The 135856-nt window shown below is 39.9% G+C and overlaps 7 protein-coding genes across 10 annotated transcripts; 4 read left to right on the top strand and 3 right to left on the bottom strand.

Annotated features, from left to right (window-relative positions):
• Positions 1-7612: 7612 nt before the first annotated feature.
• Positions 7613-26051, bottom strand: LOC135476606 (protein unc-119 homolog B-like). 4 transcript variants are annotated; one of them, XM_064756687.1, is made up of 5 exons: positions 25633-26051; positions 16690-16803; positions 16270-16378; positions 15023-15195; positions 7613-14001 (listed from the first exon to the last, which is right to left on the bottom strand). In XM_064756687.1, exons 1-5 carry the CDS (start codon positions 25808-25810, stop codon positions 13889-13891), a joined length of 687 nt encoding a protein of 228 aa, XP_064612757.1. In that variant the 5' UTR covers positions 25811-26051; the 3' UTR covers positions 7613-13888. The 4 variants fall into 4 exon arrangements, with proteins under 4 accessions (XP_064612757.1, XP_064612755.1, XP_064612756.1 ...); XM_064756685.1 differs by having other exon boundaries at positions 15017-15195; XM_064756686.1 differs by having other exon boundaries at positions 16270-16381.
• Positions 26052-28312: 2261 nt separating this feature from the next.
• On the top strand, positions 28313-44733 carry LOC135477016 (PHD finger protein 12-like). The gene is given in 19 exon segments (XM_064757163.1): positions 28313-28647; positions 28863-29044; positions 30044-30125; positions 31138-31363; positions 34326-34443; positions 36346-36478; positions 36784-36957; positions 37467-37604; positions 37834-38101; positions 38146-38378; positions 38380-38557; positions 38559-38693; positions 39050-39181; positions 39619-39698; positions 39701-39773; positions 42526-42621; positions 42785-42867; positions 43480-43704; positions 44409-44733. Coding segments are annotated over 19 exon segments (2838 nt in total). The 5' UTR covers positions 28313-28599; the 3' UTR covers positions 44643-44733.
• Positions 44734-49779: 5046 nt separating this feature from the next.
• Positions 49780-73804, top strand: LOC135476143 (pre-rRNA 2'-O-ribose RNA methyltransferase FTSJ3-like). The gene is made up of 19 exons (XM_064756064.1): positions 49780-49916; positions 53053-53205; positions 54734-54813; positions 55642-55741; positions 57118-57433; positions 58431-58539; positions 59764-59864; positions 60735-60809; positions 61551-61649; positions 62246-62381; positions 62925-63112; positions 63350-63443; positions 64448-64541; positions 65233-65520; positions 65753-65852; positions 66898-66982; positions 69019-69111; positions 72471-72565; positions 73023-73804. The coding sequence occupies exons 1-19, from the start codon at positions 49850-49852 to the stop codon at positions 73237-73239; spliced, it is 2490 nt and encodes an 829-aa protein (XP_064612134.1). The 5' UTR covers positions 49780-49849; the 3' UTR covers positions 73240-73804.
• Positions 73805-79071: 5267 nt separating this feature from the next.
• Positions 79072-91767, bottom strand: LOC135476079 (14-3-3 protein epsilon-like). Its single transcript, XM_064755973.1, has 5 exons — positions 91608-91767; positions 86093-86298; positions 84287-84393; positions 82458-82801; positions 79072-80148 (listed from the first exon to the last, which is right to left on the bottom strand). The coding sequence occupies exons 1-5, from the start codon at positions 91669-91671 to the stop codon at positions 80090-80092; spliced, it is 780 nt and encodes a 259-aa protein (XP_064612043.1). The 5' UTR covers positions 91672-91767; the 3' UTR covers positions 79072-80089.
• Positions 91768-106893: 15126 nt separating this feature from the next.
• LOC135476852 (mannan endo-1,4-beta-mannosidase-like) lies at positions 106894-110192 on the bottom strand. The gene is made up of 3 exons (XM_064756996.1): positions 110056-110192; positions 108442-108693; positions 106894-107906 (listed from the first exon to the last, which is right to left on the bottom strand). Exon 3 carries the CDS (start codon positions 107853-107855, stop codon positions 106911-106913), a length of 945 nt encoding a protein of 314 aa, XP_064613066.1. The 5' UTR covers positions 107856-107906; positions 108442-108693; positions 110056-110192; the 3' UTR covers positions 106894-106910.
• Positions 110193-118518: 8326 nt separating this feature from the next.
• LOC135477017 (mannan endo-1,4-beta-mannosidase-like) lies at positions 118519-119094 on the top strand. The gene has a single exon (XM_064757164.1). The coding sequence runs from the start codon at positions 118519-118521 to the stop codon at positions 119092-119094; it is 576 nt and encodes a 191-aa protein (XP_064613234.1).
• A 6700-nt stretch (positions 119095-125794) lies between these two features.
• On the top strand, positions 125795-134101 carry LOC135476784 (uncharacterized). The gene is made up of 6 exons (XM_064756915.1): positions 125795-125925; positions 129015-129222; positions 130583-130679; positions 131288-131445; positions 131960-132180; positions 133456-134101. The coding sequence occupies exons 2-6, from the start codon at positions 129021-129023 to the stop codon at positions 133795-133797; spliced, it is 1020 nt and encodes a 339-aa protein (XP_064612985.1). The 5' UTR covers positions 125795-125925; positions 129015-129020; the 3' UTR covers positions 133798-134101.
• Positions 134102-135856: the final 1755 nt, after the last annotated feature.

Genomic DNA, 135856 nt, shown 5'->3' on the forward strand with positions numbered 1-135856 from the left:
GATTGACACGACTGGATTCATGTGGATTCCTCGGGTCACACAAAAGTTGAACATGTTTCAACTCCGCGAAACCGCTGAGTCAGCAGGTGTAGCGGTGATCACAAGCCTGCGTAGATTGACTACAACCTGTCTCCTTTCAGATGATCCCAGCTGCTTGGAGAACTTTTCAGTTGCCAAAGCATCCAGTTGTTCCTAGTTGCTAGTTTGATCTGCACCTGGTTTTAGATTTGAACTATTTCACCTTGGTAGCGCGTTTCTTGGTGCTTGATCACAATAAGGCAATGACCAGTATAAGGCAATGATCAGTATAAGGCAATGGGCAAAAAACTGGTTGGCCTTTCAGTATTGGCTTACTGTGACTGAGTGGGATGTCAGCAATGTTCTTGACAATCAAAAGCAATTTTAATAGTGAGGCAATGAAATCAAACCTTGTAACCAGTGGGAAATGAGGCGTGAAGCATAGTCTTTTTGGAGTAATTTTTTTTTGTTTTATATGGAAAAACTTGACATAGAAATGTCATGGATTCATCTTACAAGTGCTAAACGTGACAAAACTAGGAGCTACATAAGATAGTTCCCTGCTGTTTTCAGTGCTTCTGTGTCTCTATCACTACTATAAAATACTAGACATGGTTTAGGCTGTCTGTAGTGGCCTGAAAACCCAATATATGCTTTCATTAGAACCAGACTGATGGGTGCCATCAGAAGCTTCCATTAGAACCAGACTGGTGGGTGCCATCAGAAGTTTTCATTTGAAACAGACTGATGGGTGCCATCAGAGGCTTCCATTAGAACCAGACTGATGGGTGCCATCAGTAGCTTCCATCAGGACCAGACTGATGGGTGCCATCAGTAGCTTCCATTAGAACCAGACTGATGGGTGCCATCAGTACCTTCCATTAGAACCAGACTGATGGGTGCCATCAGAAGCTTCCATTAGAACCATACTGATGGGTGCCATCAGAAGCTTCCATTAGGACCAGACTGATGGGTGCTATCAGTAGCTTCCATTAGAACCAGACTGATGGGTGCTATCAGAGGCTTCCATTAGAACCAGACTGATGGGTGCCATCAGAGGCTTCCATTAGAACCAGACTGGTGGGTGCCATCAGAGGCTTCCATTAGAACCAGACTGATGGGTGCCATCAGAAGCTTCCATCAGACCAGACTGATGGGTGCCATCAGAAGCTTCCATCAGACCAGACTGATGGGTGCCATCAGAAGCTTCCATCAGACCAGACTGATGGGTGCCATCAGAGGCTTCCATTAGAACCAGACTGATGGGTGCCATCAGAGGCTTCCATTAGAACCAGACTGGTGGGTGCCATCAGTAGCTTCCCTCAGAACCAGACTGATGGGTGCCATCAGAGGCTTCCATTAGAACCAGACTGATGGGTGCCATCAGAAGCTTCCATCAGAACCAGACTGATGGGTGCCATCAGAAGTTTCCATTAGAACCAGACTGATGGGTGCCATCAGAAGTTTCCATTAGAACCAGACTGATGGGTGCCATCAGAGGCTTCCATTAGGACCAGACTGGTGGGTGCCATCAGAAGCTTCCATCAGAACCAGACTGATGGGTGCCATCAGAAGTTTCCATTAGAACCAGACTGGTGGGTGCCATCAGAAGCTTCCATCAGAACCAGACTGATGGGTGCCATCAGAAGCTTCCATTAGAACCAGACTGATGGGTGCCATCAGAGGCTTCCATTAGAACCAGACTGATGGGTGCCATCAGAGGCTTCCATTAGAACCAGACTGGTGGGTGCCATCAGTAGCTTCCCTCAGAACCAGACTGATGGGTGCCATCAAGGCTTCCATTAGAACCAGACTGATGGGTGCCATCAGAAGCTTCCATCAGAACCAGACTGATGGGTGCCATCAGAAGTTTCCATTAGAACCAGGCTGATGGGTGCCGTCAGAAGTTTCCATTAGAACCAGACTGATGGGTGCCATCAGAGGCTTCCATTAGAACCAGACTGATGAATGCCATCAGAAGCTTCCATTAGAACCAGACTGATGGGTGCCATCAGAAGTTTCCATTAGAACCAGGCTGATGGGTGCCGTCAGAAGTTTCCATTAGAACCAGACTGATGGGTGCCATCAGAGGCTTCCATTAGAAACCAGACTGATGAATGCCATCAGAAGCTTCCATTAGAACCAGACTGGTGGGTGCCATCAGAGGCTTCCATTGGAACCAGACTGATGGGTGCCATCAGAGGCTTCCATTAGAACCAGACTGGTGGGTGCCATCAGAAGCTTCCATCAGAACCAGACTGATGGGTGCCATCAGAAGCTTCCATTAGAACCAGACTGATGGGTGCTATCAGTAGCTTCCATTAGAACCAGACTGGTGGGTGCCATCAGTAGCTTCCCTCAGAACCAGACTGATGGGTGCCATCAGAGGCTTCCATTAGAACCAGACTGGTGGGTGCCATCAGTAGCTTCCCTCAGAACCAGACTGATGGGTGCCATCAGAGGCTTCCATTAGAACCAGACTGATGGTGCCATCAGAAGCCCCCATCAGAACCAGACTGATGGGTGCCATCAGAAGTTTCCATTAGAACCAGACTGGTGGGTGCCATCAGAAGCTTCCATCAGACCAGACTGATGGGTGCCATCAGAGGCTTCCATTAGAACAGACTGATGGGTGCCATCAGAGGCTTCCATTAGAACCAGACTGGTGGGTGCCATCAGAAGCTTCCATTAGAACCAGACTGATGGGTGCCATCAGAGGCTTCCATTAGAACCAGACTGATGGGTGCCATCAGAGGCTTCCATTAGAACCAGACTGATGGGTGCCATCAGAGGCTTCCATTAGAACCAGACTGATGGGTGCCATCAGAAGCTTCCATCAGACCAGACTGATGGGTGCCATCAGAAGCCCCCATCAGAACCAGACTGATGGGTGCCATCAGAAGTTTCCATCAGAACCAGACTGGTGGGTGCCATCAGAAGCTTCCATCAGAACCAGACTGATGGGTGCCATCAGAAGCTTCCTTTAGAACCAGACTGGTGGGTGCCATCAGAGGCTTCCATTAGAACCAGACTGGTGGGGTGCCATCAGAGGCTTCCATCAGAACCAGACTGGTGGGTGCCATCAGAAGCTTCCATCAGAACCAGACTGATGGGTGCCATCAGAAGCTTCCATTAGAACCAGACTGGTGGGTGCCATCAGAGGCTTCCATTAGAACCAGACTGGTGGGTGCCATCAGAGGCTTCCATTAGAACCAGACTGGTGGGTGCCATCAGAGGCTTCCATTAGAACCAGACTGATGGGTGCCATCAGAAGCTTCCCTCAGAACCAGACTGATGGGTGCCCATCAGAGGCTTCCATTAGAACAGACTGATGGGTGCCATCAGAAGCTTCCATTAGAACCAGACTGATGAATGCCATCAGAAGCTTCCATTAGAACCAGACTGGTGGGTGCCATCAGAAGCTTCCATTAGAACCAGACTGGTGGGTGCCATCAGAAGCTTCCATTAGAACCAGACTGATGGGTGACCAGACTGATGGGTGCCATCAGAAGCTTCCATCAGACCAGACTGATGGGTGCCATCAGAGGCTTCCATTAGAACCAGACTGGTGGGTGCCATCAGTAGCTTCCCTCAGAACCAGACTGATGGGTGCCATCAGAGGCTTCCATTAGAACCAGACTGATGGGTGCCATCAGTAGCTTCCCTCAGAGCCAGACTGATGGGTGCCATCAGAAGCCTCCATTAGGAACCAGACTGGTGGGTGCCATCAGAAGTACATAGGGAGAAATGGAGTCTTCTTTGTAGGATTCCTCATCTAGCTAAATTCTTCTCATTTTTCGAACAAATATTAGTAGTGCTGGAAGCAAAGAATTACATTTCTGTGTCATTTTTGTTTTGAAAAGTGAAGATATGAATATGTTATTCACTGGATTGACTCACCAGGTGAAGAAAAGCTAAGTATTCCTGCTACAGTTACATGTATACTGACTAAAACGAGTAGACCAGGTGTCCCAAATTTAGAAGAATTATGGTAAATGACCTAAAACATCACCCAAGACATAAGTTGCAAACTTTACCAGATTCTGAAAGTTCTGTAGATCTTAGAAGGAGGTTTGTTTGGTAGGTATGATGATATTGTCCTGAGAGATCATTCTGTGCTAGCATGCCACCCACCAGGCCATGAAAATCCCTACAGCAAGTTAAGTACGTAGGCCTACACAATAATTGTGGAAAATATACATGCAGGCAGCTTGTTCTTCAGGAGGAAGATTTAGCTGTAAGATGAGTAAGGTACAAGACTCGACCTTGTAACCAAGAGGCAAACATTATGTGGGTTCAAGCCCTGGACATTCCCCTGCTCTCATTGTGTGAAGGGACCATGGTGCCACCAAGCGGTCCATGATGGTACATTCCCTTGCTCTTATTGTCCATGATTGCACGTTCCCCTGCTCTCATTGTGTGAAGGGACCATGGTGCCACCAAGCAATCCATGATTGCACATTCCCTTGCTCTCATTGTGTGAAGGGACCATGGTGACACCAAGCGGTCCATGATGGTACATTCCCTTGCTCTCATTGTGTGAAGGGACCATGGTGCCACCAAGCGGTCCATGATTGTACATTCCCCTGCTCTCATTGTGTGAAGGGACCATGGTGCCACCAAGCGGTCCATGATTGTACATTCCCCTGCTCTCATTGTGTGAAGGGACCATGGTGACACCGAGCGGTCCATGATGGTACATTCCCTTGCTCTTATTGTCCATGACTGCACGTTCCCCTGCTCTCATTGTGTGAAGGGACCATGGTGACACCAAGCGGTCCATGATTGTACATTCCCCTGCTCTCATTGTGTGAAGGGACCATGGTGACACCAAGCGGTCCATGATTGTACATTCCCCTGCTCTCGTTGTGTGAAGGGACCATGGTGACACCAAGCGGTCCATGATTGTACATTCCCCTGCTCTCATTGTGTGAAGGGACCATGGTGACACCAGCGGTCCATGATTGTACCTTCCCCTGCTCTTATTGTCCATGATTGCACGTTCCCCTACTCTCATTATGTGAAGGGACCATGGTGCCACCAAGCGGTCCATGATTGTACATTCCCCTGCTCTCATTGTGCGATGTGACCATGGTGACACCAAACCGTCCATGATTGTACATTCCCCTACTTTCATTGTGCGATGTGACCATGGTAACACCAAGCAGTCCAACGATTGTACATTGCCCTGCTCTCATTATGTGAAGGACCATGGTGACACCAAGCGGTCCATGATTGTACATTCCCCTGCTCTTATTGTCCATGATTGTACATTCCCCAGCTCTCATTGTGTGAAGGGGCCATGGTGCCACCATGCAGTCCATGATTGTATATTGCCCTGCTCTCACTATGCAATGTGACTGTGGTGACACCAAGCGGTCCATGATTGTACATTCCCCCTGCTCTTATTGTCACTGATTGTACGTTCCCCTGCTCCCATTGTGTGAAGGGACCATGGTGACACCAAGCGGTCCATGATTGTACATTCCCCTGCTCTCATTGTGTGAAGGGACCATGGGGACACCATGCAGTCCATGATTGTACGTTCCCCTGCTCCCATTGTGTGAAGGGACCATGGTGCCACCAAGCGGTCCATGATTGTACATTCCCCTGCTCTCATTGTGTAAAGGGATCGTGGTGACACCAAGCGGTCCGTGATTGTACATTCCCCTGCTCTCATTGTGTGAAGGGACCATGGTGCCACTAAGCGGTCCATGATTGCACGTTCCCCTGCTGTCATTGTGTGAAGGGACCATGGTGACATCGAGCAGTCCATTTATTGTACATTCCCCTGCTCTTACTGTCCATGATTGTACATTCCCCTGCTGTCATTGTGTGAAGGGACCATGGTGACATCGAGCAGTCCATTTATTGTACATTCCCCTGCTCTTATTGTCCATGATTGTACATTCCCCTGCTCCATTGTGTGAAGGGACCATGGTGACATCGAGCAGTCCATTTATTGTACATTCCCCTGCTCTCATTGTGTGAAGGGACTGTGGTGACAACGAGCGGTCCATGATAACGCCTACTTATTTTTGCAGTAAGTCATATTGTAGATTCCCCTGCTCTTATGGTACGTAGAGATCCTTATGTGACAGCAAGCGTTCACTGATGTGCCCTACTTGTTTGTGCAGTAAGTCGTACATTTGAAGAACACCTGTCTTATATTATTATATAATATATTATATTGTATTATACCAATGTGACTGCTGTGAGTTCAAGTCCAGCCCATGCTGGCTTCCTCTCTGGCTGTACATGGGAAGGTCTGCTAGCCTGAGATGGTTATGGGTTTTTCTCCACCATGATGCTGGCCACCGTCTTGAAAGTGAAATATTCTTTCGTACGGCGTTAAGGACCAAACAAAAAAAAAATTGCAGTAAAGTACATTCACTGTAAGCTCGTTTTATTCCTCCTAACAAAGCTTCCTCTCCTATCATACGTGGGAAGGTCTGTCAGCAACCAGTGAATGGTCATGCTAATTCTGTATTTTGAATAGAACTGTCATTTTATTAGGATAATGGTCACAAAAGATTACTTTAGTTATAAGTTGACAGTTTTTCATTTTTCTGTTTTTCAGTAGGATATATCATCCTGCCTTTCAAACAAACCCCAAAATGGATCACTGGATCTCTCAGAATCCGGCAAAAGGAGTTGGGATACTTCCACAAGATTTCGTACTTAAACTCCAATGTTCAAAACGCTTCTAGCTCTCAAACTGTGTTGCCTCAGGGTTTTTAATACTGAGATTTCCCCCAAAATTATAAGAAATGGGTTTCAGTAAAATGCACGTAACTAGCTGATAAATTAAGTCACAGAGGACTATTCCTGAACTCAAGCAACACTGAAAACCCCAAATTCAAGGAAAGCTGAAGTTTTATTACAAATGTCGCATCATGGCGAATACAGCTGAACAATGAAAACAAAAAGGAAATTAAAAACTTAAAAAACGTGTATCACATAGTTTACTGATGGACTCTTTGGCAACTTTAACTTAATAAGTGCCGTGCTAAGGGAGATAACTTTCGTGTCTAGTATAATGCCACAGTTGGCAGGGATGCACTCTGGTGAAGATTGCTGTTACAAATTATACCTTGTTGCAATGCAGATAAATGTAACAAAACAAACAGTTGTACATAGGGTTTCCGCTAAGTCTGCAAGCATATGGCTAGTATGCGAGCATGCAGGAACAACAGCATACTAATGTAAACTACATCTTATTAATTTGATAAAACTTGCCGTCCAAGATTCCTGAAAGCTGCACCTGGTCCTGAAACTGGATATGCATCAAAAAATAGGCATTAATGCAGGTTAGACCAGCAGCGTATTCCTGCTCAATTTGCACCCAGATATGTAAGTTTTATTTTGTGGGAGTGAAAAATTTCATTTTTCTCTCATTTTTTTTTTTTTTTTTCCAACAAAGATTTTTGACACGATGTGATCACGCTGTATGTTAAACGAGGCCGAACACATAACGATATAAATAAAATCTAACTTGAAACAATATTTCAAAATCTACAAACACAATGCTCTGGTAAACCTACATCATTTTTGTGATTAAAAAAAAAAAAAGAAAAAAAAAAGGGAGTTCCAAATAAATAATACAACAACATATACAATATATTTAGATTCACACTATTATTATTCTATAAGAATGTAATATTCAGTCAATTAATTAATAATATGCAGAGAGAAGGGATGACTATATAACCCTTTATCTAGCCACTGCTTCATTCACACACATGTATGTCTGGTGACTGAATTCATTTCAACACAGCTTTATTGTACATATATATATATAAAGTATCCTTTTTCATTCAAGATTTAAAAAATTCTACCACACAACCCTCTTTTTTGTATCGTATATAGACAGATGACAGATAAAAAGACAATCTATCCCTTAATGACAACCTCGCATATTCTCACATTTCTCATCTATCATATATTACACTTTTTGTACATCAAAAATAGTCTTGCAAACAAAACACAGCAGAATTTATTGGGAGGAGAGATGAAAAGACAAACGCAATTAATGCAAATATTTTCTCACATTATCCTCGTGCATACAAGCATGTGAACAATTTTCTTTTGTTTTTTTTTTGGTTTTTTTTTCACAATGTATGAAATGTGCACAAATACACAAAGGTATACAGATAATGTACAGGTAAGCAGAAACCTGTGACCATTAGGGCTTACTTGTAACAAAAATACACACAACATAAGGTTCATAACAGTTAACAGGGTTTATGCTTTAGGAGTTATGTTCTTACGCGTTTGCACAATGCATGGATGTATTTGACAACTGTCACACCATTGCCTTGTGTCTGCACCTCACCTACTCTGGCTTGGAGAACCTATTCCAACTAAAAACCCATACTCATAGTCCAGCCAAAGACCAACATTTAGAGTTCAAAGAAAGCCCAATATTCAGATAAAAACCTCAACATTCAAATTTCAAAGTCCAATATAGAGATTTCAAGCAAAGCCTAACATTCAGATTTCAAGCAAAACCCAACATTTAGTTTTCAAGCAAAACCTAACATTCAGTTTTCAAGCAAAGCCCAACATTTAGTTTTCAATCAAAACCTAACATTCAGTTTTCAAGCGAAGCCCAACATTTAGTTTTCAAGCAAAACCTAACATTCAGGTTTCAAGCAAAGCCCAACATTCAGTTTTCAAGCAAAGCCCAACATTTAGTTTTCAAGCAAAGATGAATATTCAAATTCAAAGGTTAGTATTCTTCACCTCAGCACAAATTTCTCTTCCAGGAAATGCTTACACTCCAAACAGATATTCTACGGAGACATTAATGAATTTTTCAAACACCAAAGTTTTATCTTGTGAAGAAAATACCCTAAAAAAAAAAAAGAAGTGTCTCTGTCATGCAGACATCACTTTTTACTCAAGTTCGCACCCATAAATACTGTGTTCATATATACGGAGCCTTCATTGTTGAGGTTTCAAATCAATTTTCATTAAAATCTCACACTGAAATGTAAACCTACACTTTTTTTAAACGAGTTCCTTCATTATCGCCCAGTGAGTTATGCTACAGAAAACAAAAGGGGGGGGGGGGGGGGGGCAGTTATCAGCAACAAGAAAACACATTTAATTTTTCCACACTAACATTTACATACATATACATATAAAGGCACTAGAGAGAGCAGGAACTTCATAAAGTCTGCACAAAATCTTTCTCCTTCCTACACCAACTAAATTTTTTTATGCAGCATACTTTAGTTCAGCAGAACAAATAAAGCAACATAAAAGGTGCATACAACTGTCATTCAATCACCAAGGGTTCAAATATCAACTTGAATTTTGTCATTTTGGTCATGAACGCATCCCTAATCCACTGTGCATCAACATTTATATTTCTGAAAAATCCAGTTTTACTCCTCCACTCCAACAATAAATTTGTAGTTAAATGACAAGTACATGTATGAAGTCAATTCTCCCACTGAACATTCCATTCCCAGGCAAGAGACAAACCATACCACATATTTAAAACATCCCCAATAAAATTTTGGTTTGGAATAAAATGCACATTTCCTGTACAGGCACCCTGTGTCATTTTGCTGGGTGCAGGTCCTCCCTTCATACATCAATGGGGATACATATGGATCACAGCATGGTGCAAGGAATCATGGGATACATTTATGTCAACCCTGAATTTCTGTGACTTGTGTTTCAAGCTAAAAATTTTCAGTCAAGCCAAAAAGCTTTCATACAAACCCTAACCCACTTGGTCCCCTCACCACTGAAGAAACAACACTGTTCATTAATTTACTTGATTAGCATTTTAACCGCACCTAGAGGCTTACTCGTAAATTTTTCACAAAAAGAAAACCAGGGAGACTTATGAAAGCAGACACCTGTAAGGTATCTGAGAGAAGAGAGCCGAATGTAAACTGTCAACCATTGTCAGGTACTCGACAACCTCTCTCTGTACACGTGTAATTACCCCACAGGAGAAGTAGCAAACAGCTGGGCTTGGATCTACAGCCAACCAAGACCTAACAGGAGTTAATCAATGTAAGGACCCACTCACTCCTAAAGCTTACAAATGTAAGGCTAATAAACAAGTTATTTTATCTATAGATCAGATAAAACCGACTGCTCCTTTCTCATCTAAGCTCACTGGTCATCAAAGCATGTGGACAAATTCACAGCACATTTGTTAAAATATTCAAGTAGGTGGTGCCACAGTTGTAGTTGTGAGGGATTGTTCACAAATGCAAAAAATGCCATCCTACTCCAAGTGATCACTGTTATGCTCCAAGTCAGAACGGCATCAGCGTTTTACAAAATGAAAAACTGATTACAAAATGACATAAATTAAAACATGAAATCACGGTGATGGTTAAATGAAACATAGAAGACGAGATCAATACAGTCATTATAAATATTAAAGAAATGAGAACAACAAAAATGATTAACAATACAACTGAGCCAAAACAAATACAACATGTGACCTATATGACAATGTGTGTAGTGCCTGGTCTAACATGGGTACTAGCAAGGGGCATAACTCTGAACAATGTCTCTGTTTCATTTCAAAAAGACCATGCAAAGAAAACTGGTGCATATGAGACACAAAATCCTGTATCATGTGACTGATGCAATTGGTGGGCTTTTCAAACATCTCAATACATATACACTTTAGAGTTCTTCTCACAAATGTTTCATTTGAAATGAAAAAAAAAAGAAAAAAGTATATTATGCTTTCTCAATGACACAAAGGCTGTTGGGTTTAATAATTTAAACTGCAGGCTGGGAGTAAAGCATTTCCCACTATTCCAAACATAACGTTTCACAGTATGGATGATGTGTAAATGATAAGTAGATAACATATATGAAAAACTGGTTAGACACTTTATCACCATTCATGCAGCATTACGTTCATGAAATATTATTTTTGTCGTATAAGGAATAGAAAATATTCAACAAATTAATCTGCCTGTATCGAAAGTTTTCGTTCATAAAATAAATGTGATGGTTACAATGCCAAACAAATGAATGTCAGAAGTAAAATAAATGTGATTAAATTCCCGTTCTTCTTTGAGGAGGAGCCATTGTTTGGGAATCTTACAGCACTCAGAATGGTCCTTGGTAAATAAAATATGTTGGGCCCTCACAGTCAAATGAGCAGACAGACAATGCGAGGCATCATACAGACTGAAAATCTGGGAAATCCAAAAATTTAATTGTTATACGTCTGCAAAAATGTCCGATCAAGATGCAAATCTGATCAAGATGCAAGTCCGATCAAGATGCAAGTCTGATCAAGATGCAAGTAGATGAAATTGCAGTACACATAGACATTTGGATAAGGCAAGGCCTTCACATCAGCATGACAGACAAAATAATGATTTAAAAGAGAACATGCTTTTCTGTGGGAAATCTGAAATGTGGATGCTGTTTATCACATAAAAAAGTGTTAGCTTTGATTGATTTCACAACACTTGAGATCACGAAGTTAATTTAATTGATTTGATTTGATTTGATTGGTGTTTTATGCCGTACTCAAGAATATTTCACTTATGCGACGACAGCTAGCATTATGGTGGGTGGAAAGCATGCAGAGCCCAAAGGGAAACCCATGACCATCCACAGGTTGCTGACAGACCTCACTAAGTTGACACTCAGTAAACATAATAATGCCAGTAGATTATTAATTATGGTAGTTTCTTGTGAAGTTTGATTGTATGTATTCTGCAGCTGGTTTCTGCAATTCGTCACAGACTATCTAGTTGGGATTTACGTCGGGAATTTGTGGCTGTGACCTTGTTTGACAAACACAGCACCAGAGAAATTTAGAGAATCTTTAGTTTTTCCAGTATTCCATTTGATTTTTGAAAACATGTTTATTTGATTTTAAATTGGTGTTGTTTTCCTACATGATGTGAGACTTTATTTTGAGCACTCATTCCCACTCATAGAAGAAAATGTTTTCCAAAGAATTTAAAGGGCCTATAATATCCTTTGTTTTCCAGCACTCTCAAGGACCATACAAAGTTTAAATACAAACTTTCATCTAGATGCTATTTTGATAGCTTAGTTAGCCGTCCATTTTAATGCTACATGCTATTTAACATTGAAAAAACAATTACTTTAATCTAACATTTCAAGGACATATCTCACAACAAACACACTTTCAAGGCCTTGAAAGCCAGAGTCACCTACCGAGAGTCTATTTCTGTTCAGGCTGCCAACAGTTTATCAGTTTATTTGGCCAACACAATCACTTAAGTTTGAAGCCTAATATCAAATTATGAACATAATTGCCAAAACTGCATCTAGATACATCTGACTGAAGAACAAGTGTAACACCTATAATGACCAGGATTTTCTCTTTTCAAGGCCTGTGAAAGAAAACCACACATGAGTTACCATAGGTGTTACATTGTGGCATAGATATACAAATCAAGCACCTGATGACTATCAGAACAACATTCAGCTATGCCTCATACTCCTGGATAGCAGATTAGTTTGCAAATTACCAGTACCCAGGTTTTAATTTTGAAATTCTGTAGCTGAAAACCTGTTTTGTACCTAATGACCAGTGTGGCACAGGAATGTTCTCATATCTGAACTGCGTAGATGCAAAATGAACCTGTTGATGACCTCTGATGAAACCCGCGGATTTTTGAACACAAGTGATATAATGGAGACCCCACAACAAAAGCATGACGATGAAACTTCTTTCCCTAATTCACAACTGACAAACCCACAGGCCTTAATTACAAAGAGTGAATTTAAACAACATCTCGTACAAGTGCCCAATGTATTTAGTTCTAAGCAAATCATGGAATACTAAAATTACTATTGAGCAATATTCACGTCCCAATACTTCAGTATATCTACATACATAATAAATCTTAAAATATGAAAATCTGATAGACAAAAAAAAAAAATAATAATGATAAATAAATAAACAGGAATGGGATTTTAGGAATGCAATGTTGTCTTGACAAGATCCAATAAACAAAATCTTCTCAACTGTAAGATTTTCAGAATGGAATGTAGGCGTAACTGTTGTGTTGATGAGTTTTTCCCATCAGCACCATCTCATCAGCCTTCGTAACTACGCCGATAGAGGGGAATAACTGTGCTCACAACAATAAACTAACTCTGATATGTGCTGTACAAAAATGACTCTCATATTGTAGACAGGTGCATGTATTTTCCATGCCTTATACATAAAACATAAAACTGGGGCCTAGTCGCCCTATTTCTACACATAAGGTGAAAAGGTGTCAATCGTACAATAGAGTTATTCCCCTTCAAACAGTAAGCAGTATGACTTTGATTTATTTATTGATTTATTTGATTGGTCTTTTTTATGCCGTACTCAAGACTTATATGGCGGCAGTCAGCATTAAGGTGGGAGGAAGTATGTTGTGATCATTTTAAATGACGTTATATAGAAAATACAAGAGACAGAGTGTTATCATTAAAGTCTGTCTCTACTGATGAAAATAACCAGTAATACATCCGGCTGAATTAAAGCCAGTTCTAACACCATCCAGTTTAAGACTGGATAGTCCTTTCTAGCCATTTAAAAGTACATTAAATCTTCAAAGATGGTCGAAACTGATGCTAACCATGTTATATTAAATCATCGTATCTTTACACTGGCCACAAGGACATTCAAGACAAACTCCTGTGTTAAGGTACAACAGTTCTGTATAAGGGGGAATAACTCTGCCTAAGGTGATTCAGACTTCAGTTGGCGTACAAAAATCTTTCCTACCATTCAGCCAAAATATACACAGGTAAATTTTCACAAATAATTCTTTTAATCAATAAATAAATAATGATTCTAGGCACTGAGTCCTTTTTGGATTCTGTGAGGAGCGGGCCATCATTATGTCCCACCATTGTAAGCGTAGTCTGCTTTGTTATGCATTATGAGTTGATCTTCAACAAAATAAAAACTGTCGGAACGTGTCTCGTAGGGGTGGTCAATCATCTCTTGAGCTGAAATTCCAAAAATAAGAAAGCATTTAAATTTACGTTCAGGTTCTGGTTTTAATACTACCATATCTCAGCTGAAACCCTCGTACTGGTGGAGGCACTGAAATGGCCAAAATTTACTCCAGTAACCGCAACACAGAAAGCCATGTGCTGTATTCCACTTGAATCACACTTTTTACCCCAATTCCTCAACCTTTTCACTTATGAAAGAGTAAGTTTCAGTGTGATTTATGCAGTTTTTTGCTTTGATTTTGGAGACAAAACTTCTCTGGTTGGGTATGCCTGTTTCAGGGGTTCACAAAAGGCATAGTTTTATCACTCTACACAACAAAATGTCCTCAGAGTACGGATGAATAATCATCGTGCAAGAATTTGAAAAGGTTGAAGAATTTACATGAATAAATCTTAAAAGATGTGGCCACCAAAGCAGCCACCAGAAGTTGTGTCTACCCTATCATTCGGAGCTATCTACACCCATACATTCACGCACAAAGTCCCAAGTTTTATACTAACAGCAGTATATATCAGCGAGCTGGTTTATGGGCATGGGAAACCATGCCAAGCCTAAGGGACACCACCAGCACCTTTCCAGGTACCTGACAAACGCAAATTGTACAAAAAAAAAATCACAACAGAAAACAATGTTTTCATAGGTTTGTGTAATGTAGATCTATACAAATGGCAAATGACCTAAAATTTCGACAATGACTAAACTGCACATTCCGAGAGGTTTATTGATTTTAGAAGGATGTATCTTTAAAATAATAATATAATAATTTATGACATTTATCTGCCTTTATAAATGCAATATTTGGGTCAAAATTTTATGTCATTAACCATATGTCCAGGTGACCAAATATGACCATACTAAACCATACCGTTCACAATTTACTTATTCAAGTCACATCAGAGTCATCTGATGAGGAACTTGTGCTTTTGAAGTTTACAACGCATAGATTTTCACCTGACGAAAACAAGACAGTGAACATACGCCATGCAGAATCTGAATTCTACTTACTCATACCTTCATCTTCTGACAGCAATGGGAATTCGTATATATGTTCACAGGTATTCTTGCTGTTGGGGATACAGAAGCCGAATTCAAAGTCAAAACTCTTGAGGAGCCTTTCTCGGAAATAATGCCGCTCGACCATTCGGAACTTGTTCACCGGTTTGTCACCAACAATGAATTCCACACTGAGGGAGGAGAGATTTGGAAAAGAATATTATAATAAAGCTTATCATACTTCATTACAGGTACAAGTAAAACTAGGTTAGTAAATAACATAGTAACATAACATAGTAAATATTTCTACTGTGTATAAGTTTTATCCAGACCATGATATCACATGTAAATCACATTACACACTGCATTTACCCCATTCTGGATTCACGATAAGCTTCTATTACGTGTTACATTTATGTGTAAATGATAAGCTTCTATTACGTGTTACATTTATGTGTAAATGATAAGCTTCTATTACGTGTTACATTTATGTGTAAATGATAAGCTTCTATTACGTGTTACATTTATGTGTAAATGATAAGCTTCTATTACGTGTTACAGTTATGTGTAAATGATAAGCTTCTATTACGTGTTACATTTATGTGTAAATGATAAACTTCTATCACATGTTATGATATTACACATCATATTACATTATGATCTACACTGTTCCTTTGTACAGTGGACCACATCGGACATCTGTTTTGGATTAGTATGCATCAGGCTTAACCACTTAACCATCTCTTACACGTAATTTATTCTGCACTTATAAGCTGACTTTTTTATGGGTGGAGAAAGCAGGGCAACCACACTACCTACGAGGTATAAATGTACCTGATGAACATGCAGACAAAAGCTGCAGTGGAGGTCAAGGGCCAGTAAAATTCAGCTGAGTACATTAGCTCACTTAGCCAACAGGAACCCTGACTGTTCTACAGTACTCATAAAACATGACATTACTGAATATGGAAGTTTAGAGTTAGAATGTTATGACATGGTACCGTGGTGATGTGACATGACAGAGGGGTAATCATAAAGCTCTGTATTCTCGGTATACAGGTATATGTAGTGTTTTAAGCACAGACTAGTGGAGCAATCACTGCACTACTCATCCACCTGTCCACTTCATCCACCTGATGGTGTGACTTACAACTTCACCATACAAGAGAGAAAACCAAAGCCCTGAACTATCTCAGTCCAGGTGTTTAGTTAACAGAAAAATACTGTAGAATTTATAAATGTGATGATATCTGGGTCAGACTTACGTAGCACCAACTGTTTTCAGGCGGAGGAATTGTGGTGTAAACTGGTAGCGCACAAAACGTCCCGCGTTCGGATCCACCTCCTCTGAGTCTATATCAACATCTTCCTCATCTTCTGGAATACATCATACACAGGTAAGAAAGGGCACCATTCACAGGTATGAAAGGGCACCATACACAAGTAAGGAATGACATCATACAAAGGTAAGAAAAGGCACCATATACAGGTAAAAAAAGACACCATAAACAAGTAAGAAAAGACAGCATATATATTTCTATAAGATGGCTAACATCACTTGATCTCACAGGTCAAAAGTAATATTTTATGACATTTATTGACCCTAAAAATGCACTTCTTTGAGCACACTTTTAGGTCATTTACTGGCTTCAGGGTGTCAGGTAAACAAGACAATGGAATCTCACCTGTGGGTGGAGGCTTAGCCACCTCAAATAACACAGCCCCAGACTCCATGTCCCGTAACTTGAAGCGAGTGAAGTCTATACCAAATACATTGGCCTCCGGTGGGCATAAGTATTCTGAAACACACAACATTATCAGGAGATTAATATGGGCAAACCTAATGAAATAAATCACATTTGTATCCACATGTACATCAACATGTTAATGTGAGGCCAGAATTTACAAAATATATTATGTTACACCTTACTGAAGAATTATTCATATGTAGCAAGACGAAGACAAGTTTTCATTAACAAACTTAAGACTATGCAAACGGCCACATGAGCGCCAGTAATCGTTCATTCTCATCATCATCCCACAAACAATGAAATCACAGGAATCTACAAATGAACTTGTACCGAATAAGAAGAGATGGAAATCAAATAATACATTCAGGCTGATGGCACACTAGCAATATATTGGACATTGGACACTGGAAATGTCATACTCTAAGAGAAAAGAAGAAATGTGTGGTCTGGTTTGTTAATATGCCATGCAAGTCCATGTATTGCAATCAAACTTTGCAAGCACAATCAAAATTTGTAAGTACAATCAAACTTTGCAAGTACAATCACAATTTGCATCTTTTCAACATCTTAAATTCAGCCTGCCCAATCCTCAGTAGATGTACATGCATGTCTTTACACCATTTCACCACCAAACACAGCTTTTTAGTTTGGGCATCATTTAGGACGCTAATTTAGGGTAAAATATTTTCAGATAGACGGAAACCAGAAAATAATGTCTTACATACCATATTATAGTGTCAAAATTACTTACAAATCTTTGCACAGTGATTACGTATAAATATACAGAATTGCTTAAAACACTAAAGCTAAATCAGGCCAGATTCCCAATAAATTGTTTTTTTTTTTTTTTTTTAGGGAAACATGTAATTTGGGCATCTGTGCTAGGTATCAGAATGTCCTTGTATTTGGTCATGCATTTGCAAAATTAATGTTCAGTTTGCAACTTTGTATAGGTGTACACATTTATAAACCATCAAATGCCTATTCGTTTAAAGACCGTGCTACAAAAGTTCTACAAACTACATGTAAATACCGCACCCATATAAATGAACTCCAATTATCATCTTAAACACCTTTGATTGCATGTAATTCTTCACCGCCAAATCTTTCTGAATGATAGTGTTGTTTATACTTTGCATCAAAATGTACCACGCACAGAGCTTTAAATTTATTTCACTTATTCCACAGCGGCCAGCATTATGGTGGGAGGAAACCTACGACCACTCATCCGCAACTGACAGATCTTCCCACATACCAGGGCTTTAAATTGTACTGAATTAAACATTACCTCCTTTACTGGATAAATGTATTTGCATGTAACAATTTCAGATCCTTTTCAATCTTACTCAGTGAATAACATTTAATATTGATAAATTTATTGATGAGTTGTAAAAATAGAATACGTATATTTTAAGGCTGTGCTTTCATATACGACCATAAGTACATCCCCAACTATATGGGAGTATTTGCACTAGCTATTCCAACATTACTACAAAAATTTCTCAGTAAAATAATTGCTTCAGAAATCATTCAAAACTCCTTTTATGTCAGACTTCAATTCAATTTAGTTCAGAAAAAATATAAAGAAAAAAGCAGAAATATTTTAGAATAATAATAAATTTAATCAATTAATAATCAAAAAGAAATGTACTTACATGTGAGACATGTGCATGTTAACAGATTTAATAGCAATGTTGGAAAATAGGCATTGTCAATTCTACCTGATATAGGAAGTGCTAAATAATGACGTACATTGTACACGCGATCAGTAATCACCCCTAAATCTGTGTTTAGTCTGCCAAGCATAATCCATACTTAAAGTCCACATGGCTGATTGCTGGGTTACATTCCTGTTACTAATGAAGCTTCAGGATGAGTGGCTTTGCCTGACATTAGAACAGAAAGGGCCGCTTCTGGGTTGAACCCTGTACAATGTGTGTCGGGAAGGAGGGTGGGGGGATCAATAACACTGAAGCCAGACTCTGGCAGAATGATCGGATCATCGCAGAGGAATCACGCAATGCTGAACTTACTTCACTCTGACTTAAAATACAGAATGAGAAACGTATAAAGCAGACACATCATGTCTTACAAGGGTAACCATAGTACTGTACTGGCCTTATCAACAGCTCATTCTCAGCCTGAATTAGGCTTAAGAGAACAGCTTGTTGTGAAATAGACCTGAATTAAAATTTCACGAATGAAATGAAGTCTCATATATACATGTATCTGGTCCAGCCTCAGCATCATAAAACAGACTTTTTTGTACTCTCAAATAAAATAGGACTGTTTGATTTGCTACCAAAGTTTTAGAAAAGATAAACCAGAATCAGTTGTCAGGACCAGATAGTACTGACTAGAACAAGTTAACCTAAACACATGTATAAATCCCAATACACGTGTGCTTACATATATACCGTGTTCGTTACTTAGAGATCACCTTTAGTTGTTATGTTCTTATCATACCTAGGAAATATTACACACATACCTGAATCTGAAAACAAAAAGTTTTACAGGTGCAAGTTTGAAAATAAGCTTTAGGACAAGGACAATGTCCTGCACGAAACAGCATTATCACCAGGGACTCTGGTCTACAAACTATTAGTGACATCAAATAAACACTCTGGACCATTGTTTTGAAAGTTGTACTTCTGTTTTTTAACTGTACATTTTACTCACCAGAGTAACGTCTGGAAACAGTATATGCATTAGTACGTGTGGATTGTATGACAGAGGGTTACCATAGCTAATACCAACATGGACTAAACATGATTGAACTAAGTGACAAACAGGTGACAACATACCAAGGAAAGCACTAAAATACTGACTAAAAGGATAACACTGATATGACATATATGTGGCTAATTATAGTCCTATCACCAACATAACACAAGCACAGGTTAACTACATGTGTAATGATACATAACAAATTGCATTTTGTTATAGTGTAGTATTTTGACCCCGGCCAACTGTTACAAAATTTACAGCCCCTGCTTGGTTTAGAGCTGTCATTTTCTGGTTGGCATCTTGTACTGCTTACTAGATGATTGACCCTTAACAGTAGTGCTTAGAGAAGAAAAGATCACTTGACTTGTACCCTATACTATAATCCTTACAGTGATATATGAGTGTGTATATGTGTATACATACAATAACACTGCCATAAGCCTCTTACTTTCTCCTTAGCAGACCTACCTGTATATATGGGTCAAATTTCACCACCCTGTTTTTATTTATGGCCATCTTTCATGAAAGCCTACTTACATGTACCCACCAAAAACAGCTCCACTGAAATGTTTTTACTGAGCTTTTCCAGCCGAATTTGTGTTTAAACGCAAACATTTTATTGCAAATGTTCCAAAATAAATCCAAACCAACCTACATCATCAACAAGTTTGAATACCGTGTTTGCACGAAAATGTGTGAGAAGAACTTTGATGTTTTTTCATGCTACCAATGGGGAACTACAAAAACTACAAAATGGTCCAAAGCTGGGAATGCTTTTGTGGTTTCCTTTATTATGTCACAATTATCAATGTACAAGATGTGTTCAAAAAGTGCCAACGTACATGTAGTCCACAAGCAAAGCAATGTCACAGAAGAAAACGGTGTGTTCTTGTGCAACTTGGAGCTCATCCTAGAGTCCCAGATTTGTAAGCTGTATTCCCCTTTGGCTATGGATATGCAGTACACTTGTTCCTGTGACCTGAAGGGTCAGATTTCACCACAACTCCCAGACAGGGAGTTCAGCTGTGGTCTGAAGAGGGATAGAGTGATGTTAACAAGCACTCAGATTAGCTGGTAACCCCAAATCATCAACCTTCTCCTATGCACAATAGACATCTATGGAGCACCTCACATGACCTATTCACTTACATAATATTATTCTAAAGATATAGTTATTTATTTACTTGGTTTTTACTTATTTCTTTACTTGATTGGTGTTTTATGCTGCACTCAAGAATATTTCACTTTTACAATAACGGCAAGCATTATGATGGGAGGGAACCGGGCTCTGGGAAACCCACAACTATCTGTGATTGCTGGCAGACTTACAGGTCAATTAATGCAAAACTTCAGCTCAATACATAAAGAACTAAAATCATGAATTTGGTAATTTACGGTAATTAATGTGCACACAGAGCACCAGAGATGGCGTGAGTGAGTGCTTGGGGTTTAACACTGTACTCAACAATCATCAGAGATGGAACATCCCTCTTGTGCCACTGAGCCTTATATGTAAACCTTCAAGTCAATACATGCTGTACTTTTTGCGAAATACCACCCCTAACATTTTGTTTAACACTGATATTAATACACACTACAATAAGTCAGGAATTCAGTAATTTACAGAATTTAAACATGTACACACAGAATCAACCATGGAATATCCCCCTTATACTTCTGTGTTCCACATGTGTGTAGACCCTGAGTGAGCTCAATGCATGTAGTACTTTTTGAGATATCACCCCTAACACTTTGTTGGACATTGATTCTTATAAACAATACAGGAACTTAGTCAGGAATTCAGTAATTTACAGTATTTAATATGTGCACATGGAATCAACGATGGAATATCCTATTTGTACTATTCTGCTCTGCATGTGTGCAAATCCCGAGTTCAATTCACGCAGTACTTCAGAAGATACCATCTCACCTAACATTTTGTTCAACCTATATTTTATTACACACATTACTGTACACTAAGTACACGAAGGAATTCAGTAATTTATGGTACTTACTTTGTACACCCCTCAAATTATTCCCCTCTACATGTGTGCAAACCCTAATCCCAATACTGGTAGTACTTCAGAAGATACCATGTCACCTAACATTTGGTTTAACACTGTTTTCCATGTTATTGGATGCCGACTTCGATGCTCAGGGTACAACACAGGTTACATATCTATCAGACGCAGAAGAGATCTCGTACTCTCAGTTTTACCCATTAGCTATCGAAATGAATATTATAATAAAATACGAGTTCAACTCTTCACTTTGTCCATGTAAAAAAAAAAGTTTTATTAGGGACCTAGTCAATTTCCCTGGGACCCACTCATTTGCCCGGATGCGAGTCCCGGAGACTCATTTCATTGAAAATTGATCAGCATCATACCTTGGCAACAATGTACCACTGCACTGATGTCGTACAACGCAAACACACTATGTGTACAGCGCACACACTATGAGTACAGCACACACTATACATACAGTGCACACAATACGCGTACAGCGCACACACTATGAGTATGGCACACACACTATGCGTACAGCACACACACTATGCGTACAGCGCGCACACTATGAATACAGCACACATACTATGAGTACAGCACACACACTATGCGTACAGCACACACACTATGAATACAGCACACACACTATGAGTACAGCACACACACCATGCGTGCAGCGCACACACTATGCGTTCAGCGCACACACTATGAATACAGCACTAACATTATGAATACAGCACACACACTGAGTACAGCACACACTATGCGTACAGCGCACACTATATGTACAGCACACACACTATGCGTACAGTTCACACTATGCGTACAGCTCACACTAAACGTACAGCGCACACACTAAACGTACAACGCACACTATGTGTACAGCTCACACTATGCGTACAGCTCACACTATGCGTACAGTGCACACACTATGCGTACAGCGCACACTATACATACAGCACACACACTATGCGTAAAGTACATACACTATCTGTACATGTTTGCTCCCACCATAATCAGGGGAGGCATAACAATCATCATCCCAATGATAACAGCACAAAACACAGAGCATTAATAGTTCACAGCTCTGAATCAAAATGAGTAACTTAAAAGCCTTGGTCATATAAGGCTCTACCCCGACCATATCTGTCATTGGCCGAGTTTATGTTGCACATGTATACAACCAATTAACTGTTATCAATTATTAACAGTCTAGCAGTATCTCTAATACCACCAAAACCAAGGTGCACGTATGTGTACTGTACATGTACCTAGTACAACCAAACTCTGGTATTTGCTGATGCATTTATGTAAAGCATCAGACCACAAGTACTAATCGTAAATGACCTGAAACTTTGTCTATGGTTCCATGGTCTATTGGTTTAAGAAGTGTTTTGTGAGGTGTTTGGAAGGTAAGATGATATCCTCCTGGGAAAATGTAAATTTTAGCATCAGAAGTAATATCTCATGACATTTATTTGCACCCGAAAATGCTCTTTTGTGGTCAAATTTTTAGGTCATTTAAGGCATGTCATTATTTAAAACTTAGTCACAAAGCTTATCTTTGTTTTTTTTTTTTGTTTTTTTTTTTGAGTGATGTTTTACACCATATCCTAGAACATATTCTCAGTCACAATGGTGGCCAGCATTATGATGGTAGGAATCCTGGCAGAGCCTGGGGGAAACCCACAACAATCTGCAGGTTACCGACGGACATTCCCATGAGCCACTGAATACAAAGCCAGCCTGAGCTGGACTGGTACTCTTAGTAAGTACACTGGTGAAAGGCTCATGAGTTAATGTGCTGTGCTAACATGCTAACCACTTGACTACAGCTTATTTTGGGGCTCTGGTAGTTGAAAATTTTGCAGCATTTGTCTTAATTAAGACAACCTATAAGTGGGGTCAACATTTCTAAGGCTCTAAAATGAGCTCTAAAATTGTACTTCAAATTTTGACTTACGTCAGAAAATGGCATTGGAGAATTACATCCAGACCCTCAATCATGGTTGCATATTCAATTATAGCTCTCACTGGTACAGTAAATAACTTAAAATTTCACCCAGGAAAAAGCTGCACAATTTATATGAATATTAGACTTCTACTGATCATAGAAGGGTGTTTTGAGGTTTGTCTGACAGATAGGGTGATACATCCTACTGGGAAAATGTAAGTTTCAGCACCAAAAGTAATATTTGAAGACATTTACTCGTATTTTTTGAGCAGCATTTTAAGTCATTTGCCAAAGATTAGGGACATCTACAGTTTGTTCCATGTCCATATCAGTCTGATCAATTTCATCCACCCACAAAATTTCTCTTCAGATATGTGTATTGCAATTACATGTAATAACTATTTATGTCTGGTCATTTTACTCATTTTTATTTATTTATTTCATTGGTGTTTTACACCGTATTTCACTTATAAGATGGCGACCAGCATTATGGTGGGAGTAAACTGAACACAGCTCACGGAAACCCCATGATCATCTGCAGGTTGCTGGCAGACTCTTCCACATCTGGTACCCACTGTTTGTGGTCAACTCGCATCTCACATGCTCATAAAGAAAAGAACATTCTTCAGTGATCTTCAGCTTTTACAACACCCCATAAATCCTAACATGGAAAGGATGCATGTACATTTATTACAGTCCAGCGTGTCAGATTTGAAAAATAACTGTCTCCTAATTCAGGATAAAAGAAAAGTTCAGTACATCTGTGCATGATGTTTGTTTGTTTGTTTGTATAGTGATCAACCCTTAAGTTATCTCCTCTGGCATGCAGAAACAGGTCATGATTCTGACTGATATAACCTACATGTAGTTAGAGTAACTTTAAACACACCAGAACATACAATTATGTTAAATAATGAACATATGTTGTCAACGCAATTGCTTGTGTTCAAGTATAGTAAACGTTTGACATTGACCTCTTTCGTTATCCCCTATTTCTCTCTGTCCCACTTTCAACAAATGCAACATGACCTTCTATAGTTCTTACAATGCAATTTTCAAAAAAAAAAAATCCAGAGCTAGGGGTATCATCAACTTTACTGGTGAACACCACTTGTTAACCTTGTTTGTGCCGTCATCTTCAAGTTTGATAACTTATGTATGTATGTATACATGCTTGGGGTTGTATATCAAACTTAACAATGTTTTAGTCAAATGACAAGGGGATCAAGTCATTAGGTATGCGTACATATACTGTGTCTTCTTGTGGCAGGGCGAGTCCATGCCGTCAAAGTGCTGTGAAGTACCAACCCAAGACACCAGACATGACACCCCACCCAGCCACAATATACAGACACTGGACCAGCCTGTCCTGTTTCTTTGCTGTAACCTCTCAGAGCTGTGCACCAAGCAAGGCAGCAACAAGTACCATTTCTTAAGTTTTTGGCATGACCAGGCCCGGGTTTGGTCCCACTGCCCTGTTCTACGAAGCAGTGACAACCTATGCATGGTTAACATCCATGATAACATACAGCGAAGCGATACAACAACATGGTAAATGAATCTGACACAGCATTCCGACAGCTTTGTAGAATGGGACCATGGTCTCCTATCTTCGAGGCGCACGCTCGAACCATAACATCACCGAAGTGATCCACTATTTTTTGAGATGAGCTGAATTCATTATTTATTAATGTATAACTCAATTACTTATTTCTGAAAAATAAATTTTTTAAAAATAATTATCTGGATCAAGGCTTGTTGATCACTGGCACAGTAATAAAGATAAGACATGTTTAGATGTCCAGAGGAAATTTTCGATCTGAGTTGACAACTATGTTCATTTCCTGCCTCTTTTTGTCAAACTATCATGTGGGTGCTGTAGAACCACCAAAGTTAATGACATATACTAAGTTTAACCTGATGCAAAAAGTATATGCTCTGGTCATTATGAGTAGATATACAATGATCTTTAACTTCCTTTCAAACCATGAGGTTGTGTGAACCTTCACAATGCTATACTGGAAATGTCAATAGACACCTGTGTACATAGGCCTACAAAGATTTATGTAAACAATACCTTATTATCGATTGTCTAAACAAAACTAAAGAGACAAAATACATGCAATAAAAGCCACAATTAATACCAGAGTTTGAATACTTCAATCTTTGACAAAAATTCTTGCTCACTCTCTGTTATCTTGTTCAGCCGCAACACATCCTCGGCCGTAATTGTGTCTTTCTGTAAAAGTTCCTCTTCTGTCATTGTGCTTCGCTTGGCGTCATTTGACTTTGCCTTGGCTTGTCTCGCCAAAAATCCTCCGCCTTTTTTCTTCCCTGAACCAGAATTTCTCGTATCCGAGCTCATTTTCGCAACAATGTTATTTATCAACTGACAACAAAAGCAAGTCTCTTTGTCTTCGATTACGGAGCCGTCGAATATCCAGCTGTACCTCGCTCTTTGTGTATAAGCGCTTGATTTACCACCTTTCAGTTTATCACAATATTCAAGATGGCGGCTGTGGCAACGGGAATTATGGGATATATTGTACCGGAAGCGTTACCTGGATTGACCAAACGGCGGGCACTTAAGATTTTGGGTTGCCCAGAAGGAAATGGCTGCTAAAACCACCTATGTAGTTGCAAATATCAGCCGCTTACCTAAAACATTAAAAGGAAAGTTTTGCGGTGGTAGCTTGGATGTTGATTTGTTTTGTCAACATATCTTGGCAACGGTTTCATTCACTGCTTTCACATGAAAGATCAATCTGTGTGTTTACTTTGTTCCGCTAAACAGAAGTGCTTACGAAAGAATGACGTCCTTTATTTCTGATCTACCAGTGGCAAATAGGCGTAAAAAAATGCTGTTTCCTGGTGCCGTTGCCGGGTATAATATACAGGTTCAGAAGTTTAGCTGATTATGTACACAAAAGCTCCTCTCCCCCCCCTCCTTGAAATAAAAGTGGGAGAAATAAGCCCCCCCCCCCAATGAAATAACGTAGTGGTATTGTAGTGTCTATATATCAGTGGCTTTCAAATTCACATTTTAAAACACACACCCCCCCCACTGATAACAAGAAAATTTCAGTTCGCATATGCCTTTAGAATATAGATTTTAAAATTTATTTTAAATGTAGTAGTCATGCGTCATCATTACACAACAGCAAAGTATTACCGTAAAATAAATGATATATCCACTTAGGAAAGCAATATATGCTACTGTTTCTCAATTCTGTTTGTCTGTGTTCTTGTTTGTTTGTCTTGCTTTGTTTTTGTTGTTGTTTTTTTTTTAAATACATTTTATGACTGTCTAAAAATAAAACTGACATCTAGATTTTCATGAAGTTTGGCTGACACCTTGATAATATATAAATATGTAACGTGTGGACAACAATGCAATACTGAAAACAAAGGGGGATAACTCATACTTTGTGGCCGTATGCTGACTGTACATCTTTTACCTCATACTGAGCTCTTCATAGCTGCTTGTTTAAATTTGAAAGACCTGAAATGTTATATCTCTGGTTCTAACAAGAGATTTCATAAACCTTTCAACTTCATAATATAATGCTTAAATTGTTACCGTATTAACCTTGTAGAATAAATGGAGTTTACAACACTAAAATGGCAGTTTATAACCAACAAGTTAATTAAGATGTCTTTCTGAAGAAAAAAAACGACGAGAAAATGTATTTTCGCAGTCATGCATTTTGTGAAAGTGGCTACGAGTTGTTCTTAACAAATACAGTGCACAGCCACTTTGTAGGCTACGGCGCAAAAGTGCATGGAAATCCCCACGTTCTACTTATATGTAGAAATTGTTTCAATATATACATGATATATGTAATTTTATGAGTAAGTCGAAGTAAGATATAATGCATTCTCCTCACTCCAAGCGCACAATCGAGCCATTTCCAAGTCTCGCTATATCTTTTGAGATTCGCCCTTCTCTAAGGGTGCACCTGTAAAATTCTTAATTGTTATACTTAAAATTTTAGAGGTCAGCATGCACTACCCTCATCATATTTCCTCATGTCTTAATTTTTACTGGAGTTGGCCAATAGACACATTCTAATCCTATACCAGTAAGTTGATCTACCATAAGTTGATCCATGTTTGTATTGTAAGTTGCTCAGTGAAACTCAGGGAAATCAATTATTTTTGTTTTTCTATCATTTGTTTTTCATTCATAAAGTTGTGCATGTGTGTATGGTTTTATATCGGTATGTGTAATCAAAAACTGGTAGCTTAGAGACTTTTGAACAATCAAGTGTCATGACAACCATGTGTGATAACATCTCCAGGTTTTACACAACAGACCAACAGACAGGCAAACTAGCAGACAGCCGATAAGAGACCGCAAAAAAAAAAACGTGTCAAGTTGCTCTGATGCCTATTCGGTCTATTAACTTGATCAAGTTAGGCATTCGTCACAAATTTAATTGATTCATTGAAGAATAAATGTAAACAAGTTGTGATTATTATAATTCAGACTGAAAGGTCGGTATCCAATGACAATGTTTCGGACAGTTGTTGGATCAACTGGCGGATAATGCAGTGGCTCGCATGCGGTTTGCGACAAGTTGGTTATAAAGGTAAAAGCCACGGCATGGAAAGGAAAACTGTGCGAGCATTTTCTTGCAAAAGACATAATTTTCCCTAACTGCTGTGTGATAAACCAAAGAGCAAATAGAACATTTTGTTGTTTCTCTCTCTCTCTCCCTCCCTCTCATTTTTTAACTAGGCTCACTTCTGATCCCATAAAACCGCCACTCCAAATGGCAAGTTTGTCCGCATGTGCGACAGGCAGGTGCCCGGATAAACGCATGCGCACTGATGCGTCCGACATTTTGCGCCAAGTTTTGGGGTTTTGAGAATAAGAAAGATTATATTTGGACCGATATTTTGAAGAAATGTTGTAATTACAACCCCATGAGCTAAGTGACGAAAGGACTGTGCATCTGCTTTTGTCAGTACAGGTTTGATTCTCCCTAGAGTCCGTTTTCTCGGATTTTCAGCGTCTTAAAAGTTACTAACAACGGGGATCTGGCTTTTCCAAGAGCAAACAAGATGGATAGATTGTCATTTCGACTGACGGGCTAGAGTTCTCCCATTTTCTTTAGACCCACAAGTGCTTAAAGAAGAGAAAGATCGAGAATGGCGACGGTTGAATATGATTTGGACACGTCGGGCGGGCTGATGGAGGTATAGTTTAGTGTTGATGTCTGCATTAGCCTTGTTTGTTGCACGTGTTTTTGTACTAAGAAAAGCCTTCGTCTGTTTTTGCCACAGCGAAGAGCAAACAGAAATATTGTTACACTAAATTCTAACTACCAACTCTTTGTTTTGGCAGTGCCCTCGCTTTACAACAATGATAAAAGCATGCGAATGATTGTCAACGATGAGTTTGAATGTTGCAGGAAATCCAGAAGCTGGTTGCGCCACCGTCCAGTGATGAGTTTTCAAGACGTCCTCGTCGTAGAGTTCGGGAATATAGACGTCAGGGACGAGCTGTGAACCACGATTGCTGCGACAGTTGTAAGGAAGGAGGAGACCTTCTGTGTTGTGATAGATGCCCAGCTGCATTTCACTTACAGTGCCAGTGAGTTTTTTACATCACAAATAGAAATGCACATCAGTCAGTGTTTGCATTAGTTGAATTAAAATAAACGTTGAGTTGTGTTTTCAACAATTTCTGATATTTACCTGCCTCATTATTGTTAAATTTTAAAAACACGGGAAGTCCAATCTACCTCCCCATGCCTTCATCACCATCACTCATACACCTGAATGGTCATGGGTTTTCCCTAGGCTCTGACCGGTTCCCTCCCACCATCTTCTTATAAATGAAATGTCCAATAATCAAATAAATTACTTTATAAACATACACCTAAAAGCACTTGTCTACACTACCAAGTTTTGTTCTGTGCAGAAATATGAAAGCAGGGTTAAATCAGTAGTATTTGTGACATCACTGCCTTCAATACAGCCACCTGCTTTTGAACTTTGACCTCTAATTCTAAATGAAAACCCAGTGAAAGGCCAGTTGAAGCATGCCATTTATTTTATTTATGAAGTATATTATTGCATTCATCTGTTGTGGAAAATACATGAATCTGTCGTCTGACACAGTGCCCCATGACCCCTTCCCCTCTCAACAGATGCTTCTGTTTCTGTGTAATAGGTAATTTTAGTTTATCTAAACTACCTTATTTCCTATTGTAAAAATATATTTTCTGAAAGTTTCTTTTGAATATGAAGATCTATTTCTGAATAGTGAACACAGCTATCTACAAATAGTTGTTTAAACACACGTCATATAATTCAAATTTTTCTTTTAAACATGAATTAGTTACTGATATTGTCTTTTACAGAAATAGTTCATTGGAATTTATGCAACTTGTGGTGTTGGATTTTAGGTAGAGCAATCCAGATTAAAGTGATTAGCACTTCTTGAAACATTGTTTTGTTATATATATTGTTTTGTCTTTTATTATTTTGTCTGAGTGAATACTGCAGAATGAATGTACAAGAAACTAGTTGGACTGTTGTCAACCCTCAGTATTACAGTGTTTCTTTATGTCTTCTCTCACCCTTACAGTGATCCGCCCCTTGAAGAGGATGAGTTGCCCTCAGGGGAGTGGATCTGTCATCGTTGTCGAGTGACCCCGCCCCAACCAGAGGTAAGGTGTTCCACTATCACCTCAGGTGTGACTTCTCCAGTCATTATTGAATCATCTCACAAATTTATAACAGAACATTTTCACATTTTTTGCTGAGGAATTTTTTTTTTCAGTCCCCCTCAGTGAAGTTAGGCGGGGTATACTGGAACCACCCTGTCTGTCTGCAGGCACATTTTTGTCGATACATCTCCCAAACTACTGCGCGGATGTTGTTGAAACTTGCATACATCTTGCCAATCGTCTGCACTTGTGCGCACTTCAGTTTAATGGCATTTAGAACTTTACATAATACTTCGTTTCCATTCAGATTTTGTTCATGCAACACTTTCTAAAGCACTGAACCCATTTCCTTGAAACTTTGCTTACAGCTTCCCTATCATCTAAACTTGTGCATGCATAAGTTTAATTACAGTGGGGGAATTATTTTCATAATTACTCCTGTCCTGGTACTTAGAGCAATAATGGATTTGCCCGTACACTGTATTCTCTACTGATTGCTACACATTTCCATCAAACTGGATGTACCAGTAGTGCTTTCAGTGAACACCAGTTATGGACAATAAAACAATTTATGTGAAGCCAAGCTAAGCAACTTTATGTCCTGTTATTTGTTTTGAGGCTTTCTTAGTTTTCTTTTTATTTTCGGAAATTTTGGGGGATGGAAGGGGGGTATTTCATACATCTGAGTTCTAATTTTTTTTGTTTAGTAATTTATGGAAATGTGTTTCTTTGTCATGAATGTCCATGTTTGTGACCCAGGGATAAGAAAAAGACCAGAAAACAAACAAGAATGAAAAATGTTCTCCGTGAGCAGCTAAACAGCTTACCACCTTTAATCTCTATACCGATTCCTGAGTGATAGCCTCAAGTTTATGAATTGGTGTGGAACAGCCTAATCCCCAAGATATCAGTTTAGCATAAGCTTGAATAGACATGGTGAATAATTTACTGTAAACATTCAACTTTTTCAACTACATAAGTACCAATCAAATAAATATGTATGCGTTTACAGGTGACAGAAGACAACAATACACCTGCTCCACCACCAGCCCCTGCCCCTAAACCCAGCACATCACGCTCCCGCGGCAGGAGGCGAAGTCAGGAGGAGCCAATGGAAATACAAGATGCGGATGAAGATATGTCACACCCGCTGAAGATGCTGGCCAAAGCTGCCCGCCTGATGAACCCGGTGCAGTTTGATCTGCCTAAAGATGTGGCCTGTACAACATCCTTACCAGGTATGCTATTGGATGATTGATCAGTATAACTGGGCTTTGGAAAAAGATAGGATGCCATCTGTAAATAAAGTTTGAAGTTGCCGAGAGAAATTCAGAATTTACGAGTGGTTTACCTAAATATAAAAATGAGTTGCAATTGACTCCTAACTAAATGCCTTCGGCCTATATTTTCGTAAAAATCTCAAAAGAATAAGAGTGAGAAATCCATCACTGGTCTAACGTACAAATGAGACGGCACAGAGATTGCCACAATGCAGTGTTCGCTCATGGAAACTATTACAGATTGAAAGTGAATGTTAAATCTAGTAAGCCAAATACAACCTTCCTTTCTGTCAGTAATGTACCTTATTTCTGTGTTATTGTGGACATGTGGTCTGCTCATTTTAGCCAATGTACAAGTAATTGTAGCAAGAATATTTTGTATCTTTTTTTTTCTCGCATGGTTAGTCCATCTGATGAACAACATAGTCATATCTTTACTTTTCCAGTAAGCTGGAAAAGAAATATAATATTCTGCTTTCAGCACTACTAAAATCTGTACAAAAAATTAGAAGAATTAGGGTATTGTAAAGTATTTGTAATTTCCAGTTCTGCACAGCAGAACTGGAACGAAAGTTAAATGGTAGGCTGCATAATTACAAAACAATATTGTGTCTATATTTGAAGTTCAGTGAACATCTCCCATCATCTACACTACAACAGGAGGTAACCCAGTCAAAAAAGTCTGTCCTTGGCCATGTTTGTAAATATGTTGAGTGAGTTGGTCAAAGGGAATTCCACATAAAACTGAAAAAATTTTTTGCCATTTGCAATATACCTCTTTAAGTAAGGCTTAGCTAAGCTCATATCTTTCCAACATACATTGTCATGTTAGTTAAGTTATTTAACTTAATGTGCTTCACGAAACCTGGGTCTGAAGGTTAACTTCAGCAGTTGTAAGCAAGCGAGATTTGGTAATGGAAGCGAGATTTGGTAATGGCCTTCGGTATATGATGAATGTCATCTACAACATTCCTCATGTACTCTTCTTTATAAGGGAAGAGAAGAATGTTCAGCTGTTCTCAAAAACCTTTCACTAAACAGCAGAGGTGGATAATTTATAATCTGATGTGTCGGACTTCTCTGCTACAGAAAATCTTTTGATACCCAATTTGAAGTTCTTGGGTGTGTAGAGTTAAAAATTGCAGCTATATTATTGCTCAAAAAAAAATTGTTGCTGATTGCAAATATGCTCTTGCAGAGTTGTTCGCCTTGCTAGAATGCCTATTGAAACTGATTCCTGCCAAATGTATTCTTACAGAGTGGTTATATGTTGCTTAAAATGTGGTGAAAGGTGATCATGTACATGGATTCATAGAAGGCAAAGTTTTGCAGACCTGAATTGATAAATTGAGTTTTTCGGCAGGGGCTAAATTAAGTTTAACAAATTTTTTCAGACCTGAAAAATGTGAATAGAGTTACAATTTTTTTTTACAAACTGAGGCAAATTTTATTTTGTGTTGTATAATTATCTATATATTTCTGTAAATATTCACTTCATAGTTTTACTTGTTAACTGATTTTGACAGGAACAGAAATATGACTGATAAAAACTTACTGCATGCAAACTGCACTTAGAAAAAAAAAGAACTTCAAAGTAAACTTTTAGTTCTAAAAATTCTAACAGCATACATTACATTTACAGGTGGTTTTCATTGAATAACCTTCCTGTAGTTATTTCTCTATTTATTTAAATATGCCCTCCATTAACTTTCAGTAAAACCACATGTAGGTTACCTCCCCTGTTGAACCACTTACATGTTGAACATTAAAATTCTTTCATCAGCAACTGCTGCTGAGTCGTAAAGATGCCCTAGCAAATATTTAATTAACTTCTGTGTCTACTTAACCCTAGTCAACCATGAACAGTGTGCCTTGTCTTTTGAAGATTCCATTTTTGGCAACCAAATTCAATAGTTATATTTCTGTTGTGGAAAATGAGTTCATTATTGAATTCTGTAAATGTACAGAAAGGTAGTTTAATTTGAGTCTTGAACTCAATTTTACTCAACGGAATATCAGTTCTTAAATACAAAGTGTATGAATCCCTGGTTGAATACGTCAAATTCGACTAGTGTGCTAATAATTCGCATTTGATACAATCAAGAATCTCGGGAGTGTGAATTTAGGGAGTGAAAATCACGCTTATAGTCTGCTGCAAGGAGTTTGATGGTAACACACCTGCTCAAAAACAGAAATGTAGGCCTGCGTAAGAAGTCGTGTCCTCAAACTTGACGAGTAGATACGACTGATCTCAGGCCGTGAATGTGTACTGAGAAGCCTCGTCAACAGATGATCATAAGTCTGTAATGCTTTTATGCAGCACAGCCAGATTTGTATTTATATGTGCATTTGATTGGTTGTTTTATGCCGTACTCAAGAATATTTCAGTTATACAACGACGCCAAGACTTTTGGTGGGAGGATAATGGGCACAGCTCGGGAGAAAACCAAAACCATGCGCAGGCTGCTGACAGCTGGAGAGGAAGCCAGATTTGTAAATTTGTTGGCTGTAAAGAGAATGTATCTGTTAGATTTCCATTTCAAGGGCAATGATCCTTGTGAAATGTTGCACTTTGTCAAAGGTAATAAAACTCCAAAGACCTCGATTATAAAATTAGGGCCACATGGATTATAAAATTAGGGCCACATGCACATCTTCTCATTCGCCAGGAGTTAGTAGAAATATTCACAGGCTGAGTTACGGCCCTTAGTTTGTCTGACATGCAAAAACATGTTCTTCTCTAGATTAGTTTGACGTTGCAAAACACCTGTCTCTGGATTCTCTTAGGTCAGACAGTTACAAAAACAAATTTAGCTGATGGCGAAAAGTATGCCAAGCCTGTGGAATAGTTCACTGGGTTGCACAATACTCTTGAGAATGAATAAGGATCTAGCTGTATTATCTCTGTTGACTTTGGCAGGTTCTAGTAAGAGACGCTGGACCAAAGAAGCTACACGTGGTCCCCCAAAGAAACTGGCACATGAGCTTGACAGTGGCATTGTCCCTCTTCCGGCCAAATTGTGTTTTGTCTGCAACAAGTGAGTCGATTTCGATGTCAGATTTTCTCCTTCTTGGAGAATGTGCTTTTTTTTGTAGACAAAAAGTTTTAGAAAGAAGGTTTCATTTAAGGATTGACTAGCTTTTTTTCAGTTCATTGTAAAGCGGTTTATACAAAAGTTTGCACGGTGGTTTTTTTTTCATACCTCAGTGAACTGAAAAAAGTTAGTCAACCCTTATAATTAGATTAAATCAAAAATACAAAATACCTGATCTGGTACATGATGTACAAGCTACTCTATCTGCCGTAAGGGTGCGTTTTTTTCGTCCATAGTAGGTACAAGAATACAATTTTATAAATGAAACGCACGAATAAATGGAACGCTGCAGTGCTCTTTCATGACTCCACGAGCACAGTCTGTCACCAGCTGAAAGTTTTATCGGCAACATGGTGAAGTTTGAACCACTGATTGAGTTTTGGAGAAGATTGAAACGTACAGACGGTGAAAGATGAGTCGATGATGCAGAACTAGTGGAATTGACTTGCTGTGCAGTTATCCTGATAGTGGAGAGGCATGATTGTTGTGTTTTGAACAGAAGACAGCAACAGGTTTGGAGTGATGCGAGGAGCGAAGACGACATGACGGGGAAGGCTGGCCATGGCTTGTGAATGCATGCAGTGCTTGTGGCTTCGCTGGCAGATGTCAAGGGGTGTGATTCTCACGAGGCTGAGCAATAAATAGGTTGAAGATCTCCTGTTTTCTGGAAAATTTCCTAATGTATAACTTCGCATAGAACTTCCATATGTGTGGCCCCTTATAAGCATTCGTTGTCACAACTGTAAACCTGTGAAAGTCCCTGTTTGAATGTATGGAGCGGGGCAGACAGCACGTAGGCTGTGCGTAGGTTTTAGTGCACTACATGAGATGTATGGATCATGGAATACCAAGACTAGATGTGAAAACAAAGAAAATCTATGCCTGGCCCTGTGAGGGACAAAACATTCAAAATGGACAGAGAGGTCATAGCAAACCTTAAATCTTTGAAGCACATTATCTATATTGCTTGGAGCCCGGTAGGAACTGATATTTACAAAATCACAATGTTGAATAATTTCCTTGTGATTGTAACACAAACCAACTCTGACATCAAATTTTAATTTTCAGGTCTGTGATGTCTCATTAGGGCTGACCTGACTTTTTTTAGCAATGGTTATGATGTCAGTACTCAAATGTCTGTTCAACATTTATGACAGTGGATGTTTTATCAGGATGTTTTGATTGAGCGTTGTTGTGAAATGAAGTGGTGGAACTGTTTGTAATCTAAGTCTTTCCCTTCTAGCATGGCGCTCCATTGTAAATTTAAAAAATGAAGAAAATCTGATTCGATATAAGTGTTTGTTTCAATATCTTGGATATTCCAAGTGTTTTTCACTTATGGTCATCAGTTTATTTGTGCATTATTGAAAGTGATACCAGAAATTCTGCTTTAACATGATAAAGTGGTACAATGTTTGTAGATTTCAAGATATACCTGTAATGGCACATGTTTTTTGGAAATTGCCCTGGAGTCTTATTATGTTTACTAGACCACATCGGTGGCCTAATGTAAAGATCGTCCCACTTAAAGCCAGGAAGCCCGGGATCAACCCTGGGGCAAGTCAAACCAAAGACTTCAAAATGGTACTTGTTGCTGCCTAGCTTGGGGCTCAACACTGAGAGGTCAGAGCAAGGAACAGGGCTGGTTGGCCTGGTGTCAGTATAATGTGACTGGGTGGGGTGTCATGTCCCGTGTCTTCAGCATAATGCTACAGTGGCAGAAGCACTTTGGCGGCTTGAACTTGCTCTAACACAAGAAAACACACACCTAATGACTCCTCCTCTTCATATGACTGAAAAGTTGTACGTTTTTCATACATTTTTTTATACATGTTGTGTGCACAGGAGCTGTAAGAAGGCCCCCCTGATACAGTGTGATTATTGCCCACTGCTGTTCCACATGGATTGTCTGAACCCCCCACTGACCAGCCTTCCATCGGGACGCTGGATGTGCCCAAACCATGCAGAACACTGCCTTGTGAGTCTCAGAATGCTGTAATGTGTAGATATAGCCTTCCTCATGTATGAAGACTTAATTTCTCAGAATTTGGGGAACTCTTTGTTAGTGCTGGTGTAATTATTGAAGTAGTCTGGTACATGTATAATTTGTTTTGTTTGCTGTATATTCAACCTTCTTTCGTCTGTAATTTTAGACTATTACCCTTGCGGATTTTCTAGTGCCCGAACTGTGTTGAATGCTGTCAAGTTCATGTATTAGAAATGGTTGACAGTATATACTTTTTAACTCAGAAATCATTAGTGTGATCTTGTCTGTTTTGCCAGGATGAAGGCTTGCTGAAGTCGGTCAGTTTGACAGAACGAGTAAAGTTGTGGGATCATTACACATCTAGTCCAGTCAACCAGCACACTGCCAAGATTTGCTTCCTAAAGAAAATACACAGACATAGCCCTCCATTCAGGATAAAGGTCAAGCATGCTAAGAGGAAATCTGTACAGGTAAGTACTGCATCTCACTGTTTGATGAAAGAAATTGGGTCATTGACCAGTATGTCAAGTCATTTGAATTTCATTTTGCGTTAATTTACTTCAGTATTGGCACGAACCTTGTGCCTTCAGAAGAGTTGTTTACAGCTATAAAAGACTTGCATACCTGTACATTACATTACTAAAACAAAGTCTTCTTGATTGGAGTGAAGTTGGCTGCGGCTTGAAGTCAAGGAGGTTTGTCAGGTACCTGGCTAAGGCCGATGGTTTACTCCACTCGCTCTGTTTTCTCCACCCATGGACCTGACTGCTGTCTTGTAAGTGATAAATTCCTGAGTATGGCTTTACCAACCAACCAATCAATCTATCAGTCTATCATTACTGGATGCGGAGATAGGCCAACTATTGGTCTACCCCGTGGGCGTGACTTACATATCTCAAGCCTGGTGTCTTTTGCACAAGCAACCAGAGGATCAAGTCCTACTGGTGTGATCTAACTTCCTGTTATTGTATACTTTCAGGTTCCTCAAAGCATTAAAGAACATTATTCCCATCCACCTGCACTTTTACCAAAACCATTTAGTCATGTGACCCCATCAAGAGTAGACAACTGGCATGGGACGCCAACAAATGCACCAACATTGGAAGAACAAGATGAGGTATGTCTTCCTACTTCCTCCCTTCATGAAAGAAGTACATATATGTCCCTCTCCACAGAGAATAATATTGTCAAGTCTCACGACCAACTTTGCTGTCAGATGTTTACATGAGATAATCGCTTGTTAAATATTAATGAAAGAAAACACTTACTTGTTAAGCATACTCATATCACATATGTTTTGTACAATGTTGATTTATGATAATTGATTGTAATTTCCTCTGTTTCAGTGGCTTACCTCAGTTGTCTCATTGCAAACCAGTATAGCCAAATACCTGGCTCAGAAACAGGTAAATAAATCTCCCTCAGCTTCTGGATCTGTGTGTGCAGGTCTCTCTAGTTCGGACTTGTTAAAAAGTGTGGAAATTACAAAGCCAATGGCATCTGTGTCTCCAGTGGTACAGAAAGACAGTTCAATACAAGACTCATCACAGGCAGCGAGTATAGCGGCATCTTGTTCTAGTAACACCCCCCTGGGGGTCAGGCAAAGAGCCACAGGCAGATAGTGATAAGACAATAGTGAACGGGACCGTTGGTGTCAGCGGCAGGATGTGATTCTCCGGACTCCATGCCCTTCTCAAATGGTCCCGTGCTGGCTGAAGTTGGTGTAAAATCAGGAGCGGTGTCATTACTCAATCATGCGCCCAATGGAGAGATTGGTCGGACTCCCCCCGACGGCACTGGTGTCGTGAAAACGCGCAGCAATAGCTTGGACTCTGCCCCAGTGAACGTTGTTAAGGTGTCATGGCCGTCAGGAGAGAAGACGTGCCACAGCCATGGCGGCGTCGACGAGTCCTAGCATTACATCGAAGGGTAAAAACATTGTAATTAGTGCTATCAATAAGGCTAACAACACAGTCATTACCAAAGTTGTCTCCAGCCCAGGCTCCCAAGGCGGGAAGCCTTTCTCTAACAGTGCTACGGTGAAGTCAGTCAGCAGCAGTGCAAGCCCTACCTCCATCCTTAGTCCACGTCACCCGCAATCCATCGTCAAGACACCTGGGTAGCTTGGCAGCCAGTGTCAACTCCGTGTCATCAGCCACCTCATCAGGTGCCAGCAAAATCATCACTGTAACAACAACCCCTCAGGGTAAGTGTGTTGCCTTGTCTGTGTTAGACTTATTATAAGACAAGGTTTAGAAGTTTTATGTTACAATCAGAAAGTTCGTGAGAGTAACTAATAAACAAAATATGCATGACTCTCTGTTATTCATTTCATTGTGGTTGGGGTGTGACGATTTCAGAATGCATGGAATATGCATGCAGTGAATGTTGTCATAAAAAGACAACCCAGATCTTTGAAAGATGTCTTTTGTACAGACTTATACGAAAATTCAAATCAGTTCATAAAGTACGTTTTTAATTTGACCTTTCATGCAACAGTTATAAATATATGTATATATGAAACACAAGGGATATAATCCAGGTTTGTTCTTCGTTTTCCAGGTGTGAAATCAGGGGCATGCATCTCTTCCAGCAGCAGCATGACAAAGGTCACAACAGTGAACAGCCTCAGTAACTCGCCAACCATCTCTAGCCTGAACAGCACATTACAGGCTTATATAGAGGGAAATGGAGGTATGATGGACCAGTCCAGCCTAGTATGCTGGGTCGTTAGATTCCAAAGGTGTTAAGGGAAAAGTCGTTTTCTCCACATATATACAGAGAACCATTGTGTGCGTTTTTTTTTCAACAATGTTTGAAAATTTGATGGTGAATGTGCAAATCTGGAGTAAGCTTTACAGTGTTGCATAAAGCCAGCACAAATTCTAAATAGCCAATTTTTGAAAAGAAAGAACAATAAACATTAAATGTCTCAGAAAAAGTAAAAATAATCACACAGTTTGATGGGGAAGGCTGATATTAGGTGTTTGATATTCATTTATGTGTACCACATCTATAATTGTATTAAATAGGAAAGATGACCGTTAGCGCAGTCTTTGTTGTGATTGTCTTGAAATTTTCAAATTGTACAACTGTCTAACTGGGATATACATGTATTTTGTCTTCCACAGAAACTGAACTAAGCAAATTAGATGATCGTTTGGTGCAAATTCTAGCTTGGCAGAGATTACAACAACTTCTTCCATCAAAACCGCCATCAGCAACCTCCCTCCAATACCTCTCATGCCAAAAAAAGGGCTGCTGAATGGGTTGCTATCACATCAAGGTGAGGGTTTGCATTCTAAAGTGTATAAAATATAAACTTGCATTTTCTACTTGTTACGTAAGGAACATTATACTCTTTATAAAGATCTTTGCACATCAAGTCTTTGGCATCACATGCACACCATACATGCCTAGTATGATTGTTGTAGAAGCAAGGTCAGGTTTTCTTGATTGAAACATGAAGAAGCAGGCAGTATTTTCTCAGATTTTGTTTTTTGCACCCCGTGTGTAGACTCTGGAACTTTTACAAAGCTGTTAGGGCCAGCTAAAATGTTTGTGCAGTATTTCAGCTTCTAGGAATCAAGGACAGATAGATCGAATTTCAGAGATCAGTGAAAGATATTTTTATGGGTCTGTTGGTGAGAATGACCAGAGGCCCATTATAGATGCATGAAACAGAAGTAAAGAAATTTAAAGGTTTCACCCAAGTATGACGTGTCAGTGCACTTAATGAAATAAAGAGGTGTGTTATTGTAAAATATTAGCTTCCTTTCGTGATCGTGATGTTCCCTTTATTGTTTTGTTGGGATTTATGATATGATTATGCATGAATAAAAATGTTAAGTATGTTTTTAGTTGTGCTTTCATTTAGTATTCCTTTAGTTTCGTATCATGAAAGGTTATTAGATGCGCTATTTTGAGGATCGTGACAGTAGCTATCACATACCTTGATTGCCTGTGACAGCCTATTGAGCGAAAAGAATTACACCATGTAAGGTAGCCTATGTTCGTGTATTTAACAGCTCTTAATAATACTTAGGCCTACCTAATGGCAATCAAAGCGCTTTGTTAGTCACCAAAATTTTCAAAATAAAGAATGTGGAAGCTATCAGACAGTGGGTTTGAACTTGACCCCATTGCTACAGATAAGGGGCGTTCAGGCATAAATGCACGTAAAAATTAGATGATACGCTTCTAAAATTAATTCAGATTGTTCTGAATACGCACAAAGATTTGTGTGTATGCCTTAATTCCTGAAAGCTGTAGTGTACATGCGATATTTAAGGAAACAGTCCTGTCAAAGTAGATCTCTAAAGCAGTTTATGTGCGTGGCGCTCTCCACGACGTGTTGGTTTTCAGCAACGGAAGGTTACAGCAAAGGCCCATGTACCACTACCCCCTGTCGTGGAGAATGACTACTGTGATATTTGTATTTGTGACAGTCTCCAGTGTTTGCCATGAAGATGTAGCAAGGGTTTAAAAAATGGTCATTTGGGTTACTAAACAGCAAGTTCTGCTACTGTACTGCATTAAGTCTTCCTAATGCCGCTCCCAATGTATGGTTTTAATTCTACACCGATCGTCAGCTTTTTGTGCTATGTTGAAGTGTCATCGAGGGTTCAGTTTCCAACATGTACAAGTATCGGTGATTTTTTGAGGAGAGAAGCTAATGTAATGAAATACAACGATCATGCGAACAGCTAGTGTCCAGAAACACATAAAGATTTTAGCTATATACTGTCAATAAATAAAGCACAAACAATGAATTTTTGTCTTCTAATGTAGGCCTACATTTGGATGTAGCGTATGATGATTTTAAGCCAAAACGGCAGATGCTCGTGTTTTCAGAAATGTTTCGACAGGTAAAAATTAATAACCAGTTGCATAAGACAAGTTACCATAAAATGAAATAGTACTGCAACCCCTGTAATCAAAACAAAATGAAAAGGTAAAGTATTGGAATAAACCCAGTAGTCCTTCAGGTTGAGGTGTAATAAATAAATGTAGGCCTATGAGCATTATTCAGATTCATTCCTTGTAAGGAAGAGCTGAAATAATTAATTTATTCTAGAATGTTATGACAAGTCATAATTCTGGGCAATCGACATGTACATACATATACATGTAGTCCTATATGTAACTACGAGAATCTCTGTACCAGTAGGTCTGTGTAGGCCTGTATGTAACTACAAGGATCTCTGTACCAGTAGGTCTGTGTAGGCCTGTATGTAACTACAAGGATCTCTGTACCAGTAGGTCTGTGTAGGCCTGTACATGTATGCACATTGACTACCACGCTACCTCTGAAAATTATCTTTAGTACTGCTTGACCCCTAGGGTTACTGCCCAATAGTTGATCTTCGTAATTAAGTTATCGGTTAAATTGTGGAAGGAGATGTTAATTACGTTGGCTATATGTGATGAGTATTTGGATATAATCCTAAAAAGATCAAAAGAAAGGTTGACAGATTGTACATGTATTTTATGTGTCCTTGCCATATTTGTGCTGTTGAGATACAACTATACAGTGTAGGGACCGAAACATGCATTGTGTTATGATACATTAGCTTGATCTGTTGCCACATCTGGCAGTGGTACAAAAAATGGAGATTTTCATGCTTACACTAACCAAACAAATAGGAATCGTAACAATTTATTTGCCAAAAAATTCGGGAAAATGTCTACAATTTTACCATATATCATACTATGACGTTCTGTTGCAATGCATTCTCTTCAAAGTCATGTCATAATGAGATGGGGCTGGGTCCTCCATTACAGACAGAAAAAACTGATAGGCCCTTTGTGTGTGGAGAAAAGCAACGAATTGTACTAGGAGACAACTGGTCATTGGTTACAATAGAATAGAAGAGCAATAGACCCATTGGGCACAGTCCTTGGGCTCTAGTTTCTATGTGCTATGATATGATTATATCAAAGAAGAAGAGAAATTTTTTTGTTATAGAACCCAATCTTGAAATTAAGAATAAAATTTGTTGCACAAGAATTTAAAAACATACTTTTTATTTTGTAAGGTTCAGCAGAAGTTCAGGCACGGGCGTTGGTGTGTCCACTGACAGGGAAGGGTCAGCCAGTGTGCATGCCCTACAGGACTCTTAGCATAGGCACAGGTGAGCAGCTTGTCACGGGTGGGGCAGGGCAGGGTGGCTAAGAGGTAATACAACCTCCACAGTATTCATAGGCTTAAATACATTCCCTTGTTTTTTTTTTGTTTTTTGTTTTTTTTATCCATGTTTGAAAACCTCAACCGTGTTACTCTTGTGTGTGTTTCAGGAGCTGATATGGACGTGTGCCTTAATAACTTTGGTACATGTCAGTATGTATCTGCCAAACATGCAGTGGTCTTCTATGATGAGGTGAGATGTATTTTTGCTTACAGAAGCATTTTGTCTGGGTGTTGAAGGATTTTTGACACTGAAAATAAAATGAATTTTTGCTTCAGAGCGTTTTGACTTTCTACAATCAAATGATGCAACAATGAGATTTGTATCATTAGTAAAATTAAGACGTTAGTTTTTATGAAATTAAAACCGGACATAAAGTTTTGCAGTTCTGGCATATATATTGGCTGAATTGGCTTGTTCAAGTCACATTTGATTTCTGAAGCTAAAGATAAATATTTTATGGCTTGCAGCTTTTACATTATAGCCCAGGCCTCTTGTTTGAACCAGCTTAAGACAAAAACTGCCAATTTTTGAAAAAGTCAAACTCAGAAAGAACTCAAATTGTGCTTGGTGCTTTGTTCTTCAGTAAAGTATCAGTGTACAAATTTTCAACTTCTAAGAATACAATATTTTAGTTACAGTTTGTATGTTTGACTTTGTCTTAAGATGTTTGATACTTATGGATACGTATCTGTCATCATTGATATGGTGACAGTAACATTGGAAAAGTGTGCGGTTTCTGTCCTTATTGAAATGTGATCAACAATCCCAGCTAATTCTACTGCTTGTCTATGATTTGCTCAGACGAGTAAACATTTTGAACTGCTGAACTACAGCGAGCACGGCACCACGGTGGATAATGTCCTGTACTCCTGTGATTTCTCGGAGAAGGCTACTACAGCAGTCCAGCCTAGCTCGATCGTAGCAGCAGTCAGGGGCGTCCTGAAAAAGGGGCGTAAGAAGAAAGTAGAAAAGGAAGAAAAGCCTTTGGAGAAAGAAAGGTTGACTATGAGCGGAAAAGCATATGAGGTATGCTCCTCCAATACCCTTGTACGTGCTACACTTTCTTAGTTTTGAAACGTAAAGTGACATCAGTTTTACTTTGTGTTTTACAAGCAAGCCGACACAAAAAAGTTTAGTACATATGGCAGTCCCAAGTTAGCGCAGTGGCTATTACAGAAGGCATTATATACAGATAGTGTTGAACTCATATGGCATCATCCTCGTAGTAGAGGGCGAATTCAGTCCTTTCTCTCAATGTATATCAGGCTTACCTAAATAACCTATCCTGATACTACAACCCTTGGATTTGCAATTGTTCAAGTGTTGTTGTTGTTTCTGTTGTTGTAACCTTTGCTATATCTCTCAGAGTTCAGAAAGAGTTAAGACAGCGGTCTACATTGGGTATTCTGACCATTTACCGGCTTAACCAAATTCAGCCGCCGTCTTTTGTGCTCTGACCACCTCTTATTCTAAATGAAAACCTTATGTACTAGAAGTGGGTAAGAGAAACAGAATTTTCATCAATTCAGCCAAATGCCATCAAGGTGACAACAGTTATAAAGCTTGTGTTTGATTATTAATCACTGTAAGTGTTACAAACGTTGTTATGCCCAGAAACTGATCTTCACGAAAGCAGAAGCTAAGACTCCCTGCAAGCTGTGAAACGGCAGGCACCTACAGTTGTTATGTGTCCGTTTAGTTTTTGCTTAATTTTTTTTTTTCCTTTGTAGGAGGTGAAAACCTGTAGCTGTAAAGGCAGCACTTCCTGTTTGATAGGAGGAAGTGGTGCTGGCTGGGAAGGCACAGCACTGCTGCATCATGGGAGTTACATCAAAGTTGGCTGTCTACAGTTTGTCTTTAGCATTGTGGAACAAGCTCCATTAGAACCAAAGCCATTGGACCGGCGACGTGAATCGATCTCCCTACTTAAGCCTCCAGTTCGCTCGCAAAAAACTGACTCTTAAGATGTGTACTTTTAAAAACCCTGGGTGTTCTAAACTTAGACTAAAGCGTTCCTCTTAATACATCAGGTTTAAGATTTGCCTTTTGTTTTGTTTTTTTTTTGTTTTTTTTTTATTTTCCTTTTGCTGAGGTATTCTGTGCTTTATCCATTGATTTCATTGTTAGAAATACAGACTTTTCTAGGTGCCTTGTTAAGTCCCCCTCATAATGTTGCTGCTCTTTTGACAGTCAAGGTACCTGTAGTGAGTTTCCCAATTATGTCGGTCAGGTATGTTTTCAGAACCTTGCGCACAAAGGGAGGTTACTTTAAAAACTTCAGTATTACTAGCAGATCTTGCATTCCTGCTACACTTCATCTTACTATGCGCGCCCAAATTTACTGTCAGCAGCAAGTCTCTTACGACTATTCCTGTGAGGGTGCTGCTTCACAAATTATCCGTGTATCGACATGATACGTGTACCACACCAGCAAGTACTGTAGGTATGGTGTTGTTACAGTTGTGACATGTACCAATACTTAATGCTATGCACATCAGACCAGCACGTTTGCAATACATCGTAACAGTAGTTACACCATATGTAGTTCTTATAGATGTAATGGCCATGATGGCCAGTACTGTAGGTATTATGTTACTACCGTAGTGGTACAGTACTACTATGGGTATTATGTTACAACTGTAGTTACACCAGTTGTGGTACAATACTACTGTAGGTATTATGTTACAACTGTAGTTACGCCAGTAGTGGTACAGTATCACTGTAGGTATTGTGTTGCAGAGTAGTTACACCAGTAGTGAGATAGTACTACTATAGGTATTCTGTTACATCAGTAGTGGTATAGTACTATTATAGGTATTATCTTACAACTGTACTTACACCAGTAGTGGTACAGTACCACTATAGGTATTATGTTAGAATTGTCAGGGTACAGTACTGCTATAGGTTTTATGTTACAACTGTATTTACACCAGTAGTGCTACAATACTACTGTGGGTACTATGTTACAACTGTAGTTACACCAGTAGTGGTACAGTACCACTGTAGGTATTGTTACAGTTGTCGTGGTACAGTACTACTATAGGTATTATGTTACAACTGTAGTTACACCAGTAGGGTACAGAACTACTAAAGGTATTATGTTACAGCTGTAGTTACACCAGTAGTGGTACAGTACCACTATAGGTAGTATGTTACAACTCTAGTTACACCAGTAGTTGTACAGTACCACTATAGGTAGTATGTTTCATGTGAATAACATGTAATTCGGTAAAGTTTGTAAAACAGTAACTTGAAATGTTAGAAATTGATAGGTTAGCGAAATTGGGGTGATAAACGATTGTCATTAGTATGGGTATCTCGTGTCATGGTTGTCCACAGACCATCTTTATATTTTGTTCTGTTTATCCCAGATTGCACTGCATACTGATATCAACAGTAAACTACTGCCACAAGGACTGTAAGATTCCACATGCCTCCATCACTCTGTCGTCGCTGATCTGGTTTTTCTCTCTGTGCTGTACATCTTAATTATGTAGATTATATGGGATATCACCTTGGTTGATAGGCTCTAGAAAGATGTTGACTAGGAACTTGACCCTGTCTGGTAAATTGAAATAACCTGTACAAGCAAATTTCTAGTCAAAGGAAGATGAGTATGTGGACAAGCCCGATGACAGGGTGGATCAGTTAGTAGATAGGAGTGCCACTGGCACAGCTATACATGTACTAAAGGTGGATTCATTCATTTATTTATTTATTTGATTGGTGTTTTACGCAGTACTCAAGAATATTTCACTTATACGATGGCGTCCAGCATTATGGTAGGGCAGAGCCCAGGGGAAACCCACGACCATCTGCAGGTTGCTGACAGACCTTCCCATATACAGCCAGAGAGGAAGCCAGCATGATCTGGACTTGAACACACAGCGACTGCAATGGTGAGAGGCTCCTGGGTCATTATGCTGCGCTAAACGACTGACCCGCTGAGGCCCCAAGGTGGATTCAAGCGGAGAATAGTCCACAGTAAGGAAACAAGTGGAAAAGTTGGAGGCTGTATTTCTTGAATTTCAGAGACATTGTGTGTGGAGTCGGTCAAAATGCGTCTCTTACCTTTACTGCTTACTATATATATTTACTATATACAGTATGTATGTACTGTACTGGTACATGACGTGTACTATTATAGGGTTTACGGACTGGATTCATGCAGTAGCAGTTCACGTAGGATTTGAGTTTGATATAGATCGATGTGTGCATTCAACAACTGACCATTTAAGCAACCACTGTCATATGCTTTACCACCCAGCACATAACTAGGCTTAGGTGGTATGTGAGTGGCCCTATATTGTTCAGAGATAAAAGTTTCAGGCTTCATGTGGAGTTCAGAATATGTTTTCTTAATAAATAAAAATCTGGTTTCCTGTGAAATTTCAGAATATTAGCTAAAATTTGCATCTGATTGGACCATTTCTGGTTTTTAAGAGTGCTTTACTTTCATCTCTGATCCTAAGTTTTAATTAAGCACCAGAGTTCTGACCTACTACTTAGCTACTACAAAAGTATTACATTGTCTGGTCTGAATTTCTCTGTCCTATGCTTAAAAAAAGCATTCTTTAAACAGAGAGAGATAAGTTTTTTAAGATTAGATAAGAGAAGAGCATTTTAAATTGAAATTGTATTTAGATACCGTACATATATGTATGTCAAATTGTACAGTACAGCTGCGCCAAAATAAGGTCATGAAGTAAAGCTTCCCAAGTGTGAAACTTTTTTCTTTTTTTAATGTTTTGGGAAAATTGACTCCCTGAATCTAATAGTGAGAACACCCAGGTCAGGTTTTTTTTATATATGTGTATATGTAAATGCTATGTATGTAATTGTTTGATAAACCTTGTTCTACTAAATGGCAGATATATTTAGATCAGGGTTTTCTTAATGGTTTCTGTACAAACAACATGTAAATTTCCTTGTATATACCACAGCCCAGGTAGCATATTTAAGGCTTGTAAACCAGTAATGGCTTCAAGTCCTCTGGCGTCATTTTTTTTTTATTATTATTTTTCGGTTTGTAAAAAGCTTGTACATTGAATGTTTTTACCACATTACCTACTGTATTAATTGTAGTTCTGATTAATAGCATCATTAAGAATTCTGCGTTGTTGTTGTAGAGATTTTTACCATAACTTGTATTCAAAGCAGGACAGATTACCAAGATTTGCTAGTTCATGAGTATTCATTTTATTAATGAATATGTATGATAAGGTCGTGTGTCCTGCACTTTTTACTTGACAGAAAATTCCACTTTTATGCATTTTTTTTACATAATGGATGTAAATTTATCACTGATGATGAAGATTTCATTGGTTGAAATCAAACAGGCCTGTACAGATCAATTCTATGTGCAGCATTTAACTGCAAATCATGAATTCCACAAGTAGAGCCATCCTTCAGAAATATTGCAAACTATGCTGTCTGGCAGGAAACGTCTAGACTCAATGACTGAAATTTGCAGACAGCATTCAACAATATACAATATACTGTTCAAAAGCAAAACAAAACCATGTATGTTGGCAAATTTCTAACACCCGAGATGAATTGTTACAAAGTTTACAGATACAATTCTCAATCTGCTTCAGTGACGTGATAAAGTTTGCTGTTGTTTTTTTTTTAATCTTTTTTTTTTTATTTTCACATGAGTTATTTTTATTAATCATGCAACATGTATCTGTTTGTTTCCATAGTAATAATTTGCATATCTGTTGACCTTAATGCCGATATCGTGTCCCATGAGCCTCTAGCCATTATTCAACCTTCCCAATTGTAATAACATGGACATCAATCATTACCATGAATAAACTATCCAATGTCTCTTCAAACTCAATATGTTGTTTGTTAAAACCAAGACAGTGTCATGCTGAAGACTTAAATAGAGGCAATAGGGGAGTTCTTGAGGTCGAACTCTTTTATCAATAAAGTTACTGATTACTGAAATAACGTGTGCAAAATTTCACAACGATTGGGCAGATATCTTGGTAAATGTCAAACATTGTTTTTTTTGGGGGGGGGGGGGATGGACTTACTTCTGATACACTGTTTAGATATAAATGGCTTAGATATGAAGTGATGCGTGAGGATGGTTATTATAGTACATGGCTGCTTACATTACATTGGTTTGATCCCACTACAATTTACCAAAAGCTGAAGCCTTTGGTTCAGTCACATGTTGCATCATACCAAGTACTTGCTCGCCAGGGCCCATATTTATCGATCACCGTGAAGACTTCAAATCTTCAAACAGTCACGAATACCATTAAAATGTTTTGTTTGTGGACGTATAAACTTTGTACACTGGTTCTTTGCTGCAGAACAATTTGAGCCCTTTTCTATTCTTTAGTTTGACTTTTTTTTAAGGACTTGAAATTTGGTGGATAGGCACAATACCCATATATTATGAATGGATAGGCCCAATGCCCAGAGTGGATCAATCCTGGCCTTGGAAAGGGATTTTTGTAGGTGTTGCAGTTTGCAAAAGCATTGGTGACAGTAGACAGTCAACAATGGTTGTATTTTGTACGACCAGTAAAGTAGTCTCGTAGTTGCTGCTCTTGTCTTACACCAATATGGTGTGCAAGTTTGTAAGTCAGTAACTTGCAAAAATGTGTAGTTTACCTCGAGCATTCCATTTTCCTTCAATAAATCAATCCAATGCAGAGGACAGAGATGAAACGACAGAAAGAAACAACATTGACTCTCGAGTAACCAAGTACATTTAGCTGCTTAGACAACAGATTGCTTATCAGAGAACGCTTGGTTTGAAACTTAGTACCTAGCAATGCATACAAAAATGTACTTCAAAATGGTAAATTACTTCTGTTGGGCGGGATAGGCTTCATTTTTGATCGTCAGAAAAGACTCCTTTAAGTTCAATACGCAATGCAGTGTTTGACGTCTAAAATGCTTGAAGTAATCTAAAATAATTTCCCCGAAGATTTAGAAAATGGTTGTTATAGCTGTACGGGCAGTTGTCATCTACATCCACGTGCTCCTGTCAAGAGATATCAACACAAGTGCGACAAGACCGATGACGAGTCAAAATACGACCAAAGTGATGACGTAGTACGTAATGATGTGGTAGGTCCATGTGGTTCGTGTAACGCATGGATTATTGTTGTAAATTGTGAATTTGTGAGAGAAAGTTCAGGAAAACACCATGGGGAAGAAGACTAAGATTGGAAAGGCGCGAAAGGACAAGTTTTATCAGTTAGCCAAAGAAACAGGTTTGTTACTTTTTACACTCAATGTGACATCAGTAGTGTACATGTCGACCTCGATAATTGGACACCGTATAAATCGTTGCCGCCTTCAGTGCCGACATCTTCATTTAAGGCACCATTATCAAATCACAGGAGATTGTGGCAGTTGCGAAGATTAGGTTTGTCATTTTGTTGGAGAGTGAGCCCTTCACAAATGTTCATTGTTTAACAGCCGGTTCTTGTATGAATAAGCCGAGGAGTCATGCAGATATGGACGGGACAGAGTTTGGGCTCCCGCAAACTATCTGTAACACAGATAAAAGTCGTGATTTTATGATACTTGCTATTCTGAATACACATCTCGCATAGGCGGGCCTGTCAGCCCAAAGGCGCCATCTGCAGCTGCCGTAGAATCATGCCTTTTAGCAGCGTTGGGTCGCAAGAGTCCACACTCATCTTGCCTTAACCTGCGTGAACTCATAAGATTCTTGAAATGCTGACTCAGCTTATTGACACCACTCTACCACGTCCACCTGACAGTGACCTCAACTGTAAAATGCCTGAGCTTTTATCTAACCGCAGTCCAATGAAGGGCAGTGGTAAAGACTTAAGTTTGTCATTTTGTTGGTCAATGAACACATTCTTAGATGCTATTCCTGAAAAGCTGGTTCCTCAGTGATGTCACTTAACCACGTTACAGCAACGTCAACTTTCATATTCCCCTCTTCATCTTTTCCCATTCAAGTTCATTTCCTCAATTGCTAATCCAGTCGTCTGAATTTCTGTTGTCCTTGCCCTGCCACAAGAAGACACAGTATATGTGCACACAGGACTGAAAAATTGTTCAGTATGATGTAAAACCCCAAACATACATACATCAGTGTGAATCAAATGAAAAGAGTTTGCCCTATTTTCATTCAACGCATGACCTGGTTTAAGACATTCATTGTCTTCATTGCAGGTCTCTTAGATTGCATATCATCAGACCAAGAATAATTCTGATGAAAATGTCAAAGACAGTCCAGTAAATAGCAATTAAGAGTCAGCCAATACTCCGCAGCAGGATTCTGATAATGTTTAAAGTCTTAAGGACTGGTTGGCCCAGTATCAATATAATGTGCCTGGGTGGGGTGTCATGTCTGGTGTCTTCGGCATGATACTTCAGTGATGGTCACACTCTGGCAGCCTTGACTCACCCTGCCACAAGAAGACACTGTATATGTAGACACACCTACATGTAAGAACTCTTTGTTAAAGGATTAGTGTCCAGATTTAGCATCTTGTCCTAATTATACAGATTATAACCTGTTTAAACAGTAGGTTTTTATGGGAGGGCCTCTGATTTAAGTAAATTATGACTTTAAATACAACCAAAAATTTAGATTTAGTACCCTAGCCGATGTCAAGCCTGCCGCCCTGTAAAGCTCACCGGGTGTTGTCAAAGATGGCCAACCCAAGTTTATCTAGCCTAAATAATGTGGGAATTGGTATCAAAACGATGCCATTTCTGAGATGGATTCTAGCTACACAGAAACAAATATCCAGCCGTGTCAATTTGAACCCGTAGTGGACGACTTTGTCGCAGTTCTGATTTATCGCACTGATACTCTGGTCAGAGTGTCAGTCCGACTATTCAGACGTTCAATTTGATCTTTGTCCAAGCATTTCCAACCACACTGGCACAACAGACTGGTAAGCTATAGCTTTACACAGCAGGCCTACATTTCGTGTGCATATCAAATTTAATATCTACAATTCTTGCCTTCTGTCCGCTTCAAATAAATATCATTCTATTCACCTAGTGGTCCTAAATTCATATATTTATACAATGACAACTACAGGTACATGTTATTGTCGGCTTTTGGAGTAACCTATGCATATTAAGGGTCTATAGTCATGTGCAATATGAATATGTGCGATGTGGACGTCGGCATTAGGGTACAGTGATTTGCAATCTATCCGTTTTCAGTTCAGTTTAGTACACTGTAATAGAATTTTATCACCACTGTGTGCAGGTGTCGTTGTAGACATTGCATAAGAAATGTGGACAGAATTGGAAAGTCTGTTGTGGTGTAGAAGTCAGCGAGGTTGCGAGGAAAGCCTTCGAGAGGACCAATTATCGTGCATATGTCATTATGGGGGTGGTTTCGGGCAAATTGTCTTGGGTTCTGGGTTGTGCCTGTCACCGTGGTGACTGCCGTGGGTATAAATCTTTCGAGTTCATTAGTATTCCTCTCGTAACTACCTGCTGGAAAATGGTGAGAGTAGATATGCAGCTGTGATTCGTGGGCATAAAGCCTTTCTGTCTTGTGTAGTGAATCAACGCTTTTTTTGAGGGCCAAATCGTCGGGGGAAACTTGAAAAAAAATCTGTTTACAAATTTTTTACAACCGTATGCAAAACAGCAAACCATTTCATGGATCAAGAAATTTGATATGCTTACCGTTACTTTTGTGGCCGAAGTAAATGGCGAAGCTCTGACAGGTCGTAAAGATTGGACTTGTATGACGTCATTCGCCGAAGACTACCGAGTGTGGGCAGAAAAAGTGCATAGACCCAGCCGGATTATCTAGTGACTTTAATGCCATATTACTCAGATTAATGTATCTTTTTTTACAATATTTTTGTTTACTCTCAATTTTACAATGTATACAGGGGTAACTAGTTATGAATAAATAACCAATCTGGGCACTAATCCTTTACTTGGAACATTATAACCCAAGTTTACAGGCATACTTCTTTTTCCACTCGGAGCAAAGGCAGAGGAAATTATACTATTTAGAATTATTAAGCAGAGCTTTGTATTAACTCACCGTAGTTTCTGCACAAGCAAAACTTAACATCTTAAACAGCAAATGTCTGGATGTCTGCGTTCTCAAATTGAATACATCATCAATAACTTAAGAATATTTTACTTATATAGCAGAGGACAGAGGTGGAAGGAAACCACCTGGGGAAACTTATGACCATATTGCTAACATACCTTGCCACATACATGTACTACTGTTAAAGGCTCTGTGGGTAAAAGAATAGGACAGGGCCCAGTGCAACCAGTACAGCTCACCCTGGAAACTGAGAATTCTTTTGATGTAAAAAAAAAAAAAAGGTGCAGAAAGTGTTTGCGTTGTCATCTGAAGTTTGTGCCACTTTGTGTACACAGGTTATCGTTCTCGGGCTGCCTTCAAACTGATCCAACTGAACAGAAAGTTTGAGTTTCTGCAAAAGTCTCGTGTTGTTGTTGATCTGTGTGCAGCCCCAGGAGGATGGGCTCAAGTTGCCGCGGAAAACACACCTGTCTCGAGTGTTATTGTAGGTAAGTGAGGTGTCCTGTGTTATTGTGGGTAAGTGAAGCGTCCTGTGTTATTATGAGTGAGTGAGTGAGTGAGTGAGGTGTCCAGTGTTTTCGTGGTAAAAAGTGAGACATCGTGTGTTTTTGTGAGTAAGTGAGGTGTCGTGTGTTATTGTGGGTAAGTGAGGCGTCCTGTGTTATTGTGGGTAAGTGAGGTGTCGTGTGTTATTTTGGGTAAGTGGGGCGTCATGTTATCGTGGGTAGCTGAGGTGTCAAGTGCTATTGTGGGTAAGTGACGTGTCTATTGTTATTGTGGTAAGTGAGGCGTCCTGTGTTATTGTGAGTGAGTGAGGTGTCCAGTGTTTTGTGGGTAAGTGAGGTGTCCTGTGTTATTGTGAGTGAGTGATGCAACCAGTGTTATTCGGGGTAAGAGAGGCATCATGTAACAATGTGGGAAGATGAGGTGTATTGTGTTATTGTGGATAAGTGAGGTGTCAAGTGTTGTTTTGGGTAAGAGAGGCATCTAGTAACAATGTGGGTAAGTGAGGTGTCTGGTGTTATTGTGGGTAAGTGAGGTGTCCGGTGTTATTTGGAGTGAGTGAGGCATCCAGTATTATTTTGGGTAAGTGAGGCGTCCTGTGTTTGTGTGGGTAAGTGAGGTGTCTCTCGATGTGTCCAGTGTTTTTGTGGGTGAGTGAGGTGTTGTGTTATTGTGAGTGAGTGAGGCATCCAGTGTTATTCGGGGTAAGAGAGGCATCATGTAACAATGTGGGAAGATAAGGTGTATTGTGTTATTGTGGATAAGTGAGGTGTCAAGTATTGTTGTGGGTAAGAGAGGCATCTAGTAACAATGTGGGTAAGTGAGGTGTCTGGGGTTATTGTGGGTAAGTGAGGTGTCCAGTGTTATTGTGGTAAGTGAGGCATCGTGTGTTATTGTGGCTAAGTGAAGTGTCCAGTGTTATTGTGGGTAAGAGAGGTGTCTTGTAACAATGTGGGTAAGTGAGGTGTATTGTGTGAAAGTGGATAAGTGAGGTGTCCATTGTTATAGTGGGTAAGTGAGATGTCCAGTGTTATTGTGGGTAAGTGAGGTGTCCAGTGTTATTGTATTTATTTAATTGGTGTTTTACGCCGTACTCAAGAATATTTCACTTATTCGACAGCAGCCAGCATTGCGGTGGGACGAAACTGGGCAGAGCCCAGGGGGAACCCATGACCATGCACAGGTTGCTGCAAGACCTTCCCCACGTACAATTGGAGAGGAAGCCGGCATGAGCTCGACTTGAACTCACAGAGACCACAATGGTTAGAGATTCCTGGGTCATTACGCTGCGCTAGCGTGCTATCCAACTGGGCTGTGGAGGCCCGGCGATGTTATTGTAAGTGTGGCATCTAGTGAGTAAGTAAACCAAAACAATTTGCTACGGTTTAATTTAGTAGAATGAGTGTTTTTTAGCAGATATGCCAACACATTATACCATACTGAAAATTCATTCTTCATGAATCATTTAACATTGTTCAAATTGTACTATTCTGCTTTATTCGGACATTTCAGCGATTGATTTGGTGCCCATCAGACCAATCCACAATGTCACCTGTCTACAAGAGGACATCACCACAGACAAATGTAGACAGGTGAGGTAAACCTTCATTCTCAAGGGTGGGTGGGTGGGGTGGCTTTGTGGGGGTGGGTGGGTGTGTTTGTCAGTGTGGTTGGGTGGCTTTGTAAGTGGGTGGGTGGTTTTGTGGGAGTGGGTTTTTGTGTGGCTTTGTGGGCGTGGTTGGGTGGCTTTATGGGGGTGGTTGGGTGGCTTTGTGGGAATGGGTTTTTGTGTGGCTTTGTGGTGATGGGTGGGTGGGCTGGTTAATCTTTTGAAATCCTCTTTGATGACCGTGGCCAGTCAGTATAAAATCCTCATTGTTGACCATGGCCAGTCAGTGTAAAATCCTCTTTGTTGACCATGGCCAGTCAGTGTAAAATCCTCATTGTTGACCATGGCCGGTCAGTGTAAAATCCTCATTGTTGACCATGGCCAGTCAGTGTAAAATCCTCATTGTTGACCATGGCCGGTCAGTGTAAAGTCCTCTTTGTTGACCATGGCCAGTCAGTGTAAAATCCTCTTTGTTCACCATGGCCAGTCAGTGTAAAATCCTCTTTGTTCACCATGGCCGGTCAGTGTAAAATCCTCATTGTTGACCATGGCCAGTCAGTGTAAAATCCTCATTGTTGACCATGGCCGGTCAGTGTAAAGTCCTCTTTGTTCACCATGGCCAGTCAGTGTAAAATCCTCATTGTTGACCATGGCCAGTCAGTGTAAAATCCTCTTTGTTCACCATGGCCGGTCAGTGTAAAAAAATGCTGCCTGATTGAAAGACAACATTCTCGATGTTCAGCTATTCTGAGTTTGCGCTTGTTAATAAATAAAATTGAAAGTTTACCCTTTTTGTTTTTTCATACTATAGTCCCTGAAGAAAGAACTTCAAACCTGGAAAGCAGATTGTTTTCTGAATGATGGAGCTCCAAATGTCGGCAAGAACTGGCTTCATGACGCCTTTCAGCAAAGTGAGAAAAATTCATATTATCCAAAAATCTGCTTGCTAAGGGTATCTCAGTAAGGTGAGAAAAACACAAGTAGACCAAAAGAGCAAGGTGAGGAAATACGCCCAAACCATTGATGTACAATCAATGACCCAAATTGATCCTCAAAAAAGTGCATTTTTAAAGGTGAATTAAGGTCATGATATATGGTCAATACTACCTTTGGTGATGAATTTTAGATTTTCCTCTAGGATGCTATCCTACTTTCCAAACAATCCTCGAAAACACCTTTCTTGGATCAGAATGACTTTCAGAATCAAGAAAAATGTGCATCTTTGTCAACTTGGCCACATTCTAAAATAGAGATGTACCTACTGCCTCCCTTGAGATTACATCTCTGATGGACGTGGGCGCCATACTTTGTACAACAGCGATGTCGAAAGCGAGGCTAGTGCATTACGTCACCTGATCTGAGATGTCTATTTTCGCTTCATGTAAACAACAGCACACAATGGCGAAGGTACAGAACTGTTCAGCAGTACGCTATTTACTTGCGTCCGTGGGTATTATTATCCTCTCTGCCCTTGCTCAAGCTGAAGCGTGGCAATTTAAATATATTTACACACTTACCACTTGATTTTTGCATAACAGAATTCACAGGGAATACAACAGTAATTATCTTGAGTTCTCTACTGTGTTCTTGACGCTGGATGACCCAAGGCGTAATCTGATAAACAAGACTTTTACCATACGCACTCGATTATACTGCAATAACATCTCTTTCCGCACATGCTGCACGGAGAGCAGTGACCTGCTTTGCCTTTAATTCTACAGAAACGCCACCGATTGCCTTGGCATATGCCATTACTTTTTCAAACTCTCTTTTCATGCCGCCTTTTATGGGCGCCACCTTTCATGGGCGCCACCTTTCATGGGCGCCGCCATGTTGAATTACTTAATATTCATTAGCTAATACGTGAGTAAATAGTTTTTATTTTGGATGTTTCTGATTAATTCAGATGCAGGTAGTTGCTTGATTTTATATCACTGATACTAATTTTGACTCAAGGAACCTGAAAATACTTATTAAATCTGATTAATCTAATATTTATTAAAAAACTCTGATACTCCTCTATCAACAATTATCCCCAAATTTTTTTTGGGGGGCGGGGGGATTCACTTCGCTGATGGCGCCCATCTCAACACGAGCCTTGTCTCAGTACCATAGGATCACTTAGAAAGGCGCGTGATCTCGAATGAATTTGACCAGAGACAGAATGCTTGGTCATTTAATACTGTGATATTCTGTCCAGTGCTTGATGGGAGTTAATCAAATTTAAGAACATGATAAACAAATTACCTTAAGATGTCATAACCTTTTGTTTTGTTTCTTCCCCCAGCTGTGCTTACGCTACACGCCATGAAACTAGCCACAGAATTTCTGCGGAAGGGAGGTTGGTTTGTTACCAAGGTGTTCCGATCCAAAGACTACAACGCTTTGTTGTGGGCTTTCCAGCAGCTTTTCAAGCACGTCCATGCCACAAAGCCGCAAGCCTCCAGAAATGAGTCTGCCGAGATCTTTGTTGTTTGTCAGGGATTCCTCGCCCCGGACAAAATTGACCCCAAATTTTTGGACCCCAAACATGTTTTCAAAGATGTGGAACCTGACACGAAAGCTGTGCCACTTAACATGGTTCATCCGGAGAAACGAAGGAAGTGAGTGCGAAGAAAATGGATATTTGTTCTTCACATGACTGCTTGTCTGTGGCCATTGTAGAGTGGATATCTGTTCCTCACATGACTGCTTGTCTTTGACCATTATAGAGTAGATATCTGCTCTTCACATGACTGCTTGTCTTTGACCATAATAGAGTAGATATCTGTTCTTCACATGACTACTTGTCTTTGACCATTATAGAGTAGATATCTGTTCTTCACATGACTGCTTGTCTTTGACCATTATAGAGTAGATATCTGTTCTTCACATGACTACTTGTCTTTGACCATAATAGAGTAGATATCTGTTCTTCACATGACTGCTTGTCTTTGACCATTATAGAGTAGATATCTGTCCCTCACATGACTGCTTGTCTTTGACCATAATAGAGTAGATATCTGTTCTTCACATGACTACTTGTCTTTGACCATTGTAGAGTGGATATGTGTTCCTCACATGACTGCTTGTCTGTGGCCATTGTAGAGTAGATATCTGTTCCTCACATGACTGCTTGTCTTTGACTATTGTAGAGTGGATATCTGTTCTTCACATGACTGCTTGTCTGTGACCATTGTGGAATGGATATCTGTTCTACACATGACTACTTGTCTTTTGACTATTGTAGAGTGGATATCTGTTCTTCACATGACTGCTTGTCTGTGACCATTGTAGAGCGGATATCTGTTCTTCACATGACTGCTTGTCTGTGACCATTGTAGATTGGATATCTGTTCCTCACATGACTGCTTGTCTTTGACTATTGTAGAGTGGATATCTGTTCTTCACATGACTGCTTGTCTGTGACCATTGTGGAAAGGATATCTGTTCTTCACATGACTGCTTGTCTTTGACTATTTTACAGTGGATATCTGTCCCTCGCATGTAGTGAAATTTCATCAGTGACTTGACTGTTGGTTTTCTCCACCCTTGAAACTTACAGCCATGGTATGAGTGGGAAGCCCTTGAGTGGTAGTGTATAATGTTTTATTCCCGCAGACAGACAGAGGGCTACCCTGAAGGGGACTACACGCTGTATCACCCGGTCAGTGTCTCAGACTTCATCCACAGTGACCAGTTTACAGAGCTTCTCTCAACCACAAATGCGGTGAGTGAAATGAATTATATGTTTGGGTGCATTTTGAGCCAAACTCTGGAGCTTCAATCATTTTTGCAAAACAAAATATTTTAATAAATGAATGATTGTGGCTATAAAATGCTAAATTTGCAGTATTGCAGTGGTGTCGTGGCAGGAGCGTGATTTATCTAGGGGCTGACTTGATTTGTTCTTGTCTTCTTCTAGAATATATCTTTTAACCATTTCAGGTCTGCCAGCAACCTGCGGATGGTCGTGGGTTTCCCCCGGGCTCTGCCCGGTTTACACCCACCATAATGCTGGCTGCTGTCGTATAAGTGAAATATTCTTGAGTATGGCGTAAAACGCCAGTCAAATAAATAAATAAATGAATGACTTCGTTTGAGCTTTTTGACTTCCAGAATCTCTTCCAAGCCATCTAAGTCTTTTGAAGCCATCCTGGAAGAGACGGAAGATCTTCTGGAAGACATTTTATCAATTCCAGAAGCTGCAAATCGAGTCAGCATTTATGTATTTGATTGGTGTTTTACGCCATACTTAAGAATATTTTACTTCTACGAAGGCTGCCAGCTTTATGGCGAGAGGAAACCGGGGAGATTCCACTGGACACCCACGACTGTCGGCAGATTGTTAGCAGACCCGCCCACTTATGACCGGAGAGGAAGTCAGCATGAGCTGGACTTGAACTCACAGAAACCGGAGTTAACCTTTAAGAGGAAACACAAAATATTTGAAACTGAATATTCAAACTTGGGTGAAATTGTACAATAACGACATGGAATAAGTGGTCAAAATTTTATTGATTTGACGCATATTTTAAGAGTTTGATTTTCGTGAATTATAGGCTAAAGCCATATGTTTTAAAATCTTTGTGAGTTTACTTTGGTATAAATGAAAATGAGAGGGAGATGTTTGAATAACCTAAACACGGTTATGCGAAAGGAAAATGTGCCTTGATATATAAAACCCCCTGTGGATTATTTTTTTCATCTTTGACGTGATTGAATATTTGCATTGTTCTTCACACGATGCACTTTGTGCAGTATTATTCGTATTTGCCATACTTGTATTATATGTACTGCCTTTGTCTTTTATGTGAAATCTTTAATATAAGTAAAATAAAAACTTTTTTCCTTTTCCAATAAAGTTAAGTAACACTCAAAGATGTGGAAAGTTTAAAATGTAAGAATTAATTAAAATACCTACCAGTACCAGTAAATGTTGCACTATTTATAGATCACGCTGGACGATGTCCGTGTGCTGAACCACAAACTGACAACAGATGAGATCAAGGAGTGCTGTAAAGACATCAAAGTGCTTGGCAAAAAGGAACTCAAGTGAGTAACGGTTGTGAGTAACAGTAGTGAGTAACAGTAACAGTAGTGAGTAACAGTAAGAGTAGTGAAAATTCCACTTTCTACATGCCACAACCACGCTGGGTTTGTTAGTGTTTGCGTAACATTTTCCTCTGTTACTTTCACATGAAATAAAACAAAATTGCCCTGAGAATTTGGTCAGTCTTTAAGAAGCATACTTTTTCTTAACACATGCCACATGGGTTGAAGCAATGTGCGGATATGAACACCCTTTATAAGTGTGGGGAAGTAACACCATGTGATTCGGGCGAGCAGCCAGACAGGCACTGGGGTTGGCTGCCACACAGCTGGGGGAGCTGATCACTCTCCATTGTGTTCTCTACTGACAACTCTTTGTGGCTAAGTGTTATGGCAAAAAATAATCAGCTAATGCATCTGTGAATTACGATAATTTTTTAACATAACTTTAATGAGTGTCTTTTGTGTCACCTGAGTTTCCTTCACCACCCAGGTTTCCTTCACCACCCAGGTTTCCTCTACTCTCTCAGGTTTCCTCCACCCATCCAGGTTGCCTCCACCTATCTACATTTCCTCCACCCAATCGGGTTTCCTCCATCCATAAAACTGCCTGCCATTGTATCTGTCAAAACAGTCTTGAGTGTGGCATTAAACACTAATAAATAATTTTTTTAATTTAAAGGTAACCACAGTAAATTGTGCCAAAGGTATTGATTCATACTCAGTTTGACACATGCAACATTAGACTGGATTACACGTATGAATATATGCACACACACCTTGTGACTCCTCGTGTTAAGTACTGCATAAAAACCCAAATGAATGTACGCAAAACTTTTGCTGATTTTTTTACACTCCTTGTCTATGTTGCAGGTCTTTATTGTCTTGGCGGAAAAAGATGAAGCAGTATTTAGATGAGTTGGAGGGGAAGGTACCAGAGGACAAGAAGTAAGTCATAGGTACAGATATGCACGTCGTGAAACCTCATCATATGCGAATTGTCCAGTTTGGATGTGATTTGTGTAATTTATGAAAGTCTCAGTGGCAGGGCTGCCCAACTTCAGGGCTATTCGTAAAATCTAGTAGTGAACTGTCTACTATAAATCTTTTCGACCTTTTCAACCAACGAAGCACTTTTTTCAGTGGAATTTATGCATACGTTTTCATGAAAATGACGCTAAAACTGATTTGTTTGAATCACTAAAGACGCAGGCTGCATAGAACAGTGCACATTATCTTCAGTCCATAGGTCTGTCAGAATGTTTTAAAATACTGGTTGCTGAGGTGATTGAAAAGGTTGAAGAATTAAGTATGTGTTGTTTGTTAAGGTAAATACATGTATTTTAATATTAACAATAAACTCTACCTTTCTAACACTAAAGACTTAGTAGAAACGGTGACCTCTGAAGGTTTTACAATGTGCTTGACCTCTGAACATGAAAATGAACAAGATCTGTAGACAGGAAATAGTTTACTTTTAATAGTGAATACCTGTTGTTTGCATAAATGGCAATTTGCACAAGATATTTTAACATTGATGATCTATGTCTTGTTAACAGGAAATGCCATGATGTAATATTGCACGATGTAGTTTTTAACAGTGGACTGTGTATTTGTAATGATAAACATAATGCTGAACAGTATACAGTTCAGTCTTAACAAGAAATTCTCTGTTCTGTTTTGTCACAGAGAGAAGGCTGAGGATGAGGCTGAGGAGGAAGATGAGGAGGCAGAGATTGAGAAACAACTGGCTGAGGCCAAGGACAGTGAGAGAAGGGCGCTCAAGAGGTGAGAAACACGTGCGATGTGTGCCTGTCTTACGTGCACACCACCTTCTGCACTTACTCCCTGAGTTCTCAGAGTGTAAAGACATTGGGTGCTCAGTTATTAGGGTAAGAACCATCAACCACCCATGGTGCACTATTCACATCTATGACCGGACTACCCTGGGGTTTGTTTTTTTTTTTCAATTTCCCTGCGAGCATTCCCATCACAAGTCCTGCTTAGCTGAAAGGGTTGGTGAATTACGGCAGGTATATGCAGAAGAACCGAGGGAAAATTGGTGTGGGGGAAAAGGCGTTCGTGGTTATCAAAAGGTGTAAGGGTTGTCTTAATTCCCAGGGGCTCATCTGATGAAGCTGTCGCAATGCTGTGTCAAGTTTATGTTTCCGTGGTGACGTATCTGTTCACTGTATTTTGCCAAGGACAACCCGTCCAGTACATGGTGCTTCGTAAGACGGCCCCCAGATGATCAGGAGAGTAGGGAAGAACTTGTGACAAAGCATATCAAGCCCAAGAGTCCTGCAGATGTACAAATTACAAACCAAAATTATAGTTGATGTAAGATTTTATATTCTGTTTTACCTTCTTTCTTCTTTGTGAAGGAAATTGAAGAAAATACGAGTGGAGAAAAACAAACTTCGTCACAAAATGGATATGAAGATGGTGATCCCGGGAGATGTCCATGACTTCACGGACGATGTGGGACTGTTTCACCTGGATAATCTGAAAAACAAAAAGGTGTGATTTTGTGTCGTAATGTTCCTTGTAAAGCTTGTGGTCTATAATTTCTGTGGGATTTAGGTATTTAATGTTACCCCTTGAAGATTTTTTTTTGTAATAATTCATGGTTTTTCATAATAAGTGCAGGGGGGCTTTTAGTAAGAACTTACACTTGAACGGTTTTTAATCAGGCAGAACAAATAATTGCTGTTTTACAGTTATCAATTTAGCACAGGTATTGATGTAATTTAGTCTGTAAAAATTGTTGAGTCAGGAAGTTTTCCCAGTTTTCTGTTTTCTTCCTCCTTAATACTGTTTGTCACACAATACTGAGTTTGATATAAAATTCTACCTGTAACTAAGGTCCATATTTTCTCTGACTCTGAGAGTTTTGTTGCTCTTAAGAATGCTGTTTGGGAAGGTGAGGTGATGCATCCTACTGGAGAAGACATAATATTTTGTCAGCTTCAGTTGTGTGAATAAATGCAATTTTTTTGGCACATACAGTAATTAAATTAACGGGGAAAGTCATTAAGTTGTTTATGCATTGTTTTTTTTCAGCAATTGGAGAAAATGGAGGTTGAGGAGTTTAGTCTGGATGAGGAAGAGGAGGGGTCAGAAGAGGAAGGGTTGTCACGGAGACCATTCACGACCTTTGACCGTGACAACAAGGATTACCTTGAACCTGACAGCTCTGAGGAGGAGGAGGGAGATCTGGAGGGGGCGGACCTAGACAGTGACAGTGATGAGTGAGTGACTTGTAGGCAATAAGAGGTCATAGTCTAAGATTAACTCTTTCACTGGCATTTAGAAGTTTGGAACGACCTAACAGGGAACAGATTTTTATTAATGAAGAAACTAACGTCAAGTCAGTGGAATAACAGATGAGCAGCCAAGTGTATATACATAATATGTTTAATAACATGTGAATACATTCTCCTTTCTTACTTGTACAAATCTTTTTACATTTTTGTGTCATCTTTCAGAGCTGACGACATGGAGGAGAGTAATCCACTAGTTGTCTCCCTTGAGGACAAACAAGTTCAAAGGTCACGAGAACTGGATAGCTGGTTTGGCAAGGTCAGAAGTCTGTGAAGACAGAATGTAAACACTGTCAGAGATATGAACTGTAGGGAAATATATGTCGTACATATCTATAATATTTGTCAGATGATGTATGTTCAGCATGCAGAGTTTTACTTTCAATGGGAATAGGGTTTGCCAGCAACCTGTAGATTGTTGTGGGTTCCCCCGGGCTCTGCCCGGTTTTCTCCAACCATAATGCTGGCCGCCGTCATATAAGTGAAATATTCTTAAGTACTTCGTATAATACTAATCAAATAGATAAATAAATAAATCATTGGGAATAGGGTTTCCTTTGTACAAGTTTTAACCAGTGTTGTAAGAAAATGCTTTAATTATATCAAGTAAAGGTCAACTGAAAATTGTCACGTGCACCGTGTCATGATTGGTGACGTTTCCTAGTCAGACTTGACCTGATGTACAGGAGTGTGTACATGTGTTTTCTGTCAGTACAATATCTAACTTGTAAAGTAAGAAAAAAAATCCCGAAAAATTGTCACGTGAGTACAGGGAGTAAAATGTAGTCATAAAAGTTATTCTACTGTTCTTGAAGTTAGCATTACGTCATTATACATCACACATTAAACTCTGTTTTATTCAATCAAAAACAAATCTAAAAACCTCACTTGACGTTCAACATGAAGGCCATAGTGCAACAACTGCTTGACCCGTATCAGTATAATGACTCGGGCTCGGTAAGGCATCTCAGTGAAGCACCACTAGATAAAAGAGCGGTGGAAATGTGTCCTGCAACAAGGAGGCACACTACATGCACTCTAAGGATTCCTTCATCATCATATAACTGAAAAATTGTGAAGTACAAAGTTAAAGCCCAAGCACTCATTCACTCACAAATCTAAGAAAATTAGTAATGGTTGTTTTGGATATACTTTTAATGATCTTTCCACTAATACTTATTTATTTGTTGTTGTCCCTTTTTTTATTTGGAATTTGTATTTTAATGTTACCAATGTTAATATTCATTCCATGCCTGTTTGTAGGATGTATTTGCTGGATTGGAAAACAAAGATGATGAAGCTGCAGAAATTGAGAAGATGACAGCTGAGTACAAAAAGAAAGGTGGAATTGTGATAGGTGTGTAGATTTATACTTAAGCTACAAGTACTTTTACAAAAGTTTAGCCAGTTCTTAACTTTTTGAAATTATTATAGTATCCTGTTTAAGATTGAAATAAATTATGCTGTTAGGCTAATAAATTCAACCTCAGCATGAGTTCACACCACAGTTAATGAGCTTATGACCAGTGAAGTCACAGGTTCAAATCCAGCTGTTGCTGTTTGGTGTATGATTACACATCAAGAGAGTTGTCAGCTACCTGACAGAGGGCACTCTTCTGTCTTTAATTCATAACCCTGACTGCCATTCAAACATTCCTGAGTAAGGGAATATTTATTTATTTGAATCTGTTTTAATGCCAGATGAAGAAATTTTTCCTACCTGTACAAGGCTTGAAGGAAAACACTGCCACCATTCACCTGGTACATGTACCTGAGAAACCTCCTGACAGTTGTTTGTCAAGAAAATTACTGTTTCAGCAAGGCTGTATGGGCATGAGTTATGGATATTAACACCAACAGTCAGTGAGAGGGAGATTTGAACCAGCGACCTCAGTGTTATTAAGTGACTAGGACAAAACTACAGGTGAAGGAGCCAGCGATTCGGATTGTACTGAGGAAAAGGCTGTTTTGTTTGTGTTAAAGTCAGAAATGTTTGCCACTGTTTTAACTCAATACTAACCATTTTCTGTCTTCTGCTGTGTTTTCAGAGTCAAAAAAATCAACGAAGGCAGAAAAAGATAAAAATACACGGGACATAGTTTTAAAGAAAAAGCCACATAAAGAAGACTCTGATTCTGACTCTGGAAATGAGTCAGATTCCTCTGCTGAGTCAGACTCTGATGCCATGAGTGACTCAGTATCTGAGTCTGACTCAGATTCAGACTCAGAAGGAAGTCTGCCTGACTCTACCGCACATACTGGCCCTGCCATGAAAAAGAGGAAACTGAACAATGCAAATAAGGATGGTTTTGAGGTGGTGTCCGAGAATATGGAAGGTAACTGGTTTCATTGTTGTATGATAATACATGAATCACGTGGTTTCCTGCTCAGTGGTGAATATACAGTTGAAACAAATTTCTACACATCATAGTTTTAATTGCGTTTTCAGCCATGTCATATAACTCTGATCCAAAAAATTCACCAAACACGTTCCCTGCCTGTGAATTGCATGCTGCATGGGATATATCAATAGCCAGGTTACTAACTTATTAATTTTGACCCACATAGGTATAAAGCCTCACCTAGATGCTGTTGGCTTGGCGATAGGCGCTGCCATGGCAACATCTCAGAAACGGAAGCGTGATATCATAGACCAGGCATACAATCGGTAAGTTTTAATGCCGGCAGGGTTTCTGTTTTTCGAATAAACCACTCCAGATAACTACTTTTTGATCAGCCTTGTAAAAACGCGTCGGGGCCTCCGTGGCTCAGTCGGTTAAAGCGCTAGCGCAGCGTAATGACCCAGGAGTCTCTCACCAATGCGGTCGCTGTGAGTTCAAGTCCAGCTCATGCTGGCTTCCTCTCCGGCCGTACGCGTCTTGTAAATCAGTCTTGTAAAAAGCTTGAATCCAGCTCTGCTGTCTTGTCTTCAGCCTTGCGTCAGGAGAGTCGTCATTACCGGTACCTTTGTGAGGTGCATTGTTTTTTTTTCAAGCCATAATCTGACCAGCATGAGGTGATGTGGTTTCATTGTCTGTATTGAAGAGGCCTTTAGATCCTGGAAATACATGGAAATAGACAGTAACTATTTGCAGGCCTTGAAAAACCTGAAAAATTGGGGGATTTTGTTTTTGAGCCTGGAAAATGAGGGGTATTGTCTTTGAACCTGGAAAATCAGAGGGTGTTGTCTTTGAACCTGGAAAAGCCTGGAAAATCAGGGACTTTTGTCTTTGAACCTAGGAAAACCTGGAAAGTCAGGGGGGTTTGCCTTTGAACCTAGAAAAGCCTGGAAAATCAGGGGGATTTTTCTTTGAACCTGGAATATCAAGATGTTTTGTCTTTGAGCCTGGAAAAGTGTAACACATGTTTTACACATGTACTGTGGGCTGTCGATATATGGATTACATAGCCAACAGCAGCTCAGACAGCATACACTTGCTGAAATATGCTGAAAATATTTTTCCAGCATCCTTTTAGTTCCTTGGAAGTACGACAAAAACATTGCATTGAGTACTTTGAGTGGACAATATATTGTAATTGTTTGGTGCACGTCTGTTGATGAGGAAGTTCAGCTAACGAGATCATTTTACATTGCTTGAGGATTTATAACTGAAAACTGAATTTTGAGCCTGGAAAAACCTGGAAATTTGAAATCATGTAGGTGTACGATTCTTATATAATACATTGTACCCATCTTGCTTTCTTCTTGACAGGTACTCCTTTGAAGATGCAAATTTACCTGACTGGTTTGCAGCAGACGAAAGAAAACATCACAGGCGGCCACATCCTGTAACGAAGGTAATATTGGAAGTTTTTAAGAAAATCAGCAATGTCAAAACAGGAATGCTCTATTTTAATATCTTTGAATCTTCAAATTCTCAAAACCATGGGAAGGTCAGCCTGCAACCTGCAGATGGCCATGGGTTTCCCCTGGGCTATGCCTGTTTTCCTCCCTCCCGAATGCTAGCTGTCATCGAATAAGTGAAATATTCTTGAGTATGGCGTAAAATACCAATCAAATGAATAATTCAAATCCTTAAAAAAGGAGCAGTATGGCAATTTCCACTGCTTATTTATTAACAATGTGTCTGAGAGAGAAAAAAGCAGGATGCACATTTTAGTGGCATAGTGCACATTTTAGTGGCAGAGTGCACATTTTAGTGGCATCGTACGCATTTCAGTGGCAGGATGCGCATTTCAGTGGCAGGGTGCACATGTTAGTGGCAGGGTGCGCATGTTAGTGGCAAAGTGCACATTTTAGTGGCAGGGTGCACATGTTAGTGGCAGAGTGCACATGTTAGTGGCAGAGTGCACGTTTTAGTGGCAGAGTGCACATGTTAGTGGCAGGGTGCACATGTTAGTGGCAGAGTGCACATTTTAGTGGCAGGGTGCACATGTTTGTGGCAGGGTACGCATTTCAGTGGCAGGATGCGCATTTCAGTGGCAGGGTGCACATGTTAGTGGCAGGGTGCGCATGTTAGTGGCAAAGTGCACATTTTAGTGGCAGGGTGCACATGTTAGTGGCAGAGTGCACATGTTAGTGGCAGGTTGCACATTTTAGTGGCAAAGTGCACATTTTAGTGGCAGAGAGCACATTTTAGTGGCAGGGTACGCATTTCAGTGGCAGGATGCGCATTTCAGTGGCAGGGTGCACATGTTAGTGGCAGGGTGTGCATGTTAGTGGCAAAGTGCACATTTTAGTGGCAGGGTGCACATGTTAGTGGCAGAGTGCACATGTTAGTGGCAGGGTGCACATTTTAGTGGCAGAGTGCACATGTTAGTGGCAGGGTGCACATGTTAGTGACAGAGTGCACATTTTAGTGGCAGGGTGCACATGTTGGTGGCAGAGTGCACATTTTAGTGGCAGAGTGCGCACATTTCTAAACAGAAGCCTGGCTAAACATATGATTTATCTGACCAAAGAGAGGTTGAAAGTACTAGTTGACCATTGGTCATGGACCATGACAAAATAGTGTCTGATCTGTACTCTAACAGGTCTGGTCAGCCACTGGACCAAGGAATTTGGGGCAAATTCTTTTTTTCTGCAAGTTGTAGTGACCATTATTGCTTATAAAAGGTAGCCTCGAAATAATCATTAAGTTAGTACAGGACACATAGGCAAATCTTCCAGCTATTCACAATAAAAATGGTGGCGGTGTTATTTATATAGCAGTTTTGTCCTGTACCAAACAGTTGGCTACTGTCAAAATACTATTTGCTGCAGGACATTGTTTCCAGGCTGGAAGGACTGCTTTACCAGTGGGTACCAATGAAAAGTGGGTTGCTTTGTCTGGAGACTTCATATTTTACGACTTTCATTGAGTTTTCTTAAGTGGACAGTTCTTCCCATGTTTTGCATTTTTCCTGTAAAATTTCACCTGGGTAGATCGCGACATGTTGGTCTGTAAGTAGAAGTACCCTAACGAACGTGAGATAAGCTGTTTCTGAATGTGCATTGGAATAGGTAGACGATAGTCAAATGAAGCAAGGTGAAGATACTCCCTGCTGAAATACACGTACATTTGATTTCCCATGCTAGGGGTGGGGGTGGGGTGGGGATATATTTGCATGCATTTCTGTCTGTCTCTCTGTCAGCAACTTTACGAAATAAAAGCAAGGATTTGGATGAAATTTTGTGCACAACTTAGCCTTAGCATTTTCATCCATATTCAAATCAAAATATTTTTTAAATGATTATTCATCACAGCCAGAAAGGACTTTGTTGTAACTCCTGCAGTTTTGCACATTTAGCTGTGACAAGTTTGCGCACTCAGAGTGTTTTCATGTAATTGTATTCTGTATATAAAATTGATTGATGTTTATCTTCTGTCAAGGAGGAAGTTTTGCAGTACAAACAGAGGGAGAGAGAAATAAATGCCAGACCAATTAAGAAAATAGCTGAGGCTAAAGCGAGAAAGAAGAGGAAAGTAAGTAAAGCATGGATTTATAGTTTGCCTGTAAATGCTCTGAAATTATTAAATTTCTGTGATCATGTCTCTTTTCAGTATTGGAATCCTTGCTAAGGTTCATGTAAATGCATGTTTAATGTAGAACCCCAGCGCTGGACCTTTCAAACTGCATATGGATGCATTTATGTTCCCTGAATCAGTTCCGATGGTATAAATCGTCAAACACGGTAGAATCAGACATCAGAAAATTTACTCCACTTCGATTGAGCCACCGTTGACCGTGTGAAATCACGGCAGTTCATTCCCCGCAGATGTGTGAGGCTTCTCTGTGTACAACACACCACAGGAGACAATCGTTACACTTTTACAACTACTTTCCAGATTATTCTATGCTCAAGAGTGGTTTTGCCACTGGAGTAACACAATGCAAGGTACTTCAAAGTTACATACATGGCCTAAAAATGCCATAGACTGAAAAAATATGGACCAGATCTCCTCAGAAACACGCTTTGGAGGACTCGCGATCATAGTGGTTTTGAGACTTGCTAATTCACCCATGACTACTAAAATAAAAGGCCAATGGACGAGGCTTACATCCCTCCCCAAAACAGCTAAACGAAAAAGAGAAGTCCAAATTTTTACTCCTGGAAAGCAGAAGTGGCTTTGTTACTTTGATTGTTTGAAACAGCATGCTGTGACACGACCTGTAGGGTGCCGCTAGCCTTTGCCCTACAGTGGCCACAAGGCTACAGGGTGACCCTCAGACTCGGATTCTTACCTAGCCTATAGGCCATTGTGCACACATCATGGTACCCTGCAGCATACTCTGCGTTGAAGCCCGTAACGGGAAATCAGACAGAATTTTAATTGGTTTTTCTATGTGTTAACAATTGCTGTTTCCATTCAATATAATTCAAGCCTGATTTATTTTTGCCAGTGATATTTTTTTAAAACACAACAGATCAGCTTGTTGTTAGTGTCACAGGTGTTGAGTGACAGTCTGTTGTTGCCATGCAGCTCACAGTTGGCTGGCCCGACTGCATGGAGCCTTGTGTCGCAGCTTGTAGGCCTATGGCTTGACTTGGCTATAGAAAATTATAATTTGTGGACTGTGAAAATGCACCAGATTATCAACGAGTATTACCATAATTCGATGGATGTCCAGTTCATGTCAGACAAACCAGACGGGAGTACATTTGTGTCATCTGCGGTGTCTGGTATGTGAGCGAAAATCGGTCATTGTATGGCTCAGTCGCTATGCTGTACACACTTTTCCAACTTCTAATAAAACTTTTGCGGGCCCAAATGGCTCAGTTCGTAGAGCATCCAGTTTGGAAGAGGGGTAGATCCAGGTTCAATCCTGAGTCGTGTCACACCTTAAAACTTCCTCGCTGGGCATTCAGTATTAACGTTGAGTTCAACGATTGGCTGACCTGTATCAGTATAATGGCTCTTTTGGGGTGGCTTTCTTGCCTTAGGTAAGGTGTCAGTGAAGCAGCATTGAATACAAGAGCAGTGGAAATCTGTCCTGCAACAAGGAGGCACATTACATCCTCCCTACACACTCCTTCATCGTCATAACTGAAAAATTGTTAATTACAATGTAAAGCCCTAAGCACTCACTCACTAACTCTAATACAACTGTAGTATCTTTCAAAATATTTGTTGTAAAACTGTCTACTTATATGATCTTCAGTATGCTAATTAAGAGGTGTACAGGTAGGGGTAATGATAGGTTTAGTCATATGATAGTTTCAGGAAAAGCACACAGTGGGTAGGCCTAATGAATGGATTTGGCAACACTCTGCAGGGCTTTTCAATAAATAATCCCGGCAGGTCTTCACGGCATGATGTCACTCGACCAGGGCTCTGCGGCTGACAAGCTAGGCAGACAATCCCACTTTAATGGTGTTTTTTTAAGTGGAACTAATTAAATTAATACTTTTTTAAACGCAGTTTACATACTAACATAGCAAAAATAATGTTGGGGATATTTTATGTATTTAGCTATATTGTATCTATCTGGCAATTAAAAGAGGAAGTTGTAACTTCCTCGTTTGGCGTTCAGCATGAAGGGGATAGTGCAACGACTGGTTGACCCGTATCAGTATAATGGCTCGGGCGGGGCGGCTTACTTGCCTTCGGTAAGTCGTCTCAGTGAAGCAGCACTAAATAAAAGAGCGGTGGAAATCCGTCCTGCAACAAGGAGGCACATTACACATGCATGCACCCTAATGATTCCTTCGTCGTCATATGACTTAAAAATTGTTGAGTACGACGTTAAACCCCAAGCACTCACTCACTCACTCTATCTGGCAATCTTCGATATTAATTGTGTGGTTGATTTTTTTCATCCTATAGCAGTCAGAGTGTATTTATATAAATTTGTAACTTCACATTTTTTCAACATGATAGTATGGTGAGATATAGACCAAGAAAACCGTTATTGTTGAGAACTGATATCAGTGAACTTGTATTATCCTGTTATTAGTGTTAAAGAAAACTGTTACTGGTGAGAACTGTTACCAGTGAATTCATATCATCCTGTTATTTGTGTTAAAAAAAAATGTTTTTGTTGAGAACTGTTATCAGTGAACTCGTATTATCCTGTTATTAGTGTTTAAGAAAAACGTTTTTGTTGAGAACTGTTATCAGTGAAATCGTATTATCCTGTTATTAGTGTTAAAGAAAATCGTTACTGTTGAGAACTGTTATCAGTGAATTCGTATTATCCTGTTATTAGTGTTAAAGAAAACCGTTACTGTTGAGAACTGTTATTAGTGAACTCGTATTATCCTGTTATTAGTGTTAAAAAAAAAACGTTTTTGTTGAGAACTGTTATCAGTGAATTCGTATTATCCTGTTATTAGTGTTAAAAAAAAAGTTTTTGTTGAGAACTGTTATTAGTGAAATTGTATTATCCTGTTATTAGTGTTAAAGAAAACCGTTACTGTTGAGAACTCTTATCAGTGAATTCGTATTATCCTGTTATTGGTGTTTAAAAAAAAACGTTTTTGTTGAGAACTGTTATCAGTGAACTCGTATTATCCTGTTATTAGAGTTAGTTACCATTGAGGGAAAGGGGTAGCAAGCCAGGGGGGAACAATGACCCAGGAGCCTCTCGCCAAAGCAGTGGCTGTGAGTTCAAGTCCAGCTCATGCTGGCTTCCTCTCCAGCCAGACATGGGAAGGTCTGCCAGTAACCTGGGGGGATGGTCATGGGTTTCCGCCAGGCTCTGCTCGATTTCCTTCCACCATAATATTGAAGTGAAATATTCTTTAGTACGGTGTAAAACACTAATGAAATAAGTACTGTCACTTTTTCTGCATGTTTTATGTGTAAATATTAACCCTTCTATCTTTCTATCCATTTTCTAGATGGTGAAAAAGCTTGAAAGAGCCAGAAAAAAATCTGAAGCAATTTGTGATTCCATGGAAGTGTCTGAAAGAGAGAAGTGGTCACAGATAAAACAGTGAGTTCTGAGTGAATGTACTGTAGAGATCACAGTGAGTTATTAGTGAATGTACTGTAGAGGTCACAGTGAGCTCTGAGTGAATGTGTTGTAGAGGTCACAGTGAGCTCTGAATGAATGTACTGTAGAGGTCACAGTGAGCTCTGAGTGAATGTACTGTAGAGATCACAGTGAGTTATTAGTGAAGGTACTGTAGAGGTCACAGTGAGCTCTGAGTGAATCTATTGTGGAGGTCACAGTGAGCTCTGAGTGAATGTACTGTAGAGGTCACAGTGAGTTCTTAGTGAATGTACTGCAGGGAACACAGTCAGTTCTAAAAGAACACACTGCAGGGATCACAATAAGTTTTGAGTGAATGTACTGTAGAGATTGCAATTCACTCTGTTTCATAAAATAATGATATGGTGTACTATTGTCTGAGCATTTTAAAAGAAATCAAAATCCACTTTTCTTCCAGTATTTACAAAAAGGCTGGACTATTGAAAAACAAAAAGAAGGAACTGACTTATGTGGTGGCAAAGAAGGGCATGGGCAAGAGGGTTCGACGACCAGCAGGGGTTCAAGGGCAGTTCAAGGTTGTGGACCCAAGAATGAAGAAAGACACACGGAAAGTGAACGCCAGAGAAAGGAAGTCTGGAAAGGGCAAAAAGGGAAAGGCTGGAAAGAAAAGATAAAAGTTTAATAAAATATTCAGTGAAATTTCGCGTGGATTCTGGTTGGCATGTGCCAGCCTTCAGTAAAACATGGTGGTTCTATTAGACAGGTGACAGGCTAAGACAGTGCCTATTAAACAGCAAGTTCCGACACATACATGTATGTTTTACTTTGGCCCGTGTACTTCATATTGTGTTCTAAATCGTCCTTCACCATAACTGTGGTGAGGGGAAAAGGAAATGCTGTCCGTGTGTCTGTCCTACTATGTGTGACACCTGATCTTGTGAATAAGATGTCATAAGTAGTTTTCAATCAGTCAAGTTCATAGTTACACAGTGGCTTAAGGTGAGCGAAGGGATGATAGGTATTGATTCTCTTCACCCTGCATAAGACTGTTATATCTGTCCTTGCAAACAATAGTTTTAAGACTTTTCAACCAAACACATTCGTACGTACATAATGGTGAGGGATCAGTACAACGTATGGTTAGGATTGATTGTCATACCTCTGTGTAAAGCGGTATTTCTGCATGTCGAAGCGTGCTAGGGTAGCGTAATGACCCAGGAGCCTCTCACCAATGCGGTCGCTGTGGGAAGGTCTGGCAGCAACCTGCGGATGGTCGCAGGTTTCTCCCGGGCTGTGCCAGTTTCCTCCGACCATAATGCTGGCCACCGTTGTATAAGGGAAATATTCTTGAGTAGTATATGTGAAGTGTATGTCAGATGTAAAACCATTAAACCCTGTCCAGAAAAACAGTTTGATTTATTTATTTTGTTTTTGTTGTCAGAAAAAAATAAATCAGACTGCCGGTATTTACTTGGACAGTGTTAAACGGTCTTTCACCTAGTATATACATTGTACTGCATTTTAGTGTTTTCTTTGTCTTCAAGAGATTGTCAGATACAGTGAATAATAACACAATGGCGGCATGCCTGTCAACTACTGAGCTTGTGTGAATGTTAAAAGAAATTGAGTCCTAAGCAAATTTACAGTTCTAATTTGGAACTGACTGAGCTTTTTCATAAGACTTGAATGGAATAGTCAGACTGAATTGGAAAATTGTCATAAATACTAGGTTAAAAGAACACCTTTTATAATTCCATGCACAGAAAAATTCAATAATGCCAACTACCCAGGAATTTCTTAACTTTTCAGTTGTTCGAAATTTGTGTCAACTTTTGAAATGCATGGACATTTAGCCTATTTGGATGACGTGTAAATTATCTTTGTGTGAAAATTCTGAATACACATTAATGAAATACTGTGCTTTTTGGTTTATAAAACACTTAAATTCTGAAGGATATATATTTTCTTGGTATATTTTGTTGGTATACTTTTTTGCAAAATAATCCCATACCAAGTCTTAGCTAAAGCACATAACTTGTGTGATAAATAAAGAAAACAATGTTGAATGCTATGGTTGATCTTAGGTGTTGTGTTGTAAAGCTCACTTTTTTTCATGGCTTTGTTGCTTGGTTATTGTGACTTATTGTCTCCTACTGATGCTGGACAAGACCACAGGTTTACCCCTTCTCTGTCCCTACGTAGTCTGTCTGGAAACACTTTTCTGGACTTACTTTCATTACAGTTCATCAAAGCTCATCAAATTGAATGCAACTTGCCCTTTGGCTTCAAAATGAACATAGGGGCCTTCATGGCCTAATGGTTAGCGTGCGAGTACAACACCATGACCTGAGAGCTTTTCACCATTACAGCAACAGCAGTAAGTTCAAATCCAACAAATGCTGGCTTCCTCTCTGGTCATGTGTGAATGAGTGAGTGCTTGGGGTTTAACGTCGTACTCAACAATTTTTCAGTCATATGACGACGAAGGAATCATTAGGGTGCATGTACGTGTAATGTGCCTCCTTGATGCAGGACGGATTTCCACCGCTCTTTTATTTAGTGCTGCTTCACTGAGACGACTTACCGAAGGCAAGTAAGCCGCCCCGCCCGAGCCATTATACTGATACGGGTCAACCAGTCGTTGCACTATCCCCTTCATGCTGAACGCCAAGCGAGGAAGTTACAACTTCCTCTTTTAAAGTCTTAGGTGTGACTCGATCAAGGATTGATCCTGGATCTACCGGTCCCGAAGCGGACGCTCTACCAACTGTGCTATCCGGGCCGGTGGTGGTCATGTGTGAAGGTCTACCAGCAATCTGTGGATAGGGCGTGGGTTTCCTCCCTCCATGATGATTGGTTGCTGTTGTATAAGTGAAATATTCTCAACTACGGTGTGAAACAGCCATGAAATAAATGAAAAAATCAAAATTTTGGCCTTTTTGCCATCTTGAATACTAACTTCACTATGTGGCTTCACCACAGAAAGTTACAAGTCAGACTGTTTAGATGTTTTTTAATGAAGTTATAGCCCTTCTGACATTAACAATAGTAGCCATCGGAACAATAGGGTTTTATTGCCAACCTTCTCTTTTATAGTTACTTTACTTTTCAAAAATGTTCAAAGCATTTTAACATTGGATACTGTCAGCAGCTTAGGCTGTACTGGTTATGGTTAGATGATACCAGGTGGCGTCCACGATAGCGTTGACTTAATATGCATCACCGTGTAGGATTCTCAAACTTACACGACCATCTTTGGCAGAGTGGTCTACTGCACTCACCTGACGATTGCTATAGCATCCGAGCTAAGTAAAGGAAACCAGATAGCCGCAGTTTGCTACTGCACCATGGAAATCGAGCAGATGTAACAGAACTTTCTTTCCAAGACTCAAGTTTTCCTAATTATAATCAGTTAAGGTGGTAACTCTTTTGCAAGTTCTGGAATTGAAATCGAAATGAATCTGAGTTTACGTTCCTCAAGAATAAATAATGTCAGAGCTGACTTGACGTTAAAATTGCCTTACAGGACGTGCATGTATCTGCTATATTCAACATGCTGGAAGAAATACTTTTGTTCCACGTGTAAACAATGGTTTGAAGCCATACTCAAGAATTTTTCACTTAAACGATGGCTGTCAATTTTGTGGGTGGATGGCAGCCAGGGTAACCCATCGATCTTTGGTGATTGAGTGATTGCTTGGGGTTTAACGTCGTACTCAACAATGTTTCAGTCATACGACGACGAAAGAATCCTTAGGGTGTATGTAATGTGCCTCCTTGTCACAGGACGGATTTCCACCGCTCTTTTATCTAGTGCTGCTTCACTGAGACGACTTACCAAAGGCAAGTAAGCCACCCCGTCCGAGCTGTTATAATGATATGGGTCAACCAATCGTTGCACTATCCCCTTCATGCTGAACGCCAAGTGAGGAAGTTACAACTTCCTCTTTTGAAGTTTTGGGTGTGACTCGACCCAGGATTGATCCTGGATCTACCACTCCCGAAGCGGACGCTCTACCAACTGTGCCATCTGGGGCGGTCTGATCTTTGGCAAGTTACCCACAAACTTTCCCACATGATGAACAGTTATGCATCATACTGATGAAAGACTCAGTGTAAACTATCACACAAGCATCCCCAAAGGTCCCTTGAAGAGCGAGCGAGGGGAAAACACCCAAATTCGCTGTCCAAGGCCTGGACTGAACCACACCTTTTGCTTCTTCAGTTACTTTCATGTTTCGAAATGCTTTAATTTGAATATGTTCAATTCTCAAGGTTTAACAGCCCTTAAGTCCAGTGCATGGAGACCTATTTATAATGCTGCATCATTATAAAGCTGCGCTGGACAGAACACCAGTATAACATACAAACATCCTGGCAGTGATAATTTCCAGTACATCACAGAACCATCAAGATCAATATACATTTATATCCAAATGTCCCAGGCCACTTTCATTTTTTTTCTTAAATTCAACTTTTCTAACTTTTTTTCATCAATGGCACTGTTGGGGTTAAAGTGCCACAAGACAAAGTTATCTACTAGTCAAGTTATGGGGGTAGTGGGTGGGAATGGAATCAAGAAGCTTTGTGAAAGTGGGCCATAGGATGTGGATCATCCAGGGTGAAAATAACATGCTCAAAATAAATGTGGTCAAACAGGCATTGACCCATTTCAAAATACATGTAGGTGTATATGTTTTTACATGGTGACCCACCCGGACACTGGGATGAAAAAAGTGGCCACAACCTCACATAGGGAAATTATCATTTTTAGGGCTAAACGTTAATACAGAACTACTTACAAATTTCTTGACAAAGTTCCTCCAGAGTGAAAAATCTTGCCTAATTAATTTACCCTAACGCTAATTCATCAATTTCTTCACATATGGCAGAGACAGACATTTATTGACCTATTAAATTTGATTTTGGAGATAAACTGGCTGTGTTGGCCAATTTCTAAAACCTTCCCAACATGGGAAAAAGAAGAATTACACTAAATATCACATGCTAAATCCACATTATATTTTGTATACGTTGAAAACAAAAGGGGTGTGTACACAAAATAAAACGGAAGTCAATTTCACGTTGTTGGTTTTTAATGATAAGCATGACATCTGGTGGTTGTACAAAGGGAGAGAATGCAAGCTAGTAGCTACTGCCTGGGAAAGAGAGAACACAGTTGTACAGTTAAGACAATCTGGCTGTTTTCTTTGTTTGGTCAGACAACACAACGTCGGCAAAACTTACATGTACACATGAACATGTACAGGAAAGAAAACACGACAAAACAGGAGTCGGCCATCCGTACAGCCCTTCCTCCAGACTTACTGGTAATATGCAAATAGCGTAATTTTCCCTCTCGGACATATAAAAAAGGCTTTCTCACTTAAAAACGCTCACCCTTGGATGTCACTTGGCCCTGGCCTATGGATAAGCAGGCACGACGGCCCCAGACCATGGACAAACCCTAACATCACCCATGTGCCACTTCAATTAAGTATGTTTTTTATTCATATTTATATATGTATACATATAATACAAACCACATAGCGAATTCATACAAGTTATTTTAGGTGTTACCCTTTCTAGTCTAAGTTAAAAAGAAAAAAAAAAACAAAAAACAAAAAAAAAAGACGCCATAAAGTTAAGTGTCCCAACCATACATCAAATTCTCAAAATTGAATTCTTTTTGACCACAGTAAACAGGAACAATCACATACTAGAAAGCTTAAACTTCTAAAAGGTAACAACCGAATGTTCTCTCATTTAAGGGTTTTATTAATAACCAAGAATAACAGTAATTGGAACCCGAAAACATTTTGAGCTTATTTAACCATAGATATTCTCTTTACAGTCAAACAAGACTGACATGAGCCGACAATATATTTCCTTTATTAGCGACCCCTTCTATCCGTAATACTGCCTTGGAACACAGGCTAACTGGTCGAAATCCAATGACAAAGGCAAATCACAGCATATCCTTGAGGGGAATTTGACACCAGGTATAAAACCAAACAGATGAATAAAGCCAGCTGCCATTAATAGCAGATTACAGGTGGAGACACATCGAATTGGGGTGGAAGGGAGATAGCCACTTAGGTCTGAAAGTATACCAATGCCCACTAGTCACTGAAAGACAACAGTATATGAACAATGAACTGTAATTCAATGCACAAAACAGTGAGCAGAACTAGATTTTCAGCTCAGCATGGTTACCGCCCTTGTAATAATTAGGCAACAGCATCGTACTTGTGTCTTTGTGTCTTTCCTTTATCTGGACCAAAAAGACTGAATAAGCCAATTAAATATCAATTTTTTTCCATAGCAATTCAAAAAGTCAAACTTGCATGGTTACACACCACCAAGCTAAGTATTCATTTTTCATATGTAGCCCAGCGCTAATGAAGGGGGGGTGGGGGGAGTTAATTGGAGAGAAAAACCAGCGTACCGAGACGGACAAAGTTGACAACTTTATTAAAAAAAAAAAAAAAAAAAAAAAAATTCGAATAAAAAAAAAAAAGATATTGAACACAGTATAGTTAACCAGCAGATGCAGTATCAAAAATTTGTGCAAACTTTACATCCAGATCAGATACAATTATTTTTAACAAGAAATAAAGTGTCAGACATGGACTGAACTACCAATACATACACAATTATCTACATACTCTGCTCACTTCATGGTATTGATTTTTTTTAATAGTATGAATATTTTCTTATTTTTTCGCTTTTTTTGTTATTTTTTTTAGTAACATTGTTTTTCTTTTCCAAGAGTGATATTTTGGTTAATGAATTCTAGATCCCACTGTCTGGAGCATTGCAAAGCTGACAATTTTCACAATTTGAAAGACAGCCTTTCAGTTGGTCCACAGTTGAAAATTTCTGCTTTTCCATTTTTTTTCTTTTTTTTCATTTTTTTGCCTTTTTGAGTTTTTGGTTAAAATGTCTCAGTCCTATTCATAAATAAAAACTAGAACAGTACCTTCGGGTGGCCAAGTGAGTAAGGTCAATCAAAATGAGCGTCCCATCATGTCATTACAAATCACTTGGTTCGCGCCTAAAATTTAAAGTCCATCCTACACACAGGTAGACCCTACTACAGGCTCACAAGATCTTTCTGGTGAGAACGGACAGTCAACCAATGGGCCTGGACATACACAGCCTGGCCAAAAAACGGAGACGGACACATCATTGATAGCAGAGCTCAAAAATCTGGCCACTTAACACACAGACACGGGTACAGGATAAAACTATCAGATTTTCTTGTAAATGAGTGTGGTTTTCTTCTTCTTCTGGTGAAAAAGGTCAAATTTGTTCCAATGTGTGACTGATAAGAAACAAGCCCAATACATGAGGGATTTGTTTGTTGTTATTTTTACACAGAAATATACAAGGAATGATTTTGGGGTGACCTGACTGCTTCAAGACCCATCTCACATTAATACAATGTTTTTATCCTTCCAAACCTGTCCAGTAATACATTAACATTCTGAGTACTAAAAAGCTAAGACTGAGTGGTCTGGCCTAAGAACCGTCTTCTCCCTCCACATCCTGCAGCTGTTCTTTCTGCTGGTCCTCACCCCCTGTTAAAAAAAAACAAAAACAAAAGAAATAAATAAGTTAATTATCACCTGTCAAATGAGGCCACTCGCAGCACAATTTGAAACCTAGCTCTGGATTCCACATGTTCATGCATTCAACAAGTCCTCAATCCGCAAAGGAATATACTCTATATGACCTAAAAATCCATGGCTAAAGGACACATTTTGACCTATTCTAACATCTGTATGTATCTCTGAAAGGCATACAAGTTTCACCACCAAAAGGTTATATTTTCTGACCTTTATATGCACTTCTTGAGGGTAAACTTTAAGGGTAAATACAGTTGCCAAGACTGCTTGAGCATTTCATCAATGTCATACATATCAGAGCCAAATATGATCAAAGCATGGAACATACAATTTCAAAAATTTCCCCATATTAAGTACAGCTAATAAGTGATAATGTGTGGATTTCCTCTGGTAATGCACACATCTGGAAGCTAAACAATCTTACAGGCTAGTTACATGTGCTGCTTACATGTACGCAGTAGAAGTGAAATTATAAAAACTGGCAAAAATTACTTTCCTTCAACACACATCAAATCACACAAGTTATGTCATACATCATCACCAAATATCATTGTAATTTAAATCAGCTTAGTACACTGCACCAGATTAATCTATGCAGATTCCCTACCGGCCTTGCTACATGTTTATACTTGTGTGCCCTTATCCAAGACATGCTCAATGGCCTCTGTCTAGTGTGAGGTCAAGCACTTTCTTTGGTCTGTCTCTAAAGTTGCTGTAAAAGCCTGCAGGATATTTCACTTATATGACTGCGGGCAGCATAATGGTAGGGGGAAACTGGGCAGAGCCCAGGGGAAACCCAAAACCATCTGCAGGTTGCTGGACGACCTCCCCATGTACAGCCAGAGAGGAAGCCAGGAAGAGATAGACTTGAACTCACAGCGACCGCATTGGTGAGAGGCTCATGGGTAAGCACGGCGTGCTGGGGCGCTTACCACCTCAGCCCGGGAGGTGCCCAATTCAATTTCTATCTTCCTCAATGTTTTTGGCATCTTTGGATGGTGCTAATTTAGGATTATTTAAGGGCTTTGTTTTTAATAGGCCCAAATTTTCCTGGTGTTTATGTTAATTTGCTTGGTATTTAATCTGGTGGTTCAAGGAAAATCTGACGTTTTCATTTTACATGCATTTCATTGGACAACATGCTTTGCAGCGATTCCCCAATGCCAGAGATTTAGCCGGACTTTAAAATCAGGGTGTATAATTTCCTTTTCTCTCTTATTTTACACTCTCCAAGGAAGAGGTTTGAAAAAAAAAAAAAAAAAAGAGAGCTAACACCAACACCACAGCGAATTGTTGAACACAGTTTGGCAAGAACGTACAAGTCACGATTTTCAAATGAAACCCATTAGTATCTAATTTACTTATTTATTTGACTGGTGTTTTACTCAAGAATGTACATGTATTTGTATCACGTACTCCGTAACGGACAAGTTTTACGATTTGTAGCAACTGATCAATCCTATCCTACTCCTACAGCAAACAGAATACTACCAGCTTTCCTTGCGTTTTACTCTACACTGATTACGCTCACAGCTCACCAAAGATGCACATTAAGACTACTATTCTAATAGATGGATGAATTACTTAAAAATCAGAATTTGTTTTATTTGCTCATAAGGGCTAATGGAAATGTTAAACCACCATCCCACAGACATTATATTTAAACAATCAAAACAAGAGGCCTCACTTCCATTCATATTTCTTAAAATGTTCATAGTATGCTACTTAACATTGCAGAACTTCAAAATTAAGACTTAAAATCTAATATATCATTTGTCCACTACTACAAAAGCAACCTGATCCACTGTAAAGTCCATTCCTCTGGACAATATTTATGCCCTCCGCATGTATGTGGCTCTGATGCTGGTAGTTCAAAACACAATCGCTTGATGTGTGCAATAATAGGCCCAATCTACCAGGTAGGTCAGACTAAGAAAGGGAAACAATTAGCCTGATGTGTGCAAAAACCTTCCCTATCCTACCAGGTATGGTAGACTAAGAGGGGGAAAGAATTTACACTTTGTACAGCCATGGACTGCAATGCTTCCCACGTGAAATTGGCAGTTTATAAATACTTACATTCTGGAAGAATGAATTTAGCAGATACATGCATGCATGAAAGAAACATGGAAACCAGGAGAAAAACTGGAAATGGAACACCCGTTTTTCACATTCTTGCTTAATCAAATTCCACAACGTATAACACTGCTTTCAAATTCCTCTTACCACAGAGAACTTACAAAGTGTAAGAGTATACGTACCATCACCCTGCATGTCTGACGTCCAGAGTGTCAAATTGTCTCTCAGCAGCTGCATGATCAACGTCGAGTCTTTGTACGACTCTTCACTTAATGTATCCAGTTCAGCTATGGCGTCATCAAATGCTGACTTGGCCAGCCGACAGGCACGGTCTGGCGAATTCAAGATCTCGTAGTAAAACACGGAGAAATTTAACGCCAGACCCAATCTTATAGGGTGTGTTGGTGTCAATTCGCTCATGGCTATATCGCTCGCTGATTTGTAGGCTATTAATGCGTTCTCTGCTGCTTCTTTCCTATCATTGCTGGTGGCAAACTCGGCTAAATATCGGTGGTAGTCTCCCTGCCTGAAAAACAAAACAAAGCACGTCACAATATTTACCACTGTGCGCAACCTGGCCAATGTGATACCATATCCTGATAGTTAAGCAGTTATCTTTAACTACGGTCTCTGAATGCTAGGTTAGCAATGGCATTTTTAGGGCATTCTGCACCTAAATCACAAATCACCAATATGCCATCATATTTAAGCTGGAGATTTCTTCTGAATTTTGTACATTTCATATTTAGGAACAGTCATTTTGACGACCACTGTTGGTTGCTTATCAGTACTCTGAGTACCGCAAATGACAAAGCCGCCACATTAATTACTCACAGGAATCACAATATCAATGCAGTGCAGATTTAAACAGCCCAGTATAATGGTGCTTGAAGTTTTTGCAGTGTTAGTGCTTCTCAGGTAATACCAACATGACCATTAACGCTCTTTTGTTCTAACATACCCTTCAGAAAAGGTTTGCAAATGTCTTAAACCCCAGACGCATCCTCCTGGTAGAGGGTACAATGCTATGTCAAAAAGGACTACTATGTTGTCTTCAGTGGTGTACATCTCCAGTATGTATCATTATGACAGTTACATTTGTAAAGCGGGACCCACGTCTAACAGGAGCTCAAGTGAACACAACACGCACCCCAACAAATGCATTTGTTTGAAATGCATAATACAATACCGGTAGCGTTGTGGTGAGTATAACCCCTGACGGAAATCTTCAAGAGAGTTGCGAGATAAATGGTTACCATGACAACTGCGCAAGTGGACTAATGTGTCCACCAAAAATTAAAACTGTGCATAAAAATCAAGTTATAGCCTGGTCATGATATCATATCTATTTATACAGTATACATATTTATTTGATTGAGGTTTTACGCCACACTCAACAATATTTCCCTTATTGTATGGCAGTCAGCGTTATGGTGAGAAGAAGATCAGCAGATACCCGGAGGAAACGTACAACCATCCTCGTCCTTGCTGGCAGACCTTCTCACATATAGCCAGAGAGTAAACCTTAGCCAGCATGAGCTGGGCTTGAATTTCTCACAGCAATCACATTGGTGAGAGGCTCTGGGTGATTGTGCCAATCTGTCATGCTAACCCCCCTTGGCCACAGGGGCTTCAGAGGCCCCCTACAGTACATATAAGGAAAGTAGCTGTGGTTACCATGACAACCATGGAAATGAACAACTGTGCGTCACGACACACTGTCATCTGTGTATGCATACACCAAAAAGTAAAACTGTCCATGGACAACAATTGGAAATATAGCCCCTGACACAAATACAGACAGAGAGACTGGCAAAATTTCTATAACATAATACGCGTAATAATCTGCTTAAGTAGTTGATAACACACATCTTTTGGATAACAGTAACAAAAAGACAGCAAATTTAGAAAGAAACAAATCCCATAATAAAAATGCAAATTCATCTAAAAAAAAAAAATCAAAATTTAGGAGGCATAATTTCCAAGAGACATTTGCAAGAGAAATCCTTACATTTTGTAGTAGAAAACTTTAGATTCACCAGACACAGCTGCAGGTATAAGATGGTCCTTCAACACTGCCAATACATCATTGCAAATATTAGTGAGCTCCTTTTCTACCTGCAACAACAAAAAACATTTTCATAATAAAATTTCTCGCATAAACCACTTTATCATGTACACATTACATGTTTGCCTACACTTTGCAACTTCAGACATTAAATCCAGACTTCTTTTCATGACTGGGTTTCACAACTATGTAGCAGTAGACCCACCACACTCCTCAGCCCTGCACATCCACAGCAGCTTAGTGGAGCATCTCAGCAAAGTTTCCTGCCTGTAAGTCTCCACCTCCACCCTAAGGACATGGTGGTTACAATAATCAAGCAGATTAGTATGCACAATTAAATAATGTAATGACGTGGAAAATACCAAAAATCATTACTTTTCATTCTTGCACGGTTACACCCTAATTCTTCAGCATCTTAGAATATAGTGAGTATATGTAAAGAGCAAATTTCAGTGCGATTTATACAGCTTTATGATTTGATTTTGGAAACAAAACCACATTGACCCAGTGTTGATTAGAAGCTGCAGGTGGTGGTAATTCAGAGGCTTCTGTTGCTTTATAACCTGCAGTATTTATACATTAACAAACCAATGCTTTATTTCATGTGAGAGCCTAAATTACTGAATTTTGAGGACTTGCATCGTTTCCACTTTGCACAGACTGTGAATGTGACTAGCAAGGTAGGAGATAAGCACACTACCAAGTGATAACGATGTTGATTTTTTTAAAATTATCATCCAGAAATTTATCAGGGTTTCAGAGTTCCAAGATACAAAACAACAGGCCAAAGACAAACTGGGCTAAGTGGGAAAAACAATACAAAAAATGTGTGGAAATTTTAGATAACATCTGTGTCAGACGCTTACAAGAATACATGCACACAGTGGTACATGACGTGAAAAGATAGCTACAATATTAGTTGGATTCCTTATACATTCCCATAACTTGACCAAGGCCAAGAGACAGAGATGCAGAAACTGATGCTTAAGTTTCTTTTTTTTTTTTTTTTGCATAATGTATTTGACTGATTTTCATTTGTATATTTATACTTAATAAAAATGTCACTGACCTATAATTTTCACCTCCCTGTAACTCCACTGTTCTATCACATGTAACTAGCAGTGCATACAGCCTCCCTGTTACTCTTTCTCTAATACAGCACATATAACTAGCAGCACATACAACCTGCCTGTAACTCTTCCCTTCTTATATCACACAGCAGTACATACAGCCTCCATGGAACTCTTCCACTGTTCTATCACGTGTAACTAGCAGTACATACAACCTGCCTGTAACTTTTCCCTTCTTTTACTACATAACTAGCAGTACACACAGCCTCCATGTAACTCTTCCACTGTTCTATCAGATGTAACCAGCAGTACGTACAGCCTCCATGGAACTCTTCCACTGTTCTATCACATGTAACTAGCAGTACATACAACCTGCCTGTAACTCTTCCCTTCTTATATCACACAGCAGTACATACAGCCTCCATGGAACTCTTCCACTGTTCTATCACATGTAACTAGCAGTACATACAACCTGCCTGTAACTCTTCCCTTCTTTTACCGCATAACTAGCAGTACATACAGCCTCCATGTAACTCTTCCATCGTTCTATTACATGTAACTAGCGGTACATACAGCCTGCCTGTAACTCTTCCCTTCTTATATCACATGTCACTAGCAGTACATACAGCCTCTCTGAAATTTTTCCTCTGTTACAACACCTGTATCTTGTAGTACGTACAATTTTCCTGTAATTCCGGCACTGTTCCACCTTGGCCTCGGCACCAGAGCCACTGCCCTCAGTCTTCTGCTCCATGCTGCTGATGATCCTCCAAGAGGCTCGCCGTGCGCCGATCACATTCTTGTAGGCCACAGACAACAGGTTCCTCTCCTCCACTGTCAGTTCCACGTCCAGGTTAGCCACAGCTTTCATCGCCTCCACCATTTCTGAAAACACACATAAATTACCGTATGAAAAAAGAAACCTGTGTATTTACATTTTAAAATTCTATATTTACATGAGGGCTGTCAGAATCGAGGGGGTCCAGAAAAAACCAACCTTCACAAGGTACCTGGTAAGCCTCCAGATGAAAACAAGACAGAGCAGCAAGAGCTGGAGTACGACGAGTACTACATTGTGGCCAAAATGCCTTCATAACCTAAATATATTCACATTATGTCCGGAAATGAAGTGTCTTAGGACAAGGCCCAATGGCGATCTTTGTTTATAATATTTCATTTCTGAACGACAACAAAATAGAGTTCCAAACACAATTCGGGCCCTTTTTAGGTACATGTAACACCTAGATAGGAAGTGAACGCCTTGTGCTCCCCTACAAAAGAAATAAAACAGCAGTCTCAGCTACGAGTAACGAAAATTTGCCATCCATAAAGAAAAGGATGTACATGCTTTTATCTCACAATTTAAGAAACTTAGCATAAATATGTATACTTATATATGCACAAATCGCACATAATAGTAACTTTTAGGACTTACATAGCTCTTTGTGGTTACTTAAGTTAGCATTGTAAATTGGGTGATTATATAGTGATTATTATTATTGTTTTTTTTTTGGCCAATTTCCATAATACTGTACCTATAAATCACATTATATCTGAACAGGCACATCACTGCACTAATTATTGTCAACATGTTTTATTGATATGGAGCTTTAGGGAAGATTACATTGTATCTGACTGAATAACCCTCAGTCAATAAAGTTGTCATTAGAATTATACACCTCCATCACAATAGAGAGAACGAAGACATCCTAAGTTATGACAGCAGAGATAATATAAGTGGGATATTCTAAGTAAGTCCAAACTGAAAATGTTCCGACAGGAAAATCATATGGGTTGGGCTTGCACACTCAGAACAGGAAACACCTGACTTAAGGCAATGCCCACAAGATTGAAAATAAAGTAATATGATCAACCGAGATGGCCGTCTACATAAAGCCCTCATACACATGTATATATTACATGGAATTTCAAAAACTGATTGTTTCTGGTAATATGGTGAACACGTTCTTGACAAGGTGCAACAAAAAAATTCATTTCTGAATAACTATATACATGAGTATATATGACCTCTATAGCACTTTTTTCAGTGGAATTTCTGCATAAAATTATAATGAAAATGCTAGCATGATTTGTTTGTCACTAAAAATGCCAGCTTCATAAAACCATGTAAATTATTTCTCTAAGAATGCCATACCATGAAGCCGGTCACTTGACAGTCAAGTTACAGGTCGCAGTCAACATACACACCGAAAGTCCAAAACTGAATCAGTTCAGACACCATGAAAACGCTCACAATTTCAAGTTTTTGTATAATATAAGCAAAACGTGTAGGTCAACTTTGAGGAGTTGGGCCCAGAAGCTTAGTCTACCAAATCTTGACTTGTTAACATGTAAAATTTGGTTAATGAGGAAGTGGCCAAGCTATGAAGTCAGTAGAATATCCAGAACTGCCAGCAAGAATATACTCCTATCGCACACTTTCACCTGCCAATTCGAGGAGCACTATCAACTCTTCCACACCAAACGCAATCCTGAGACAGTCTCGGTGTGCCAGGAGACACAGCTGCTCAAAGACGAAGGCCTGCTTTCATCTGACAATGAGTAATGACAACTGACAAGGAGTCATTTTCCTTAACACTGGACTGCAACACTAAGAACAGCACTCAGGCCCCCCCCCCCCTCCAAAAAAAAAGTGCCAGTGAATTTGATCTGAATTCTCTGAAGATGAAGTTGCATGTTCATGCAATTTTCCTCTATACTGCACAGCAACAATGGAGAATTAACTGATTGGCTAATCGCTGGATAGCAACAAAGGAAAAAAGCCTCACACAAACTCTGGTAATTTTCCAGTGAAGACTGCCCTTGTTGGGTATGATATCTTATCAGAAGGCATACTTTCACACACAGCCAGTGCCCTGGAATTTTGAACCAAGATCTTGTGTGTCTGCTTGTCATCAAGATACAAAGTTTAAATCTTCTGTCTGACCAAAAGCTGTACACAAACAAATCTGTGTTATTCCCCCTGGAAAGGAACTAAGGGAATATTTTAAGAACTTCTATCATGGTGACAGACTTGACATCCACGCAGTAAATGGATGTCACGAAGCCTGTTCTCATCACATGCTACAGCTACCTATTTTCATTACCAATCTCCAGAAAATGCACCAATTAATGGTGCCATTTTTAGGTTTGCTTTCTCTGCAATAACTGCAAATTAACACTGAAAAAAACGAAAAAACGGCACCGGTATTGTTTGTATTCGAACACTTACTAAAAAGGGCTGTCCTTTCATCAATGATAGTGTCAGCCTGGACATTTTCTTTACTTTCCACAGCAGAATCAGAAGGCTAAGACTCTTGTCATGAGCGTCTGCCAACACTGAGCAAGTGTGGTCGAAAACAAGAGGATGTTACACATGTTCAACTTATCTTTTACTTACCTCATGATATGCATTGTTAATTAAACCTGATTTCTTACTCATCACGTGACAAGTAGTTCAATAAAATTAAAACGTTGAGGTCTATTTTCAACAATTTCTGATATTTACCTGCCTCAACATTTAATCGTTGATTTCAAAAACGTGGTAGGACCATTCCACAAGGCACTTTGCAGAATGAAGTGGGCCCATAAATCCACTCTAAGACAGCTGCACATGCCAATTGCTGTGGAGGATTGAAAATGCTTTCAATCACTTATACACCTTTAAATCTTTTTCAGACGAGTTATATGCAGAAAATCTGATAAAATGTGGACATTTCTCTCTTCAAAATTGTTCTTTCTCTTCTACATCAATGATGACTAATGAAATCCTCATTAAAGTTGTCATTTATTACTGCTTGCATGGTCTTGTCTTGTTGACAGCACAAAGTTTTTTTGACGAGCGAGAAGGAAATATTTCTGTGGATCTCAAGAACATTTTGACTTGAGAATGGATTTACACTTGCAGGAGTGGTAATAAAGATCCTTTTCTCTTTAATGCACACCAGAAATTGGCGTGTGCTGTCATTTTGGAGTGGATTTCAAAGCCCATTTCTGAATTGAACAATTACACACTGAGGCAGGTAAATATCAGAAATTGTTAAAACTAGACCTCAACGCTTAATTTAACTGAACTACATTTACTCAACAAGACTGCATATTCCATTTGATCAGATACCAAGAAAATTTTGGTGTTGCAGAGCTAACAGCTTTTATACTGACAAAACATTCACTCATTCTGATTGATAAAATCAAATTATTTTTATTTTACTTTTCACACAGATGATAAAATCACTTTTCTGTTGCAATAATGTCCATGTAGTTGAGTACCTTAGATGCTTTGAGATTCAGTATCAATCTCATGAACAAAATTTCTTAACATAAATGAAAGTGAAACTGAGTCTTGTGTTTACCTAATCTTTATTTTGAATGAACGATCATGACTAAACCCCATCTCAGCAGTTTTGCAGCCAAACTGTAGTGAAACTTTATTTGAGAACTTATTGGAGACCAAGGATATCTGGGTATATGCTGTTTTATTTGCACCCCCATTCTTCACTTAAGTAGACACCCAGGTGAATGAATGAATGAATGCTTGGGATTTTACATAGTACTTAACAATTTTTCACAATGAGGAATCATTATACCGTGTCTTTTTGTGGCAGGACGAGTTCTGGCCGTCAAAGTGCTGTCACAACTGAAATGCCATACCAAAGACACCAAACATGACACCCAACCCAGTCATATTATACTGACGCCAGGCCATCCAGTCCTGTTTCCTTGCTCTAACCTACCAGTGCTGGCACAAAGCGAGGTAGCAACAAGTTCCATGTTTAAAGTCTTCAGTATGACCGACATCGAGGTCTAAATAACATAGGAATTCATACAAAACTCTGCTCCAGAGATTCACAACGTAGACCAAAACTAGCCCTTGTCGATGTTGATATGAGGTGCAGCTTGTTCTGCTGTCTGAAGTATAAACATGCTGTAGAGATTGCCCTGTTGTCTTAAGTATACATATATGCTGCACAGGTTGTTCTGTTGTTTTAAGTATATGTATGCCGTACAGATTGTTCTGTTGTGTGAAGTGTACATATGCTGTATATATTGCTCTGTTGTCTAACATAACCATTTCCAGTTATTTTCTCAGAATATCGCCCAATGTTGTTTACTTCCCTGTACCTTTCGAAGCAAAATTTCAACTCGTGGTATCCCTGACACAGTCTTCTCTGAGTGAAGTGTATGGTCTTGAATAGTGTCAGTTTAAATCAAACTGGTCAGAAGTAATAATTATAAATGTCGACCTAGAAATAGGTCAAGATGACCAAACCACCATAGTAAAGCTGTACTATGACACTGATATCAAACAAAATTTCTGCTCATTCATAACAGGATGTAAATGAAAAAGTCTCATATTGCTCTAAAGGAGTGCCATACACAACAAATTAAGGCCAAGCATGAAAACAGCCCCAAAGCTGAATGATTACATAAACGATTGCCCTTTGTTAGTGATTATAGTAAAATTTGCAGACGGTAATCCCAAGGGGTTTGAAGGTCAAGATATGTGTGCAGGCACTCTGCAGGCACACCTTTCCAAAAAAGGAAGTTAAAACATCGCCGTGTACAGCAGTAATACATTTCATAAGATCGACATGGTCATGCAAATCGTTTTTACCTACGATTATTTGGATGTGCATTTCTGCAGCCATCATTAATTATTCATTTACATTTTTTCCACACAGGCCTCGTACGCAGACGAGAGAAAGCGTGACAAAATGGTGCACAGTCAGTCCACAAATGACCAGAGTTTAATTTTAACAAACAGCCCACTGCGCAGAATATGCAAAAATATGCAACCCGTCCATTCATACTAAGCATCGAATAATGAATTCCAAGCTTCATAAATTATCATTTCAGCGTCTGGTTGTTCAGTATGCATTAGGTTGTCAAGCGCACTGACAAGTCTGGGCGTCGGTGACTCACGCAACATGGCGACCACTAGGAAATGAATAACACCGGTATCTTCATGATAAGAGAGTTAAAATACGATATACTAAAAGTAATTCGATCTGCCACAGAAAATATACTCCTGATCTAAATAAACAGGCAAGGGAAAAATTTTTTCCGGCTCTATTCACTAATGTTAAGGTGCAGCATCATCATGGTTGACCCATCTGCCTTTACGGAAGAAGCGTATGCCGTTTACACATTCTTTCACAATATCGGCGTTGAAACACATCTCTCGGCATACATACCATCATAACGTTCAGCCTGCTCGGCTAGTTTAGCTTTGTAGACGTTATCCTCCCTGTCAGCCATGACTGATGGTGAAAATTTGTGTCCGATATACGACGATAAAATATGGTAGTATCTTCTCACCAACCCAAGATGGCTTCGCCCGCCAACCTTGAATGCAGTGTCGTTACCATTCCGGGAGGTCAAAATACATGCGCAGTGCGCCGTGTGAACCTCTCATTGACAACGGCGGGACCTGCTGCGCTTCAGTGCGCGCACTGGCAAGCCCGAAGGGGCGTACTATTTTGGGTCTGAAGTTTTAACATTCTTTGCAAGAATGGGGAAAGCTTTTGTGGCCTGTGGTCAACAAAAAGAATGACGTCACATGGAAATGTATAATGCAAAAACGAAATAAGGAGGTTGCAAAGGCACTCTGTATAGGCTACGGCTTATATAGGACAGAGATATTTCGGCCTATGCCTACATTCTTAGGATGTTAAAACATAGGGAATATAATTGAAAATGTCAAGTGAAAAATTATCTTGGGTCGTGCTTTTTAAATTTGTTTTATATTATTGTTTATGTATTAAATGTCCGTGCATTATTTCTAGTTCCCAATTGTAGACCTAGCTTAAAACTTGCACGTTCTGGTCAAAATTAACATGTATCTACCAAACTGATAGGCCTCACAGTTTTAAATAAATTTGTGTTGTTTTTATATACATTGGGTTGGGGAGGGGGGAGGGGGTATCAATTCTAAGTTGTTTGCAAAATAACACAAAGTCCATGTGATAGAGTAGACCAGCGTAAAACTACGTGGACCAGTAAAACAAACATAGCCTAATAAAAAAAGAAGATGCAGTCACGTGACATACCGGTTGTACGAGCAGAGTACATTGTAAAGCATTCATAAATTATAACAGGCTACATACATAAGTATATGTATATTTGGTCTAGCTTTGTTGGTGCGACGTTGACATTGTTTCACATGAAAATGTTACGAATGTCTGTTTAAAACATTATACCCGATTTAGTGTCCCGCAAAAATCCTTATTAAAATTACCTTGCCATACACTTATGAAACCACGCCTTGGGCGATATATATATATATATGTGTGTGTTCTAGTATCGTGGAAATATTGACATAATCTAACCGAGTGAGCTCTTTTGTGGTGCAAACAACTTTAATCATCGACGCGCTACCTCGTTGGCCGAGTGGTAAGAGGGCTCAACTTGAGATGTAATACTGCACCCGTACATACAAGGTGCACTTTTTCATTATCAGTTGTGTGCATGTTGTATTACACGAATAATTTACCTCTAGGTAGGATTTCAAAGACCCAGAAGTAGTTTTCATAAAAAAGCATGTTTCTTTCTCAGCAATATATGTCTGATTTATCTTTCGATATGTTTATGTTATTTTTGTCAGTATTACAGGCTAGCACAAGATAATCTGAAGAATTAAAAAGAGAGAGAGATCGATATGAAAAGGGTGAGAAAAAGAGATACCCATTCCACGCCCCCAGTTATACATTTTTTTTTTTCAATGGGTGATTTGCGATTAGTCATGTCTATTTAAGGGTTAGCTTTCCTATACGAAGGCCTATATACTGTGTCGTACCGTGCAAAAACGCGATTTCTATGCTCCGAATTGGATCTACCCATCGGTCAAATTTAACGAAAGGAAGGATCTGGCAGGGAGACAAAGAATCCATTATAATAAACGGTTTTGTTGTTGGCTTGAGCTTTGTGGTAAACTGGGATTAGCACAAGTAAAAGCTTCTCAGACGTTAGTAAATTCTCCTGACGACATGTTGCTATAAGCGCCTCGTGCTCCTTGGTCGTCAAGTGCCCGCTCAAGGAAGGGGGAGTCGGTGACGTCATTCCGTTGTCATGACAATGCTAGCCGGGCTAAACCAGCTTGATCACAATCGGGTCGATGGCCAACAGTGATGTTGCGAACAAGAGCGCACTAGGCCTACATAGCTGCAAGGTGTCTGCATCTACAAGTGAAAACACCGCTATTTGCGTGTCCTTTGCGAACATCGACGCTATTTTTGATCTAGCTCACTCGGTTACGTCATAAAAATGCATTCGACCATACAAGCCATATTTGTCAACTTTGGCGGACACTGCATACGGTCGCCCCGCCCACATGCCATTTGTAGGGCTGTGCATGTCGGCCTACATACATAAGGCATGCAACATTACGAAAGGATGGTGCATGCATGTTTTTTAACCTTCGACAGAGGTGGACATTTTCCGCTTGAGTTAACATATATTGCACGACAAAAAAGCTTAAATCCTGAGCATAAAGGAATTAGGTCTTCCCTGTGGACGTAGGCCTGTACATCGATGACTAGGCCCACTATATTTCGTACAACGTAGGGCCTATAGTCAAAATGTCCACAGAAAATCAACTGATTTGTACTGGAAATTTTTCCGATCATAATGAGAACACGTACGTGCATGCAGGCCCGGGTTTTCCAATGGCTACCGGTATATGTAGAATTCTGCCAAATGAGACTGCAGGTAATGAGGTAATCCTACCGGGTACCCATAATATCACGCCAGACAAACTATATTGATATTAGTTCTAATGGTTGCATGTGTACAATTTTTATATGAGCATGCACAGTAACGATACTGAATCATGAAGAAGGCGTCGTATATAATAATTTACATTATTATAGCCATATAAACGCGCGTTTTAATTGAGCTCACTGTCACCGTCTACAATGAATTTACACCGATCTTTCAAAGTTTCTGTGTATAGCAGATTGAAAGCAGTGTAACGAGCCTGTTGGTATTTTATTTAAAACAACCGTTCATGTTCCGATACACATTAAACCGCATTCCAGGCCACATCACCTGTGGATTCTGTTGGCTATAAGGCAAAACGGCGGGAACGTACGGGCCTGGATGTTTACGGCCTGTCTTAATATTCGCTGAGGACTGACATTAGCCCCAGTATGCACTGCGATCCGGCTTTGCTTAGCCACTCCCCAGTTAGAAGAGTGCTTCATTGCGCCTACGATTACCTGAAAATCCCTAATATTTGACTCACTAAACCAATACTATATATATCCTTTTAATACAATATAACATGATTTAGGCTTAAACATAATTTCTTAATTCCAGAGTTCCATTTCATGAGTACAGCATGTTTTCCCTCATGCCTAAGCCATATACACGCGTGCGTGAAGCATTATGTCAGTGGACAAATCTGGTAAAGTCACAAGCTTGGGAAAGTTTTATGCAGCCATGCATTTCTCGCAGGTGATGCAAGGAAGCGTTTGTTTACTTAACCCATAGAGCGGGATGCGCTGGAAGTTGACACAGAGGGGCGATCGTTTCTATTTACGAACCTCTCCATCCGTGTTAGACATATATGTATGCCTAAAAAACTTTGTTCCCTGATATATATATATATATATATATATATATATATATATATATATATATATATATATATATATATATAGTATTAAGTATTTTCATATCCTCAAAATTAAAACTGCAAGATGGTGATATAATCATATATCTTGTACACAATGACGAATCATAATTTAAATGGGGTATATAACTAAACGCTTGTTTGCATGTATACCAACGAACAGAAAATGAGTGAGTGAGTGAGTGCTTGGGTTTAAAGTCCTACTTAGCAATTTTTCACCCATATGAAGACGAAGGAATCATTAGAGTGCACGTAATGTGCCTCCTTGTTGCAGGACGGATTTCCACCGCTCTTTTATCTAGTGCTGCTTCACTGAGAGAGGTTCTACCGAAGGCAAGTAAGCGGCCTCGCCCGAGCCATTATACTGATACGGGTCAACCAGTCGTTGCACCAGTCCTTAACAGAAAATGAATTTGGTGTGTATTTTTTTAAATCGTATGAAGGAAAGAATGTATAGATATTATTTATTTATTTATTTGATTGGTGTCTTACGCCGTACTCAAGAATATTTCACTTATACGACGGCGGGTAGCATTATGGTGGGAGGAAACCGGCCAGAGCCCAGGGGAAACCCACGACCATCCGCAGGCTGCTCGCAGACCTTTCCACGCATGGCCGGAGAGGAAGCCAGCCTGAGCTGGACGAACCCACAACGACGGCATTGGTGAGAGGCTCCCGGGTCATTACGCTGCGCTAGCGCGTTAACCAACTGAGTCACGGGGTCCCCCTAGATATTATTTAGACAGGGCAAATTATTTTGCCTGACACACCTATCGGTCCCGAACAAAGGAAGTTTTATAGGCGTGAACCCAGCTTTCCTTGGTCATAATATTGTATAGCTGCGGATTTATTTGGGATCGTTGGTCGAGCATATAAACTAGGGGAGGTATTTTGGGCAAACCCTTGTTTTGTTTTGGTTTTTCTTGGGGGGGGGGGGGGGGCATCACGTAAATAAAAAATTCTTGAGTACGGCGTTTAACTCGGATCAAAGAAATAAATGTAAATAGAATGGAATGCTAATGACCTTCATGCATTATATACAGAAATGTATGAAATTTAGAGAGTCTTGTGGTGTGATGGTGGGCTCCTTTATAGAGCGCCGTTCACTACATAGATATGGGGATTCGAACCAGGCTTGGACTGTATGGTCCGCCATATGATGTCGTGGTATATAGGAGTGAGTGAGTGCTTGAGGTTTAACGTCGTTAAATTTTTAACAATTTTTCAGTCATATGACTCCGAAGGAATCCTTAGGGTGTATTTAATGTGCTTCCTTTTTGCAGGACGGATTTCCACCACTCTTTTATAGAGTGCTGCTTCACTGAGACTGTTTACTGAAGGCAAGTAACCCGCCCCGCCCGAGCCATTATACTGATACGGGTTAATCAGTCGCATTATTCCCTTCATGCTGAACGCCTTGGTATATAGGAAGGCAATGCGTGTTGATATGCATTGATAATTAAACGAAAACAAAATATAAAACATTTACCGACGCATTCTCCAACAGTATGAATGGTGTTTCATATTTTGCGTGCTCATGTCTCTCTGCCTTAACTGAGATTGTTACATAGGAACACAAGGGGTTGGTGGTTCAATCCCGGCCTTGGGCAGAGATTTGCCATACATCCACCAATCATGTTATTCTTATAGTGCATGATGTCTTCGCGACAATGCAGGCGCCGCGGAACTGTGGAGGGGAGGGGTTGCGGGGGTGATTACATGACTACTGTGCTAGAGGTGAAAATCACACACACACACACACAATAAAATAAAAAATACAGCTTTCTGTTAAGATATTCCTTCTGGAAATGTAATCAGTATGAGTCTAGCCTTCAAAGGTGATAATTTCAGTGTCCTGTAGTACTTTGAACTTGCAAAAATCAGCCCATTTAGGATCCATGCTATTCATCATCTCCTATATGCTCATTGCCAGGAACCTGGGGGTTCGAAACTATGAATATGGCGGTCAACTGATTTCTTATGACTCTTTGCTCAGTTTTACGTTCGAGTGATTTATGCACCTTTTAATTTGATTTTGGAGACAGCCACAATTGTTGGATTGGCCAATTTCATGGCTTTTCCAACATTATAAATTTATTACTTGGTTTACAGAATAATGTTCTCAGAATATGTATGAATAAGTATCTTGCCCTTGTCAGTTCACCGCAGTTAGGGTTTTATTATGTAGGCTTATGTAAATGCCTACATGGCATCAATTTACAGGCCTCCTAGCACTATGGCTTAAGCAGAATTAGGTTTTAAAAAATGCAGTGATGTTAATTGCAATTTGTCAGGCGTCACAAGCCTAGAGTAAGTCAATTTCAGTATTACTGAATAAGGGCTCGTATGTGACCAGACTCTACTTACAGAATATTCTGTATATGAGCCACCTTGCAGGAACTGGGCTCGAACCTGCTACCGCCGTATTCTGAAGATAAGTATGAGAGCCACTCCCAATGTATACCAGCTCATGCTTATCACATATCAACACGGTTACGTTTGCCGAGGTACAGATTTAGGTACCTGTGTTATACAAATAGACTGCCTGCATAACAAAGTTCATAAGGCGATCCTCTAAAGTTCATTTACCGCTCCTGTTTGCCGTCAGTGTACACACAATGCCCGCTTCACGGCCAGTAGCTGTAGTGTATAGATTTTCAGTTTAGTCTCGATAGACCGGTTTACCACGAGTTCCGTCTCTGGTGTATATGGCGACCATCTTTATTATTACAATATTAGTTTAGACCTAAAAAAAAGGCACCGAAAAATGCACTGTATATCGCGGTCTGCATGTTCACCTGTGACTGAGTAATACACAGGAGACGATATCTTCCGGAAGCACTGCGGTACATAGATAAGTGAACGATAACCGATATCTACAGCGTCAAGTATACATACGCAGAGTGAGGAGGAATTTATGACTCACCTGAGTCCGTCAGATATTTCACGAGGGTGTGATACTAATGATATATACCGCACCTCACTCCCTAGAGATGCACTTCTGTGATTCACACTGGGTTAAGACCGGATACTATGGTTCAAGTATTTAATACCAGTACATTAATACAAACCTTGTGCGTCTGCTAAGAGACCGGAGTTCAATTCCAAGTTGGGTCATGTGCAAAACTTGGCAAAGTCTGCATGTATTTCGGATGTCAATATAATATGACTTGAAACAAGAAGATCGGAGTCATGTCTGTTGACTGTAGGCCTATATACTGTTATTGCATGGAGGGGCGTCATATGTACATAGTGTCTTCCGGATACTATTCCAGTCAGGCAGCGCTATAAATAAATCTGTGTTGGAACCGACAAATATTATACACGCTAAGAGACAACGCCATGGCATGGACAAAATGATATCGAAAGAGACCATATCACCGAAGCGACACAATTACTAACAATCTAACGATCGAGTAAGGAATGCATTCAGGTCATCCAAAACATTTGTTTCATAAATGGATTCCCATTAATTATACTTAAGTGAAAGAGTCCCATTAATTATACTTAAGTGAAAGATTCTCATTAATTATACTTAAGTGAAAGTACTTTTTACAAAAAAATGAGTAATGTCACCTGTAGTTTGTTTGATTTCTTAAGATTTACATATCGTCCCCTTAAACACCAATTTTCGGCGTAACGCAACCGTATCGCCTGGCTGCAAAGCTTACAGCGCTGCCTCACTGGAATGCCATTCCAACGACACCTTACCATAGCGTCACACGCAACCAGTCTTGTACTGTCTCCCTATACACCAAGTAACCAAGTGGCAATTCAAGCCTAAGCTGTACAGTATATTGTTCATGACTGCTGTTGCGGTGACGTTTTAGGGGACAACTGGCGACGTATCACACATTCACTGGAAGACAACAATGGTCAGTTCGGCTCGGACCCATTACGCGGGAAAAGGTAGCCTGTTTATAAGCAAGTATTAAGTTGTGCTTCCTCGGGCATGAGAATGCTTGATGCTCGTTCTATCGGACGACTAATCGCAAGCTCAGTCTCATGTCACTCGCACGCACGCACACACATATGACACATGTGACCAAACTAAAGACTGATCGCAAGAATTGCTTTCTTGCTCAAGAGGCGGCTCCTTTAACTCTCTTGGCCAATGTTTTGCTATCGTGGGACCCGATGTTCAAAAGTGAGTTAAAGCTTTTGTTTTCTTCTCTGTGTTGTAAGTTTTTTTATTATATTAAATGTTAAGGTACTCTTAAAATGGTCTTATGAGCCAGTGCCAAATTTCTAATTATTTCCACAGGGCCCGGATGTTCAAAACTGCTTTAAGGCTTAATATCATATTTAACTTTAAGCGAAGTCTTCAATATTGTACCTAACCTAACAAAACTTTGTACCAATATATTAAATGTGAACTAAAGCTTCTGTTGTTATATTTCTGTTGTTTGTAGAACTGAATTGGCTGCTGAGCTTGGCTTAATACCAGTATTAGCCTATACACTTTTGAACAACTGAGCCAGGAATTTTTCTACGTCATGTATATAGAAAACATTTACACTCAAATAAAATAAGTTGGCCATGTAAGGTCAGTTTTAATGGTAACAAAATGTCACCTTATAGCTAAAGACGCTAAGAAAAGAATGTAAAAAAAATAATAATAATAATAACTCTAGGTATTTCTGGAGTACTTAGTTACCTTTCATTTGAGTCACACGTTATTTTTCTTACTTTAGTTACACATTAAATCTTATCCCTATAAAAATGACTGGACTTTAGTGCAGGCTATATACACGTAGATATGGCCCCATTTAACTGCTATAGTACACTTCTGAACAACAGGCCCCCGCCATCTCTAGCAACGTTTGCTTTATGTCAGTATATTTTGTGACAGTATTTACATATGTCTGCATCTTGCAGAGGCGTGGACGTTTCTCTGTGAGAAGCCAGTTTCTCATTGTTTAGTACTGATATACAATACATCGTATTTATTTGCTCGAATGATTGATAGTTGCTTGTAAGTCATAATATACGATAGCGGTCAGTATCACCGATATAGAGGCAACCTGGAATGCCCGAATTAAACCATCGACCTTAGGCAAGTTACAGACGAATCTTCCCTACTGATGACGAAATATGCACATCATGTTTTATTTGCGGGAGATCGATTGGCGCATCGCACAACACTTGGGTTACTAATCAAGTAAAGTAATGCATACATGCTTGTGGTCATCCAGCGGAATCAGTCAGATTGTGTATGGTTACATGCATTTAACCTGCAGATCTGTATGATCTTACAGAGCAAATCAAAACACGCCATTTGCTGTCTCTTTGGATTATCCACTGGTGAACCAGAACGAAATGAGATTATGATCAGGCCAATCAGTTAAACGTCTATAAAAAGAGTTGATGGACATAGCAGAGGACCGGTCATCTAGATATAGGCTGACCCGATTGACCGCATAGTTGGATGTAGTTAAGGATATAGGGGCCTATCTATTTATAAACATACATACATCCCGCATGCATGCATGAAATATATATGCATGCTGTTTTACAAGAGAAACCTGATGTCGATCATCTCGTGCTGATCACGTGAAAGTTGACTTACATTGTTTAAATGATTTTAAACAGCTATCTTGTCTAATTTCTGTTGATACATGACTTCACCAAGATGTCGCTGGTCAAATATCGGACCGTATAGGGGACAGGTATTGCGAAAACAGTACCTAAATTTTAAAATTCTTTATTTATTTATTTGGTTCTTAAATTGTTGCTTATTACAGTTTTGTTAAGATTTTTCCAAGTTGAGAAACCTCAATTAAGATGTTTTAGTTAAGCATAATGTTTATCTCCTTCTTTTTCTCTATACACTGTCAATATCGTTGATGAACTGTCTATAAGAAGACTATAAACTCAAACCACGCGCTCTACCCAATTACACGATTGCAATAGATTTCCTTAATCTGAATTTTGACTGAAATTGCAATCATACGAAAATGATTGTACATATGGCGTGTGGTGACCAAGAGGTTAGAACGTCCGATTCGTAAGGGGAATACCCGGGTTAGTTCTCAGATGTCAGACAATCTTGGTTCCTCTCTGCTTGACGGGCCGCTTAGGTGGCCTAATGGCTAGAGCGTGCGCGTCGCACTCTGTAGACCCGGGATCAAACCCGGCTCGTGTCATACCAAAGACTTAAAAAATGGTACTTGCGTTGCTTGGTGCTCATCACTGAGAGGTTAGAGCAAGAAAACAGGGCTGGATTGCCCGGTGGGGTGTAATGACCTCTAGTCGTCATAGGGTCCCTGCTGGTGGACTAAGCATTCACGAGGCCTGGCCCCTACTGGTTAACTAAGCATCCACGAGGTCTGGTCCCTGCTGGTGAACTAAGCATCCACGAGGCCTGGCACCTGCTGGTGAACTAAGCATTCACGAGGCCTGGCCCCTGCTGGTCAACTAAGCATCCACGAGGCCTGGCCCCTGCTGGTCAACTAAGCATTCACGAGGCCTGGTCCCTGCTGGTGACCTAAACATTCAGGAGGACTGACCCCTATTGGTGAACCAAGCATCCACATGGCCTGGCCCCTGCATCCACGAGTCCTGGCCCTTGCTGGTGGACTAAGCATCGACGAGGCCTGGCCCCTGCTGGTGGACTAAGCATCCACGAGGCCTGGCCCCTGCTGGTGGACTAAGCATCCACGAGGCCTGGCCCCTGCTGGTGGACTAAGCATCCACGTGGCCTGGCCACTGCATCCACAAGGCCTGGCCCTTGCTGGTGGACTAAGCATCGACGAGGCCTGGCCCCTGCTGGTGGACTAAGCATCCACGAGGCCTGGCCCCTGCTGGTGGACTTAGCATCCACGAGGCTTGGTCCCTGCTGGTGAACTAAGCATTCACGAGGACTGGTCCCTTTTGGTGAACTAAGCATTCACGAGGCCTGGTCCCTGCTGGTGAACTAAGCAATCACGAGGTCTGGTCCCTGCTGATGAACTAAGCACTCACGAGGCCTGGCCCTTGCTGGTGAACTAAGCATTCACGAGGCCTCGAGGTATTTCTAATTAACGTGTTTGTATTAGAATTGTAGTGCTTGTTAACGAATTTATAACTGTAACGCATGCTACATTAATAAATTACTTACATGGGTTTTATATTCGATGGCACTTACTTTAGCGAAATCCGCTAATGTTAGTACCACGCGAATAAAAAGGCATTTACAGTATGTCACGGTATAACTACGATCGGAATACCATTCATTGCGCGTTGTCTCCCCTTGACCGACGAGCGCTAAAGGAGCGGTAGTTCTTTCTTTCTTCCTTTATTTGATTGATTTTAACGCCGTACGCAAGAATATTTCAGTTATATGACGGCTTCCAGCATTGGGATGGGGGGAAGCTGGACAGAGCCCAGGGGAATTCCACGACCATCCCCAGGTTTGGTGGTATAGGTGACCCTTACGTGGGTAGATTTTAGGTAGATTTTAGGTAGAAGGTAGATTTTTTTCCCTTCATTCATATCAAACCGTATGTTGCATCAGCACATCTCACTGGCCTATCAGCTCAACGGACAACATGGTGTACGGCTGAGTGTTCTACCCAGTTTCCAGTGCAATCTTTCAACCGTTATGGTTTCCACCTTCAGCGTGTCCTACAGGAAATCCAGCCGCGGGCAGATCATACTTGAACATGTAGCTAAGATTGGCCGTGAAATATTATTTTCGAAATATGTTTTGTAATACGAAAAACTATAGTCCTATGGACTCTTTCCTATTTTTTTCTTCCAGTTTTTCTAGTGCTTAACTTTTAAGAAAAAGTGCCATGACGGACAAGTCTGGTGCTCACACATGTATGGAGCGTGGTGTGTCAAGCGTTTTGTCTTTCGACTCAAGCTTCAGTGATGCATGTTCATTTAATCAAGCTATAGCAATGTACAACCTGACATTACAAGGCCTATGACGCAATATCAACCTTGCTGGCAGGAAGACGCAGTGATGTGGCAAAATGACATCCCGTGGCCAGGAAAATGAGTATAGTAAAAAGACTTGGGTACCTTCTGATTTCATGCAGTGGTTATGTATGGTGGCAGAAACGACAGAAACAAGCTTACAGACTTGTGACATATACAAGTGATATTAGTGCACAGACAATCGGCTAATATATAGAGGACATACAATCAGTGACCCATTACATCAGTTTTATTAAACGAGAGGGGTAATTTTCATTTGTTCCCAGCCCCAAAAACTGGTACCCATTCAGGGAGCACAAATTTTATTTGAACTGGCCCCGGGATGATGAAGCTGATTTACTCTTAAGCTGTAGTGTCATGCCTGAATTTATATTTGAACTTAAATTTTAATTTTTGTCCTGAAAGTCTCAGACATTTGTTAGTATTAAAATTCAAATTCTTAAGGTGAGTCACAAACCTAGCACAGTAGGCTATTTTGAAAAATGACCATAACTGGATTAAGCCTAAAACACATTCTGGATTCTGGAGCCTAGCGGTTTTGTACATGAAAAAACTGAATAATTAATTGAAATGACGCATCTTGTTAGAGCCCATTTCCTGAGGCTCAGAAAAAAAGGCTTATATAACAATGTATCTCGTTCGCTCTTAGCTATAGCCAGCTGCATGATAACTTGAAATTAGCTAACACTTGTCATATTCTCTCATTTATCTCTAGACTATAATTTTCATAAAAAATACATAAAAATCTTTATCTTTACTGACAATACCACGTGCATAGCACTACATTGGGTTTCGTATCAAATGCCTAATTCCTTGACCTATATTTAAAGAACATTTTGTCCCTAAAAAAGATCTAGGAGGGCATATTCAAGAAGGCGCAGTAAAGTTCCCAAGAAGACAAACTTTTATAATTTATTTATTTTATTTATTTATTTGATTGGTATTTTACGCCGTATTCAAGAATATTTCACTTATACAACGGCGGCCAGCATTATGGTGGGAGGAAACCGGGCAGAGCCCGGGGAAACCAATGACCATTCGTAGGTCGTTGTCAGGCCTTCCCACGTACGGCCGGAGAGGAAGCCAGAATGAGCTAGACTTGAACTCACATCGACCGCATTGGTAAGAGGATCCTGGGTCATTACGCTGGGCTAGCGCGCTAACCAACTGAGCCACGGAGGACCCAATTTATTTATTTATTTGATTGATGTTTATCGTCGTGTTCAGAAATTTGTCAACTTTATGGGTAGGGAAAACCACCGCCCTTAACCAGTTGCCTGACAAACCTAATGCCGGTCGTAAACCACCGCCCTTAACCACTGACTGCCTTTAAGCTGTAGCCAAATTCTTTGGAACCATCGTTTAACTGTCCACCTGAGCAATGCTAAACATTCTTTGTTTGGCCTGTTCGGGTCTACCACTTTAAAACTAATTTAAATTATGACTTTTTACAGATTTAAGTGGATATTTTCAAGATTGATGCTTGCTGTAGAAGAGGACTTCGCGTAAATCTTGGTCAGCTTTTGATATCTGGGAGCCATAAAGGGTAGATTCGGTACTTGAAGACAGCATTGGCGCACACGAACCAATCGTTGAGCAATCGCTGATTGCATGATTCGTAAAAACTCAACTCAGATAACACAATGCAAGACCACTACACAGTCAATTCATTATTATTATTAGTCTTTTGTTTTTGTTGAAGTTTTACAGCGCTGCATGAGATGGCGGGAAAACCCCGCGATTTCTTTTTTTTTTTTTTGTCCCTCCGGATATAATATTAATTTGTTCACAGGGTGGTGAAAGATAGTTATTGATTGGGTGCGGAAATTAAAGACAACCATAATGGCTTTACAGCTAGATGTACAAAAAATAAAATCAAAAACAAAAATAAAAAACCAACTACAACGGGAATAAGAAGTTTATGAATACCACTATTAGTAATAACAATACCAATATAACAGAGCATTGGCACGGATTGTCACGGCTCAGTATGTGTTGTTTTATGTTTTTCTTAAATAACGATAATTAATTGCATGATTTGAAATCTATTTTTAAACTGAACATAGTGACCTACTAAAGTGTTAGTGCACGGTAATGTATACTCAACAATAATTATGGTTCCCAAAAGTAACTCTAAAGAGCACATAGCGTGATATTTACTCTTAGCTTCGCAAAAAAAGAAAAGAAACACATTTCCATTTATATAACTCACCTTCAACAGAATGTTAATATTTTGTTATTCCGAAAAGATATTGTTTAGTTATCCGATAACTAGATATGTTTTAAACTGTATTTTCAAAGACAATGAAATGCATCGATACACACGTGCTATAAATGTAAGCACCATCTTGCCTGTACAATGTATGTGACCGTTAAATAGTTCCCAGATGTCGAAGGAAAAAAAGACAAAATATTTCATAAACCTGATTTCTGGTCTTTGATCGCCAAGATTTAATTTACATCTTTAGTTGTCTGGTAAAATCTTTTTCAAAGACAAAATGTCGTCATACAATGACACAAAAGACCTACTTTGCCTCGTATTTTTACAAGCCTATGCACTGCGAACTTTTCTACGTTAAACTTGGACATCTTGTACTGGTGCATGGAAGACATGTTGTCTTCAGCAAAACGACTTGAAACTTCACTGGCTGCTTAAACAGGCCCGCTATTGCCGTCAACGGATTTTTGTCAGGAGAAATTAAACAAAGCATGGACTGAACCACAAATACGTCTTATTCTCATACACAGACGTCCCACTTCCCGTCTGTCTACTTATTGTTCGTCAGATACTGGTATCAGTTAAAACATCATAACTGTTTTTCTGTGACATACTGACAGTTTTCTTGTATACACGAGCACGGGAACTGGTGTTTATGTGGAAAATGGTCCTTACCGTTAGGGTCCGTATGGTCTTTTTGTATGGTCTTTTTGTTCGTGTGTTCCTGCGTCACAGAATACAAGAGTGTGGTCAAGGACGGTGCGGCATTTACCCTCACCAGAGAAAGACGGCGCGTTCCTTAACGTGTGAGAAGTGATCAAATCACTAGAACGGCCATAGAGACGATTTCTTGGCATATTTTGAGGCTTCGCGATCAAATGACGAACACGTCATGACAGCGATTAACAATGACCGGAGCCCTTCTTAAGAGCACATATATATAAAAAAAATAGAGCATATATAGAGTAAAACCAGAGAAGTGACGGCAGTGTGATGGTTGACAATTGATAACTCGTATACCTGTGAAATCCAGCCTCTTTGTACATTTACCTGTGTCACTTTTATATTCCGGCTCTTCATGTAACTGTATACGTTTTAACAGTGGCGGCGTACACGCCCCATAACATACCAAGGCCTGAATTTGTTTTTTTTTTAAATTCAGTGATATTTGCTGCAATTAATTTGACCTCACTAGTCTAGAATTACCCAAAATGCTATGTTGTCATTACGTTCAATATACAGTGACATTAACGATGCAAAAGTACAAGGCCTCGGGGATATTTAGTGCACCGGAAGAATCCTGGATGATATAGGACTACAGTATAATAGAATACAGCACATAACAGTAAAACCAAAGCAGTGACAACAGTATAATAGCTCTCAAATGATCATACATATCCGGTAAAATCTGGGCTTTTTTCAATTTACTTCAGTATAAACACTTTTTTTCTTTACGAGACGCAAAAAAATTCTTGTCTGGGCAAGATTTTTCATTACAAAGCTTTCTTATTTAAGCAAGATCTTAGCTTTGTCAGAAGACAAAGTTGTTGTTCGATGGAATGGTCACCATCTATGCATCTCCACTTACTACCTTCATCAGACGTGTGCTGTTAACTTTCCATGATAAGGCCAATACCGCATTTCGCAACATACCCGAACAAATTTAACAAGAAGAATTCGAATAAGAGAAAAACAACAAGAAGTGAACAGGTTTATTAGATCGCCTCAAGTGTACATGTTCGGCATAGTTTTAGAGAAGACAGTGACAGGGTCGTGGTAAAAGGTCATGAAGTTGGACTCGGCCGGATGGTTATGGTAAGGAAGGAACAATTCACATTTACCGTTGTCAAAGCAATGATTGCTCCAGGTTGCCATGTAGGCCAGTCTTCGGGAGGCCGGGCGACTGGTCACACCAACACCTTTTATCGGGTTCAGCAGGCGATCATTGAGATAATTATGGTGTTTGCTGAGACCGTTGTGTTGCAATCCGAATTCCGTAATGGCGGGGATTTTACCGCGTTTCTCTGCCTCCAGGACTAATTCGGACAACCTGTCTGCGAAGTTCTGCAGACGACTCGGATCGTCGATGTTGTAGTAATCATCCACACCCCAGACATCGACGTAGTCGTCACCCGGGTAAGTGTCCATGTAGGACGTAACGAAACTGCCTTTAGTGTTCAGGTTGGCGTAGCCCGCGTTGGGAGAGTAGGCGTAGAGAAAGTTGTGGACGCCTTTGATGTCGCGGAGGTAGTGGACAGTGTGTTGCCAGATCTTCTTGAAGTCATCCGCGGTGTTTTTGGCAGCGTTGTTTTGCCCCCACCAGAACCACCCGCCATTGTTCTCATGGAATGGTCGGTAGATGATGGGAATAAGATTTCCATCGGATCCTTTCATAGTCTTGGCGATTTCTGCGACTTTGTCCAGCATCCCCTGGAACTTGGCGGCGTGGTCTCCCCCCGGCAAGAGGCGTTTGAGGGCGTGGACGGTGTCTCCGTGGGAGTTAGAAATCCAGGCGTTGGATCCAGTGAGGGGATTGCCCCAATGGTTTGTGATAGTGACCACCATCCCTCGGTCGTACGCGTACTTGGCTAATGTCCTCAGCACTGTCATGTGATCATCACCCGTGTCTGACCAATCAAAGCCGATCACGGCTGGGTATTCCCCACACATCTGCTTGATGTCGCACAGCTCGTCCTTGTCGCCATTCGTGGCTTGTTGTTTCTGGGAGGGAAAAATAACCAGGTTTGAAAGAGATGCATCTTTATTCTTAATTCGGAACTACCCATTATTTCTGAAAATTACAAATTTTCTGTCCCTCTATATAATGTCGACATTTTTTCTTCTTCTTTTATATCAATGCACCTAGATAATTTTCCCGCTCTGTCACTTAGCGTTTGAAGTAAAGTCTTGGTGTTGTATTGCACAAGTGATCTGATCCTTATTTATAAATAATAAATTTGACTGAGAACGACATTTTTCTTTGGGAAACTTGTCTGGGAAGAATTTGTAGGCCTAGGAGGGACTTGACATTGGTCTGGGAAAGATTTGACATTAGCATGGGAAAGATTTGACAATGGCCTGGGAAGGATTTGACAATGGCCTGGAAAAAATTTGACTTTGGTCTGGGAAGAATTTGACTTTGGTATGGGAGGGATTAAACACTGGTCTGAGATGGATTTGACATCGGATTGGGAGGGATTTGACATTGGTCTCGGAGGGGTTTGACATTGGCCTGAGTACTTCATCGTCCTCTCACCCAGTATATCCAGCCTTTCGTGTTTCCAGGACCGTAATTAGGTTTCACTAAGTAAGGAGAATGCCCGCCTCCAGCCCCCAGCCATGTTGCCTCATGTTGACCGAACAGGATCTTGTTAGGGTCTTTACCAATCTCCTGTAGTTTACTGAATAAATGGGCAGTCCGCGAAGTGGCTCGGTGGGTCCCACGGGCCCCGTGCGGGCCACCCCAAATAATGCGACCCAACAACGAATACCCAAATCACCGACATGTCTGCAATGAAAGAATGGCATTTTTTATCGCAATTTTTTCGTTATAAACCAAAAATAATGAAAATATTATTTTTCTTATTGCCCCTGAGAAAAGTTTTCACACATTCGCAAGTTTTTATTCTTTGATGTTGGTGTTTCTGTTGTTACGGTTACCAACTTATTTACTTTGACCACGATCTTACTGTTCTCAAATTGAGTGAGTGTGTGAGTGAGTGCTTGGGGTTTACTCAAATTGAGACTTGGTCACATAAGATTTTGGATATTGATGTGAAACACTGTTGCTAAAATTATGTTATGTCTGGTGAGACAGCCGTTTATCAGGCAATCACGTATTCACGGCTTTGTGCCACGAGATTTCTTTCGAAATCATACGTTTTGGCCTCAATCTGTGAATTAACATAAAAAGAACCGTAATGAAAAAGGCGCCACAAAGAGTAAAATTTTTAAAAATAATTAAGTACAAAAGAGCGCAATAACTTATGATAAAAGTTTCGATTTGAGCTTCGATAAATTGTCCCAAATATGAATATCCCATGCATATAATTTTATCTTGTGTATAAGTTCAAACAGTAAAATCTAAGGTACATGTTGTGTTTAAGGAAATCCAGCTGAATGTGAGTTTAGTCCATTGTATTGTCCATGAATGCCCAGTGAGGTGTATCCCAGGGGTCCCATCATCTTTGTGCTAGTCATATTAAAATTTAATTCCATTTTAACTCCTTGTACACAATTTCTTTTTAAACTTTAAAAGATCTGCGAGCAAACCAAATTGCTAGTAACGAGTGACCAGAGACACCGCCATGAAAGGCAGAAAAGAGTCATTTATTTATTTATATGATTAGTGTTTTACGCCGTACTCAAGAATATTTGACTTGTAGAACGGCGGCCAGCATTGTGTTAAGAGGAAACTTACGACCATCCGCAGGTTGCTGACAGACCTTCCCACTTACGGCCGCAGAGGAAGCCAGCATTAGCTGGACTTGAACTCACAGCGACCGCAATGGTGGGAGGCTTCTGAGCATCAATATTCTAGATTTACTTATCTCCTCGATATTTTAAACGCCATACCCAACGACGTTTGACTTTTACAATTTGAGATCAGATGTATGTGACATAAACTGGAGTACTCGGAAGAAACGAAATTTAAATGCTTGAAATTATCTTGTTGTAATAATGAGGGAGTACGTGTATTTGGCGCAATATTTAATTGTTTACATGGAGAATTACTTCTTCATTTTTATCATTGGAACCATTTATAATAACAGGAATCTGAAATAGTATATAAATCTTAAATTGTTTAACTCAGAGTCTGTGGCCACCATTCCATAGCTAATAAAACGAAATCCCACCATGTAGGACTTACCTGTCTCCTGCGTAACCTAAAACCTTTTTCCACCTAAATACACTTTTTCTCTACCTCTAAAAACAGCAGGTCTATATATATGCGCTTGTTTGCCTGAATAGCTGCATTCAGAACGAGGTTCACGACACCCTCAAATCCCCAGATGTGACACCGGACCATCCGGTTGGTTCGCACAACCAAATAAAAGATTGCTGTGGCGATAAAGTCGATAGTATTCAAAGACGCGAAAATATCATATCTGTATTTGAGATATTGAATATCTGTGGTTATTATATAGCGGTTACAACCAAATTCAAAAACCACTGGGAAATACGTGTTTTTGAATCTGGATTTGTGGACTGAAATACGATTGGAATTTCAAGTGTATGAAAATAGGCCTAACAGTGCTTTCATTAGATCGAGACTACACAGGGCACCATGATTTTCTTCATTCAAGAGGCTTTATATACCGGAGATTTTTGGCGAAAGATCACACATCCATTCGATTTGTTGCCCACATTTTAGAATGCTAATCCAATAATACTCCAATAATAATCACCTTGATACAATATCAGCCTCGTCTATGCCGTGTTACCGTCGAAAACGGAGAATAAAGTCCATAAAACTTTTTAAACTTTAAAATAATTTTAATACTATGAATATTACATGTACTAGTGTGATATTTATACTGAAAGGTCTGCCAGCAACCTGGTTGTGGGTTTTCCCCAGGCTGTGCCCAGTGTCCTCTCACCATAATGCTGGCCGCCGTCGTATAAGTGAAATATTCTTTAGTACGGCGTAAAACAGCAATCAAATAAATAAATAAAATATCCTGAAAGGCAATATTTTGAGCTGTAATCTATGTAAACACAGAATCTCCGGTATAGCCTCTTTAATATCTAATATTTATCCAGTCCTAATTTGTACTGGCCTCGGGCAGTAGCCGAGATGGGCGTTGTTCATTTGTGGATCACTTGAATATCTTCCATCAATATGGCATACTGTTAATTTGATCTCACTTGGGGGGCGGGGGGGGGGGTAGGGGGGGGAGAAAATCTGTATCTCCTGTTAAGAAAGCTCGCAAGCTACTTGCCAAAAAGTCGGTGATTTGCCATAGACATTTCCACTTTATCTATCAGTATTGCGTTTATCCGGTTTCGTGACTAACTCCCTGAGCTGGATCTATAAATCATTCTGGTAAATTGTCTTGGTGGAATTCTGACAACAGAACATTGTAAATCTATACGTTCAAACAGACATTCGTATACCAGCCATCAACCAATAAGGACGTTCCAGGTCAATTATCGCAAAACGACTTTCAACACAAACCATCTAAAAACTAAGAAAGAACATAAAGTACGGAATTAGAAAGAAATCATACAAAGAGCATCAATCAGCAATTTTCAGTGATGTTGGAAAGAAGTAAGACGTGTTCTATACGAATAAGTTAGCCATATAGTGGAAATATGTATCTCAGTTACGCTTTGATTGCAATTATTCATATCTCCAACCTGGCGATGGAATTCAACAGGATGAATATACGACATCTAACTTCAGGTTAAACGGAACCAGTGCATACTGACATTCCAAACTCTTGAATACCAACATGTAGAACGTTAAGAAGGCTCATTTGTTTTTGTTTTTATCATTCCACCACATCATCCAGAAAATCCCATTTTTACCTAGAAACAGACCTAACCCACCATATATATTTGGAATATTGCCAAAGTAAACCGAAGTCTACCAATTTACATCTTATTATTTATTTATTTACTTGGTGTTAAAAGTTTCTTACTCAAGAATTTTTCGCTTCTACGAAGGAGGTCAGGACTGTGGGTGTCGTTAGGTACCTGACAAACCTTCTGACTTAAAGCCACAACCAAAGGGCCGTGTGATTAACGTGCCTGACTTTCCATCGCTGGGGACACACCAGGTATAAGTTCAACCCGAATTCGGACAGGCAATTTTGGATTCCCAGTGGTTATAGGGGCTTTGATAAGAATGACTTGGACGTTTGTGCCGTCTTTCGTTTACTTTTGAACAATTTGTCTTCCACCAATACCATGTACATCACACGTGAGAAAGTTTGTTGGTAACTTCCCCGAAGGTCTGTGGTTTTACACAGGGGTTTCCTCTATCTATGATCCTGATCGTCATTGTATAATGAAAAATTCTTGAGAATGGCTTTAAGCAACAATCACCTAACCCAAATAAACTGTTTGCAAACGGTTTCCATCTTCTGCTGGACAGTGAACTAGACAGCTAAGGATCATATAATCGTCTAGTTACCTTCTAAGTTTAGGTCTTCAGCAACCTGCGGATGGTTTCCCCCCCGGGCTCTGCCCGGTTTCCTCACACCATAATGCTGGCCGCCATCGTATAAGGGAAATATTCTTGAGTACGGCGTAAAACACCAATCAAACAAACAAACAAAATCTAAGTCTAGGTTGAGTACGGCGTAAACATCAATCAAATAAACAATCTGGGTTAAATGAATCGGTTAAGCTTCTATTTCTATTTCTAAGTTAGTGTGATGTCATTTTAACTCCTGTGGCGAGAAAACTGTTGATAGTAGCTGAAAATGACCTAGTCCACAGCATATTGACAATATGGTGTAAATGACAAATTTCTAGCTATCTTAGTAGCATATTCAGTCAAATTATTATATGTGTTTTTTTTTTTTAAATCTGAAAACAGTAGAAACAAAATGCAAAAGCAGAATCCCGAATCACCGGAAAGAAATTCACCAGAATGCATCAAAGTTATATCATAATCAAAACTTTCTATGACGTCATGTATTCCACCAATGGCAAGCTCCTACGTTTTTAAAGGACCTGTTACGGTAAGGCGGTGAATAGGCCCCAGAGAGGGGCGATAAGAAAGAGCAAATTTCAAAATACCAGCACAATTCTGCAAATGTCCCAATCAGAAGTGTAAAACTTCACCGAAACACCCACAGAAATTATTTGGCAATAGAAGAGATGGTTCCCTAGTAATAGTCCGCCACAAATGCATGCACTCTCGGTTAAAAAGGCCAATTTTTAGCTGAAGTGAGGCATCATGTTTTTCGTCTACTGTACGAAGATCGACGTTAACCAGAAAAATACTTTTACTGAAACTTTCACGAGTGTATTTCTCTGTGTTGTCAAAGTTTCGTTAAATGCTTGTCTTCATATGCAAGACATAAACTTTACAATGTATTCAGTTTTTGTCATATTTTGGCACGCTTAAAATCATTATTTCCGCCATTGTTTATTAGAAAGCCTTCATAGTACAGCGAATTAACGAAGTCGCTTTGGGGAACAGGTAGCACTTTGATAAAAAGTTCATTTCCTAGTCTTTCTGATTTATTTTTGCGTGAGTGAATTGGAAAACTTAATGAAAATTAAAAATAATTATGATATGGTAAGCTGTAACATGTGGTAAACTACTCGTCCATATGAGAATCCTGCTTGATACTCGTCTATCATTGATTTGTCATGCAATGTGTAATAAATGAATGAATATTACGGCTTATCGCCTCATCGCTGTGTGTAAATCGGTGAATATTATAGCTTAAAGCCTAATTGCTATGTGTAAATGAATGAATACTATGGCTTAACAACTCATCGCTGTGTAAATGAATGAATGTTGTGGCTTAACACCTCATCGCTATGTGTAAATCGGTGAATATTATAGCTTAAGCCTAATTGCTATGTGTAAATGAATGAATACTATGGCTTAACACCTCATCGCTGTGTAAATGAATGAATGTTGTGGCTTAACACCTCATCGCTATGTGTAAATGAATGAATATTATAGCTTAAAGCCTCATTGCTATCTGTAAATGAATGAATGTTGTGGCTTAACACCTCATCGCTGTGTAAATGAATGAATGTTGTAGCTTAACGCCTTATCGCTATGTGTAAATGAATGAATATTATGGCTTCACGCCTCATCGCTATATCTAATATGTAGCGTAATTATTTATTTGAAAGCTACATTTGTTACATATGTATTATATGGTTGGTGGTTAATGCCGAACATGAGAACTTTAAGAAAGTTCTCATTTTTGGTAACAATAATTTTCCCCACCCAACAGAGTCTACCACAGACAGATATATGTTGGTGTAACAAACAGGTCAACCTTTTCCGTTTATACATCGTTAACACGGACATCGACTGGTTTCATTGTATGTTTGGAACTACAAGTCGCACGCTTGCCTGATAACAGGAAAAGAGGAGGAAAAGTGAACTGACAAAAGAAGTGGTTTTACGAAGGCCTCAGCAGACGTCAATCACAGCTATATATAGCCAGTTTAGCGTCCTGAGGTGCAAAATTTCTTGCAATGGGGCCGATTCCCCCCTTACCATACATGGTCCGTTTTATGTCTTCTTCAGGTTCTATGTAACGAGTACACCATGTAAAATTTTAGAGGGGATCCGTCCATTGGTTCTTGACAAGAAGCTGCTTAAAGATTTTCCTTGAAATCAAATATGGCCGCCACCCTAAGTAAAGAACCTAGAAGATCAAACTTCAAAACCGTAGAAGATAACATTCGCCACAATTCTGCTGCCAAATTTCAGATAGTTGCGATTTGCAGTTTTATGGGAAAAGGGCAAAAAGCACTGTCCGAGAGGAATTTTTTAATCGTCCTAGCGAAAACAGCAGGCTCCAGGATTTTAGTCTGGAAGCCTAACAAATATATACTAACGTACAACTAGCCCCTAAGTCCCGTTTTTAAACCTACGGCTGTCTAACGTATATAGATTGTGATGGCGATGCCTATTAGTATATGTACATTTCTGTGTGAAGATTTAACGATGTCACATCTGCCTATCTCCGAATGGCCTATGGCATGCAGCCTTTCAACCTCTTTCCAAATATATGTTATCAGTTTATGTAGTCCTTGAACAAGGTCGTTAGCAATTTTTGCTGAGGTGATACCTGTGATTCTTTGGCTCAAAAATAAAATAGAGAATCCTTCGAAGAGACAGGTAAGAAAGACTGGGGAGGAATAGCTTTGACATTTGTCCATGTCGCCAACTGCCAATCAAACAGCAGCAGGCGCCAAACATGGACGCGACTGTCTGCACGTGTATCAGAATGATAAGGCTAAAGGAAAACTATTCGGCGCTTTACATAGCTAAAGTGTTACGGATAATTTTGTCCTCAGTGCACATTGTAGGAATGTTGGTTGTAGAAATGATATTTTTGTAGTTTTCATCCTACAAACACACGCTACAAATCGAATGATTCCTGTTTTAGCATATTTCTACTATCTTAGTCATTCCTAGGCCATCTTAGTCAGGGAAGAACGTTTCTAACAACTCCAGCAGCTCAAGGCCGGCGTCTAGGCCATTTGACAAAATCGTCTCTAATTTCCACCAACTCCAGTAGCTCAAGGCCGGCGTCTAGGCCATTTGACAAAATCCTCTGTAATTTCCATAAAACTTGCCCATTAACTTTGTAGTAATGATATAATCGACCAGCACGTATTGTTCACATTAATGTATATTAACAAATGTAGCGAAGATGGTGCAAATTAGATTATCAGATATATATCTAAAGGGAACAGAATTTCTGTAAATATCTGGTTTGGTGTGTCGACAGAAAATATCATCCTGTTTACATTTTTTAAAATTTAATTAATTTGGAAGTTTTAGAAATTTTTTAATAGTGGTTTTTAAATTTCCCTAGTTATTATCTTCTGGAATATTCTCTTTATCGACTGATCATTTCATAATGTTTAAACATTTCTCTAATGGTATGCAAAAGCTAGAGCATTACGCGACGTCAAACATGTTGCGTGTAGGGGTTTCATCTGTGACGTATTTGGTCTACCCATTGTGACATCGCGCTGTTGAAGCTGCAGTGGAATGTCCAGCGTCATTGAAATGACGTAATACGTCCCACTTCAGACCTCTGCTGGTATCCCATTGACATCAAATGTCTGTTTTAATCTCTGTCCACACAGTTTTATAACACTTTTCTTTCAGTATTCCCTACCGCTAATTGCCCAGTCAGTATTCCCTACCGCTAACTGCCCAGTCAGTATTTACCACCCCAATTGCCCAGTCAGCATTTACCACTCCAATTGCCCGGTCAGTATTTACCACCCCAATTGCCCAGTCAATATTCCCTACCCCCAATTGCCCAGTCAGTATTCCCTACCCCCAACTGCCTAGTCAGTATTCCCTACCCCCAATTGCCCGGTCTGTATTTCCTACCCCCAATTGCCCAGTCTGTATTCCTCACCCCAATTGCCCAGTCAGTATTCCTCACCCCCAATTGCCCAGTCTGTATTCCTCACCCCCAAATGCCCAGTCTGTATTCCTCACCCCCAATTGCCAAGTCAGTATTCCCTACCCCCAATTGCCCGGTCTGTATTCCCTACCCCCAACTGCCCAGTCAGTATTCCTCACCCCCAATTGCCCGGTCAGTATTCCCTACCCCCAATTGCCCAGTCTGTATTCCCCACCCCTAATAGCCCAGTCAGTATTCCCCACGTGCTAAGCGCATCCAATTTTATCTTCTATTATCTACAAATCTAAGACTATAATTCACATGTCAGATTTTGACTAAGACCAAAAAAACTGCTTGTGTAAAATCAGTCATTGATACACGTTGATGCCGTTCGTGGTTTGGTCATCCGAGTTAGAAATGGAATGAGCCAATTCAAAACTTCTTCAGAGAACAATTTATTGCGTTTGTGATGATGAGTGAAAAAATCCCGGTGAGACTGCACTCTTAGATTTTAATTTCAGACATGTACCTTGCGTGGGCGGTCTTTGTTGGTATTACATTGTTTGGGGTCGCCCACTCGGGGCCCGTGGATCACCGTGTCACGTCGTTGACGAACCATTTGTTCAGCAAACTAGAACAGGTTGGCAAAGACCCGAATAAGATCTTATTTGGTCAACAAGATGCCACTTCCCTGGGAGCTGGGGAGGACACCCCCCATACATCGTTAAACCTAACAATGGTCCAGGAAACACCACAGGCTGGATTTATTCGGTAAGATAACCACAGAAACATCAGGCATAAAGGAAATGTCATGCTTCTGAAAACAATAACAGAAACAGTTGAGTATGTCACTATACCGAGTTTAATTTACAACAACACGTATACCACAAACACCCACCCTACACACACCTACACACACCTACACAACAAACCCCATATAACACACACCTACACAACACACACCCATACAACACACACCTACACAACAAACACCCATACAACACACAACCATGCAAGAAACACCCATAAAACACACACCTGCACAACAAACACCATGCAACACACAGTCATACAAGAAACACCCATAAAACACACACCTGCACAACAAACACCTACACAACACACACCCACACAACACACACAACAAACACCCGTACAACACACACCCATACAACAATACCTACACAACAAACGCCCACACAACACACACCTGCACAACAAACACCCATACAACACACACCTACACAACAAACACCCATACAACACAGACCAACACAACACTTACACAACAAACCCCATACAACACACACCTACACAACAAACACCCATACAACACACACCTACACAACAAACACCCATACAACACACAACCATACAACACACGCACAACACACACCCACACAACACACAACTACACACCTACACAACAAACACCATGCAACACACAGTCATACAAGAAACACCCATAAAACACACACCTGCACAACAAACACCTACACAACACACACCCACACAACACACACAACAAACACCCGTACAACACACACCCATACAACAATACCTACACAACAAACGCCCACGCAACACACACCTGCACAACAAACACCCATACAACACACACCTACACAACAAACACCCATACAACACAGACCAACACAACACTTACACAGCAAACACCCATACAACACACACCCATACAACGATACCTACACAACAAACACCCATATAACACACACCTACACAACAAACAATCATACAACAAACACCCACACAACAACACCCAATGTGACATAATAGGCATACCTGATTTAATTGTTTTCTTATTTGGGGAAGAGCAGCAGAGTCCGCAAATAGCAACGGAGTCATGTGATTCGAAAGTGACGGTTGGCGAAGTTTTGATGCTACCTGAGTGGAAGCGTCGCCCATATATGTGTTATTGACGTTGGATGATAGGTTTTCCTGAACATTTCCATCTCGTTTTCCAGAAACAACAAGCCACTAGCGGTTATGAAGACGAATTGGGTGACGTCAAGCAGATGTGCGGGGCGATACCCGGCCGTCCTGGGTCTGGACTGGGCACATTCCACTGCTGATCGCAACACGGTGCTGAGGACACTATCTAGGCACGCCTATGACCGAGGAATGGTGATCACCACCACGAACCATTGGGATAACCCCCTGACCGGCGCCAACGCCTGGATCGAAAACTCTCACGGGGACTCTTGCCGGGGGGAGACCACGCCGCCAAGTTCTAGGGAATGCTGGACAAAGTCGCAGAAATCGCCAAGACTCTGAAAGGATCCGATGGAAATCTTATTCCCATCATCTACCGACCATTCCATGAGAACAATCGCGCTTGTTTCTGGTGGGGGCAAACCAATGCCGCCAAAAACACCGCGGATGACTTCAAGAAGATCTGGCAACACACTGTCCACTACCTCCGCGACATCAAAGGCGTCCACAACTTTCTCTACGCCTACTCTCCCAACGCGGGCTACGCCAACCTGAACACTAAAGGCAGTTTCGTTACGTCCTACATGGACACTTACCCGGGTGACGACTACGTCGATGTCTGGGGTGTGGATGATTACTACAACATCGACGATCCGAGTCGTCTGCAGAACTTCGCAGACAGGTTGTCCGAATTAGTCCTGGAGGCAGAGAAACGCGGTAAAATCCCCGCCATTACGGAATTCGGATTGCAAAACAACGGTCTCGACAAGGATAACAACTTCCTCATGGATCGCCTCTTGAATCCAATCAAAGGTGTCTGTGTGACCAGTCGTCCGGCCTCCCGCAGACTAGCCTACATGTTAGCCTGGGCCAATCACTGAAACGATAAAGGCGACACTGAATTTTTCCTTCCTTACGATAAGCATCCGGCCGAGTCCAGCTTCATGACTTTTTACCACGACCCTGTCACTGTCTTCTCTAAAACTATGCCCAATATGTACTCCTGAGATATTCATAATATAAAATATTTGCTCTGACTGTTGAGACCGTTTTTTTTTTTAAATTAACGTTGTAACTTTTTCTGGAGGTTCTTTTTGCGTTTAGCTCGCAAGGGTTTTGGCAAAATCTAGAATACTGTGCGTAGAGCTGAGACAACTTCAATGGCCTCCATTCGCACATCCTTCCTAAAATTCGAAATAAACTGCAAGAACTTTCTGTTACACTCAGTCGTGACACTACCTATCATCGTCTCCAAGCGTATGTCGTTTCTTACAGAGCCCTTTTGCTTCACGGCGTGTTGTATTGTCAAACTCATGGCAAGACCATCTGCAGGTTGCTGGGAGACCTTCCCACATACGGCAGGAGAGGAAGCCAACATGAGCTGAACTTGAACTCACAGCGACCGTATTGGTGAGAGGTTCCTGGGTCGGTTTATTCCACTTATGCCTGCGATTTGAAAATTAGAGTAGAAAAGTCGAAACAGAATGAAGGCATAAGTGGAATGGAGGGACAAGGGATTAGGATTAATCGCTCAGGTGGCAAGTCAAGTGGGATCAGTCAAGCAGGACAAAACTCAGATATTGATAAAAATTGTATATTTATTTTTCTCAGACATGGGCATTATAATATAGTCCTGACAGAATTTTGAACAGATCAGGCTTTAATACAATTATGTTATTACAAATCATAAGTACATCATCCTGGATACCGAGGCGGCCTACAGCATCAGGGAACGTGTACCACTTAGAAATTCTTCCTTCATTCGTCTGTATTTCTTTCTCTTAAGTGGATGAGCAGCACCGCCTTCTAACTGTAAAACTTGTCGCTGTCCATCCTTGACAGAATCAAACGTCGACGTCTTCTTTGCTACTTTATCACAGCGATGAAGGCCGTGTCCGGTACGCAAGCTTCCAAGCTCTTCGGTATACAGGGATGGCATTGGCGTGATTTCTTCTCTCGCTCGTTTCTTCAAGGTTGCAAGAAACTTGCTTGCATTTGGATCATATATATCAGTGCAAAGCGCAGCTCGACACCCGATAAAATCACATCTCCACCAGCATTTTGTGTCAAGTTTTCTATTACTTCTATACATAAAACCGTTAAGAAGTAGACTGCGTCCTATGCGCTTGCCGGTAACAAATTCTACTTGGGTCTTAGGAGCGGCCATCGTAAATGTTAACTAAGTTATGGTGGAATCAATTTTGGTTTAAATACTGGTTTCGGGATCACTTTCCTGGCGGATATCGTGGTCCATGAAATCAGTTTTTTTTATTTTTTTAACTCATGAATATTTCTGATAGATAATGACAGTGTGTAGGTATATTATTTACATATGTACATGAGTCAATTACTGGAATTAATCCTTATGTAGTAATATATCTATAGCTTATTGTATAGGTTCAATCTTTACATTAGAAATACATAGATCCCTACATTACAGAATTACATTCAGTTGCCTATACAGAAATTTACATAGAGAGAAAACAACAGTAGTGCTTTTATTTATTGGTTAGCAGTTTTGTTCTCTTGCTTTCTCCTCTGTGACGTGGAGTTCAGGTGCTCCCGCCACATATACCGGACGCCGTCGAGGAAAAACCAGTGTAATGGAAACCTGTGCCTGTAACAGGTGCGACAAGTATAAATGAGGAGTAAGGATGTCAGGCCTCATCCACTTAGTTGAAGCAAGAGATAGCCCCATTGTTATGAAGTTTTTTTTTAAGTTTCTGGTCTTCGTTTCATTGATGTTAATTTTCTTTGGTCCCACGGGTCTTCTTATTGTTTTTCTTGTCTTCTACTTTAGTTGATTTCCTTTTCTATTTCCAGTTTTTATTCGTGGCCTCACATGACGGCACAGACAGCACGTTTCATAGACTGGTAGAACAGTTTCTGGCTATTCTCCAACCTATGAACGTAACTGCGGCCGATAATTAAAATTTTCATCCTTGTTTTTTGTTCCTGTGAAAATAAATAGAGAAAACAAATATACAAGATAGTTGTTGTATATTTTGATTAGCGAAGCGGTTTTGTTTATAAGATAATGTATATTTTAAGCAAGAAGATATTTGATCAAACAGATACTTAGGAGCAAATTAGTGGTATAGCCAACAATCAAAAATTGATAGAGGGTTTGCCCTCGTATGATCATATACACATTTGTAAATAAATAGAAAATAAATATAAACTAATAAGAATAGATAAATAACAGCAAACAAGAGGGCAGATTAGTAAATGGAGAAATATTATTAATCACTACAGTCATCAACTTTTGTGGTTACATTGTTTTCGTGTGCTATGTTTTTGCAGATCGGTTTATAGGCGTTTTATCGGCCCTCAAGATCAAGGTATCGCCGATATAGTCGGGAATGAAGTTGTAGGAAGGAATTATGTATGAATGGCCCTCAAAATCAAGGTATCGCCGTTGTTAGCATATGTGTGTGGTAATTTCGGAAAATGCACTGTCTTTAATCAGAGAATAGTGACGTGTTGTTGACCAGAGCAGATACGGCCCTCAGAATCAAGGTATCGCCGTTATTGGTCAAAAGTGTTTTATTAGATTCGCCTTTCCTAACCTGTCGATTTTATGTATTTTTTTAGTAAGGAGAATATTTGTGCTCTCACGTGTGGTTTGGGGTTAAGGATAGTCTAAAGGTCAAGTTCACATTTGTAGATTTTCAGGCATTCTGCAAATCGTCTTTGTTCTTTACTGTGTCTAATACATTGTAGCAAATAGTGCTCTATGTTTTCATCATGCTCTTGACAAACGTTGGGGAAGAATTTTGGATGATTGTTGCTAGATGTGCTTCGAGCCCTGTTATCCCTAGTCTCAGACGTGATATGTTTTTGTTATCCTGGTTATTCAGCAATTGGAACGAATTTAATTTTGTGATCGCCCCGTCTAATGTTTTATAGTGCCACCGTCCGGGGGATTCTTTATCCCATTCCTCTTTCCACTGATTGTATATTTGGGTATTGATCAATGGATATATTTCAGTATGACGCAGGGGGATGTCTATATCTAGTTGATATTTCTGTAGGCTCGATTTTGCTGCCTGATTTACAATTTCATTTCCTCAACTATTAACGTGCGCTGCAACCCATGCTAGAGTCAGTTCGTTTTTTTGTTTCTGTATTTTGTTAGTTAGCAACATTATTTCTTGCAGGAGGTCTGGTCTGCTCTCAGATTTGGGGTTTTGGATGGAAATTAATCCGCTGAGGGAATCGCTTAATATGTAGTTTTTAACTATGTTTAGGTCTGGTATTGCAAATGATGATCCAGTGTGACCCTGTACATTTTTGGATCCGTCAGTATGTATTTTTAAATGACCGTTGTAGTGTTTGTGGAGGTATCCTAAGGCTTGAGCTTTGATATATACTGGGTTATCCAGTTTTGAAATTTGGTCGTGGAGTGCAGTGTCTGTTTGGGCAGTATGCAGTAACCACGGGGGTTGTTATTGATATGCGTTTTCTTGTTGCTTTGGCAAGGCAATGTCACATTTGCAAAGTAGTCTGTTGATTTCATATCCTATTGGGGCTGAGTGTTTTGTCCATTTTTTTCCAGACATTCATACTCAGAATATGGGAGAGTTAGATTGTAACATGGATGTGTATTACCGTAAGCGCTTATTTTTCCTGCATATTTGAGGGTTAGTTGTTCTCTTCTAAGGTGAAGGGGTTTTTCAAGGGGTGGAATCACAAGAATTCTTTCTGTTTATATACAAGAGACCGACAAAAGTGAACACTTTCCAGGCTAAAGCGAATGCTGACAAGTGACTAGATTTCAGTGTCAGTCAGGCAATAATCGGATTATAGTATTCCACTGGGTGTCATAATCCCTTGCGTAGGCGTAAGTGGAATGAATTGATTTCGAATCGTAGTCATAAATGAGAGACATGGGTCATTGCCCTGCGCTGTCGGGCTAGCCCCCTAGATCACGGAGGCCACCTATTCCACATAGGCCCTATATACCCCCTATATACTTCTGGGTCATTGTTCTGCGCCAGCACGTTAACCATATGGTCACAGGGAACCTTTTCCCTAGCAGCGGCAACTCGGGTCAGTGAAGGGACACCTAAACTCGGGCACCCGGGCCCTAAAGCCGGACACTCGGGTGTGGCACAGCAGCAGGTAAGCCTTAATATAACGGGGAGGCTGCATATTTTTAATCCCATAAGGTGGCGCTGGTGTGAATCAGGACTTTCATCCATTAATACGTCAAAAGTGGATTGTGACGCAACGTTTACAGTGTTACAGTCTATCATTTTCTTTTATAACGTCGTACTGTCTTTTATGTGACGTCATAATGATGAGTTGGGAAAGGAACATTTGACGTCAACAAGATGACATCAAGATTTTGCTATCGGGCGTTTGAAAGGTCCCAATAGTGTGACAGCGGCAGAATGGTCACACGTAACCGGTGAAATACGCCCTCTTGTCAATTTACGTCAGTCCGGGTTTTATTCCAACTGTTCACGTAAATGCATAAATAGTAGCAATTTACACGCATTATGACTTATATTAAACATACAATGACATTAAAACAATGCAAGGGGATATGACATCGGAGATGGTCAGCTCATCAGCAGAATCCTAGTTTATGCAGGAATACAGTATAGGCCTAATTAAAGACATTCAGCCGACGCTGACGTATTTAGGCCTATATGTGCTATTAGGCCTAACTGACACGCGACGTTTTTCAACGACGTTAAACATGACACTTCCCCCAGACACAGATCACTGACACTGGATCAAGTTGTACAAAGATTGCCAATCTGGTTTTGATCTTTACAAGTTTTGCGCTTGCCTATTTACCTGATAGATGTGTAATCCTGTGTTCACGAATGTCCACACACAAGGCAAACTTTCCCACGCGTGACGTACAGACAGCGCAAACCACATGCATACTGGCGGAAAAGTTGTGAGCGGTCTTCAACCGTCGTCAAGACTATCGGCAGCGAAATTGGGCGGAAATCAGCTGCTTAGACACGGATTCTTGGTAAAAGATAACAAACAGAGAGTAAGGGCCTACCGGTCAATTGAAAGGGCTGTCTTTAATAAAACTGTCTTCCAGTTCCTTCTCAAGGTATAGTTATTATTAATTTTTTTAAATCTAGTATCTTTAATATTTAATATTTCTGTTCACTGTCCAAGTGGAACCCATCATATTGCCATATAACCTCGTTTGGGGTTGCACTGGCGCCGCCTAATGTCTGCATCTTTTTCTATGTAATTCTCAGTCTTTCTGTTTATAAAAGAAGAGCTGTATTTCTGTATCTGCGTAAGCAAAGGCCCGGGAACAACAAGAGCAAGGGAATGCAGGAATTACTTACCTTCACTTATCTGAACCACATAGAGGTGATGTAAGTATCTGTTGTATACAGATGTATTTATTTATACACTTGACTGATTCGTGCTGGTTTTACGCCCACTCAGTAATTGTTTAACTTAACTTACGGCGGCCGTCAGGTATGTGTGTTGAAGACAGGTGTTTTCAGTCCAGATGGAAAGGGTGGCAGTCTGTATGCAGCTGGTGTGGGCAAGAATATAGTGGGTGGGGGATATAATGGATGGGAACTATATAGTGGGAAGGGATATAGCGGGTGGGCGTCGTCATATGACTGAAAAATTGTTATGCACGACGTTAAATCTCAAGCACTCACTTACTCACTATAGTGGGTGGGGATATACCCAATAAACATGAATGTACTGGTCCAATTCCGGGACTTAACCGGTTTGTTACGGCAGTACCGGCAGTTGGAGAGTTTAACAAGGCCAGTGCTGAACCATTTCCGGCTTGCCGCTATTTTGCCAGTGTTATGATCGCCATATCTGGCCCAGCGCTGGCCCAGTTTAGTTTTACCGATATTCAAAGCATGTACTGACCCACCCTCGGGCCATTATTGGCTGGCCATTATTGAGCCATTAAATATCGCCGTAACTTGCCCGTTGCTGACCCAATGAAGCTTTGCCGTTATGGAGACTTTAAAAAATCCCGTCAAGTCCCACGAAGCGCAAAATTTTCTTTAGATAAGTTTGCACAGGCCTGGGTCCAAAGAAATAAAAAGAATAATATTGAGTTGTGTTTTGTTTTTTGTTTGTTTGTTTGTTTCGATTTTTTGTGTGTGTGTGTTTTTTTTCTGCTTTTTTTTTTTGTTTGTTTGTTTTTTTTAGGGGGGGGGCTATTTATTTTTTATCAGCATACAGTGGCAGATTATTACAACTGATTTAAACTTGAGATATTTCAACATAACCAAATGTGAGTTTCTGTTTACATGGAACGTGAAAATAACTGTTTTCTGGAGCTAAAGCTGCATGTAGATATTATAAAAATATGACATATTTTGTTTTCGCACAACTCGAAACATTGGTCGGGGATTTCCGTGCCTTGTTGCACCTGACCGGAGTTGAGCGAAAACCTCCGAGCGATGTTCCGATTTGACTCGCTCGTAAGCGCTCGGAAAAACGTTCGGAGTTTCCGTACCTTGACCGGAGTTAAGCGAAATCTCCGAAAGATGTAGGCTGACGAGTACTGTTGGGTTAACGAGCACAAAAGTACGAGACCTAAAATGTACGAGACGTTCTGTTCCGGCGCGCTCACCGGCGTGATACCGGGCCAATGCCGGACCGGAGGATAGCCATTCCTTAACGAACATTCTGTAACAGTGAATTCTGGGATCTGGCGCCAAGAAAGCTGTCGGCTGCTACCTAGAGCTACGGTAAGATTGTCTCGAACTTTTATCACGAAAACGTAAAAACTACAGACTGTTACAAAAACATAATGAGTGACGGCAATTCAGTACATTTCACTTTCACTTTCCATTTTCAATTTCTAGATTATAGATACATACGAGTAGGCCAAACGAAGGCCCTGTCTACCTATATTATCAGTTTGGCACGGACAAGGATAAATTTACATGGGGACATTGTCAATCATTGGGAAGCACTGAAATTGTAAAGGCTAAAGCAGACATGCTGCATTCTTTACTTCGTTTTTGATGCCATGCTTATTTATTGACACAGATTGCAATCAGTGAATCACTAAAATAGTGAGTACATGTGACTTATTAAACAAAGTCAGTTGACAATATGTCGTACTGGACTAAAAGAAGGCGGATACATGAAAATGTAAATAAATATCTGTCCAATATAAGCATTGCTCAAAATAGTTCAAGGTCATGTCAGCTTAAAGGCCAGCAAAGTAGACAGACAGCTTTGGAGCATGGTTTGGTGAAAGGTCAAGAATTTGTCTGTATTAACAATGATCAATCTAGTGGAAGTACCAGTAGTACTACTCCATCTGGCATTGGCAGTAGTAGCCGTACTACAGCCGATGTCTCTATCAATACTGCCACTTGTTCCGTTGACAATACCACTACCGACATTAATGCTAGCTCCAAACAAAATAATACATTCACAGACAAAGCAGAAACCAATGATGTATTATATGACATAATAGACAATGAAGGGACATTTCCTAACAGCATACCAACAATGGATGTAGACAGTGATAGATTTAATGATTGCGGTAGTACTGATTCAGAGGAAGAAAATGTTTTGTCGTCAGATTTGTTAGCTGCATGGGCAGTTGAAAATAACATCACTCACACAGCAGTTGGCAGGCTATTAGTCTTACTTAGAAACCATCATCCAAATTTACCTAAAGACCCCAGGACTCTTTTGGATACTGGACATGTTGTGGGGATAAAGCAGATATGTGGGGGTTCTTACTATCATTTTGGACTCCAAGGTTGTGTAATTCGAAGGATAGAATTGAACAAAAATATGGAATGTATCAAAGTCATAGATGTTCAGGTGAATACGGATGGACTCCCCATTTTCAAAAGTAGTAACACTCAGCTGTGGCCTATTTTGGGAATGATACAAAATGAAGCAAAATGCCAGCCGTTTGTCATTGGGTTGTTTGTTGGACAAGAAAAACCAAAGGATCCTTCTGAATTTTTGAAAGATTTTATCACAGAGTATACAAAGCTAAAACTAGAGGGGATACAATACAAAGGTAGGCATTACCAGATTAACATAACATCCTTCATCTGTGATGCACCAGCACGTGCCTTTATCAAACAAATCAAGTGTCACGCAGGTTATTCCGCATGTGAAAAATGTACGCAAAAAGGCGTGTATAATGGGAAAATGACATTTCCTGAAACTCATGCAACGCTGCGAACTGATGAATCATTTGAAAAGCAGGAAGATAAGAACCATCACACTGGAACAAGTCCGCTTTGCAATTTGTTCTCTATGGTGTCACAGTTTCCAATTGACTATATGCACTTAGTGTGCCTCGGTGTAATGCGTCGTATCCTTGTGTTATTGATAAGGGGTCCACTTACAATTCGCTTAGGGCCTCAGACAAAATTACGCATTTCAGCTGCCTTGCTTCACATGTGTAAATTTATACCTAAGGAGTTTGCACGAAAACCCCGTTCACTGTCAGAGATAGACCGATGGAAGGCAACAGAATTCCGCATGTTTCTTTTGTACACAGGAACTGTTGTTTTAAAGGACAGTATCGCTGATGAGTTGTACAAAAACTTTCTTCTGCTCTCAGTCGGAATTACCATACTTATAAGTCCGTCTCTCTGCTATCAGTTAGTGGGCTATGCACATGAGCTTCTAGTAAGCTTTGTCCAACACTTTGCGCACCTTTACGGTGCTGACCAGGTCGTGTACAATGTCCATAATCTGGTCCACCTTGCTCAAGAGGTGAAAATACATGGTCCTCTTGACACAATATCAGCATTTCCTTTTGAAAACCACCTGAAAACTCTGAAGCGGCTTGTGCGGAAGAAAAGCTTGCCATTACAGCAGCTTGTCGCAAGACTGAAAGAGATCTCTCAGATATCTCCCTCAGCTGCTACATTGCCCACAGCTGCTGATGGTGGACTGAAAAAGCAACATTTTCTTGGTCCAATTCCACAGGGATATAAATACCAGAACTGTGTCCAATACACAGAAGTTGAACTGGACCATTTCTGTGTTGTAACAGAAACCGGCAACAATTGTGTTGGGGTAGGGTCAAAGGTTTGCCTCATCAAAAATATTTTGTATTGTGGTGGAGATGTACTGGTGGTTTATCAGTCATTCAGATCATGTAGACCATTTTTCTCTTACCCTCTCAATTCAAGTGAAATCAACATCCACATGGTCACCGACCTCTGTGACAAACTCCATGTTGCTCCCATCCAGGAAGTGGTTCGGAAATATGTGTTGCTGCCATATAAAACTGTACATGTCGCAATTCCTCTTATTCACAGCTGTTAGGTACAGAAAAGTGATATACACGTGACATTATGCAGGGTTGGAGTCTTATACATGTAGAATCAGTAGCAATAGTCTTTTTTGTGTGTTTTTTAAATTTAATCCAAGAGCGATAATTTGATCAAATCTTTTTGTTGAGAAAGCCCCAAATGCCTGCCTTACCATAACTTTCTATTTCCCAGACATTGCCAATATATATGTATGTATGTATATTGATTTAATGATACTGTGGTTCAAGTTTCTAATATTTGTGAAAACATTAGAGGACCAACTAGAGGGATTGTCATTGAAAATGGAAATGTACTTCAGTTATTAGACAATAAATATCTACATACTGTACATACATGTATTTAAACCTTTCCAAGCTTGAACTAGCCTGATCATGACACTGTTTAATTATTGTTTCTAAAAGTCTAGTGAAGGACTATAAAAGAATTGAAGAACAATGTTGTATGTGACATACACCCCAAATGTAATTGTGATTTGTGTAAATGTACTGAATTTGTGAATCCTTTCTTATTTACAGACATACATGTCATTGACAATGTATGCCGTCGTAGTTTTTGTGGAGACGGATGAAGTAGAGCTTGTTGCTTCCAACTGGTTACAGTCTCAGACAAAAACTTTTTGGCCACCGTATCGCAATATGTCTAACGTAACTAAAGCTGTAAAAGACAGAGTAGCAGCTGACAAAACTTGGCCAAGTTACAGCATTCGCATCCTGTCTGCTTGTGGTGAGTATCATGTAAAACGTTTCAGTATTAATTTTAACTCATTATATTACATGTCAGACATACAGTTCAGAAAATGGTGATTCTAAGGTTCTAAATAATGCTGCATATACTTCAAAGGGAAAAACTAACCATTTTAAGACGTGTAAACCACATATTAATTAGTCTCTTGTTACCTGCAGGCTGCAGAACTGTACATTCATGGGGCAGTTTTGACCTTCAAACCATCAGAAAATAGCTCCAATGTATTCCTTTTTGATATCAAAAAATGAAAAAAACCTCTGTGATGGTGAATCATTACAATCATGTTCGCCGACAACACACTCAGATGAATGACTTGAGGCAGGTTTTCCATGCATTGTTTTACAGGTCGTGCAGAAAGTGTCATGCAAAAAATTCATCTCAGGTGCTGCACCGATAGCCTCTAACGATAGCAATTAAGCATCTTATATTGGTGCAGCAATGTTTCACTGGTATCACAAGTGTGCAACAAAGCAATGGTTTACTTCTAGTGCTCTAGTTTCCTCAATGTATGAAGTTGGTGGCCGTTGTGCAAATACATGTAAGGTAATATTGAATACTTAAATGATGTTAAAACAAAACAAAATGAACGTACAGCGGAAAGAGAATAACCAAAGCAGTGACGTGTGTGAGACATTGGGATATTTGGCTCACACAGCCGAATGAAAATGTCTCCCTGTCACTTACCTCAGACAGGGTTTTATTCTAACTGTTCATGTGATTGCAAATATACTACCACACATGCCCCTTAGCAGCGCGGTTTGAACAGAATTAGGTAAAAATAAATACTTGTTTAAGTGTTGACAACTAAGAAATTGAGAAAACTCGGTTCGCTGTATTGTTTACACATAACAATGGACAATATGAAAATGAAATGCATAGGTGCCAGGCCTTGGGGAACAAATGCCCCCCACAGCAAAGTCCCAGAATATGCTGGGATAAACCACAATTGGTCAGTCAGGTTTAAACCACAATTGATCTATCATCTTATCGCCTAATTCAGATATTCTTGCCTGTGGGCCGTGGCGCAGGGAAGCCAGTGATCAACATGTTGGGATGCAAATTCAAACTTTTCGAGAACAATGATGCTAGTAGCGCTGTGAAAACAGAGCCGCATTTGCTGGAGAACTAGCGCATTCCATCACTGTATAATACAGGAGGGAAGTTGTCGGTGACTTGCCAAAGGTCAACTGGTGGTCAACTGGTGGTTTTTCCCTGGTTTTTTTCCACCCAACCATAAATACTGACCTTCTGTCATATAAGGGAAATACTCATGAGTACGGTGTAATAAAAATGGACTGTAATCAGTCAGTCAGTCAAATGTTCTGCATTTTCCATGCAGATAGCTATGAGGATGGCAGAAGAAAGCTTCGAATGGCCGAGGAAACCTCAGACATACAAACAGATGATGAAGTTGGAATGGGGAAGGGTGCAAGAAGGTACATAGAGAGAACAGCATTAAAACAACACTATTACAACAATAAGTCTCCTGTAAAGAATAAAGAGAAACAAATCAAAACTTAAAACACTATCGCCCACAGCCATGGAGTAGTGGCTAGCGCTCTTGGCTGCTGAAGTGCTGGTCAAGACATCCCGGGATCGATTTCCCATAGTGTCAGGGAATGTTTCTCTCATTCCAGGCCGTTTGGCTGATTGGTTATGAGGCTATCTTTTGCAAGGTGGACGACAACGCTTGTAAGTACCAAGAAAAATCAGGTAATATTGGTATTAATGGACTGCAATTCGTTTGAGACCTCCTGCTGTCCACCTTTGATTATGTGGAGAAGTTGTCAGTGACTTGCCAATGGTCGGTGGTTTACCCTGGTTTCTTCCAGGGGTTTCTTCCACCCGGGGATGCCCAGAAATACTGACTCGCCATCATATAACAGAAATACTGAAAGGAACGATCTCAGCCTTGCTTCACAGAGCAAATTAAGATCGCGCTGCTTCCAAACTCGCATTTTTTTTCTGACAAGAGCACTATCATAATTTGATAGTGAACAATAATGTACACATGTTATAATGCACCGATTGCCTTACTGTACAGGCGCAAAGAGCGAACACTATACAGCGACACAGACGATGATGGTGATGATGAAGCTGTTGCCGGACCAGTTAAACGCAAACATCTCCCCCCAGCCCCGCCAGTCCCACCTTTTCCAAGCCTCCATGTTCCTGCTGGTATACAACTGGACAATCGACAAGGTACCGTGTCCTATCTTACACAAATTTAACATGTAAGGCTTGTTTTTGGAGTTCAAGGTCAAATGCCACATTTTTAATATTCGTTAAAACAACCATAAACAGCATCAACTGGAATATGTGTCATCAGGGGCAAGTATGAATAAAGCAGCGTACTGATGACGTCGCGACGTTCTGAAAAGCAGGGGCGACAAGCAAGGGAGATTTGTTTACATTCAAGTGCCACAAGGCTGTGGTCGATAGATATGAGTCGGAATTCGAGAATACACGCGTGAAGTACACAAAATAGTATCAAAAATGCAAAAAGACAATCATTGTGCAGGTAATGTGATTAGTCAACAGCATAAATACCGGTACATCACGCACTGACACATCGCACTGAAAGGACCGATGATGTAACTAAATCAACAGCCTGATCTTGAAAGTTGTGTGACAACAAATAACACTAGCTGTAGACAGATTTCATTAAATCTAAACAGCGTGTACATTAAATATAGTTATAATGCTCTTTTTTCAGCCACAGACAGAGAAATACTAAAGGCTATCAGTGCTGTCCAGGTATCTTTGGATGAAGTCCGCAAAGAGGTTTTGTCCCAAAGACAGCTGCTGAACATGATGATCAGCAAAGAGGCATCAAGTGGCACCATAGATGTGATGGATACCTTTCCAATAAAGTCCATGGAAGAGCTGGATGGAATGGAAAACAAAATTGAAGATAAAGAAATTGCTAAATCACTGGTAAGTTTGTTGATGTCTGTCTGTTCATCTATCTGTAAGCAAGCTTAAGCTGACAACTCATCTTCTCGTACTTCAAGATGCTGCTTCAATTATTTCTGAAGTTTTTGCCCTATTATGATAGATATTAATGATAGTAAATTCTTGTCCGATTTTGGACAGTATGTGCCTATACCTGCAAGAGAGCTTGTCAACGCATCTGCTCCTAAACTCATCACAGGATTCTCTTGTAACGTGGTAAACAAAACGGATGCCATGCTGGGATGGTCATCTCGTCTTGGGTGTTACATGGCTGCAGATATTTCCGGAGTTGAAACTTCGTGGACATGATGGATTTCTTATTTGGATCCAGCTGCTACAGTGTTTTCCAAATGGTATTGTCGTGGTCAAAACCAATTGAGTTACCTCAATGAAACTTGGTGGGCTGATAATTTTTTTGTACTGGTATGGCAATTTTATGTCACTATTGTGCCTTATACTTTATTCTATGTGTTTTTTCTACCTTCCTATGGCTGCCGGTAGATGTAGAGGGCGGGGGACATGGGTGGGAGGTCTTATGGTACATAATAATCTATGGAGGAGGGAGTACATAGATAAATATGGTCCACAGCGGCTGATTTGGATGGGGAGGGGGGGGGGGAAGCATGGTACATTAGGCCTACTATTATCAGCGGCGGGGGATTTAGGGGAGAGGCTTGGTACATAATAATGATTAACGGAAGAGGATTGGAAGGGCAATGGCAGCACATAAAGATGGTCTATTATGGAAAATGGACAGGGGGTTGGGTGTGGCAGTATGTTAAGGTGCCGTTAAGAAAGAAAATAAGGTAAGGCAGCTTGAGTAACATCACAGAATTTGCAAGATGATATTTCAGGAACATGAGATGTTTCACCTTAAGGATTGATGAATAGAATTAGTATGGGGAGTTAGAGTGATAATTTCAATTTCAATTTATTATTCAAGCACAATTTATACTCACATATAAACATGGCTCAGATAAGCATTAGGAGGGATGAATTCACTTAGTATTACTTGAGCCCTCGGGTCCAGGGGTTTTTTGTTAGCGCAGTTTCATGTTCAAAGAAGTAGCACTTGACTCCCACCCAACCCATCACCACCCTAGCCAACTTTTGGCAAACAACTGTATTGCTTTACAGCTTGAAAATTTTCACTTAGCATCACCTTCAGGATGTAAAAAAAAACAATATAGGTAACCATCAATGCTATTTTGGCTTTACAACACAAGGTTATTATACCAGTATGTAATATTATTGTAGGTCAATCAACTCAGCCTCATCGGGGGTTCTAATCTTAAGGAGGCGACCAGACGGGTGATGTCTCAAACCATATCCCATAATGTTGCTCTGAACCTTAATTGGGCAGGGAGGAAGGGCTGGAAAGGTCAGCAGACTGAACCGAAGAGAGCATTTGGTGGTCTGCGCCTATGCGCTGCAATGAAAAGTAAGCATTTTACTGAGCATTTGTTTTTGATATTAATGTATCCTGGACAAAGTTTATGTGCCTGCATTTTGGTCCTTGGCAATTTGCTTCCCATCTATCGCATTGGTGATTGGTGGGTTAAATATTATAGTTTTTCATTCTCTCTTTTTTTTTCATGACCTAATTGGAGTTGAAGAATGTTCATTTTGTCTGTTTTACCTCAGTCTTGTATTTTGAGGGGAAGAAAACTAAAGAACCACAAGTATCCTAGCTAAAAGGGCTTTCGTTCCTCATTCTATAGTTGGTTGTACTTTTGGTAGCATGGTAAACTGCTAATTATGCTAATTACTGGGAGCTGCCAACATTGAACTGAACTATGTTCTGTCGTGGAATAAGTTAAAAAAATTCTTTATGTACTATCCCCTTCAAATATTGTTGTTGCTTTTTGTTACATTTAATAGAGATGGGAGATCGTAACAGTGCTTTTAGAAATATAAGTTGAACTGTCCTGATCATAAAAAGTGCTTGAAACAATCCCTACCTACAAAGAAGAAGAGTCTAGGAGATCAAAAATGGCAGCTCCAAGTAACTACCATAATTGGCAGTTGATTGTGGTGTTGCAAGTCATAATTTCAAAGTGCGTGCAACTATACAGGTGGAATGAAAGGCCTTTAAGCTAGGATAATTGTGGTTCTTTAGTTTTCTTACACTTAATGAAATAAAATCCTGTCAGGTGATTCAATCGCTTAAATAATGGACTATCTTACAGAATTGACCTTTTGTTTGACAGGCAAAGCGGCAGGCATGAACGCTCAAACAACTGGTCCATACTGATTGTCCATTATGTAGTTGATTAGAGGCCCTGAAGGAGACTTTTATTTCTATTTCCCATAATAAATCCTGTCAGGGTCATCAGGTCGCCTTGATGAATTGACCAGTTGTTTTTGGGCTCCAGCCTTCGGCTCAGGGGTTTAGCCAGAAATCTGAAGCAAGGTGTCCAATTTGCCCGTTTAGAGGTCATTTTTCTTGAGAAGGGTGTCCAAAATTGAAATTTTCCTATCTCACTCATGTTAAAACTGTTGAAAATAGCCCGATAAAATGGGACCAGTTTCAATTTTGCCTATCCAGTTGGAACGTTGCTTGGCTTCTCCCTTAATTCCGTTTGATAATCCATTATCTAGGCTGTTAGTTGACACAAATAACACAACAGTACCTGTAATAGTATGCAGGGCGCAAATTATAATATTAGAATTTCCACTCATCAACATTGCTATTATAGCAAGTTAACAACTCCGAGAAAAGACATACAATTCATTTTGACTCTATATTTAGGTACCTTGCTACATTTCGCAAATTATACAAAGGGTATTGCAATTCCGAATTGAACACAGAGTATTCTGCCAATTCTTTTGTTATGCCACAAAGACCTTAAAAGCATAGTAAGGGTTGATAACAAGTTAGTCTCAAATGAAAAATGGTTCACAAAAATATTTTTATTTATTGTCTGCGATTTTTTCTTACAAAGTTATGAGGATTTGAAAATTTGACTTTATGGAAGCCTATTGAGAACCGAAGAACCAGTGACGTCACAGGAATTTGTTAATTCCGCAGCAATTGTTTATTCCGGCATCAAACTTTCATGATTTAATACGCAAGCCAATATCACCCAAATCATTTTAATCGAAGACGTAGTATCCATCCAACATGTATGATCTACAGAAATGAAAGCAGAATTATGACATCACTGGACCTTTTTATGGCCGAAACAGGCCTCCATTGAATCTAAAATTTCAAACGCTTATAACCTGGTGAGGAAAAATCGTAGAAAAATAATAAAAATATTTTTACCAACAATTTTTTATTGCCTTTCATATGACGATAAACTTCGGTGAGGCCTTATTTTCTTTTCTTTTAAAGGGGCTATGCCGGACATTTTCAGCAAAAAGTGGAAGTGGTAGTCGCAAATCAATCCAATCCTATGCCATTATTAAAGAACAGCCCAAAATATTGCCCTTTACCATAAATCAGGCTCATTGATGCACGCCTTAGTGTTTAGAACAGCAGATAAAGTTCAATAAAACCGTTAATTCGGGTCGAATTAGCAATTTTATCAACTTAATCAACGGGCTAAAACGTGCATGGATGAGGCTGATTTTTGGTGGGAAGTATTATTTTGCCTAGTTCTTTACCAATAACATAAGATTTGATTGATTTGTGACTATCAATTTTTTTTTTGCT

This window comes from Liolophura sinensis, chromosome 10, assembly GCF_032854445.1.
Source record: "Liolophura sinensis isolate JHLJ2023 chromosome 10, CUHK_Ljap_v2, whole genome shotgun sequence".
In the NCBI taxonomy this organism is placed as follows: Eukaryota; Metazoa; Mollusca; class Polyplacophora; order Chitonida; family Chitonidae; genus Liolophura; species Liolophura sinensis.

Bases quoted from the DNA above. Each gene is read 5' to 3' on its own strand.
- LOC135476606 (XM_064756684.1), bottom strand. From the start codon at position 25,810: ATGAGCTCGGATACGAGAAATTCTGGTTCAGGGAAGAAAAAAGGCGGA. The intron at 16,804-25,632 runs GTGAGCAAGAAT...TGTGTGTTTCAG, and splicing joins GCTGAACAAGATAACAGAGA to AATACTTATGCCCACCGGAG. The intron at 16,382-16,689 runs GTGAGATTCCAT...GATGTATTCCAG, and splicing joins GGCTAAGCCTCCACCCACAG to AAGATGAGGAAGATGTTGAT.
- LOC135476143 (XM_064756064.1), top strand. From the start codon at position 49,850: ATGGGGAAGAAGACTAAGATTGGAAAGGCGCGAAAGGACAAGTTTTAT. The intron at 54,814-55,641 runs GTGAGGTAAACC...TTCATACTATAG, and splicing joins CCACAGACAAATGTAGACAG to TCCCTGAAGAAAGAACTTCA. The intron at 69,112-72,470 runs GTAAGTAAAGCA...TCCATTTTCTAG, and splicing joins AAGCGAGAAAGAAGAGGAAA to ATGGTGAAAAAGCTTGAAAG.
- LOC135476079 (XM_064755973.1), bottom strand. From the start codon at position 91,671: ATGGCTGACAGGGAGGATAACGTCTACAAAGCTAAACTAGCCGAGCAG. The intron at 86,299-91,607 runs GTATGTATGCCG...GTGTGTTTTCAG, and splicing joins GCAGGCTGAACGTTATGATG to AAATGGTGGAGGCGATGAAA. The intron at 84,394-86,092 runs GTACGTACTACA...TTGTTGTTGCAG, and splicing joins GCCGGAATTACAGGAAAATT to GTAGAAAAGGAGCTCACTAA.
- LOC135476852 (XM_064756996.1), bottom strand. From the start codon at position 107,855: ATGTGTGGGGAATACCCAGCCGTGATCGGCTTTGATTGGTCAGACACG.
- LOC135477017 (XM_064757164.1), top strand. From the start codon at position 118,519: ATGCTGGACAAAGTCGCAGAAATCGCCAAGACTCTGAAAGGATCCGAT.
- LOC135476784 (XM_064756915.1), top strand. From the start codon at position 129,021: ATGTCATTGACAATGTATGCCGTCGTAGTTTTTGTGGAGACGGATGAA. The intron at 130,680-131,287 runs GTACATAGAGAG...CTTACTGTACAG, and splicing joins ATGGGGAAGGGTGCAAGAAG to GCGCAAAGAGCGAACACTAT. The intron at 132,181-133,455 runs GTAAGTTTGTTG...ATATTATTGTAG, and splicing joins AAGAAATTGCTAAATCACTG to GTCAATCAACTCAGCCTCAT.